The sequence below is a fragment of the Aptenodytes patagonicus genome, chromosome 5 (genome assembly GCF_965638725.1).
Source record: "Aptenodytes patagonicus chromosome 5, bAptPat1.pri.cur, whole genome shotgun sequence".
NCBI lineage: Eukaryota > Metazoa > Chordata > Aves > Sphenisciformes > Spheniscidae > Aptenodytes > Aptenodytes patagonicus.
In genome coordinates, this window is record NC_134953.1 from 59,822 (window position 1) to 204,000 (window position 144,179).

Here is a 144,179-nt window from a genome sequence, read left to right on the forward strand (position 1 = left end):
TGAGCACAACATACGTACCCAGAGGAAGGGATGCGCAATCGTATGTTTGGAGTTTCCTGAAAAATGAATGCTCAGCCATTTAATTAGGGAATTTCTCAAAACCATTTTCATATGCAATGTATGTTAACTGACGATAACGGTGGCAGCTACTGAGGAAGGAGCATCTGAATAAATTCTTTTGCCTTGCTGCTGTAATTCTGCATCTGTTTCAGGCAATAGGCAATTTCAAGAAATTGTTGATGTTTTCCAAATAAACAAAACAAAATAGAGTATCAAATAAAACACATACATTAAAATATGTATTGATTACTGACAAAGTACATTTCAGAACTGATCCGAGCGGTGGTGTGTCCAGCTGCGACAGTTGTGCTATAAAGAAGGATTGTACCAAATTGCTAACTGGCCAAGAGAAGCTGTGGCGGCCAGGACAGCCAACAGGGTCTTTTATGTTTGTTTTGAGACTCACCACAGTTCCCAGCACTGCAGAACACTTCTCCAAAGCAAGGATGTTTTGCCTGTCCTAAATTTAATCTAGTGGAAAAAATCTCTTAGATTATTGCTGTGTCCTTTACTGCCCCTCAGCTCTTACCACTAGGTCTTAGTGCCAATATCTTAATTTTTCATTTTATGCTGCTTGCTTTAACAATGTGTTCTTTGGCAGTCAGCCATGTCTATGGCACTCTACTATTAAAATGTCTGCTCTCTAGTGCAGCTGTCCATTTACTTTATGAACTGATCAGCTGGTAGAATGTAATTTAAGAGAATAGGAGTAAGTCATAGTTGAGGGCACAAAGTATCAGCTGATTTGCTGTATGCAGGTCTGTCCTTCAGAGATTTTTGAACCTAACTTGTCATACTACATGTTTATTTTTTAATTAGTGCATAATGTGAAAAGAATGACTTGACATGCTGAACATAGCGGGTGAATAAAACCAGTACTGCCCTTGTGGAAATACTCTTGGTACCAGGAGCACTCAGGAGTGACACAGTTGTCAAAGTGAACACAGCACATAATACTTTTCCTACTTCAATGTTATTACAGGTCTAGAGGGCAGGATAATTTGAATTTGTAATGGCATTAGCTTTAACATTTAAATAGAGCAAAACCGATCAGTTCTTAGGAGACGCTCGCATACTAGATTTTCTCTTGTAATCGCTGAGATCTTATCAGGCCGAACCAAACTGTAAGCTGCATTTTTAAGTGAGAGACATTTCATAAAATGTCCTACTTGCCTATAACAATGGTTGTTGAGAGAGATGGTGGAGAGGGTGGCTTACTGTACTAATGAAAACAAAAACATCTACTGATAGAAACCAAGGGCTGCATTGACATCATGTCTGGTAAACAAGGGAAGAATGGAACCAGAAATTAATGAATCATAATTGATGTGCTGGCAATTAGAACTAACTAGCAGGCAGGGCAATGGGGGGATGACTCTGCTCCTTATGTTTTTTGAAGTCATTAAAAAGTGTGGGACGTGGCTGTGGAGAAAGGCTGGGAGGATGAAGGAATTTTGCTGTCATCTTTGCGATCTTTAGTATCCCTGGGATTTGGAGAAATCCACCTGCTTTCCCCCACACCCTCCTCAAAACTGCATCATTACTGGGCCTGATCCAGGGATATACATTGATTAGATAAGCCAGAGATAAGGAATATTGAGATTGCGGTCTCATCTCCACCAGCAAACAAAAGCTGGGAAGACCTCTTTTTCCTTCTCTGCCTTATTTTTCTTCTCTCATCTTTTACTTTTTAAAAAATTGATGTTAGCAAGACATAACTTACTCTGTCTCAATATTTCCATAAGCTGATGGCCTGTAAAGCAGTTAAAAGCAATGACTGAAATGGCTCAGCGATGGTGTATATTTGCCAAGTCTCCGAGTAGCCAATGGGACCGAGTCCTTGAATTCATTCCTCTAAGAACAAGCTGGCAAGGTATATATATAAATATAGATGATATATATTTTTACATATATAAATGGATGTAAAAAATCAAGGCAGGAGAATGAATGATAAAAATAAGCATAAAAACAAAATATGGATCTAGTTTATATTCTTAAAGTTAAATGCAAACAAGAAAGCACCAGACCTGTAATAATGATAATTTGTTTTCCTCTGTAAGAAAAGAAACATCTTTGTAGACAGAAGATCTCCAGTATATTCCTTCCTTCTCATTCTTCCCCCTAGTTTATTTGTAAGCTGACCAATACAGAATTTACTATGCTAATCAAAAGATAGTCCCCTGCTGTTGACTGCATTTTGATATGGACATTTATTCTGACTTCTGTATATTCTTTTACAAAACTCACTGTTGCAGAGCAAATTTAAAAACCACTCTCACTAATCTGTTTTTCTTCTTTCTGTTTACTACACACATTGATGAACTTCTGGTGTTAACTTCATTCCCTCTTGGCAGTGACTGAAGACCATCTAATATAGAGCTTTAAACGTATTATTAGCTTTTGAATGAGCGAATTTCATAAGAAATTACATGCTTTACAAAGAGGTAATGGATAATAGGGTCTTTATTTCACAGGAGTAGTAAAGGGAATATAGTGAGATTCAATTTGCAGTCACCAACTGGCTCACATGTCAGTGAAGATGATGTATTATTTCTGACAGACATAGTCTGATGGCTATTAAAAGAGCAACGGAGTAAGTTTGATAGTCCTAGTCTAGTCCTCAGTGATCAAAGTTCCAGTGAAAACTGGTATTCTCAGTGGTTATCAATACTTCTGTCTTGCGACCGTGTGCTCTTTATTCCATAAAGTCGAATGTTATGTTAGTAGTTTTGGCAAAAAGTCCGTAGACTAATTAGACCTTGAGAGGCGGATCTTGAACCGCCTTTTCCTCTGAAGAGGATTTCTCAGCTTAGAGGAGAGATATATTGGCAGTGCAATACATCCCTTAAAGCTGTTTCTAAGTCATGTGTAAATATAGGAGTTTGGTTTTCACGTTTCTTAATATGGTACCTTTATCATCATAGCTTTCTAAATTTGTAAGAGGCCCAAATCATCCTCCGCTGAATTATTAATCATGGAAAAATCTGAAAAGATCCATCATTGTTTTTCTTCCAAATTAACTTTTATTGTTAGAGCTAATGTTTGCCATCAGCTGTGGACCCCTTTGTAAACTGGTCTCAACATACTTTTGTGCAACAACTTGGTGAAGAAAGCAGGCAGCTGAGTGATTTTTATGATGTCTAACAGTAGTAAGAGATTAGATGCATTTTTTTTAATGAAGACCTGTTGGGGCTGCAGGAAAAATGAGAATGTCTTCCAATATGCCCTTAACCAAAACCCTAATGTTTAAAATTTATTTATGAGATCAAATTAATTTAAGCAACAATTCTGTAGATTCACTGTGCTTAAGCCAAAAGCTTACGAGGATGACAAATGTTTCATATCCATCATGAACCTACAGAAAATAAGTGTATAGAATGCATTCATTTAAATTATATTTGAAATAGTACCCAAGCTGATATTGAATCTACAACGTGCACCTGGAGGAGCAGGATAGAACAATAAGTGTCACAGGACTGCAGATCATTGCTTAAGCTTTTTTAAAAAAGCCAGTAACCTTGGGTACCAATGTATTAAAATTGCCCGGTAAGCATTTCTGCATTTAAAATGACAACAGACTTCCATGACTCATGAAATGACACCTATTCATTCAGCGACTAACAAACTAAAAGAGATTCACATGTACCTATAAACACCGATATAGAAAACAGATCTAAGGCCCATTATGTTTCTATCTGATACATACACTTTAATTCATTCACTGAATATGCAAACTATATATTTAGCTAAGTACTTAGAATTGGCCTCAGGTGTAAAATTTTAGAGATCATAATTGTGTCTCCCTGGTGATACTCTTGTGTATCTATCTAGCTAGGGGATGCCCATGTATTAGCATCAGGAATTAAAAGCAGCATGAAGCGAGTGCAAAGTAGGGGCTTCCACCGCTCCAGGGGAAAATGGCAGGCCTATATTTTTTACTTCTCTCTTCAATATTTCATGAGAGCTGATCTTCTCTTACTAAGAGGGTTGCCTTCTCCTTCTGATTTGGGAAACCTTTTTCTGTCTCATTTTGTATTTTTCTGTTTCCCCTTCTTTCTAATCTCTTATTTCCCTCTGGTTTTGCCCATCTTTTGACCACTCCAGGTCATCTGCATCTAGAGAAATAATGCTTAATATTCTTATCTGCAGCTGCTTCTATGCTTTCCACGAGGAAAAGACTTTCAGGACACTGGGACTATAAGAGAAGCACAACTCCAGGGAAAACTAAGGCTCATTTCTCTTAGCTAGTCTGCAATACCGCTCGTGATTTAGATGCATCAGCAGCACATGCTACTATTTTCTTAGTATTGAAATACATCACTTTAAATGCACAGTATCACACTACCTCTGCCAGGATGAAGGGTACAGTTATTTATATAGCTGATTATACCTGTAAAGAATTCTGTCCTGAAGAAAATTAACATAAAACCTTTTTTCCATCTGATTTCTCTCTTGTGAAGTATTTTGGAATCAGTAAGAGGATTTAAGTTGCTGAATTTTCACATTAATGAGGATTGTCATCTTTGAAGATTTTCACAGGACTAATAAGGTATCTCTTTTATAATGAAAATGCCTCCAACCCCCTTTTCAGTCTGGATACCACAGTGTGTCTTGAGCTAATTATGATTAGAAATTCTGACTCCAAAAGGAGAACTGTTTTTCCTTAAGTGCTTTCTGATAAACACAAAGAAAATTACATTCCATGCAAAGGTGTGTAACATTGTATGTCACTTACACAGCAGTGGAATCTGGAGTCTTCGTAAGAATTAAATACTATAAACATACAACAACTCATGTCACTGCATGCATTGGAAAAGCCATAGTTCAGGTAGTACCATTCTCACTTTAGTAAGTGAATTATTCAGAAGAACATTCCCCTTTCACCAAGATCCTCCTTTACCCATAGATACCGTATTCAAATCCAGCAGCTGTCATTATATTAGTGATTGAATTCTCTAAAATATTTGTCCTCACTTTTTCTTGCAACTTAGAGAATCATGTTGCCAGACTATCATACTGTTCTTGAAAGAGGATTGCAGTGGATTATGAAAATGTAGCATAAAAAACCCCAACACACAACTAAAATATGTTTGCAATCAAATAAACAGTTTCAAATTATATTAAAGGATGGAAGAAAGCCAGACATTCCCTAAAAGCTTATCCACCTATCTGTGCATTCTTTGTAGGTTTACCATTTTCTAAGCGCTTATCTAATAATACTTTCATTATGTCCATCATTGCAGTTTGAGTTAGTTCTGCACTTTAGTTGCATTCTCAGTAAAGAGATAACCTTCAGCATGTTTGTGTTGTCCTCTTTTTCTGTACCTCTGAGACTCTCTGAACCTCTGTTCAGAACCTCTGTTTTTAACCACCAACATTTAGGTGAATATCCACAAATATGTCTTAATTTACTTGCAGTTATTACTGTTAAAGCTTTCTTACACTCAGTGTATTGAATTTTATGTTCTTTCTCTACAGCAATTTGGTATGGGATAGAGTTTCATACAGGGTATTGCACGGTTCAGTCCTAAACATATTGATCTGACAGTGAGGAATGGTGGATTCCAGCTTTGTCTCTGCCACTAGCTTGCCAGTTTGATCCTAGCACCTTTCTGTACCTCAGTTTACTTAAAATTAATTAGAAGTAGCCTTAACTCTATTAAAACACATTCTGAGGATACATTCATGTTTGCAGAGCACCAGGAGTTCCTTGACTTCAAAGGATCTAGAGCATAAAATACTTATCTTTATAGTGAGACTGAAAGAGCAGCAGTTTTACTCACTTATAATTTTGCATGTAACTTTTTGTCTGCCAGCATCTTCTATTTCACCACGTAGATTGAAGACACATTTTTTAGCCATTAAAATGCCAGTCATGCTGTTTAGAATTTGTCCTTCAGCCTCGTGACAACTATCTGAAGCATAGCCATTATTATTTATTGCATACATTTCTAAAATAGTTCAGTCTCTTTTGAACTTGCTGCTATCTACAGCTAGTAATTATTAACTCAGAGGAAAAAACCTTTAACATCTCCTGGTTTAAAAGTACAGCAGAACCTTGCTAAGTGCCTTACTAGATAGAGCAGCGATCGAATCTCTGGTGCCAGTATTTCAGGACACTGTCAGAATCTCTTGGGGTAATGTCTTCAGAAGCCCATGAATCAGGGGCAGGCACTAGCTTATAAGAATAAAATTTCTATTTTGTCTTTGTGAGAATTCAGCTTTCTTACTTGACAAGAAAGCAAGTACTTAAGACTCACTGCAACCGAATTATGTTTGACTTTGTAAACAGTTTCCAGCAAGATTCAGTGTTAAGGACCTCGGAGACACAGTGACAGCTTATCCTCCAGCCTATGTTGAGATGGGCTAACCAACCCCACTTGGAGGAGCAATCACTAGCGACCTGTACAAATTTTATCTCCAGCAGCCCAGGGTTGCTATTTAGGAATCATCTAATTACCCACTTACATTCTCTAGATGATTTACAATGCCTAGAACAACTTTTTTTATACACACACATATATACACACACATACATGTGTATCAGGGTATATGTAAAAGTTACATTTTATAGAAATGTTTTTATTTATACATACATGCATATATAAGCATAGCTTTCTTGAGTAACTAGAGCTAATAAAAGAAAAGGGGGTAGGGAGTAAGTATAAAACAGAAAAAAATCCTTATATGACACAAAACGTTTCCTCATATAATATTTCAGGATTTTTCCAAGTGCCTATGATTTTCAGCATACAGTGTTACTGTCCCTGATGTTCCTGTGGAGCTCTGAAACATTCGGTTAATTATTGAGCTATACTAGTTACACTGGTCACATACATAATTTTGGATAAGGTCAACTCTTTTCTCACTGCACATTACTGCCATGTGCACAAAAAGAGGAAAAGCAATTGCATTTTTCAATCTGCATCTTTGAGCTCTTTGTTTTTCATTGCCATTTAATACTGAAAATGTAATCTAATCACCGAAAAATGGAATTTCAGCTTTCATTTTTTATCTTCTGATGCTTTCACATGTTCAGACAAGAAAGATCAGGGTCAAATATATACATGGAGTAAAACTATTTTTAAAGTCCTGAACTGTATTTTGAAAGTGCTGTTTGCTACTGGAGCAGTCTGCTTGTATTTTTCTTTGTCTCTGAGTTAATTGAAACTAATTATTTGCATTAAAAAATGATTGAAGTAGTATTCATGGAAACAATATCACTTTATTTGAGTTAATTCCTTTCTGCAGTCTACCTCAGCTATGAATCAAGACTCAGAAAATGTACGGTGCCTCTTAAAAGGATCCCCTCTGGGATGAGATAAATGAGAGCGAATTAACATTTCATCTGAGCAAGCGGGAAGTATCCCCTGTGCTGGCATCTGGTAAACTGGAATCCTGCACAACATGCAGCTGTTTAGCCAAGGACTGTCCGGTGGTGCACAGCCAGCAGGGACATCTGTGTGGGCTGAGAGATGAACCAAGCTCGGGGAGGTGGAATACGGTCCGCATCCATGAGGAGAGAGTCTGAGCTGCTCTTTCACGTCTCCAGCAGCATTTGTAGCCTCACCATTTCAGGCTGCTGTGGCCAAAATCTCTGTGAAATTCAGCTACAGCGCAGGATCTCTTTGTTTTCTTTTCTGTGATCTCTGTTATCTATCCGCACTGCTAAGTAGATAATTAAATTGATCAGAGGACATATTTTAATCATTAATGCCTCCTTATAGTATGCATAAACATCTCATTTAATACTTTCAGTTATCATATACTTTTTAATATAATTCCCTAGTTAATGTGAATTTTCCCTAAGAAAGAAGGTGGGATTAACCTATAATTCTGTCTATCTTAGGTTTCTTATATAGTCTCGCACCATATTACAGAATATCTGTCATTGGTAAAAACAGAAAAGAAAGAAACAAAATCATTAGCTCAAAAAAGTAGTTTTGTACACTCCTTAAACCCTCTAAAGCAACATAACAAGTGTTACAATGAAACAGATGAGGAGGTAATACGGGACTTTTATTTTAAAAGAGTTTTGATGGAACATCATATAATCAAACCATTGTTAGGATTGGTAAAATTATTGGCAATCCTAGCAGAGGGGGTAACACTGAGTTTGCCTAGAATCAAACTGGTGTGTCTCAGCTGTCTTGTCAGTTCAAGGTACGGACTCATCAGTGGGGGCATAAATGAACAACTGCATTCTGTATATTGCATTTATTTGTGTGCTAACAGCATGTAGCAATCTTTGGTCACCACATCATCCAGGTGTCTTTTGTCATTTCTAATTATTTTTTGAACAAGACTCAAAAGGATCATATTTAGTTTTTCGCTTCCAACTGCTGAGGGATGCTAACAGTCTTCCCTGTGGATAAATGTTAATACAAATGCTGTACTTCAAGCAGTCGAATGAAAACAAACGCATAAATGCGATGCTCTTACTGTATTTATTCTTTTCCTATATGCTTTCTTTCCTTTTACATTTTATTTCTTAATATGTATAGCTCTATTGCTACATTATCCGCTGCATTGTGTGCTGCTTATAAGTAGATTATTACTTCTGCAAATCTCAGGAGTAAAAACTATAACGATATTGTAAAATGGAGGACACTAGCTATACAAACAAAAAAGGTTTCATTTCATCTTTGTTAAACATTTTAAGGATTGTAGTATTTGAAATGTTATTAAGTAACAAAATTAGCAAAAATACAAATTATCCACATCAATCAGTTTAGGATTAGCATTCATTTAAAACAGGATCCTTTGTAACAATGTTTACATAAAGATAAGCCACATGATGCTAAATATCTTTTAATGTTTTTACTGAATTCTACTGAGGTTTCATTGAATTCCAGTCAACTTTTCTCATTCTGTTATATCTGGAGGCCATTATTAGAAACATAAGTTTGTTATTTTTTCTGTTGTGTAACTGAATGATGACTAGATTAAAAAAAAATCCCAAACACATTAGAGAAATTTCCATAACAGTGTCACTAGTAGAAGGCTATTTTTTGAGTTCTGAGATTATCAGTGAACCTTTCAGTTATGAAATACAGCAAAAATGTTTATCTTGCCCGATTTAGAATAATTTTTAATTATACAAAAGGAAATAATTTCCATACCTGTAAATCAAGCTGAAATAAGAGTTTTTATTTATGTTCCAGAATCCTCAAAAATCCCACTGACTTAATGGAAATGTTAGGCATCTGTATTCCTTTGGGCATTCAGCCTGTGTGAATACAAATTAAGTTGCAATGAAAAATAAAGAAGAAACTGTATCAGATTTAAATGAAATATATTATACACTAATTTGTTTTAGCAGTTAGACACTGAGGAGCACATATTTAAAAAGAAATGAAAGCGCATTTGGATTTTAGAAATGTGCAGAATGATTTTAATCACTATCTAGAGATGTTTTTCTGTGTTTGTAAAGGTGATATGTATTGTAGGAATATGGTCGCTGAAGACATGCAGAAAAAAATTGGCAGTATTTTACAAAATAGCTTTAACCAGACTGCTTAAATAGTTTAACTAACTCGTCTGTTTAAATACTTTAGACCTAAGTAGGTCTAAATTATTTAGACTACTGTAGTGTTTTGAAGCATCACACGTGGTCAGCCCTTAGAAGAAAGGGCAATGGCAGCAGCAAGGTGTAAAGATTGTCCGAGGCAGGTTTTAATGGCAGATTTTACTGAACTGGTCCAGGCTACTTCTTCCACAGCACTGCCAGAGAAAAGAAAGGATAACGTCAAGCACGTGATCTTCATCTACGTAAGTTTAACTTACATTTGGTACACCTGCCTTGAGAGAGAGGGACAGAGAGGAAAGCTTTCTGCCCACTTGTTCATTTACATGAGAAATACTAAAAATGAGAGTAGTTTAGACCTGTGTAATTTCACTGTTTTTCACAGCATGAATAGACAGGTAATGCATTCTGAGCGTCTCTGAACATTGGCAGTGCTAGCCACGGAGTAACACGTTATGGACTTTTAAAAACAGACATCCTGGACCAATATTTAAATATTCTTTAAGCAATGTTCAGAAGAAGAGTTTTACTTAAACAAGACCAAAAAAACCTTTTCTGAAAGGAGAAGAGTAAGAAGGGTCAGTTCATCATTCACTTGCTAAAACCATAAGTATAGCATAATTGTCTTTGCACAGCCAAGGTAGAGCCAATTATTTAAATAGCAAAGCAGCCGCCAAATGGTAGTGAACAGTTCTTCATTTAAATATTATTCTCTTTAAATATTATCTAAATATTATTTAGAAAGTGGTAGATGCCACTAATGCCTGAAAAGATATCAAATGCTCAAGTACTTAATTTGGATTCTTTTTCAAGTAATTAAGAAAAATACAGGACTTAGTTTTAAATGTGACTAGGTTATCATGTATTTCAGCAGAATGAGTTTGAGCTCATCTCTGTGTTTTCCCATACGTACACAAAAGAAGATGCAGTGACAGTGAACCATTGTAAAGACCTCAGCTTGCACCAAGCAGAATTTCCTATTCATTATTTTATTCTTACATGATTATTTATTGCAGAATCACACAAAGTTTACTTACCCATGGACACCATGCATGGAAATAATAAATATACACACATATGAGCACAGTCATGTAAGTATTTTTGTATGTGACATTAGCCCATTGTTTTCCTTCTTTGTTATCTCAGCAAACGAGTTCATCAACTTATAATACTCATTCTAGTACATATTTTTAAGGTACTACAAAAATGAAGTTACGTGTATAATTTAAAAATTACTAGAAGTTGAAAATTAAATAGGTAATTCTGGAGACAGTGAATCTCTAGTACCAAATTAAAACTTGGAAAATATAAAGGATGTATTCCTTAATGAAAGAACTATTTGTAGAGACACGGATTAAGAAAACAGATGACAGTTCATTTTTTGATGCCTGTCAATGAATAGATTTTACAGAATGAGACATTTTGAAATGAAGAATTTCAACCCCTAACCATCCAACTGCATGCACTGTCATATATTTCATCAAAAGTTCAGCTATACCCCAAGAAGCATATACTCTCTAATTCTAACCTCTGTTTTCCTTTTTTTGAACGTTTGTGAGATAGTGAGAGTCCATGCTACAGTTTTTGCAGTAAAATGCCTGCAATGAATAAATTATTACTTATATGTGGAAAAAAATGGTGGCACCTAGCTGCTTAGCCCTTTTGAACTAGAAACAATGCAAACAGATAAAATACGGTTCATGTATCAGGTAATATAAAATCAGAGTAGAAAGTATTTGAATACAGTAACAGAACGTGGATGCACAAGGTAAAAATGAAATTATTGTGAACAGAATAGTTAGTAGCAGTCACAGCATATGAGCTACCTGGCAAGGATTTTTTTTATGAAGTGATGTGAAGAAGGAGATTGTCCTTGCTTTGAGGATGACTTTAACTCAAGCAGATTAACTCAGCTTCATTGTAATTCAGGGGATGGGAAACATCAAGTTCAGATTTTGTGAAGAGAGTGGAATTCTGTTACACGGACAAATTTGAACAATCCTTCTTTCATTTTCCACTAGAGTTAGGGAAACACATGTACTTCCAGTTTGCAAAAATACATGAAATGGAAACCAATCCAAAGTTAAAAGAAAGAACAGAGTTTCCCTTCAAGCCGGTGTATGATACAGATACCGACTGGAAATATTTTTATTTACAATAATCAACAAGGTTCATATTGTATGGCCGGTTGCTTACACCTATCTCATTATCATTAACGATCAGCAAGTCAGTTGAAACTAAGGAAGCCAGCAAGGTTACAGCTGGATACTCTCAAAATACCTGTTCAACTATTACTAGGAAAACTAGGCCTCCCTAATGCTCCCTGCAATGAAGCTGCTCATACGTCACCAAATTTGGGGGAAAGTGTGTCCTTGGCTCATGAAGGCCTGCAAACTGCTGGGGGCTGGGAGAATATTTGCGTGAATATCACTATCTGCTCTTCTAGCTCTTGCACTCTTCTCTGGGTGGTCGGTGTTACCCATTGCTGTCTCTCTGGTTTTTGGAGGCAGCACAATGCCAGGTCAGTGAGTGAAGTGGATAAAACAAGCTTCTAGTCCATCTCCCAGTGTAATATAAAGTCCATTTAAATCAATTTAGTATAAAATCAATGGAATGTAAAGTCCTCAAGCTGAAGACGTATCACATATTAAACTGAAAAGATACTGCACTTGATCATAGCTAGATCTTGGTCTGTAGTCTGTCAGTAGGATTAAGACTATCTTTCGAGTTAAGTAGTCAGAAGCTGGAGTTGTGTATGTAAAGCTTCCCTTTTTTGAAGTTATTTTTCGAAACCTATAAATTCTGCTTAAAGACTGGATCTTAATCTTGAGGCTATATAAGCATTGTAGAAATCTGTTAAATGTCTAAACAGTTAGCGGAGGCTCTCAAATCTGTCCTAAAATATCTCTAGGTTGTGTTCTTCTTTTATATATGTAGTTTTCTTTTAGAGTTTTGTTTCATAATCATTTTCAGATAATAAAAGTATGAGCTGGAGTTAAAAAAGGTGGTTATACCACCCACATCAGTACACATAGTTTGTGTGTCTCCTTTGTGTTGGTTACAAGCATTCCTAGTCCTCTAATCTAGCTGAAAAGTATGATGACAGGGAACGATTTGTTCCTTGATCTCGTTCACTGTGCATTTGGGTACCTGCCTAAGAGATCCATCATGGAAGCCCCACAGTTGCTTTGTGTGGGAGTTGAAGAAATACCTGCCAGTGCCTGCAGAAAGGCAGTGGGAAATTTAAGACTCTCCCAGTGAGTCTGCAATATAATTTCTTTTACTTTTGGGAAGGAAATGGAGAAGAAAGTTAGTTGGAGGAAATTTCAGTGGGAACAGTGAAGTCGTTCTGATGAACAAAGTAGGGAAAAATCAAATCTATGCTAATACAGTTGATGTTTACATTAATGCTCAGAAGCTGAGAATGACTGAAAGAAAGGATGACTGTGTGGTTAAAGCAATGACGCCTGACTCGGGAAATCTGAGTTCATTTCCTGGCTTTCCTATGTCTTTAGCTTTGCGCAAGAGATTTAATCTCTCGCTGCTTGCCTTTTTTTTTCCCTTCCTGTACCACAAGGGAGTAATTATGCTTCAGATTGTTCTAAGAATAAATGCATTAATGTAGCCGGTACATTTAAGTTCAGGCAAAAAGACATACAGAAGCTTCAGCTGTTGTTCCTTATTTTAAAAAAAAAAGCCTTTCTGCTATCTATGGGGCAAATGCACCGGAGTCTTCACGCCCTGCGTCTAGAAAGGTGAGGAGGCACTTGCAGTGCCTAGGCTGACATCTGTAAGCAGGTCTTACACCCCGGCAGTGCGCCCAACTTCTAGTCAAGAGGCTGTTGCAAATGATGCTTTCAATTACAGGGCGTTTTTTTTCCTACGTGAACATAGCTTGAAGCTACTGCATGGCTTTCTTCCCCTGGGAGGCCTGGTGAAGCAGGCAGGCAAAAATTTAGAATTATTGGTTGTCAAAACTTTTGAGAAAAATTGAACTTTGAAAATCTGAAGTTGAAGCACAGCAATACAGATGCTGAGATGATAAGACAACACATACATGAAGATCCCAAACCACAGGAGATACAGAAACACAGGCCGCAAACAATTGTGCGGGCAGCTAGGAAAAGCATTGGGGCATAAAGAGGATCCTGAACCATCTCACGTAACCACAGGCAAGTAACTTCCTGCACCTTGCAGAAGTTTTTGGTATTGTCAGTGCCTTCTGATTCCTGGCAGAGGCAGAAAATTTGAGGAAACTCGCAAGTCCTTCCACGAGCACCAGCACGGAGAAAGCCTGGTCTCCTGTGGATTTGCATCTCACTGTTGACCGTCAGAGTCCTTCCAGGCTTTTCACGTAGCTGGGACATTCGTGAGGCCTCTTTCCCCTGTGAGTACTCTCTCTGTCCCTGAGCCAGGACACTTGCAGGCCTATTTCCATCACACTTCTAACAACTACATTTTTACTTGCATCGGTTAACGGGCTCGCTAGTTGTTAAGGCAGACCGGAAAATGTGGCCGGCGGGCCTCATGGCTTTGACAGCCCAGCATGACACAGTGCCGAAGCAGCCCCGCAGCCAGCCAGGCCGGCAGGCACGGGTGAGGCGCCGCGCCGCCAGCGGAGCACGGCGCCGGCCTATGCCGCGTCACGTGCGAGAAGCGGGCGAAGGGGAGGCGGGGGCCGCGGCGGTTCCCGCAGGCAGCCCAGGGCCCGGCCAGCAGGACACTGCGCGCTTGCGGAGCGGGTAAATTGGCCGGGCAGCCGCCATGAGCGCAGCCTCCCCACCCCTCCGCCCCCCCACAACCCGCCGCCCCGCGAGAAGAGCCGTTGGAACGAGCGTGCGGGCGCACGGCGCCCAACGGGCAGGGCGGGGCCCAACAGTCGGGCGCGCGCCGGCCGCGCTTACGTCAGGGTGAGCCGAGGGGCGCGGAGGCGCGTGGGGAGGCGGTCGGCGCGGTTCCCGGGGCATGCGCGGCGGGGCTGCGCGCGCCGGCCCTCCCACCTCGGGCCGGGTGGGGCCGGGTGGGGTGGGGCGCGGCGGCTGGCGGCTGGTACCTGAGGGCGCAGAGCGCTCTGGCCCTGCCCGAGGAGGGGACGGCGTCGGCCTGCGCCCGGCCTGGCGGTGAGTGCGGCGGGGGGGAGGCGCGCTGCGCCGCCAGCCCGTGCCGCCCCCCCTTCCTCTCGCGGTGGGCTCCTGGAGGTCTTCTAGCCGGCGGCGAGGGGGGAGCGGCCGTTGCCCTCTCCCTGCGCCGCGCCGCGCCGCCGCCGCCCTCCCGCCGGGGCTGGGGTCGCCGCCTCGGCCGGGGGATGCTGCGGCGTCACCGGCCACGCAGGCCGCTGTAGGCTGGAGAAGTGCGGCGGAGGGCCGGGCGGGTGGGGCAGCCTCCTGCGTGTCCCTGCCGGGCGCAGCCTTCGCCTTTGGGGCGGCCCGAATGTCAGCTGAGGGTCCCGCGGTGCCGCTGGCTGCGAGCTGTGCCACAGGTGCGGCCTCCCCCAGCTGGCAGGGTGCTGGCAGCGGTGCTAGCTTGGCTGGTGGTGTCTGGGGCTTGCACTCGACTTAGCTGCGCTGCTCAGGGAGGTTAAAGGCAGTCTGGCACGGCAGGCCCGTCGCTGTGAGCCTCCGTCGGTTCCTGCTTTGCAGTGGTTTATGCGTCTTTTAAGTCTCTGTTTGTTGAGACGTACCTGCAGGTATATTAGGAAACAGCTGCTGAAGGCCCTGGTCATAAAGATCTCTTTGTAGCTCCAAAAAGGGGAAGAAGCAAAAGCATCCAGTATGTGGTTGTTCAAAGACAACAGTTTAAAAAAAAAAAAAAAGTGGATTGTCTACTTTAGCTATAATCTGTTCAGATTTTGCTTATAACAACAGGGGAATGTTATGTATGTTATGATGATTTTGCTTTAATGACACTAAGACTTTGCTTTCATCATCCAGAGCCTGCTGTAACATCGTGTCCTGTCAAATGTACTTTGACACACAATGAAGCGTAGGCAACTTCAGCCTTTAACTTTGAGTTGGAGGAAGTCGAGCTGTTTATCTTCAGTTAAAGAAAGCAAAAGTGAATGGGAACTTTATGCTGTAACAGAGCATTAGTGTCCAGGCCAGACAAGAAATTAAGGTAAGGATTGTAGATCTGGTACTCTATCTGGTATGTCATATAAAGATGTTTACCCGTTTTCAGGGGAATTGGTTGAACTTGTAGGATTGGTGCTTCGTATTTGTAGCAGGTTCGTTCCTGGTGTTTGTGGGCTTTGAGCCTTGATTTGATGCAGGGTAGGATTTTTCATTATGACGGTATTAAAAGCAAAATGAAGTTGGATCTAAGGTCTTGTTCTGTTATGTTCTTATAACTGAGAACCACTACAAGTGTTCTCTGAAACGTTAAAAATATCTCTTCTGGAGTAGTCAAAAATACAAAAGTCTTTATCGTATTAGCATGAGGCAGTAAATATTTACGTTTTCTGGTGATACTGAATGAAATTTGGCAGGTATTTTCTCCTGTATATAAAGATCACATAACTAAATTCTGTGGGCCCATTTTGAATTTAATGCCTCCAAGCTGAAGAGGTGAATGCCTAACAAGTGGAACATTAGTAATAACCAGCTACCTAAATGTTAACCAGGGATCTACATGAATATACAATTTGCAGTAGAAAAAATGTTTTTAAAGTCAAAGTTTAATCTCTGCTCACAGTTAGTACTTTTCGTTATAGAAATCTCAGTGTTTGGGCTCCAAAAACTGCTGAGTATTGTCTTATAATTGTAAAGCTATTTAAACAGTGGAAATGTTTCAGGCTTAGAAGATTTCTATATTTGGTATTTTTGACTACTATTACACCTTGTGTTTTTGAACTGAGGTGGTAATATATATGAATATAGAAAAAATGAATAATAATGATCTCAATTAGCATAATGATCTCATTTAATGTAGCGTTATACTAATGAGTAATCCTGTTTAATGGAACTGTGCATGTTAAAAGCTCGCTGGAGAAAAACCTATTACTTTTGGACCTGATAGTCCTTTAAGAGGGATTGGTTATTTGGAAGAAACCGGTTACAAAGAAGTGTTGGCACCTGCTCTCTAGATAAAAAACCATCATGCCATCAGTCTTCAGATGAACATTGCTTGCCTAAAATTGTTAGAAAGTGCGGATCTCTGAAAATGGAAGAGAGATGAAGGAATAAAAGGTAGCCAGTTGCAGCGGTGGTTGTCGTGTTCTTTTTCAGCCACTATTTGGAAGTGTAAACAGCAGCACTATCTTCTTAATTAGAAGGTTTCAGGCAGGGTTAAATTCCTTGCCAACAGGGATACTAAGAAGATCAAAATACTAATGGTGCTTTTGATAATTAGGTTTTAAATCCTGTATTGTTTCAATTGGAGCAATAAAACAGGCTTACGTAAATCTCTGGATAACTGAACCCATGTATGTTACAATAAAATCCCAACAGCATTAAAATAATTATTCCAAAGATGAAGTTTGGCTAGTCAGTGTAGGTCTTTGCATTTCTTTGTACCTCTGGGACGCATACTTCAGCTCACTCTTAAACTTCTATCAAATAGGTGAATTTTGGAAGACATTCTGAGACTGTTGTTTCCTCCTTGATCAAAAGTAGCTTGATTTGCAGAGATCTGGACTTTGCTTGCTAGCTATTCTCTATCTATTCTGAAGGGAGGATTCAGCTGGAGCAGTTCTGCTGATAATATCCTATAGTAAGTGAAGCAAGAAAAGATGCTTATTCCTGGTCACATGGGGAACTGGTGTCGTGAGTTCTCAGTAAAATGCCTTTCTCACCACAGATTGTTGGGATTTTCATGAGCACTTAGTCTGTGATGAGTTGAGGTAGTCTTCTGCAGAGTGCATTTTAATGGCTTTGATTGAAGCAGAAGTATGGTTAATGTTGGCAAGGTTCTCGCTGCCAGGAGTCTTGGCTTCTTAGCCAGAGGAAAATAGCTGATAATGTTTTTCTTTTATGTGGTGGTTGAACAAGTTATAGATCTGGAATAACCCTTAAATTGCAAACAATTTCTGAATTTATTCCCTGAAGCAAAAGAACTCCTATGCTTTTAGTCTAATTAGCCCAGATGGCTTGTGACACACACAGCACAAGTTAAATGGCACATCATGGGAGAACTGAGTATCCTGGGTTCTCTTGACTCAATAATAACGTGTACTTTGATCTGGGGATTCAAGAGTCTTTTCTAGATAGATATAGAGATTCTCACTACAATATGAATTTGTATGGTACTTCAACTCATGTTCTCTTTATGAATCATATTAAAGATAGGTTTTGCTTAAATGCATTTTTTCTGGTCTTACACGATGAAATTATTACATAGACTTGTTGATAAATATTTTTGATTTGGGGGAAGCTATGGCTTTTAACTAACCTTCATCTCAGTAAGGCAAACTTGCATAGGTGGAAACTTGGCAAGGCCAAAGCTACTACTGTTAGTAGCAGGAGACTTGAGGAAGGGAGCAGAATCTTTCATCCTGCATAGCCTTGTCCATCAGTAAACAGAGTTTTAAAAAAAAAAAAAAACAAAAAAAAAACAAAAAACAAAACCCCAAACCTAATCCCTCTCTGTGTAGATCATTCAGTCACGAAAGCTCTCTGAAATAGTAGTTTATAAAAATAACACTTTATTATGACTGAATTTGAGACCTTGATTGAACAAAACAAATGATATGTATCAGCTTCCTGATATTCAAGTAAAATGTGAGCATAGATAACTGTCTCTGTGTAATTCTGTAAGCTAATGTGGGAGAAACTGATCCTGTGGACAAACTGTTGCAAGTAACTGAAGTTACACGTCAGTTTCTCTGAGAATCCTTTTTCTTTTTTAATTGCAAATGTATGAGGATATAACAACTGTCTGTCTTCTACATTGTAGAAAACTGTCCTTGATAGGTACATTCAGATATAACTGTTTATGTTCGTGTATCAGAAAATCAGCAAGAAAATATAAAACATGCTTTAAAATACTTAGAGAAGGCTGCTGGTCTGTGGTTAAAAACATGTTGATATTTGTTATGCTGTGGCAAACTTGCAAAGTTGTTTAGTACTGGAAGATTTTTAGAGAGTTTGGTTTTGAGATTGGGAAGTGATTTATAGCCATCGAATCATAGACAGAAGCTGTAAGTGTCCAGTGCTAGTGAAATGAAATTCAATAGCGAGGAAGTGGCACTTTGAAGATGTGGTTCAAAAATAAGCAAGTTTCAGCTGAAAGCCATAATATGGCAGTATATGGCTGCAGTATTTTTGGTTAAGGGTGGCTGTTGAAGAGAAGTCAAACTTCACTTCAAAAAATACAAGTAATCCAGTATCTTCTTGAAAGCACATAGATATGGAAACAAACTGATCGATATAACTGGTATGTTTGGTAGCAAGGAGAGCAGAAATCAGTGGCCTGTTCTTGCAATGTAGGGAGTTTACAAGTAGTTTTCCTCAGGAATCTGTACAAGGCAATGAAATTATCTTTAAAAGAATTATTAGGAGGACTCTGGAACTCCTTGCTTAAGGCAGTCGTGGATGGAAAAAGTTTGGGGGCTCAAGGACAGGTTGGACAAGATAGCGGAGGAGAGATCTGTGGAGGGTTCCTAAACAAACTACATCAAATTCAAGAAATCCTATGAATTGAAGGTAGTTGAAGGTTGAGGAAGTTGCGTTCTACGCTTGCCCTGTTCATCCTCTTCTGCTACCGCAGGAGACAATGTGATTTTTCTTATTCATCACCTCTAAAATAAGATTGACTGCTGGAACTGTATGGCTGAGCTGGAGAATTGAATCTGGACAGTTGAATCGCCATGATCCAAACCCAGAGAAATGTTATGATTTACATAATATTTCAAGTTTATCCAGGGTTCACTTGCTCTCTTTCATGAGAGAAGTTTTAAAGATCTTTGTCAGTCCATTTTCTAGTCTTTTTTTTTTTTTTAATGCAGCAATGGCTGATTTAACAATATGATTGTTTTTAAAATCTGTAGCAATGGTTTGACGTGTTCTTGTCTCAAGGTCGTGATCCTCTGACAAAAGCTAAGCTATGTTAAAATAGCATTGACAATATGTAGAAAAGAAATTCCCAGAACTATTTTCTTCTGTCTTCCTACTGCTTCATCTTGTCTAGTCTTGCTCCATTATCACCTGTGAACCACTTCAGGCTTACTGAGGATATCTCAGTACCAGTGAGTCTATGAATTACATGCATTCTCCTTCAATTATCTCTGCTTGTCATTCAGCTTAACCTATAACTAGAATTCTTATTCAGACAGCAGTGGAAAGAATGAGCATGTGTAACTGGAGGGGGAAAAAAAAATCTTACATATTGGTGGTAAGCACAGCCTTGTCGCAGATTTAAACTAATGGGAATTGTTAATCTTAAGATACTCTCATAGATAAACTGTTCAGCAGTGGTTCAGATGGGTAGTATTGTTTCTGTCATTAGTCATTATATAATCAATACAAAAATATAGTGAACAATATCTGTTTGTACCACTGTAAGAGAGTCTTAGCTCAAGACAGCTCAGTGTTCTTATATGGAGAAGATGCTTCGGATGAATAAACAAACTAGAGGAGTAGGATGGACAAGGTGGCAGTCTAAAATGGGATATTTCCATTCATAATCAGTTGTATTCAAAGTTTCACTCGCCTTCCAGCCTGCCTGTTCTTATCAGCAAAAAAATCCTACTCCAGGTAGCATGCATTACTAAAGTAGCAGGAAACGGTGACTGGAAGCTGACTCTTTAGTTTGTTACTGAAGCAATGGTGAAGTAAGTCTCTCCTAGGAGAGTTAGAGATGGGAGTGGTGTGTTTCAATCGTTTGGTGACAGTGGATAGTTCTGAGGGAAAAGGGAGGCTCCTCTATTTTTAAGTGAAATATTTACCAGACAATAGCAGGTAATTCATACTTGTTTGCAGAATGACATTGCTTTTATGTCTGAACTCGGAGACAGATTAGTCTGTCTTGTAAGAATAAATTCAGAAAAATTGAAATTACCACATGAAATGCTGTTGCTGAAGGAATAATACCATCAGCAAAAGCAGTGGCCTGTTTTCTGCTGTCAGTTGCTTTGATGCTGACATAATCATGAAATTTTTGAAAGGAGAGATTGGGATCCACCATTTCACTTCTAGAAAGCTTGGATTCTAGGCTGCTATTAATGTTTGGGATTATTCAGTCAATCTTAACTACAGCATAAAATAATTTGCCTTTATGGTATAAACAGTTATGTCAGCTTTAAAACTTTTCTGAAAGGCAGCTATCTACATCAAATGGGAAAGATCAGAGTTTTTCGAATATGTATCTACATGTACATGTTGGTATGTACACGTGTTGGTTGACAGCCGGCTGAATATGAGCCGGCAGTGTGCCCAGGCGGCCAAGGCGGCCAATAGCATCTTGGCTTGTATCAGAAACAGTGTGGCCAGCAGGAGTAGGGAAGTGATCGTGCCCCTGTACTCGGCACTGGTGAGGCCGCACTTCAAATACTGTGTTCAGTTTTGGGCTCCTCACTACAAGAAAGATATTGAGGTGCTGGAGCGTGTCCAGAGAAGGGCAACGAGGCTGGTGAGGGGTCTGGAGAACAAGTCTGATGAGGAGCGGCTGAGGGAACTGGGGTTGTTTAGCCTGGAGAAAAGGAGGCTCAGGGAAGTGGTTGAGTTACCATCCCTGGAGGTATTTAAAAGACGTGTAGATGTGGTGCTTAGGGACATGGTTTAGTGGTGGACTTGGCAGCGTTAGGTTAACGGTTGGACTTGATGATCTTAAAGGTCTTTTCCAACCTAAGCGATTCTATGATTCTATATACATATACACGATTATGGATTATCTTCCAAGATAGAAATCTCGCCAACTACAAGCAAGTGTTAAGACAGCACAAAAGAGTAACCTAGATATAGATGTGCTGTATAGTTGCGGTACTTTTGTGTGTGAAATAACGCTTGAGTAATACGGTAGTTTAGTTCCTTTCTTCTCTGTAGCCGTATGACTTTGTCTTTAGGTTGCAGAGCATTAGATTTGTAAGGCAGACAGATAGTGTGTGTCTTTTCCTAGTTTGGTCTTCCCCTTTCTGTTTATTGTCTCTGGAAATTTGGTAACAATTTAAACTGAATAATGTCATCAAAGAATTGAAGCAAATAAAGACTCTTTGTATCTCTTCACCAACAAAGATTTTGAGAACAATACATCTTTTGCAGTTCAAGAGCTGTTAAGCTACCCTGCTAAAGAAGCTTGGTCTACATGACTCACTGTCAATCTGTTGAATTTGTTCTGTTCACAGAAGGCTGTTCATCGTGTAACATAACAAATGAAGTAATCCACATAATTTAATTCCTTCTAGCAGGAGTGTTTCTGCACTGGGGCTAGGTATATCAGTCATGATTATGTCAATTGTTTCTGCTTCTGATTTATTACAATGTATCCCGTCCGCCTCTTACAAATGCTTTGAAAGCTGTTCTTGGGGTCAGCACACTTAATGTAGTGTTTTTATCAGCTGCGCCTTATGTTCTCTGGATTTCCAGTGAAAGCCTCATTATGTTCTGGATCTTGTGTTTTGAAGAGTTGGTTATACAGGAAGTGCGTGGTGTTTATATGCGCGGGTACAGAGTTGACATCGCTAGCTCGGATTTAACAAGGTATGACTGCTACATTTGGATGAGTGATTGGAAGAGTGCACAAAAGCAAACTTAAGGAAAACCCGATGTCCGTCAGTGTCTGAGCCACCTTTAGTTCTTACTAAAAGTATTTTCCGGAATTTTGACAAAGTCAGAATAGACCTATGTTTTATCTCTGCTGTGGCAAGAAGAGTAGATCTTTTGAAGAAGGGAATTGATTACTTCCTCCAAGAGGATGCATCAGGTGGTTGGCAGCTTCAGAGAGGAGTTGTGCCTCTCCAGTGCTTTATTCCACTTGCTAGCTGACCTCTGTCCCTGAGAACAGCTAGGCTGTCAGCACTAATGCAGAAAAGAGTAAGTGTCATTGCATTTCACGTCTCATTTATGAATGAACTATATAAACTGTATTAGCATTTAAGAGGAATGTGAAAGTGCGCTATTTCTTCCTTTTTGCAGGCCCTGATATTCTCTTACTGGGAGTAATATACCCCTACTCCCAAGTATCTTCTTCCATCTTTTCTTTGTCCTGAAGCTGCGCCCTTGTAGCAGCTGGCTACGCATCTGGACTTTGACTGCCCTGTGCCTTAGTAGTCATGTTGTAAGAATGCCAAAAATCAGGGCAAATTTACCTATTTGAGAAACCTTAGCAAAGGTCTTACTTTTAGTTAAAATTTGCATGACAGTTTTTTCAGTAAAATCTTAAGGGTTTTGTGATCGCTCAAATCCCGTTTTGTTTCAACCTTTTGGTAAGGTTTGATGTGAAAATTTGGGGTTTAAAATGCATAGTCTATTTTACTAATATGCAAAGCACAAGCGGGCAAACTTATTACAAAGCATACGTTTCTGGGCAGATAGCACAGCCCTTTTTTTTTCTTCCTTGAGGTGCCTGATGTTCAATGTAAATAGCACTAACGGCAGAGTGAATTGAGAGTGTGGCCCTAAGGTATGTGAATGGATTTTTTGGTTGTGAAAGTATTCTGGTAGCTTTCTTCTACAAAATAGAGCTACATTTCCCTATTTCTTTTTCTCCAGTAAGTGCTTGTGTCCTCTAGCCTTACAAAGCATTAAGAAACCGTGTTCTGATGAATAACTATCATGCTTTTAAAGATTGCAAGGAATGTCATATATTTTTGCTGTATTGGCTAAAGATAGCGTGCAATGTTAGAAATACAGAAGCCCCGATCTCTTCAGGATGTCTTTCTTGTTCTCTCCTCCTTTTCGCTCTATTCATTATCATGCTCTGCTTATATTCCTTGACCCAGTGCACTCTGGTCAGTAAATAAAATTCAGCACAACAGCAGCTTGGATAACTGGGTTGCTTGCTGTTTGATAGATCAAACTTTACATCAGCATACCTAAGTGTGAGGGAGGAAGAATAGAAAAGAACTAAGCTTTCTGACATCTGGGAACAGAATCTCACAACTTCGAACACAGAATAACAAAATTATTTCAGAGAAACAGAACAATAAGCATTAAGTATCTTGGAATTTCTTACCGTACTTTATGACTATGGTACCTTCAAAAGGCAGACTGTCAGGGATGCAGTTTGGACATGGTAAAGGGAGAGACACTAAAATTCGTGGATGCCTTCATGAAGCATTGGGAATTGATTCAAGAACAGAGTGTTTCAGAGACGCTGAAGACAGGAGAAGGAAGGAAGGCTTGGAGGATTTTACTGCAGAGCTGTAGTCTTATTGGATCTTGGAGTTGAGAGAAGGCTTTTTTTGATTGAGCTGGAGCTAGTCTGTGCAGGGTAAATAACACAAAACAATATGGGACAGTTGTAAATACTCAGAAGTTCAGTCTCGGAGCCATCAGAATTTCTAGTTGTATTCTGATTCAATTTAATTCATACAACATGCACAATTTCCTCAGCATTCATCATCTTTAATTCCTCAGGGCATGTCCTGCTCAGAGCAGGTGTTTGCTAGCTAGATCTCCTGCCAGTTCTTTCATTCTGTTAAGCTCCTGTGGTCCTCTTAGACCTGAAAAGTGACTTGCAACCATGTTACTCATCCTGCAGTGTTCCTAAGTCCTTGCTGAAGAAGCCTTTTGCTGCATCTGTTGCAGGGCCATCCCTGATTTTCTCGCTTATGTCATTCAGTATCTCCCTACGCTGGTGGAAATAAGATATTTTCACATAGCTGCCCTAATGCATTTTAAATTACATTTTAAAGAGAAATTGTTCTTAAGTTATGCTTAAGTTTTCCTATGTATCAGTGGTGAAAAGATCTGCATTCTGTGTGTCCTGAATAGAAAAATAAATAAATAGAATAAAGAAACAGAAGCTGTGGTGTTAAAACCCAGAGGTCTACAGAGGTTGCTTTTATAAGTGATGCACAGTGGACAGAGTTGAAATACACATGCACTTAAATTCACAAAGGCCATGTGGTGTATCTAGATTCAGCAGATGACAATTAGAAGTAAACTACAATCTTTTTCAAATTGGCAAGTTTGTATCTTTTTTTTTTTTGGTGTGTGGAGGGCATCTTAGTTATCGTGAAAATCAGTGAGAAGTTAGGAGCCGCTATCTTGAAGCATGTCCGTAGCACCTTGAAGAGCTGGTCTTGTGTCTCAGATTTCAGCAGGGCTCTCCTGTTAGAAGCGTGGTGCAGAAAACAGGATATAATTATTACTTAAGGTAGTAGATTGTGCCTGCCTCGAGCCATCCGTTCATTTCCTGCCATTTGCTCTTCAGTGCCCAAGGGTATGCTTCATTTACTTTCTGCGCTGCTCGGGCAATAGTTAACAGTTCTTTTCTCTGCCCTAATGTAATGCTGTGGTCAAGTAAGCTTTTCACTAGAGGAGATAATTTAGGTTACCACAGGAGGAATGTTCTCACCTTCCAGTCCATGCTGTTTGTATACTAGAAACGTGCTTTTGTTTTCTAGGAGAAAGAATGAAGGTCCCTGGAAATTTTAGCACCGTAGAGTTGGCAAGATAAATATGCATGAATAGTGGTAACTGCTGCTTCAGATTACCTGTCCCTGAGGCAAACAAGTAGAATTAGATAGTATCTTAATTCTTAAGTCTTCTGCAGAAGGCAAGTAATAGGAGTATAAGGTCTGGCTTGGCAAATGTGGTCATTGAACTTCATTGGCTTCAGTAACATCCAGCACATGATGGCAGAAATATGAATAATTCATTTATTCACAGAGCTTCATAGCAGTTGTTCTGTCAGCCTGCCCATGCCAAATACCAAAAAAATTGACTGATTAATAATTGGTGTTTGCTGATATATGAACATGAATGGACATAATGTTTCTCAGTAGGTAAGGAACCTTGTGTACCGCTGTAGCTGCCAGCCTCTTACAGACATACAGGAAAGTACCATCTTTGTTATCCAGAAGCAGTGAACTTATGTTTATGTGCCACAAGGGAAAAAATCTTCACACTGGGAAGGAAGTTGCTGTAAGAAAAGCATCTTAAGTTAGCTACTCAGTATTTCTGTTTCTTATTTAGGTGGTCTTAAAATTGAAGAAGAATGAAACATACATCCGAAACTGTTGGCATAGCAATAGTTCTGCAGAATTGCTCTCATCTGTCACCAGTCTGTCGGATATGTTTCATCCAGCAGCTCTTTATTCCACACTGCTATAACAATAGGAAGGGAATTTGGTCCCACTCATAGTAATCTGTTTGGAACTTGAAAATGCTCTTAGCTCTCTGATGGCATGGATCATAGGGATCACTATTTTAAAGGTGCCCAAACATTGAAATGTATGAACCTTAAGCTGTCTTCTGTTGTAATAATCATTCCACAACATGTAGGGTGGAGTCTCAGATGCAAAACCAAACTTTGCCGAGAAGTTAATATATAGGCAACTGTCTTCCTGGTGTTACTGAAACAGATTGTGAATGATGTAAAAGCGAATGTTGTGTTTGCTAGTTGAAAGTAACATTGGAGGATCTTGTCGAGGCGTAAATAATCCTATACAGAAAGCACAAAGGAGAGTGAGACTGAATATCCTTTTGCTTATCACCAGGATCTTGAATATCTTTGAAGGTAAGGATGTAGCAGCTTTTCAGTTAATTCAGATTATACTTCAGAGAGGGTTTGTAAGTTTTAATTCCTTTTCCCTAGATCATTATGTAAGGCCAGGCTCTTTATAATTAGTTCAATTCCCAAGTAGGCTTGTGTGCACTAGATAATGTATTTCCTAAGGCAAAGCATATAAGGCTGGTTTGCCCAAATGTCTGTTTTGACAAAATCCATAGATTGCAGAAGTCTAAAATTACTTTGAATTTCTTTATAATACAGCAGAATATGACTTAAATTGTATTGAAACTGAGTTTCATGGGGTGCAGAAATCATACTGTAACTTGCAGGTACTATGCTTCTTGATAAGAAATTTTCATTTTTAGGGTAATGTAATTTCTAGTAATAAATATATGTCAAGATTGAGGATGTTTAAGAGAACTTCGTGAGAAAATGTTCTGGTTTCTGGGAAAAGTAACATCTGCCAAACATGATACTGTGGGTGTTTTTTTTTTTTTGACGGCATTGTATTTCAACCAAACAAATGCAACCTAAAATTGAAAAGGTAACACAGCAGTTACAGTTATGTAGCTAACAAAACACAGGCAAGTATTGCTTGTAGGCAGCCTTTTAATTTAATTATCTGAAGTATTTTAAGCAATCAGTACAGTTTTCTTAAAGATAATATCTTGTCTTTCCCTAATTAAGGATAAATGAGCAAGCACCCTTCCTAGAGAACTCAAAGGTCTGCTTTTCAAGTTTAATTTGCAGCACTTGGTGGAGGATTAAAGTAATCTCATTAAAAGGCCTCATTTAAATTTTGCAGTCACCTAAGAGATGGTAGACAGATGTGAAAAGGGAATTATCCATAAAGCATGAAAGTTAAATTAGAATCACAGAATAGTTAGGGTTGGAAGGGACCTCTAAAGGTCATCTAGTCCAACACCCCTGCCCTGGGCAGGGACATCTTCAACTGGATCAGGTTGCTCAGAGCCCCGTCCAATCTGACCTGGAATGTTTCCAGGGATGGGGCATCCACCACCTCTCTGGGCAACCTGGGCCAGTGCTTCACCACCCTCAGCGTAAAACATTTCTTCCTTCGATCTCGTCTAAATCTACCCCCCTTTACTTTAAAGCCATTCCCCCTTGTCCTGTCGCAACAGGCCCTGCTAAAAAGTTTGCCGCCATCTTTTTTGTAAGCCCCCTTTAAGTACTGATGTGCTGCAAGAAGGTCTCCCCAAAGCCTTCTCTTCTCTAGGCTGAACAAGCCCAACTCTCTCAGCCTTTCTTCATAGGAGAGGTGTTCCATCCCCCTGATCATTTTCGTGACCCTCCTCTGGACCCGCTCCAACAGGTCCGTGTCTTTCTTATGCTGGGGGTTCCAGAGCTGGACGCAGCACTCCAGGTGGGGTCTCACCAGAGCAGAGGAGAGGGGCAGAATCCCCTTCCTCGACCTGCTGGCCACGCTTCTTTTGATGCAGCCCAGGATACGATTGGCCTTCTGGGCTGCGGGCGCAGCAGCTTTCTAATTTAACTTTCTTAATTTGGAGGATTTCTCTACGAGACTTGAGCCTTTTTGTTAGAGTTGGGATACTTTTTGATGGATCTGCTTGCTGTCAATGAATGCATCATGATGTTAAAGGCCATTTTTTACACATGGAGTTATTTTAAAAAAAAATGTACTTTATTGCCTTTACTGTATACATTTGACATAAAGTATCTTCGAGGTCAGCATTTGATATGAAAGCATAATGTTTTTTTCATTTGCGAGGTATACAGGTACACTGTAGGCAAGTTTCTTTTTTATGGGTACAGATACATGAATGAGATGCTGTGAATGCTTTTCTTAGTAGGTGAGGTTGGTCGTAGTGTTTTTGAGATAAGTCTAACATTAGACGCCTAAATCCACATACAGGCACGTATTATGCATAATGAGTTAAATGTTTTGCTGTTGCTGGGGGGAAACACTTGTGTGCTTCTTTGTATGCCTAGGTGAGGGTTATGTCTCCGGTGTGCAAGAATTCACTTAGTATTTGAAAACTCTGGATTTGCGTGTTTCTAAATAGAAATGCGCTCTACCAGTTGTAGGATGTGGATTCTGATATTTTCACTAGGTTAGAAGCCCTTAAAAAGCCATGTCTCTGAGTATGTTTCTCTTTGTATCATCTTTTTAATGTAGATCTGCTTCCAGAAGTACAGCTCTGGGGCATCCTATTCACTTACAAAATCCTAAGGGTACTTCAGTTTGCATGAATTTAATGCCACTGTGATTTTAACTTAAGTGTTTCTTAGTGAGGTCTTGCAACTTGGGGAGTGACTCACTTTAAGGTAATGCTTGCTGTAGTTACACAAGATTATTTCCTGTACCTTGAATAAGTATAATGTTACTTGCTGTGTGTTGATTCTCATCGTAATTGCTGTGGTTTAAAAATCTTCATGGGTTTTTTCAGTCCTGCCAGCTGTGTGTAGGTCTGTGAAAAGAGAAACACAGATAATAGTTTCAGGGAATGACATAGAACGACTGAAATTCTGTGTCTTGACACCATTGTAAGACCAGCAGGTGGAACTGACGAAAACATAAAATCCAGGCTAGCAAAAGCAAAATATCCTTTTACAACTGTCTTGAAAAATCAGAAACCTAGTTCTTGCAAATACAGAATTTAACACTGGAGTAAACCTTGTCTTAAGATGCAACATTGAAACTTGGAGACTTCTCAAGGCCTTATTGTCTGAACTGCAAGTCTTTAATAATAGCATTTAGATGAGTTGCTCATACTGTATAGCCAGGAAAAACAACAGACTAAATGCTGTACAGAAGGGTGATACAGACATAGTTGTCCAAATAGTAGGATGGATATGTGGATGAGTGTGGAAGAAACAAAAAGCGCTATATCAAAGCGAGGAAATCGGAATTCTCAAGGCAAAAAGTTTTGAGGCAAAGATATGTCTGTAAAGCAGATACGGCTTTAAAAAATAAGTGTGATATAAAGTAGACCAAAATGACGTGACTGTAAGTTGAGATATAACAAATCTTTATTGACTTAGACTTAGTGGAGTCCCCTGTAGTGCAAATCAGGTGGGTGGGACTGAAATTCAAGATACAAGGGAATGCATGAATGCTATAATTATCTTTTTATCTCGTACTTTTGTAGCTAGGGTTATGTGTTCATGTATCACTGTGCAGAAGTAAAACTTTTGAATTCACTAACTAACACTGACCTTATGCAACTGTTGCCCTGTACCTCAAGTCTTGTACATGAATGAGATGATGACCAAAATAGACTATGGTTTCCATACAAAGAGGGAAAAAAATGACTAGGACTTTTAATCTTGAACTGGGAATATCAATAAGACCTAAAAAAAAATATGCTATGGTGAAGGTGGATGATGAGTGATTATTTTGTGTATCGTAACATAGACATTGGGGAAACTGAAAAAAATAATTTTAAAAAAATTTACTTTTAGTCAGACTTTACATTATAGTTTTTGCAGTTTTACATTGCTGACCGCAGGTTTGTGCTATGTTCAATTTGTGGGATTTTTTTGAAGTTTGACCTATGTAACTAAATAATTGTAATACAGTTGAAAAATTCACTTTGCTGCTCAAAATAGGTAAATGGAAAAAAAAAAAACCCCACAACCCTTTTTTAAGCTTATTTTATAGATTTCAAAAAAAGAAAAAAAGCAGTTTATCTAGAGAACAAAAGTTGGGGGAGGGAGGCATGACCTGAATAACATACTACTGCCAAATAACTGCTGGTGACTGGTATTTCTCTGGAGTTCACAAAATTTGTGAGTTACTTTGTATCGTCATGGTATAGTTAGGCACAGGAATGTAGTAAACATAGATGCAAATGTATATCAAATTATGTTGATTAATGTGTGGTTGATTCAGATCTAATATACCTTTTCTTTTCCTTAGATTCAAGCACCCTATAAGGACCAATGTACCAAATAGCTCATGGAAGAAAAAAATCAAATTGGGACATCTTTGGTTTCCAGGCTACCGAAATACGGAACGAAAACTTTAGGAAGTGTCTTGCAACCTATGCCAAATGGGACAGCTGTTAGTTTAGCAGGGAATAATGGTGGCAAGAACTTCAGCAAGCACAATGGCACTGTTCGCATGTCTTCCTTTTCTTTCAACTGGAAAAAATCAAATAAATATCAACTTCATGATCAAAATGGGAGAGACACCAACTCTAAACATAACTGTAACGAAAAATTAATTGATTCTGAGAAGTATTCTCAATCTCAAGGAGCAGTGGGTAATGATGTGCTCAGGGTGGGTTTGAACAGTACTGCTTTGGTTGCATCAAAAGCAGCAAAGCAAACGAATATGTTTGTATCATCTACTGAGGAAATAAACCCAAAGTCTTTTCCTGGACTCTCTAGTTCAGCAAAATTCACCAAAGGTACCCTGTCAGGAAGGACCTCATATTCTGGACTCAGTGCTCCAAAATCACATTTAAATGGATTTTATGGAAACAGGCCGGTGGTAGGTTTGCAGAGACCTAGAGCTAATTCCAGTGCCACAAGGACAAGTTCAGGAGAAAGCCTGGTACAATCTACAGACAGTAGCAAGGCTTTTTCCTGTGAAAAAATGGTAAGATCACAAAGTTTTTCACATTCCATTCAGAATTCTTTCCTTCCCACTGCATCTTTAACCAGGTCACATTCCTTTAATAAAGCTGTGGATCTTACAAGGCCTTATCGTAGTCAAAATCTAGCTGCCAGGACATCTCAGAGGTCGACTTTGCTGTCAAGAAATGCACGTCAGTTGGATGTACCCAATGGAAATGAACCTATGAAGTATGGATTTGCCAGGCCCTACTCCGGTATGTCGGCTCCTTGTTCAAAGAAGCCCCCGCTGTCAAGTGGATCTGGGTCAGCATCTTCTTTTGGATACAGATTAAGTCGGCCTTCTTTGCTGAAGCCTAGCAGGCAGCGATTTGCTGGAAATATCGTTGTGGATGGCAGCAAAAGTACAACTCCTGACACATGCATTGTGGAGGACTCTGAAATTTCAACAAATATTAATAGATCAGTTGAGAAAAACAGTATTATAGAGAGCAGTGCTCAAAGAACAGAATCTGATGAGGGCCTGCATGAAAGTATGGGAAAACATGGGTCAAAAGTCATGTGTATGAGCGATGATGGAGATGAAATATCTATATCTTCTTTGTCATCCTCTGAAAAAAATGATTTGAGTGAAGACTTCAGTGATGATTTCATAGATATAGAAGACCCAAACAGAACTCTACAAATACAGCAAAAGGAGAGCTGCCTTCAAGAGTTAGAGCATGGGAGCATAACGTCCATTGAGCCGTTCACTTCTCTCAAGGAAAGTGGAGGATCTTGCTGTAATGCTGATGACTGGCTTGATATAAATGTGTCCGGTAAATACGTTGTTATGTTCTGTTTGAAATTTTAGGTACTAAATCAAGATTCTGTAATTGTAATTAAGTTGTTTTATATAATTACCCATTGCTTGTGAATTGTTTCAGAATGGAACTTGGCTCTATGCTGGCCCATTTATTTTCTTACGGTGCTTTTTCTGTGTGATAGTTACCTTTCCCAGGCATGACTTTGAAGAGCTCTTTTTCTTTGGGATAAGAATGAATGATACCTCCTTTAACCACGCTTGTGGTAGGGTTGTGGGATTCCGCATATCCTTGCATTGCCATTCATTTCTCTGGACTGGTGATCTTTTAGGAAAATTTCTTTCCTTGTGCTCCCCCTGCTCCTCCCCCCAGCCTCTGTAGGCAGAGAACAGCTGTAACCACTCCTAAGTAGTGGGAATAAGTGTTGGGTGTCTAATTAAATCAGTTAAATTATAAATATGAATGTCATGGTTTTGTTTTTTTTTTTTGTTTTTCCAGAGGTGTGCTACATTAATTCTTTAAAAATTAGTGGAAGAGACAGAAGGTGTTTTTAAAAGCCACATTTTCAAGTCTCTGATGGGCTTCTCATAGTACACGCTTGTTTTGAGAGAAGTTACAGTTGAAAGATTTGATCCAAAGGATCTAATTTTGGACCCACCTTCTAATATGTTAAAAAGATACAGAATTCTAGAAAGTAGCTTTCACGATGAGTGAATTAGTGCAGTGTAAAAGGCTAGCAAAAATGTAGGTTGGAAGGATACTTAGTTGTAACTACCAAACCAGCTTAAGCATTTTTCCCCTCTAGAATGAGTGAACAATACTGTAGAATGCTTTCAAATATTTCTGTTACGGTACAGTTTCAGAAAAGTTAATGCACCAATAATACACATCTTAATGTTTATTTTTGGCATATTGGATTGTTTTTGGAATCTTGACTATTCCTGTTTTCTTTAAGCAGTGGATGACAACAGCGGCAGCACGAAGCATACTGCTGAGAATGTGATTTCTCCAGAGATAAATTACAGAGCTGGGTCCTCTTTTGAGCTTTCTCCATCTGACAGCTCTGATGGCACATATATGTGGGATGAAGAAGGGTTGGAACCTATTGGAAGTGTCCATCCATGTGGAAGTTACGAATCTTCAGAAATGAACAGCATAGTATGTATTTATATGCATAACTTGCATAATTATAGTGTTCTGAGTTTATTGCTTATTAAGTATATCTTAAAAACAGAATTAACGTATTTTTTACTTGATAATTGTTTCCTCTTTCCTCTGTAGTTGATAGGTTTTTGAAACTTCTTGTTTAGGAACTCCTGTTTCTGGACAGGTGACCTTGATTAGGCTGTTTACATACATTTCCCCCCCCCCCCCCCCCTTCTCAAGTTAGGACAGAACAGGTCCTTCCTTATGCAATCTCCTGGTAGTGCTCACAAAGAATAAAAGAATAAAAGAATTGATTCCTGCAAACGATAGGTTAAATATCTCCTACCAATCTCTAAACCTAGGAGTGAAAAAGCAAGAAAATAGCTATTGCCTATCTGACTTCTTCCGTCGTCTTGTTTCTATACTGTATACATATAGGACCCTTTTGAACCGAAGTTTATTTTGATTTTTCAGTTTGTTCAAGCATAGAATCTTTAAGGTAGATGCCTGACTGTAGCTCACTGTAGCAGGACTCTTTGTATGTCTCAAATGCGATACACAAGATGCGTAACAACCTTTTTCTTATTGCTAAACTTATAACTGATCCGCAAGAAACATCATTCAATGTAAAGAATGGATGGAGAGTTGTTGCGGTGCTGTGACCCTCCAGCTGAGGTCAGGGAGCCAACTTTGGGATTTCGGTGGGCTTGAGGAAAATATTGTCTGCCTGTCCTTCATCCCTTTTCATTTCATATTCATTTATCGAACAGTCTTTTGAATTAAGCAACTCAGATTTTATTAACATGATACTAACAGTCAGAACTTCTAACAGAAAGAATTTGGTATAATCAATGTGTCATGCTTCATGTGTTCAGGCATGTTAGGCACTGTGTCACCACTGTCAATTTATTATGCAGATAATGGTGAGGGTAAAAGCAGTTAATATCTTTGTGTCAAAGTCCAATTGATAAGAGTCAAATTTAAGAATTTTGAGTGCTTGAGCTAATGCCAGCCTGACTGCCCCTTGGAATTAATATTTCCAGGGAAATCTCCAAAGCAGATGGTTAGTTCTGGAGTTTCTGTGGCATCAGGCTGGGGTGAATAGAAGCAATATAGCTGAATAACAATTCAGGTAATTAGATGGTGAGTAATTGGTAGTGTTTAGTGCAAAATTCACCTTTTTTATTATTATTTATTTCCATCCTGCTGTTGTATTGTTAGTCTTCTAAGCTGTATCATCCTTAGTATCAACAAATATTAAATGCTTTTCCTAAACTTTTCTATAGATGGCAGTGCAGGTTTTACTGGGTAATCTTAGATTAGGAGTGTTTTGACCATTTTTGAAAAGGCAACTGTTGCAGAGGGGATTTTAGTTAGGCTTCTGGAATGGCAGCCAGAATAGGAAGACAATGAAAGGAGCTTGCTGGTTACTCAATCTTTTTGTTCCTTTTTTGGGAGAATAAAAGCAGATATCTTTGCTGGCCTCAGTAGAGCTTGGTTTTAAGGACGGGGGGGGGGGGGGGGCGGAAATTTGGCCTCTTAGGACAACCCTTCTGTTCTTCACTAACTGAGCCAACAGCTATGGAGAAAATGTGCAATCCAGTGTTAGAGGTTTAAACATTACACAAATCTAAATAACTTCTCATAAAACGATGCCATGGGGACTTACAGCGAAGTAGGACATGCTTTTTTTTTTTTTTGAGACCTTGTCAGGATGAAAATGTTTTTATTCTCTAATGTGTAACAGAAAATAATTTATTCCACTATCCCTACTTTTGTTTCACTTCTGGTTTTGGAGGCAACAAATCAATTGGTTAACATTCTAAGAATTGAACTCCCTTCAAGTTTTTAAGTGTTCATTTAATTGGTGTTCCTTATACTCCTTTCAACAATTGGTCTTTGCTGCTAAGCACCAAATCACTGATGCTACTTCTGCTCAATTCTGTGTGAGAAGACTGATGCTTAGCAGAGCAGTTGTGATGGCTCTTTAAATTAACAACATAGACAGTATTTGTCTATATGTATTCTCATTTAACATGTAGCTGTACTGTTTGCTCATGTCGTGTGTTTCAGCTACCTACTTTAACACCACCTAGCTGCTTTACTGTTTCATGGCAGAAAGCTGCTCAGCAATGTGAGGTATAACTTTTGCTGTGTTTTGTTTGTAGTTTGTTGGTGTTTTTTTTGGTTATTTGTTTTGGGTTGTTTTTTTTAATACAGGCTTTCATCAATTCTGTTGCTAGATTGCTTTAGGTCAGGGACCAAGTTAAGGGTTATAATTAAAATGTCTCTTCATTTTACTGCCACTGAGTGAGTAGTTATAAAAGAATCTTAGATTACAATTATTTAAAAACAAAAAAGCCTTGCAAACAAAATTGAGTTAGATTACAAAAGAAAGGGGGGGGGGGGGGGGAACCAAAACGAAAACCCAAACAACAAACCTTAATGTGGATCTACACACTGTTGTGTCTCTAGGTTTGAATTGGGATCATGATTGTAATATAACTGTCTTCATTAAACAAAAAACAAACTGGTCAATTTACAGACCCAAGCTGAAATCAAGATTTTTAAGAGTTCTTAGTTCTTAGATGAATTCTGTTTCGTTGGAGGGGGAGATTGTATTAGTATTTTGCTTGCTTGTGCCTATTCAGTTAGCAGCTGAGAGAGTTAGCATTGCCTCAGTAGAAGTCTGGTAGTTACACATCTGAAGGACTGAATGTCTGATTTCTACAATGATCTTTGAAATAGCTGCTTAGGACTGAAGTCATTTTACTTCAGAGTGCAGGAAACGTAAATGTGTGTTCTCCTATTTCTTGGAATGAGAACCTGGGCTACAGTCTAGTAGATCAACCTTGCTACACTTTTGCTTTCATTAATTTTTGTCTGGAAATACTGTTCAACATACATATAAACAATGTAGCCTAAAGCATGCATCCTAACTGGAGCCTCATTGCTCCTCTGCTTAACCAATAATGAAGCACTCTTGCTGTAGCAAGGTTTGAGCTGTTTTGTTTTCTCCTGTCCATTGTATTAAGTAGACACATGAGAAACATAAGTTTTAATACGTGTTTGTTCAGAGTGAAGCTTTGAATATTTTTGGAAAGTCGAAGTTCTTATTTACACCAATAACAGGATAGATAATACAGTTCTAATTGTGTGTTTTGTTCTGAGGTATGTGCTTTTTTTAAAGACACTACACTATTCTAGTGCATAATAGTTTGCGAGAAGTAAAAATTCAAACTGAAAATATTCCAGTAGCTTTGGCTTCTTTAATACTCTCTAGAGAACAAGTTGTTGTGGTGTGTTGTGTTGTTTTTTGTTTTTTTTTTTCTCTTTTAAAAGCGATTTCATTTGGGCAAGTAGGTTTAGACAGGAAACTTTTATGAGTGTTCTCTCTATTATCAGGTCATATCAAGACCTTATCTTAGAAAAAGACAAAAGAGATCGAGTCCTCTGACCCCTTTTTACTGTAGGACCTAGTAACAATATGAATGTTTGTGCTATGTTAATTTTTACTGAAATAAATAAAGCCAGTATTTTGTGTATATACAGAGTGAGCATTGATGTAATTATAAGGATATAGGATTATGGAATAATTGAAATCTGGCTTGAAGAGACAGCTGGGTTTTAGCTGCTTTGCTGAGAATTTAATTGCTCTTGGGATGAAATCTGGATCTCATTGGAATGAATCTATTTTGTCATTTATTGACACGTGGCCAGAATTTTAGCTGGAGTGTGAAATAGTTATATTTTTTTCTTCTTCCTAGGAAATTTTTGAAAGATTTTTTTTATTTTGTTATTTTTTTTCCCTTTGTGATTGAAACTTGGGAAAGGGCAATTTTGAATTAGTTTTTGAGACTGGGCAGAATGCTTTCTGGTTTGAGGGGCATAGGTACTCACAGTGAAATATGCTGAAGTATGTTCTACTTCTCAGAGAAAGAGAAAATAAGCTTGCTAAAATAGCATTGTTTAGTTCGATCACTAATTTCTTACAGTAATTTATTTACAAGTAATTTGGTGTTAATTACCTTAATTTTTTTTAATAATTCACTTCTCAAAATGACTTTATAGTAAGCTTTAAATTGCTAGTTTGATTTCTCAAATGGGTAATTTATTATGTGAATTCAGACTTGTAATGTGTGTATTCCTGATACATTTACTTCTGTAGAGTGAAGTGTTCTAGGTATTGTTTTCTACCCATCTTCCTTTCTTTAGTTGTACATTTTCTTCAGGAGGTTAATGCCAAAGCCATAGTTCTTGTTCTATGAGAAGCTGGACTTTTTAAGTTTTGGACTCTCTTGTTATGGTTGTAAGAAAAATACAAGCGCAAGTAAGCTTAAGATAACGTAAAAGTATGGAATAAACCAGCTATTCAGATATATAAGGATTGTTTTTTAAAGTAGTATTTGGGAAACTTTTATGAAGTGTGAATCCCTAAGAGGTTACCATTTGAGACAAGATACCTCTTGCCCAGTGTGGTTTTTTTTGATGGAACTATGTAATACTACGATAGAAGTGCTGAAATTATTTCAGAAACAGTACAATGCTAATTCCAAACAGGTAAATACTGAGTCTCCATACTGTGCTAGCAGCACTATATAACAGCCGCTGGAAGCATTTTCAGCACAAAATCTTTCTGAATTAAAAGCAATGTTTACAGACTTGAACACAATTTAAGTAATATACTGAAAATGAGTTGCATTCTCATGAAGTTTTTCATAAGAAGCAACGGTTGATTTATTGAGGCATACAGTACAGAGTATTCAGAAGGTCTTATGCTTCATTTTCATCCGTTTAACAGGGTGTAGTGAAACTAAGTATGTATCTTTTCTTGACACAGACTTTTTTTGCTATAACTTTCTAAAAAAAGCAGCCTTGAAATGAGCCCTTCAGGTGCAAGCTAGTTACAAGAAGCACACATAAAAAGCAGTTTCCATCTAATGAGCTAGTTGAAATTTGATTCTTTTTTTCTGCTTTTCATGTTGCAAGTGAAGTGTCTTTAAGATTTTAAGATGCTGAAGGTAAATGTAAAAGAAAAGTTAAAAAAAATAACTGCTTTGATGTCAAATCTGCATTTTCATATGAAAGAATATATACATACAATTCTATTATTGAAACAAAGACTCTTAAATTTATTTAGGTTTTCATAGTATCTTTACATAAGCCATTACTGAAACCCCTAGATTTCCAACATCTAAGGCTTTTTTCCTCCCCATTCTTGTATTTGCTTTTCTGTCTGCAAGTTGATACTAAAATCCTCCATTAGCGAAGATGTTCCAGTCAGGAAAGACTTGCACGCCATTCAGCTCTTTCTTTTTTTTTCCCCAATAAGAGACAGAATCAACCGAATATTTTTGTTCACCGATAGATTGAGTGTACTTGCTATTAGTTTAGAAAATAGTTCAATGATCTATGAGTAAAGATATTCCAACTGCTGATCTGCCACACTTTGCGACCTTGAGTGAGTCTTATGGAGCCTTACTTGTCTGTTTTTAGAATAATGGATGAATTAAAAATGAATAGTAAAACTTGGTATTATCATCAGTATGTGTTACTTTATTGATATATTTGTGGTTCAGCAAAGACCAATAAAGATCTTTCTCAAAGCAGAGGACAGCATTAAAAAAAAGACACTTGTATCTTTTTTGACAGCCTGTACTCAAATGAACAGTGTTGACTAATTGCATTTCCTCCTTTGTTAGGATACTTGTCTTCTGGCTAACAAAAGGTTAAGCTAATACAGAGAATTAATTGCATTGTGTGCTCCTATGATGCTTCCTTAAAGTAGTTTGTGTACTTCAATTGGGCACTTCCTGAAGAAGGGTCTGACTTTGTTCTGTGCCTGAAACCAAAGGATGGTTTCACCTCAGTCGGTGCCATTCTGACTTGAATTCATTGTGACATTAATAAATACACACTTCTAATTTTGTTTGTGGTTAGATTTTTTTTAAAAATTTATTTCTTTGCTAGAGAATTTGGTATAGTGACAACTAATTACATGACTAGATGCCCAGTACTTTAGTGAGGGAGTGAGGTTGAAAGGAAGGAGAAGGCATTATTCCTGTGGTATAACAATATTTAAGTATGATGGCTCTAGGCTTGGGGAATCTTGTCATACCTATATTAGAGTAATTTGGATTTTGAAGTAGTTGGTTCCACCTGAAAATGCTGCCTAACAAGCCTGTGAGACCCCAGACGTTTTAGTCTTTCTTGCTGCTGCCAAGTTTATCTGGCCACTGTTGTGAGGTAACTGGACCACAGAGGAGGAAACTGGGCAATCTATCCCTATAGGTATGTAAATAGATATTTGAATTCATTAGTATGTCAGAGTAATGAGACTGTCTGTGAGAATGTAATACCAGTGTAGGGGGAGGTAATTTTATCTACCTGTTACCTAGAAAGTATTCAAACAAACCAATGATAAAGGCATTTCAGAAATCATCTGATGGAGACGTGTAGATCTGTATGGGCAATAATTGAAATTCTCAGTGGCATATCTGTCTAACTGGGTGTGGACACACTGTAGAAAACAAAAAAGTATCTGTGAACCTCCTGGGAAGTGACTAAGAGCAAACCCAGAGGGTGCCAGATATTTGCAATTTGTATTGTACCTCCTTCTACATTTCCCTCTGTGCCCAGCATACTGGAAACCATTTTTTATGGACAGAGCTGTATAGCACATAGCATCACTAATGTGGAATGGCAGTATGGAGTTCCATATTTTCTTCTTCTGCTCAGAGACTTTTCAGACCGGCCTGGCTGAACGGGGAGCTCTTGCTGGGACTCAGGAAAAAAAGGAGAGTTTACCACTTGTGGAAGAAGGGGCAGGCAACTCAAGAAGAGTACAGGGATCTCGTTAGGTCATGCAGAGAGGAAATGAGAAAGGCAAAAGCCCAGCTAGAACGCAATCTGGCCGCTGTCGTTAGAGACAACAAAAAAAGTTTTTACAAATATATTAATGACAAGAAGAGAGCCAAGGAGAATCTCCATCCTTTATTGGATGCTGGGGGGAACATTGTCACCGAGGATGAGGAAAAGGCTGAGGTACTCAATGCCTTCTTTGCCTCAGTCTTTAACAGGCAGACCAGTTATCCTCAGGGTACTCAGCCCCCTGAGCTGCAAGACAGGGACGATGAGCAGGATAAACCCCCCGTAATCCAAGAGGAAGCAGTTAATGACCTGCTACACCACCTGGATGCTCACAAGTCTATGGGGCTGGATGGGATCCACCCGAGAGTGCTGAGGGAGCTGGTGGAGGAACTTGCCAAGCCACTCTCCATCATCTATCAGCAGTCCTGGTTAACGGGGGAGGTCCTGGATGACTGGAGGCTTGCCAATGTGACGCCCATCTACAAGAAGGGCCAGAAAGAGGATCCGGGGAACTACAGGCCTGTCAGCCTGACCTCGGTGCTGGGGAAGATTATGGAGCGGTTCATCTTGAGGGCGCTCACAAGGCATGAGCGGGACAACCAAGGGATCAGGCCCAGCCAGCATGGGTTCATGAGAGGCAGGTCCTGCTTGACCAACCTGGTCTCCTTCTATGACCAGGTGACCCGCCTAGTGGGTGAGGGAAAGGCTGTGGATGTGGTCTACCTGGGCTTCAGTAAAGCCTTTGACACCGTCTCCCACAGCATTCTCCTAGAGAAGCTGGCGGCTTACGGCTTAGACAGGTGTACTCTGCGCTGGGTCAAAAACTGGCTGGACGGCCGGGCCCAGAGAGTTGTGGTGAAAGGAGTTAAATCCAGTTGGCGGCCGGTCACAAGCGGTGTTCCCCAGGGCTCAGTACTGGGGCCGGTCTTGTTCAATATCTTTATCGATGATCTGGACGAGGGGATCGAGTGCACCCTCAGTAAGTTTGCAGATGACACCAAGTTGGGTGGGAGTGTTGATCTGCTCGAGGGTAGGAAGGCTCTGCAGAGGGACCTGGACAGGCTGGATCGTTGGGCCCAGGCCAACTGTATGAGATTCAACAAGGCCAAGTGCCGGGTCCTGCACTTGGGTCACAACAACCCCATGCAGCGCTACAGGCTTGGGGAAGAGTGGCTGGAAAGCTGCCCGGCAGAAAAGGACCTGGGGGTGCTGGTCGACAGCCAGCTGAATATGAGCCGGCAGTGTGCCCAGGTGGCCAAGAAGGCCAATGGCATCCTGGCCTGTATCAGAACTAGTGTGGCCAGCAGGAGTAGGGAAGTGATCGTGCCCCTGTACTCGGCCCTGGTGAGGCCGCACCTCGAATACTGTGTTCAGTTTTGGGCCCCTCACTACAAGAAGGATGTTGAGGTGTTAGAGCGTGTCCAGAGAAGGGTGACGAAGCTCGTGAAGGGTCTAGAGGACAAGTCTTATGAGGAGCGGCTGAGGGAACTGGGACTGTTTAGCCTGGAGAAGAGGAGGCTGAGGGGAGACCTCATCACTCTCTACAACTACCTGGAAGGAGGTTGTAGCAAGGTGGGTGTTGGTCTCTTCTCCCAAGTAACTAGCGATAGGATGAGAGGAAATGGCCTCAAGTTGCACCAGGGGAGGTTTAGATTGGACGTGAGGAAAAATGTCTTTACTGAAAGAGTGGTTAAACATTGGAAGAGGCTGCCCAGGGAAGTGGTTGAGTCCCCATCCCTGGAGGTATTTAAAAGACGTGTAGATGAGGCGCTTAGGGACATGGTTTAGTGGGCATGGTGGTGTTGGGTTGACGGTTGGACTCGATGATCTTAGAGGTCTCTTCCAACCTTAATGATTCTATGATTTGTTGCATTAATCACCAAAGAAATCCTGTCCTGCAGGACAGATTGAATAATTCATTGGTCCTTCACACTCCTTTACCTGAAAGCCTGACTTTTGGGTGTGTAAGCCAATATTTTTCTTGGCAAGAGACATCGGAGTAGCCCAGGAAGTCTTCTGTGAGATTTTTAGCTTTTACTGATGCATTCTAGAAAATGGCAAACACCATGTCTGAATTTTACTTGTGATTATAAAAGGATTTCTTGGAAATACATTCTCTTGGTAAGCTGCTATTTCTGCTTAGGATTGCCATGTGAAAGAGCTTTGACTTACTCTGTTTTCTAAAATTTATGAAGTGGTTCAAACTTCCTGCTCAGAAATACAGTGATTCTGGGAGTGGAATCTAATACAGGTGTCAGCCTTGAAAGGTGTTTTTCATTGGCATGCATCTGTCTGCCACTTATCTGAAGCTGGTGTTGCTGGTAACCTCTGTTGAAGCTGGTAAGGTCATGTCAAAGTTCCGTGCTCTCGTCCTGACATCTTAATGCCATGTTCCAGAATCTGACAAAAATGACGCTGGCTCACATGAATTGTACTGTTCTAACGTCATAGTTTTCATTAGCTCGATATAATTGCTTTAATTTTTCCACTTTTACAAGTATAGAAATCTCTGGCATTTGTTTTTCATATCCTCAGTTTCTAAAAACTTTCAGTTATGCTTAAAAATTTGTATTTGGAAAACCATTAGACTGCTTGTTTCTGATTTCAAAGCCTCAAAAGTCAGTGTCACCTTTTTGCATTTAGTCTCCATTATGAACAGATAATATTTGTGGACATATTAAATTAGTGGGAGAGCATCCTTGATTAAGCTTTTAGTAGAAAAATGTGTAACCGCTATATAGAACTCAGTCTGTATTATTACTTGTCTTAATACAGAACTAAGAGTACGAACTTGTTCAGTATGTTCTGTTAGCAGGGTTCCCGAACCATTCTTTCGGCAGAGTTTGCTGGCAGATGGTTTTCTGCTCATGGCAGAGAAAGGAAATGTCATGAAAGAGACTGATTTCAGAAGTACCGCCTTCAGAGTGAAAATAGCCATCATCTACCCTCCCACTACTGCTCTAGTCTTCAACTTCAGAGCTTGACTATTACAGCAATGGGAGGTAGTGAGAAACTGAATTACTTAATGAGATGGCATTTCTGTCTGTTTTGTGTGATGTACGTGTCCCTGCTGTCAAATATAATTAAGAGGTTATATGACTGTATTACAGTGCACAAACCTCTTGTGATGTTGGTTTGAGAGGCATGACGTTTTGTGAACAAGCTTTTATGGCAAATTACTTTTTTTCCTTTGGGATGGGAAAGCATATATGCCTTTGAGAGCTGCTCAATTCACAACTGACACAGTAAATCTCCTGCTGTTTCGGCTGGTAAAATCGAGTAAGGCAACTTCACTTACGCTCCTGTGTTTCATTTGTGGTAGCCGTTAATGACGGCTTTGAATTTGTATGGTGGAGAGAGGGAGAGAGCAGCAGCTGATGTGTTGTGTGAAATAGGAGAATAAATACTGGTAGAAGTTAGCACTTCTTTTATTTCATAAGCTTATAAGTGGCGTTTCCTGTATGAGTTGGTAACTGCATATCCAGTGTTACATTTTAATGTGAGTTTATAGCTATTCCTTATCAACGTTTTTTCTTTATTCTACCAAGTAGCATTACTTTTCAATAACAGAAGGACTTCAGAATTACTCTAGTGTACTTCATCTAACTGTTTTGCTGAATTTTTAAGGCTCACGCGTTGTTTTCCTTACTCCTAGGAAATCTTCAAACCGTAGTGAGTAGGTAAACATGTGCCCAAAGAGAACAGTAGTCTTAGAGTTGGAGTATTTTTCGGCGTTATCAGTATAAACAAGGAAAGCATTTTTTAAAAAAATATGTAAAACAAATTGAGACATACATCTAACCCATCTAACTGGGTTTCTGAATATTTTACAGATAACTTGATTAAAAACACTTAGATTGGCACACAGTTTCCTTTTACTTTTCCTTTTTACCTAAAATTGTGTCCTAACAAGTTATAGGGATGTTGGTGTTGAATCTTTTTCCAAATTATTTTGTGTTGCGAAGCATCAGAAATTTAGGGGAGCGGCAGCGTCTTATACGTGTTGAGGTCAATTGTTTTTGTAGTACACACAGCTTTAGTCCCTCTGGATGAAATGTGTACACCCAGTTTCAGCCTTACTGTCCCCATAGTTCTAAATATGGGATGCACTTTAACTTTTCTTTTCAAGAACACTTAACGTTGCATTCGGACCATATTGATACTAACTGCAATTTGATATCACCTTATAACTCTAATTGTCATCCTTCTTGAGACTGGAAATTTAATGAAGTGCCATTTTTCCACATATGAGGTGGTTCTGAGTAAACAGCACTTCAGTTTTTTTGGTGTTACTGGCTCACACTGTTGAAATGTATCAGGATAATGTAGTGAGAATATACTTTTGCAACAGTGCAAGTAAGTGACAGGACACTTCCTGCGTTCTTAGCAGTTCACTTAGAGATGGGTCAAAATAGAATTACTCGAAACTAGTTAGGAGATATTTGAGGATTGTTTTGTTTTTAATTAGAAACAAGTTTATTAAGCTGACTGTATAAGAATAGAACACATTAATGCTGTGTAACAAGTCGTATTCAGATTACCCCAAAAACCTAGCTAGGGTATAATTAAAATCTACTACACAGAGGAAACTTAACTGATCTCCTGGTAGCAGCCCTGCCCGTGGTGTTCCTCTGAATGTTGAGGTTATGGTTTGGTTCCTTTCTCAGCTGGGAGTCATTTGAAGCCTCCCTATTTTTCTTTAAGCTGAACCTCATGCTATTAATACAAGTGCAAGTCAGTGGTGTGAGAATCATTCACAATTATTTTTGCCAGTTAAGAGTATCTGTAGCAATTACATACTGCTTTATAGTGTAAAATGCCCCATTATTTGTAGGTAAACTGTAAAAGTAATGCTGGACAACTGATATCAGTAGACTTTTTCTGAAAACAGGCTGGAAGCAATGAGTAGAAAGAACTGCTTTTCCTCAGCCTCTGCTACTTCTATGTTACTATTTATGCTTACTGCCGATGGCTTTCTATTGTGCTCTATAGTGAAATGGAAACTTTCTACTTAAAAGCATCTGCCTATTTAAAAAAAAAAAGTTCTTAAATTTTGCTGGAATTTTGCAGAAAGATGGTCAAAATGCTTCCCCTTGGTTCAGTTTCATTACTGGAGGCTAGATGGCAGTCAAGGAATGCTTTTTGTGGCTGTGGGGTTTGACTTGTGGCTGCGTGTTTGGAAAGTGCTGTTGCTTATGAATTGGTGAAGTCTCAACAGAATCGTTAATATTTCTGGTTTTCTTCTTTATCTCTCTTCATCGTGCTATTGAATTTCAGATTTTTTACACAGTCTGACATCTGATTTTATAATAAAAAAAAAATTAAAAAAAGCAGCAAGCATAGCTGCTTCTTGAGATATAGTGGGTAATAACCTAGTAATTATTTCCTATCTACTTTCAGTAGAGCTAGGTAGAACATACAATGCCTCTATAAATAAAGATTTACTAGTCTTGAAAACATTTTTAAGACAGTTATATCTAATAGTTAAACATAAAATGCGTTGGTTTTTCAGAACAAAGTTCTTGTTGCATTTGTTGTCATGGCAACCTTCCATTAGAAAACATGAACAAAATGATGAAATACTTGTTTGGATGTTGGGCTTAATTATCTTTAATGTGACTTGCAATGTACAGCGTTTAAAATAACTCCCTTCTGATCCTATTTTTGGTATCTTGCAGAGTTCTAACCTTTCTCTTCCCTGTGTAGTTTCCTTTGTTCTTATGACTTTGTTTACAGTGGGTTTTTCTCTTCAGCCCTATAGTATGGTATGTGCCTTTCTCTGTCTTTATCTTCTGTCTCTGTTTTCTGCTGTCACTTAACAGTTCTGTTCGGTTCTTATTTAACGTTGCCTTTTTTGAGACTTGTATTGAATTCCTAATTCTTTATTTATTTCTTTTCTGGGGTGTTGTCAAATGCTGAAAATAGCATTGAAAAAGACCCTGGAAGTTTCCCTCTTCTCTACTGTCAGCCTTGAATCCTATTTGACTTTTGCAGTTACCCTTTAGCTGCCCTCCAGATGACTGATTTACCCGCTTTGTTTAGTGTTTGTTTTTAAAAGCTACTTCCTTTTTTCATTCTTCAAGTACCTGAAATGATACTTTGTTAGTTTCTGTACTACTCTCAAACTCTTCACTTCCCTTGAGTTTTTTGGACAGATTCTTCCATAGCTCTCTCCCTTTCTCATGCTTATCTTCTGCTTGCTGATTTTTTTTTTCCATGCTGATTTTTTCATCCTTGTTTTTCCTCCTCAATATATTTTTTAATTGAAAATCCAAAATCTTTAATTTTTAGCATCTTGCCAGAAGAGATGCAGCATATGCAACTGCATAGAAAATAAGTGTGAAAATGTCTGTGGAATTTCATGCATCTAAAGCTGCTAGTTTTTCTGAGCATAAAGCACATCTAGGTTTTATTTGCAAAAGAATGTTTGAAATACGAAACGGTGCCCTTCTTTTAGTGTAGCATAAGACTTGTAATACACTTTGACACTAGGGAGACATGAATCACTTTCAGATGTAAAATAGTTCAATTTATTCTCATTTCAAATATTAAACCACAGACAATCATGTAAACACAGTATATTTTTGTTGTTCTTCCAAAAATATGCTAGCTCACTGTAGTGATCCCTACTATCAGTCAGGTGAATGAACTCTTGTAGACAATAAAAGGCATTCTGTTTTGGAAGTACAACCACACGTTGATTGTAGTGTTCAAATGTCACACACCAGAAGTATCCAGCTTGGAGATCTTAACAACTGCAGAGACATGACTACTAATGAAAAAGTAGTAGTAAGTTTCATCTGGGATACTCTGATGTCTTAATACTTTTTTTCGTCTTAGCGGCAGATCATACAAAGAGAATTAATAGGAATAACTAATATAAAGGTTTAAAATAGTGTTCTTTATGTTAATATAAGGTTTCTTTGTTGGTATTTCTGCCATACTGGCAGGGTTATTGATGGATTTTTTTTTTTACATAAAAATATTTAGGTACACTGTTGTATGTAATGAAAATAATATCTAAGAAAAGCTGTTGTATTGCAACTAAAAAGTCTAGTGTATATTTTTATTTATGAGGAAAAGAGAACTTTTCACATTTTCCAGTGATGCTGTTTGTCAACGAGTTCAAATTGTGGAGGAATGACTGCAAAAGGCTTTAGTTTTCCTTCTCGGGTTTTTGGAGTACTTGCACTTCTGATGCATCACAGCTAAACCCTCCAGTTTAGACAAAACAAAAGCATACAAGGCAGGTTCAGTTTGAGAGTAGGCATTTTCAATGATCTAAGGAGACATACCCAGGTTTCTCTTCACAAAACTAGTTTGAAAGCTGTCCGTTATTTTGTGGTGGTTTTCTGTTGTCCAGAACTACTGTCCTGTGAATCAATTTCTATTTGATGTTTTTGTAATCTTCATGCTCTTTATAATACTTTTTCCCAGTAAATCCTGTAAGCTAGGTATCTTGTAGCTGGCCTCCTATTCAGCTCCATCTTTGCTGCTTCATATAATTATAGGGCTTCACTATGCAGTTGGGCTGCTGAGATGTGTATCAAGGCTGTATTCTGATGTTTTTCTTAACTTCAGAAATAGTAAAGTGGAAGAAGCTTTGCTTACTCTGTAATTCTGAAGACTGTTGGACTTGAGGAAATTTTTGGCAAAAAGTACAATGTCAGTTCAGCTATCTTATCAACATTTTTGTGAATAACATGATCTTAAAAAGAACTTTGCCTTTTTGTTGCTAAGTGATAGGATGGGGAATTTCGGAAACTGAGTTTGTTGCAATAAAAAATACAACTAGTGGTCCAATGCACTGCCATAGTCCTTTTCTAAAGGGTCCTCCTGTGCATTAAAAGGGTGTGTTGAATTATCCCTCTATATGGGGATTGTTCTGTTTTTTTGATGCTGCAAGTGTGAAGACTCCCACTGCTGGGTGAATCAACTGAATAACTGGCTTGAAACTATCAGGTGGTACTTAGAGCCTTAACCATTGGACTAGTAATTAAGCTTTCTATCCCAGTGTCAACCCTACATCCTCTGTTGTTTCAAGAGGCTGCTTTTTAATTTATTTTTCAGGAGAACTTACTTTATGATTACTCTCTTCTCCTGTGTGGTATTAGGTGAAATCAGTATTGCTAAATTTGTAGTAATATATTCATTGCCATAGCGTCAGACTCATGTTAAACACAGTATCGTGGCTTCACTGTCGTGCTAACATAGACACCAAATGTTTTATTTAAATAGTGTCTCTTTGGTAGTAGAAGATGAATGAAGGTGACATCTGACCAGGATGTTTGACTTCTTTTTTTTTTTTCTTTTTTTAATGGAATGTCACAAGGACACGTGTCTGCTTTAAATGATTTAGTGACTTTGACAACTGCTTTTCTAAGTTTACAGAGAAGTATGTTGTCATAGAGAGATGCTAGTTTTTCTAAGACCTGTGTTTTTTCATGTAAAATTGCATTTTTAACATGTTTTTCTTGTATTAATTGTCCAAAGGACCTATAAAAGTAATTCTGGTATTTTGGAGATTCTGACAGAATTCTATTCAGAGGGCTTTTTATTTATGCATATTTTTTTTTATTTTTAGGATGATTTAAATGTCATTCTTTAAGCCATTGCTTAAATTGCTCTGATATGTTAATTAGTTTTTCAGTAGCTTCTAAGTTTGTTATCCATGCCCAAATTTGGCCCAAACTGAGATCTCAATTTCAGAGAACTGTCAGAAAAATTTAAACATCAAGCTTTCTTCCAGTATGTGTCCATGAGATCTTTTTAACATAAAAATGGAGAAAAAAATTTATGTGGACAAATGACTTTGCTTCATCTTTCAACAGTTTCTAAGAAATTGTTTACTCTCTTACTGAAAACTGGAGATCAGCCTCAGGTAGACATAGAAAAATTGAGCCTAAAATTTGGCCATAAAGACTAACAATGTTCAAAATAAGTAAAGCACCTTTAAGTAATGGAAGTCATAAAATAACCTTGATTTCATACTGGTCATTACTGATACTTGCTGTAATACGTTTTCATCAAAAGGAATACAGCATGGTACTAAAAGAGTAACTAACTACAAGTCTGAAGTCTGATTCTAACCTACTGATGATTTGTTTGTACGAAGAGATTAAAGTATAACTAAATAAATGGAACGTCCTATAAGGTGCTGTCATTCAACAAAGTGACCTGTAATTACTGCTGTGTTCTTTAAGTAAATAACTTTGAAAATATGTACTGGAAATAGCCTAGCGTGTTTCATAATATCCAACCAGATTTAACAGTGAAGTTTTTACTAAATTAGATGATATTAATGTTAGATAAAGCTTCTATAAATGCATTGTCAGTAACCTGGGAAAGTAGTATGTGAATACTAACATCAAAACTAGGCATGCCAGAGAGGTATTTATATACCGATGCTGTAGATGACACATGATCTTTTGCTGCCAAATTTTGAGCTTGTAGACGTGCTTTCTATAGCTTTGTTTTTCTCCCCAAAGTGGTGATATCTATCCTTTAATATTTTTGTTGTTTGAAGTTTTTAAAGAGTTGTAATATTTTGTATTAAATGATCTACGTGCATTGCTCGTATGGTCTTTTTTGAGCAAGAAAGTAAAAGGTCGAAGAAATTGTGCATATAGGCTTAAAAAATCAGGATGTAGAGCAAATCAAAATGAAGAAATTTGTAGGTGTATTCAATTTAAGTAATCACTGTGGAATACTTAAATTGCATGTGAGCTTAACAGCCTACTTTCTAAATGTAAAACAAATGAATGAGGTCTGAGATCTTGAATTGTGGAAAAAGGTAAAATGTTCCTAATATTCAACAGCAGTTCATGACTACCTCAATGCAATTGCTTTTCAAGCAAGATAGCATACCTTGGCATGAAAAGAAGGGTACTGAATTGGTGTTTTGAGCTCAGGCTCTTCTCAATTCTGTGAATACTCTCCAAAATTATTTGTCTGAGGGTTGCTCATCTGGAATTGCTTTGTATTTCTGCACTAATGCCAATGCCTGACTTCTTCCTTTTTTTCTTTTTTTAATTCCAGTGTAATATACATTGTGTCATAAGCTTTCACTGGTCCGCATGTTTTTATGTTTAATAGGGAGGAAATGTAGATATCTATCCTTATTCTAATTTGGGCAAGCTGTAATTTGGTTGCATTATATACTTAGCTCAAGAAATGGGAAAGCTGAGAATCAGGCCTCTTGCCTAGGTCTAACTGTTAAGCTAAATCGAACTTAAGTTGGTGGACTGAAAAATACTGCTCTTCAGTGGAAGAGAGCGCTTATGGTGTATGTATCATGAGGAATTTTTAGAAACTGAACTTTTTAAACAGAATATTTTGCTACTCCAGTTGTTATGATGGACATGAATTTATATTGAACTCTAAACCCGTTCGACTTTGGCAAAAGTAGCTGCTCTACAGTACCCCAATCTTCAAAGCATTGGTCTTAATATTGTTACGCCTTTTGAGAAGGAGATTGTGAACTCTATGCATCCAACAAATCAGGCAAAAAAGCCAAGCTGTTGTAGGTGAGCTGTTGGTGTGTGCTTGATTAACCTTTGGTAAGACATAGCAGCTGAGGGCAATCCCTACAGAAAGAATTTGCAGAACATTGAAGTAAACTTTCCAAATGTGGTGTAATTGTTCGCCAGTCTTACCCTTGCCTCTCTATTTAGTCTTTTCCCATGTCCTTACGCAGTATGAGTGTTCCCTGCTGTTGGGGTTCTCAACTTACTCGGTCCTTATACCTGTAGTCATAGATCATCTGTTTCTCACCTAATGCTTTTTCTGTTCTATTGCAGTAAGAGAACAAAGCACTACTGCCTGTGTTCAGTTGAAAACCTTTCTGGAGGGAGAGCTTCTGGACAGCGTTGTAGTTTGACTTGGGATTTTGCAGTCCCAAACTTAATCTCTTTCTAGGTTGTACCATCTTGAAAATCTAGTGCTAAATCAGCCTTGTGGCCCCTTTTAATAATAAATATGCATTATTCTTTTCAACTATACAAATAAAATAGGATTCTTCTCTTACTGTAACTTTTACTAATTGCTGAAACACGTACTATTCCTGTAGGGTTGGAGCTGATGCACTTTTGAAGAATTTTTTTTATTTCCTGTTCTGTTTGAGCTCGTTGCCCAGAATCACTTCATGATGATGATTGCTGTTAAGCACACGTTATTAACAATGTTACTGCCATGTAGTTAACTTCAGTTCATTATACAGTAGTAAGAATAACAATGGAAGTCTGTAAATATAGGTTTTATATGTACTAATGTGTTGATGAAACCTGCACTTTATCTTATAGCTATTTCAAGATGACATTGCTGACATCTACTTTTATATGATATTTCCCAAGTAGATAGCATTGGGAAATACTCAAAGTGAATTCACATATGGCCCAGCTATTACAAAGACTTCATATTCACAGTTGTGTTTTCTAGTGTGGAGTTGCCTCAGTGTGGTGCAGGAATGTATAATTAGGGAAGCGTAATGAAATGTGCTGTTGACAGAAAAGTATGTTTGGCATCTCAAATGCTGACCTTCTCTGACATCATTAGGCTTCTGAAGTTCTGATACAAAGATAGTAAAGTGGCTTATCTAGGTCTATTAGCTAACAGTCTGACATACTACGTTTTTATATTGTGCTTTTTTAATGCTTTTGCACAGCAATGGCAAACGTTTTCAACTTCCTTATATGTTTGTGGCCACTCTCTGTAATTTGTCACGCTCATTAAGGTTCCTGCAGTAGAAGAAAATAATGTTTGTTCATACTAATTTGGAAGGTCAAAGCATGGCATAGAAACAACTTATCAACTAACAAACCAAAGCTGCCTCTCAAACACACATTTTGCAGAATTGTTTAAAAAATACACATTAGTTAAAAACCTTCTAGTTCCTGGAAAAATGTAAATTAATGGAAACAAAAAGAAGTAAATATATACAGGCAGTTTGTTCTCCGAAATGTTAAATCTGCATTACCTTTTAAATGGCTTCCATTTCTCTGTGAAGCTTTTCCACAGTTGGTTTTGTTATTATTCACAATGCCCTGATATGTAGGTTTTTCTGTTTTTTCCTGTAAATACTTCGAACGCTATATGTAAACAAAATAACTCGGGTAGGACTTAGAACCACCTGTTTTTGTTATACTTCAATCTCAAGTATTCCATCTTTCCTTTATATTGCTCATGTTTTACAAAGTGCATATTAACTATTTTCATCTCATACTCTCCCTCCTAAGTCAATAAATAACTTCCCCTGCAGAAGTATAGAATGTTTAATGTTCCGTGTCACACACACAAAAAAAATTAAAATATACTTGGCTCTTTCCACCATTTGTAATGAAATACAGTAGTCCTTTATGAACGCTATAGGAAGACTGAAGAACAGTTGGAGCAACAGTTTAGACAAATGCCTGTTAATGTTCTTCCTTTTCATCTATACATCTCTGACAAAGCGTCTGATAAATGGTAGCCAGCAAAGGGATAGCTTTCCAAGTGAATATTGTTTTGCAGTGTATTGATAGTCTGTATGCAAGTGTTCAGTTAAGTATTTAATGATCACTTTATTATCCAGTGAGAGAGAATTAGTAAAACACTTATTTTACTTAATATTTGGTAAATTTTTCAATATCGGTCCCATGAATCATCTTTAGGTGTAGCTGTTAAACCTAAGAAAAATCTGCATTTCTGGTCTTAGAAAAGAGGCAGATGTGACGTGCCTGAGTCTGATCTTGGGCCTTAAAGCTATGGCTTTTGTTTGTGGGACATGAGAAAATAGAACTCAAGAGTTAGAGCTGTATAACCGTTAACGGTTTCCTTAGACCTACTTTGTGTTATAATCGCTTGCTATTAATAAGTTTAGCTTTCTTTGGATAATGAAGTAAAACAGAGTCTGGGTTTTCTGATAAAGTACTGCGCTTTGTTGCCTGATGCGGCTTTTCAGGTGCGTGGTGCTAGCAGCATCTGACTGCTCAATAAGCTGAATGTTCTACAGCCTTGACCTCTTGAGTTTTTCCCTACCGTTGGTATTCTTAAAGAAAGAGGGGTCGGTTTCTGTCTTTTTAACACTGACTTGACTTGCCCCCACTACAGTCCTTTTTCTTTAATACATGTGACTGACTATATATAATATGTATAATTCCATTTAGTACTAACGCTTTATTTGCATTTTTCTTGTACTATTAGCACACCCATGCAACATGACAGTTTGTTAGTCCCTTTAGAAACAGCTTTATATGAACCGCAATCTTAAAGACAAAAGGCAGCAGAGCTTAGTGCTGATAATAGCATATTTTAAGTTTTGTTGGCCCAAAAAGTCAAGATAACGTAGGTTTCCCCCTTCTTCCTTTCAATGATATTATGATAGTATGATACAAGAGCTAAAATAAGGTGATTTAACATCTTCTCTTCACAAAGGTGTTTTTGTATTCTAAGTGAGCAAAATAATTTAGTTTTAAAATGCTTCCAACTGGGGAGAAGGCAGGATATTAATGAATAGAAAATTCTTTGGAGTATTCCATAGGCATCAGGCAGAAAAATGTTTTAATCCATCTTTGTTTCATTTAGCACTCTTATTGTATCGTATTACTAGAGGTGTGATGACTGTTGTTTGTATAGATGGTCTCAAGTAAGGTTGATCTTGGCCTCTAAAGAGAGGCGGCTGCTGATAACATTGGATATGTGAACAATACGAATGTAACAAAGCTCTGAAACTTTTTATGACAGTAGCATAAACGAAATATCTTGAAAGCAGCTGTATCTCACATTTTCTTTCTTGCAGGATATCTTGAATAATCTTGATTCATGTGATCTTGAAGATGATGATCTCATGCTTGATGTGGACCTGCCTGAGGACCCACCTCATGACAAAGGTTAGTAAATTAGCCAAGCAATCTTGCCGTGAAACTGCAGTACGGGCTTAAGAGACTGAGTTGCATTGTTCTGACTTTTGTTTTAATAAGCCAGTGCACTCTTCAAATTGTTTTTTCTTTAAGTAACAACTCTTTCTTTTCTGAAACGTAGGAAGTGTGATATTTGTGTTCCCCCAAATACAACTCTTACATTTGAAGAATAATTCTAAAGTTAGAAGTTTACTGCCTTTTATAAAAATGCAACCTTGTTGCGCACACTTTGTTTCTTTAAACTATTTTAGTAGAATAAATTTCAAACTTCTAAGTTAGTCCTTCAGCCTCATGCTTCAGCTATGTTTGAAAATGTTGTCACAGCTTTTTTTCAGCTTTGGTGAATGGCAGTGTAATTCTTCTTGAGATAATTATTTGTTTTCTTCTACAAAATAACAATATCTCCTAATATATTTTATACAATTCAGGGTAACAGAAGCCTTAAGATTTAAGATGTGTTTTTTCAAGATGTCTTTTATGCACTCTTGTGGTCAGTGAGGATACTGGCAAACTTTTCACAGGGAGGATAGTGATACCTAGATGCCATGAAAATAATACAAATCCAGACTAGAGTGAACTAGGTAAGGCAAACTATTGCCATACTTTCTCAAATCCTGGCCTGGAAAAGTTTGAGGCATTTGCTTTTGGTCTGATCTACTTATAAGAATTGTCACTGTCATGTGAATATGGGTATTAGCTTTACCTCCATGTTCAGTGGAGGCTAATATATCTTCAAATGAACAGAAACATTGAACGTGGAGGACTGTAATGCCCTACCCTGTACAAACAGCCACTGAAAGAAAAAAAGCTTTCCTTACTTTGTGTACTGTTCAGCTGCCTGCTGAAGTTTGGGGAAATTCAGGTTTTTTTGAGAGTACCTTCGAGTTCTTTGGGTGAAGACTCCTGCGCGTTTGTTAGATATGAAGACAAATTACCAGTAAATAAATGTATAATTCTTCCATCTACCACAATGGTGGCACATCATGTTTGAAGTGTGCGCATATGAAGTGCAGTACTTAATCTTTTAAATCTCAGAATAAGTTTTCCAAAGTACTTGCGTGAAAGGTGCTTACTGACAATAGTGCTAGTATTCAACTTTTAGCCCAGATAGGTGTAGAATTTTTATTTTTTACTTTTTTAATTTTCCAGAATGGATAACAATCCAAGCCTAGGGGATATTCTTTCAATAAGGGTAACTCTAATTCTGTTGGGAAAAACTAAGAAACAATTTTAAAGGGTAGATCAATTTCTCATAAGTTTCCTTGTTTGTAAAACATGCGGTGCATCTGCATCAGTAATTTCAAATTATTAATTTAAAGACTTAAAAATACATGCATTTTAAAGGTGAATGTTTGCCACAAAACCATAAAAAGTTCATGTTTGCCATTTAACCTAGACACAAATGAAATATAATTTTTAATTCACTGCTTGCTTAATTGCATCAATATAATAAACTTAAATCCACTCCCACTTCTACAGCTAAGTATCAATAATGTTTGTGTAGCTGGAATATGTTTTGTGACTGACAATCTGCTGTGTAAGCTGCTGATTCAGGAGGAGAAACTTACTGCTTGAGATCAGTATTAGCTAATTACTATTATTTTTGGCATTTTTTAAAAGTTGGGATTCCATATGAAATTAATGTGGCATTAATGTGGCATAAACTGGGTATCTCTGCTATAATTGCTTCTTACTTGAAATCACTGAATTTTTAGCAAAGAGGATCTGAAAAGAAGAATTCAAAAGCCACCTCCAGGCTTTCCTTTAAGTAAACATGAGCACTGGAAAAAGCAAAATTTATTCATTTTTAATATCCATGTGTCTCTATTCAGTGTCTCAACTTCATTTTCCAAAGCTGAAAATCATAATAAAAAAAATACTTATAAACTTATCGAGGGCTTATGTTGAATATACCCACTTGAATTTTAATGTGTTAAGAGCTGTAGAAGGATGCTTCTAAAAGAAAACAAATCTTCTGTTACTTCAGGTGAATAAGTTTATTTTCTTACCTAATTTTTTGGTTATTGAACTAGGTGATAAAAACTGAATTGTAGATACGAGTATTTGTTATAATGATATCTAACAGCACTTTTTGCCAACACTTTTTTCATAATTATGTGTGACTTCACTGACGTCAGCCTCTTAAGACTTTCCAGGTCTACAGAAGCTCTCCTTGTTTCACTTTGGAGTCTGGGATGCCGCTTGGACACTATTTATAGAAACAGTTCTAGCTCAACAAGTATGCAGTGAGTGAGGATGGCAATTTTAAATCACAGGGTAAAACTGGGCTCACTTCCCAACAACACGCAGGCTGGGAACTAAGCAGGAAGGAAGGCCTGTTTATGAGTGTCTTATGCGCAACTATGTCTGAGTAGGCAGCCAAATAAAACAATGTTCTCTTGTGTAGAGTTATTCTCCTAGCAAAGGACTAACAATGTGAGGAAAAACTCCTTGGGTAAGTGAAGGAGAATTCTGCCATTGCACTTAGCAGTTTATGACTTTTTTTTTTGTGTGTCTGCACGGATAGCAGTTGTTTTGGCTTTGTTTCTAGTGGTTTACAAGCTGTTGCCAAATACAGCTTTTGTTCCCTTAAGAAGTTTGGGGAATCTGCTTTGCTTTGCAGAAGTTAGTGTTTTAAAGAGATTATTTTGTTTGCTTGTTTTAAATCATGCCTGTTGTCTGGGTAAATAAAGATTAAATGTGTCTCAAGTTGAAAAATAAACAAGATGAATAGGATGATGTATGTATGTATTTTAAGTAACGAAACTGTTCTGTTTTGGAATGAAGTACTGGCCCTTTTCTAAAATGTCGTCTTTCTGTGTTTGTGTGTTTGAACTTTTTAAAGGCCTGAAGATCCTGTCAGTAAGAAAGACAGGAAAATGTTACTTTTAGAAACTTTTTTTTTTCTTACCCATAGCCCTACCTCCTCCAAATGACTTTCTACTTAAACCTGAAATACTGTTAAGACTGAATTCTGTAGTTTCTCCTACAGGTTACTCTTGTAACAAGTTTTATATGCTAGTAAAAATGTGACATCATTACAGAAGTCTGCTTGACAGTCCTAAAACGCATACTTTTTTGGATCAGTTTAAAAAAAAAAAAACCCACACAGATTTTACACTGCATCTGTTACCAGCGCATAGTAAATATACAAGGTCTTAGGAACACATTTTATGTGTTTTCTTATTTTATGCTCTCTGTAGAGGAATGTGAAAACATGAGCCGTTATGATAGACAAGAGAGAAATGCTAGGCAACATCAGGAAGGATTCTGGAAAAGAGTACCACAACAGCAATGGAATACGCAGGATCACTATCATCTTGGCCATACTGATCACTATATCCATGGTAAAAATGATTTGAACAGGTAAAGGACTTGTCTCTTTCCCCCCAAACAATTGAAATACTGTGAGAAATCTCTTTTGGCACTGAAGGGTCTCAAGTGATAATGAGTACAAGACATTTTTGGAATAGTTGCATGTCTATAAATAGCATGTCTAAGTGGGAGCATCACTGATTTATAACGATTTCTTTTCAAAACTTCTTGTTTCTGTCACGGTTTTTAAACACAAGTAACAAATCTTTGGATTATGTAATACTATAAATGCTATAGTAATATAATGCTATTGTATACTAATATAATATATTGCATTATATTAATATAATACTATTTTATAATTATATGATAAATATTACTAATTATTATTACTAATTTCATTATATAATTATGATAGTATGTATTATATATATTCTGTTATATATTATATTATTACAATGCTATTATAAAACCCAACTTTTAAAAAATGGAACAACATTACACAGTCTTATTACTTGCATTTTGTAAGCTTGGACAGCTTTTTACTTATTAACTTGTTTTTAAATTAAATGTAATCCTATAGTTCTTATAGGCTAGCTTAAATGATAGTTTATAGACATACTGATGAGCAAACTGGTTTTATGGTACTGTAGTTGTTAGTCTGCGAGAGATTTATGCAAGTGGGAAGGAAAGTCCAGCATTTGAGTGAAATAAGATTGACATTTTCTGATTGATTTATTTTCTGCTGTATTTATTTTCTGCTGTATGCCACAGTATGTGAATATAGCCCTTGTTACATAACTTTCTTTTTTACTAAATGCTCTCTAGCTCTAGTTTGTCATCAGTGGTTTTTTTGTGGCTTTTTTGTTTGTTTTGTTTTGTGTGTGTGTTTTTTTTTTTTTTTTTAGGGGATCAAACTACCTGGAATCTCCTATTGGTCACTTTGAAAGCTATGGAGCACCAAATTTTTACCAGGCTCCTAGACAGCTAGTGGGCTTACCGGAGAATACTGTGATGCTTGATGAAATGACACTTCGGCACATGGTCCAAGACTGCACAGCTGTAAAAACTCAGTTATTGAAACTGAAGAGATTACTGCACCAGGTGAGCTGTTTAAATGGAACAAAAGCAGTAAAGTATATTGGAGAGTGAGCCTAGATGGGCTAATGTTCTGTTTGGCCTTATTAGGCTATTGTCACTTCCTTTATACATCAAATTACAGTGTTCAAGAAAGTGTGCACTTTCTATTGCTATTTAAAATAGTACTTTTTCTGCTTTTTCAGCACTTTACTGACTGCAAAAAATATTAGATTCTCGTATTCTTCTCTGAGGAAATAATGTTAAATTTAAAAGATCAGTGGATGTGAAGACAAGCTTTTATTTAATAAGATCCTAAAAAGCTGAGAGTAAAAAAAAAAAAAAAAAAAAAAAAAGAAAATCGATCCCACTGATCAAACTTGCATTCAGCAAGTCAATGGTAACTGCTTTTTCTTAAGGCTTTGTTTTCCTCATTGTCTTAATCTTTTCTGTGTGTTTTGACAAGAAGCTTAGCAAATCCTCCTGGGTCATCTCTATTGGAAGTGCTCAAATTTAACCTTTCTAGTGTATATAATCACTGAATTGTTATAAGCTTTTGTCGTGGTTTAACCCCAGTCGGCAACCAAGCACCACCCAGTCGCTTGCTTCGCCCCCCTCCTGCTGCCGGTGGGATGGGGGAGAGAATTGGAAGAGCAAAAGTGAGAAAACTCGTGGGTTGAGATAAGAACAGTGTAATACTTGAAATAATAGAATAATAATAATAAAAAAATGTAATGGAAAGTAAAACAACGAGAGAGAGAAAGAAAAACCCGGGGGGGGGAGGGGGGAATGATGCAACCGCTCATCACCCGCCTACCGACCAGCTCCTAGGAAGAAAATTAACTCTATCCCAGCCAAAACCAGGACAGCTTTCAAGGAGCTTTTTCATTTTGCCTCACAACTTGGCAAATTGTGAGAGTTGGTAAACTGCTGGATGACTCAGCAGAAGTATGGCATTTCGGCTACAAGAATTCCTTTGCTACCTTAAAAAAAAAAAAACAAACCAAAAAACCAAAAAGAGTCTGTGAGACTTTCTTTGGAGGCACATACAGATTTGCATTGAAAAGTATCTGTATGATGTTCTCTTTAATACTAGATTTACTGCTGTTCTTTTCTAACAGGATAATGTAATGGAAATAAGTTTGTGCTCTAAAAGTAAGACACTAAAACAAAACACAGCAAAACAAAAAGCAAATCAACCATGAGGCTAATTCAAGGGTATGACTGTGCCTTTAAGAAATGTGACCATATGCTTCCGATGGTAACTGAGAATACTGGAGATGTTTTTCCACTGACAAAATCAGAAACGCAATTGTAACAAAAATAATGTAGTGTCAGAGAGGGAAGATGTGTTCTTAGAGCCTAATGTCTGAGTAGTGGACTGCATAAACTGTGCCTCCCAACAGTCTCAAGTACGCAATTAATACATGAGATACCAGGGAACTTTTTATCCAGAGCTTTTAATGCCTTTAACACAAGGACAATTAAACAACGAGACAGATAATCCGTGTGTGTGTAGTTCATTGTGTAAAGGTGTGCATGTTATAGGCAAATAGTGTGTGGCCCTGCAGAATATTGTATTTTCAATCTTGATCTAGTTTATAATAGCCAGACTTTTCTAAAAGGTTACAGAATACAAACCTTGCCTCAAGTAGCTCAGATTAAGTTTTTTTTTTAAAACTTAAACTCACAGAAGAAACAGTTACTCAATATGTACATTCTTCAAAATTTGCTGCTTCTCTTGCCAAAAGCTTGATCTTTTTTCCCCCTCCCTCCCTGTAATAGCGAGTTTTGTAGTAACAAGTGTTATTCTTCCCTTCAAACTTTGTCAAGGCCACTTCTCCATATTTTCCTGACCTAACCGCCCCCTGTTTTAACTCGCTGCTTCCAAAATTCATCACTGGACTTCTGAATGTTTATTATACTCTTCTGTGTATTCTCCAGCCTTTTAATCAAACAATATGAATAGTAATGTAAAGTAAATTAACAGCTACAAAAGGGAAGACTTTAGACCTCTACTACCTTCATTTACTAAACAATTAGAGTAAAACTTGTATGAAATATTTTTTCATTATTTTTAAGTGTTAAACCTTTCCTGAAAATAGAGCTTTATACTAACAGAAATGAGTAAAAAATATTGCAGTTCTTTTTTTTCTTATTGTAGTGAACAGAAATACAATTTTGAAAACTGTCGTGGTTTAATCTCAGTCAGCAACTAAGCACCACGCAGCTGCTCGCTCACTCCCCCCCCACCCTGTGGGATGGGGGAGAGAATTGGAAGAGCACAAGTTAGAAAAACTCGTGGGTTGAGATAAAAACAGTTTAATAATTGAAATAAAATGATAATAATAATATGATAATAATACACAAAACAAGTGATGCACAGTACAGTTGCTCACCACCCGCCGACCGATGCCCAGCCAATCCCTGAGCAGCGGCCCCCCCCGGCCAGCTTTCCCCAGTTTATGTACTGAGCATGACGTCACATGGTATGGAATGTCCCTTTGGTCAGTTTGGCTGTGCCCCCTCCCAGCTTCTTGTGCACCTCCAGCCTTCTCAGTCGGTAGAGCATGGGAAACTAAAAAGTCCTTGGCTTGTGTAAGCATTACCTAGCAACAACTAAAACATCGGTGTGTTATCAACTTTGTTCTCATCCTAAATCCAAAACACTGTACCAGCTACTAGAAAGGAAACCTATCCCTGCTGAAACCAGGACAAAAACAATTACATGAACTTTAGCCATCTGAACACTGAACTAGGACTTGATCTCGGTCCGGGCATATGACAGGCCTCTTTTTACAAAATGTGAAAAAGCAAGATACAAAGTCAGCTCCTTTCAAACACTGGCTTTAGTAAAGAAAGCAGAAGTTCTTATCTTTGCTTCACCTATATTATACATTTAAATGTGTAAGTGTTACCTTTTTCCAGTTACGACTTCTAGCAATCGCTCTCTACAACTATCTGAAAGGAGGTTGTAGCGAGGTGGGGATCGGTCTCTTCTCCCAAGTAACAAGCGATAGGATGAGAGGAAATGGCCTCAAGTTGTGCCAGGGGAGGTTTAGATTGGACGTGAGGAAAAATGTCTTTACTGAAAGAATGGTGAAACATTGGAACAGGCTGCCCACGGAAGTGGTTGAGTCCCCATCCCTGGAGGTATTTAAAAGACGTGTAGATGAGGCACTTAGGGACATGGTTTAGTGGGCATGGTGGTGTTGGGTCGATGGTTGGACTCGATGATCTTAGAGGTCTTTTCCAACCTCAATGATTCTATGATTAATTTGGATAGGTAGAAATAGAGCTGTAGGTCTATTAAGCTGTAGAGCTTAGGCATGAGGTCTCACAGGAACAGTTGTAGCAAGATAGTTAGATATAGTAATTAAATTCAATTTTATACAATTATCTAATCAACTGTAGTGTCACTTACATTCATTACATGCTATGCTCTACAGCATACCTAGCAGATTCCTAGGGAAACTTATTGTGCTATACTGGATTCATTGCTGTGACTGTAGCTCACATAACCACACATAAATTATCTTGAATATTACTGTCAACATAGCTGCAACAGCACGGGTTTGGTGTTGTGTTCCCAGTTCTGCTTGGAAAAATAAGTAGTTATTTGAGTAGTCTAGCCTTTTCTGAACTCCGTGTGACCAGGATAACAATTCCAGCAGTACACATGCTGTCTGCTTGCTCCTCATATACTGCCATCTTTCTGTATCTTCAGACAGTGAAATCAGGAATAGGAGTCTATCTCATGCAGAATTTCTTAAAATTTTCACTGTAATAAGTATAACCTTCTCTGATTTTGCAGTAATGTTATAAGCTTATATGGAGTGAAAAACATACGTTCTTCTTGCACTAAATGCAGTTGTAATTATTTACAGGGAGATGTTGAACTACTGGTGAATGTTCTCACTTAATGCTTAACTGGAGCACTAACTTTGTGTTGTAAGAAGAAAATGCTTTGCAAGTCTAACTAATAATAATTGACATCTAAATGTTACTGTCTCTTAAACATTGACTGAGGTACTTCATTTGCATGCTTAATAGTAAATAACAAGTTTTCTTCTGATCTTAAAAATGTCTTCCTTCTTCCTTCTCTTCCTCAATTAATTTCTTAAACTTGTTGCTCTAGGTTGAGGCTACAGAGCTAATGTAAATACATCCTTATTTAAATAAGAATTACACTATTTCTGATGCCCTGGAGCATTTGATCCTAGGCAAGGATTGACCATCCTCTGTAGCAGTTTCCTCTGGAGACTGGCAGCAATGATTCACAACCACTCTGTCTTATCTCAGATCAGCACTTACTGATATTTTAAGGAGGACTGAAACATGAAGCGGTTCACAGAACTGTGAGATCTGTGAAGCCTTTTTTTTTTTTTCTGGGGGAGGCAAGGGTTATAGAAAGTTTCTTTTCAACTTACCTTTCATGAATGGAAAAGAAATCCTATTTTTCAAGCACAAATCTTCATTGTAACTTATCAGATATGACTAGTCCATTTGTATGAAGAGGAATGAATGAAATATCCCTGGAAACATTCAAGGTCAGCTTGGACGGGGCTCTGAGCGACCTGATCTAGTTGAAGATGTCCCTGCCCAGGGCAGGGGGTTTGGACTAGATGACCTTTAGAGGTCACTTCCAACCCAAACTATTCTATAAAAAAAATGAAGTCTGTAGTGCAAAATTGTTAAACGCACGAATATATTTTTGCTAAGGCTTTAGATTAGTAAGTCACTTGGGTACTTTCAAAGTACATAGCCATCTTGTTCTTTTTGCATCTAGTGAGATCTGTCAGAGATATTTATCTTTGTTATAAGAAGCCTGAAGACAAGGAACAAACAGATTTAATTAATGAGATACAAAGGTTTCTTTGTGTCATGTATGAAGTTGTATAAATTGCACTTACAATTGTTACTTTTTTTAGACACAAAATAGTTCACCTCAGTGACTTAACTGTGCTTGAAAGAAATGGAACCAAAGAAATCAACAAACAATAGCAAATAAAATTCACAAATTTTAAGTTTAAACAGTTGGGTAGCTGTTGGACTGTCATTATAACAGCGTTTTCACAGTGGGCAGTGGAAACTGTATGACACTTGTTTCTAGCGATATTTGAATGAAACTACACTCAAAATGCCAAGTAGTCAGCAGCTGGATAGCACCGTCTACTTGATGGACACTTAATGAATTTTCTGTTTGCATCTTTATAAAAATGCTGTTAGCAAAGCAGACTATTCAAATGAGTAATCTGAACCGAAGAAAACTTTGAATTGGGAATCAAAGGCTTGACCTTGATAAAACTGTAATAAACCTTAGAAATGTTTAACATTTTTCAACTTCTTCATGAACTGTAGATGCTGGAATGTTGAAAGAATTCTCAAGATGAAATTATTAGTATACTATTAGTAGTATGTTCTTTTAAAATCCTGCGTGTTAAAAAGGCAGCTTATGCTGTTGGGGAACCACAAGGTAATTGCTGAAAATGCATTTGCTTCTAATGGGTTGATTTTTGTAATAGAGGAATTTAAAGTACGTTAGTATAATGAAAACAACTGTTGTCTTTAAGCTTTGAATCTTCCTCTGAGGCGATAATGGGAGATTTCTTCTGAGAAGAGAATACCTTTTATCTTGTCTCTTCTATTCTTCGAAAAGTTTTACAATTTTTCTTTATTTTACATGTGCTATTAACTACAGTCTGCAAGTAGTACCACCCAAAGAAATCAAGGGGAAAAGAGAAGATGGAAAGGATAGGCAGTGAGAACAGCTGCACTGTCTGTATGCTGTATAGAAGGTGCATGTTTATAATGTTGAAATATATTCCGGGGACTATTATGGTGTATTTAGTCACAGAGCTTGACTTTTCTTTTGGTTGTATTTTTTTTTCTTTTTAAAATAGAGGCACATAAAGTGCGAACATGTAACTGCTGAGAGGATAGGAGAAAATACAAGCAAATGTGGCATTTTTGAGCTGCTGAACTGTTTATCAGCAGAAATACTGCAGTGCTCAAAGCCCAACAATCTACAGTAGGTAAACTGCTGCTGTGTATAATCAGCACAGTAGGTTAGAAAGGTAGTGAGGGTTTTTTATTAGGCCATTCTTGACTAAATACTTGTATCTGATAGACTTCTTCATAAATAATAGTCTGTCACTAAATAAAAATTAATGTTTAGTATTCTGTTTACCAAAAGCAGTAAGTCAGTTCTTTGGGAATTTGTAAGGTGAAGCAAGCACGGGGATTTGTGTGTCATTGCTACTAAAGATTTCACGCTTGTAAAATATTGGCATGAGAGCATGTTAAGTACAGCCACTCAAAAATAGAGGTTTCAATTTGTGGCTCTTTGTATTTGGGTGAGTTGTGGTATACCTGTGACAGCCATGATGCAAGGTTATTCCCATAACCTTTAGCTCGTGTTCTTGAGATGGATTAAAAATGACAGATGCAGACTTGAGAATATAATCAAGTGCTTCAGTTAGACTGTAGCATTTGGGAGTGGGTATGTAAAAACGTTTGACGGGTAGAAAATTAATTGTCCAGAGAAATAAGGTGCATGACAGTGTTCAACACTTGGGGAAGGAAGGATTGTTACGTATTTTGCCTGTATGTACACGTAAAAATTGTATCCGTAACTCTCATTGAGTTTGTCCTAAAACAATAAAATCACCTGGTTTGTAGAAAACTAAGATGGTATTCATTTTCTCAGCAGATACCCTTTGCAAAGGAATATGAAGCTGAAATAATATTCAGCATGAAATCAGGCTACTTTGATAGTCTTGGTTGTAAAGCTTTAGACATTCCTCTGGATTTCTTGTATAGGCATTATAATTCTCTCTTTACGCTTGTCTTCAAAAAGTTAGCACAAAGTTTTTTTCAGAGCAACCTTTTAGTCTTTGAGTATTCTAAAAGTGTTTGAAGGGAATTTGTGTGTGGATTTTTTTTTTCCATCACAACCACCTGTTCCCTTTATGTAGCTATTAGTAAATATAGGATGATTTTCTAAGTCTTGCTGGGGTATTTTGTAATGGTTTCGGACTCCATGTTTGCTGTAATTTTATAAGCCACTTTAAAACATATCTTGAGGCATGTGAGTACCTTAGTTTAGTACATAGGGACCACCCAAAACTGGCCAAAAGCTGAAGTGTATGCTGTTCACTTAAGTCCAGCAAAAACTTTCCAGTAAGTGCGACTGAGTTGAAAATCACTGTAGACAGGTAGCGATTCAAATGGGTTGCCGATACTCGTAGCGACAAGAAAAGAACTGTGAAATGATCTGTCGCTGCCATGTTACTTGACTGTTTCTAAAATAAGCATATTCTTGATTAAACACTGCATGCAAATGTATATATGTATGAATTTATATCAGGTTAAAATAATCAATCTATAACTGAAGACTAGCCCTACATAACTAATTAAATGTGAATGTCTGCAACATTAATCCTCTGTCAGTTTACGTACTGCAGGTTATTTTCATGCCTAAACTACCAGTAATGTTTAAAAATCACTGTACCAGGATTGCCAGAATGTTTAAGGTTTGAGTTGTTTGTTGCAATGTTTTAAATTTAGGAAATAGTTAAAAATATTAACAACTATTTTTTCCTTCTCGTGTTGTTGTTTTTCAAAAGCAATCTTCTGCTAAGGAAACCAGATTAAAACTTTTTGTTGCTGCTTATGTTTATAAGTAGAACTTATTTTTCAGTGCATTTGATAAGCATTTGTTTTTGATATGGCTAACAAACTGAGCTCTTGTTTTTGTAAGCCATCCTTTACATTTGGCACAAATGGGGCTAGTATAACTGCTCTGAAGACGTGATTATACTATAATTAATAATGTATACTACTGTAGTAAAAATGTTAGGTAAAAACCAAGAGGTAGCAGCTTTTTATATTGCCTATTGCAATGTGGTGATACCTTTATAAAGTTTATTGTAATTTTACCTAAAGGTTAAAAGTATATGTTCTCTCCAAGTTTCTGAAATTTGATGATATCTTAGCATATAATTTCTAGGCTAGCAAAAATAGCATGTGTATATAACCAGTTGCATTTGTTTTGCTAATTCTATTGTCTTTTTGCTAATTCTAATCTGTTTTGTACATGGATAGCCTTATTCTGCTGATTTCCCCTTCCCCAATCTCATTTTAGCAATATGATGAGGAAGAAAGAAAAAGCAAAACAAGAAAAGTTTCCTAGATTAATCCTAGCATATGTTCTCAATGGGATGCTTAAGTTCGCACTGATAGTGTTAGAACTGATTTTTTTTTTTCAGTTGCCCAATGTTCATTATATGTATTAAGATAATTAAGACAGTGGTAAGGGAATTGATGCAAATGAACTTATTTCTTGCTTTGCTAGTGAATGTTAGTCAGGTATAGCATAGGGCTGGAGTACTTGATTTAAATCATCAGAGAATATGTGACATACTAACTTTCTTTGCAATTAGGTCTTAATCTGCTGTTGTATCGTCTTATTGCTCCACTTACATGCATTTTAATGCAAATAAAAGGTATACCAGAGATATCGGTGATAGAGCTTTTAAAAGCCATGCAAGATGCTTTTGCTTGAAATAGTTTGTTTTGTGTTTTTTCCATTCCCATGGTTACTCCTGCACAATTATAACTGTGACCATCTGATGTAGCTTTTCTTCTGAGTGCGTGCATTTGTTTGAATAGTTGTTTAAAATAACAACTATTGATGAAATCTGTTAATTGTAGAACATAAGATAAATATGAAATATAAAATATAATCTGTTAATCTGTAAATGATTCTATGACTCCAATTGCTGCTCATTTCCTCTAGCATTTTAGAAATGTTTTGGATTAAATAATGTTTGTTTTCTTTATGATATTATTGTGAAAATTATTTCAAAACACTATTAGAACTGGTTCATAACATAGATTGTAGACTGCTGCTTCATCAGCCTGTCACTTGCTGGCGATCTGCCCAGAAGGGACAAACAGCTACTTGTGAATTGGATACAACGTTATCCAATCTACATTAAAGAGTCAGAAGCCTTGAAATTTGACTGCTCTCACTATTAATAGTCTTTTTTAAAAAAAAAAGTCAAGAAGTTAAAAAAACCCAACAACAACAAAACAACATCAAAAACCTGCAAGATATAAAATTACATCTAAGTGATGGAAATTAAATTTAACTGTCTGTAGTATGGTAAAAGCAATTTGGAATTGTATGATAGTTCTTAGAATTTTTATCTTTTAAGTCTGGTGATGGTTGTGCATATTTTGGCTGCAAGTAATTGGTGACTATAGGAAAAAGTAAAAATTTAATTGCTAAAAGTTCATTAATTTTAATTTTTTGGTTTTTTGCATGTGGACAATCTCGTTGATGTTTTTCTGAAGTTTAGTTAAAAACTCATAAGAAATCTCTTATGGATTAAAAAGCAAAAAAGATACCTCACGGACAGAAAGAACATAAATAGGTCTATTGTGGTTTTTTTCCTGTAATTGATCTGTAGCATTTGAGCTGCAGTTTTACTCTTGTGGTTTTGGGGAGTTGCTGGCTCAGCCTCAGAGTGGTTTTAGACAGGTTTTGAGACATGCTGCTCTTAGATTCTACAAATGCAATCTTAGGCGGTGAGGTCATTGCGTAAAGAAACTCCCCTCTAAGAATCCTAAAAAAATAAAGGAGAATACTGTAAGGTAGAAGATTAATTTATTTTTTCTTTAAGAAGGTAGCAGATGGAGGAGATGGACAGAAAGGGGGGGGGGGGAATAAATCTTTCTACACCAAGGAGATGGGGTTATGATCCTCCATGACCATAAAATAACTACACTGTAATTGTACTGTAGTTTTGTTTCACACTAAGATTGGACACAACATCACGGTACAAACCTGAGACTGTATCACGAGAATACACCACAGTTGTTCAGTCTGTGACTTGACTCTAACCTGACTGAACCTTGTCAGGGTTGAGTGCTACGGGTTTAAAGTACTGCACGTAATGGCTGTGTGTGTTTTTGTCACGAGAATGTAAGTGCTTCGGGATATATCCAAGGAATCAGCTTTTGGCATCTTTGATGGTTATTTCTGTTTCTACTTGCTGTGCTTAATTTCAGAATTCATGACTGTCATGGGGGAAAGAATACTTTTGTGTGGTTCCAGTTTTTATAATTGATATTTAGTTCTGATGGCTGTGAATTAATTTTGTATTAGTCTGCGCAGTAGCAAATGTTGCTTTTTTTAGTTAAGAATTCCTACCTGTAATATTTTGGCTGTATATTTTGATATTGCTTAGACATATTATTTGAATGGATACTGAAGGAAATTAAGCTTTTAAAATTGCATAGCATCACCATTCCTTCCTGATATAACATATTTGAACACGATGGCCAGTTTTTACCAGATTTTTGTGCAAAATCAACTTACTTTGACGTAGCTGCAGCTCTTCCTTCAGCTTTGTGAAGAGAGGGAGGCTGTTCATGGCCCTTACTTGGGCACTGTACACGTGCTGCAGCAAAGGAGGCTTTCCTATCAGGGGAAAAAAAGGAAAATTCATAGTCAGAGAGGTCAGACATTGTAACGGGTTCCACAGAGAGGTGATGTGTCTCCATTCTTGAAAGCAAGTTTGCAAGGGAGTTGTTTCAGCAAGTAGTTTGAGCTTTTGTTCTTGTTTTTGTCCTCTGATAGAATGATGAAAATGTGTCGCTCCAGGACATCCCACTCTCAGTTCCATCGAGTCCAGAACCGCAAGAACCTGAGTCAACTTTTAAGGTAAATGACAATGATTTACTCTACAGAATAAGAGATACAAGCCTGTTTGTCTTTAAAAACCAGAGACTTCTGTGTCACTGTGAAGTAGTGCTTCTTGTTGCTTTCATCTACTTAAACGTTTGCTAGGTTTGCATTTATATACTTCATCTTTTCAGTTTTGTTAAAATGGAAGGGTTTGACCTTTTAAAATACAGTCTTACAAATGCTAGCACTGTTTAAATAATTAAAATAACTTTACCTTTTGGTATTTGTAGCAGTCATGTGGGAATTAACAGATGTAACTTCTTTCAAAAATTTGGTGCCTGCTTGATAATTGTTAGAATTTGAAAAGACAATTTTTGCTTTGAAGTGTACTCATGCAGTGTTATCCCTGGAGGTATTTAAAAGACGAGTAGATGAGGCACTTAGGGACATGGTTTAGTGGGTGGTGGTGTTGGGTCGACGGTTGGACTCGATGATCTTAGAGGTCTTTTCCAACCCCAATGATTCTATGATTCTATGCCATACTTATTCAATTACTTGCTCTTTCATTACATTTATTGTTGACTTCAGTTTAAAATTCTTTCGTCTAAAGTAAGTTTTCCCTGAGATAATGCAGGTATTGCAGACGTAACTTAAAAACAATGTGAACCCCACGAAGTCAAAGATGTGTTTATTGTTTTAGAATGGGTATTAAAGGAAGAAGCAATCACAATGGATATTCCAAAAAGGATCATCTTTTATAGTAACAGACTTGTAATGTTGTACTTTCTACAGTGCTAAGGTTTTATAGCATTGCTTGAGGCTCTTGTAAAACCAATACAGAAAGATCACTAATCCTGCACTTAGAGTAGGGGAACAATACTCGCTGAAGATACAATGAAATTAGAAATACTTCTTGAAAGGGAAGAACGCTTACAATCTTATTCCTGTTTGAAGGTCATCTGTCCAAATCCTGGTTTCAGGGTTTAAGAGGTTTGCCAAAGCTGTAGATCCATATGCATCATTCTTTAGCAATCCTGGTTTCTACATTGTTAACATTTAGGCCTTCTTTTTTCTTTAATTGCTGTCTGATGTATTTGTTGTTCTTGTCCTTCTACAATCGCCTCCCTCAAAATCTTAGTCTTAATTCCTAGAGGAAAAAGTATTGCTTTTTAACTTCGTAACAAAAAAAAAGATAGGTTTAACTGACATTTTGAATTGTCACTTCTTTACCTGTTACTGTCATATGTTTTGAAAAATTGCACAACAAATCAGTCTGGGTGTTGTCCTAAAGCAGTAACTAATAACATCTTCAGTGAAACTGAAATAGTAGATGTATGCTACTAAATGGAAGTATGCCCCTTAATTTGTGGCCTAGCTATAATGACACAGTTATAAAATACACTAAAATTACTTTGTGATGAAAGATTGTTTAAAAAAAATTCATTCTTGCATATTTACCAATTTTTTTTAGTCTCTGAACTTTGCATAATTATTTTAAATCTTCAGTTTTTAGTAGGATGTGTTCAAATCAGTTGTGCTGTTTGCATTCAGTAAACACAGTTATGCTTATGTTTCTAAATGATTTTTTTCTTGTTTCTATCATTTTATCTTAATGATAAGTTCACTTAACCTTTAAACTTTGGTATTTTTTGTTTTTGTGTAAAGAGGAGTATAGGTAGTATGTGATGGCTAGGGATGTTCATCTCCGTGATGCCAGTCGCTTGTACAACAGATGAATTACCACATCAAAAATGCAGGTGATTTACTTACATAGCCTGAAAATTTAGTGGGCTGGCTCAACTCTGTCTTTTAAAGAGACTTCTAGTCAAGTTTCTTCACTCTTTAGGTTGTATGCCTACAGCCCATCTCACCATGCGAATAAGAGGAGGAAAGCATGTGCTAATGTTACTGCTGGTCCTCCATGAACACCTGATATAGTATGTCCTGTAGAGGTGCTGATTTAGATTATGTAGCCTTTATAGAAAACCTTATATTGCCCACTGTTCTATTGCAGATGGATGATCTGCTGAATGAGATCAGGCAGCTTAAAGATGAACTGAAGAAAAAGGATGAAACAATCAACCAATTAGAGCATCAACTTGTAAGTATAATACTAAATGTTTAACGATATCTGAAGTATGCACTGCAGAGTGTAACTTCAATAGGTAATCCTTATGAAGGCTTTCAGAGGGCTAGATGTCTAATGTTTTTCCTACACTTTCATTATAACAAAGGTAGACTTGGGTTCTGTTTAGACCCACCTGACTCATGGGTCTGTAATGGTTCAGCTAGCAAACCGATTCTACATGTGCTAGTGTGTTTCCGACTGTACGCTTGGGATCTTTAATGCTGTAGGCTAGTCATGATTTCTGTGTGTGGCACTAAGCAAGGATGTTTATATGATTGTTAAATATATTTCACTTCCAAAACAAACACTTTGAACATAAAATTCTAGAAGCTGTTCAGAAATAACAATGAGCAGAGATAAGGCACTTTAAGCATAAAGTATTTTAAAAATTAACAAGTATCAGGCCTATCATTCTGCTTGAATTTTATTGTGTTTTTCTCCCTCTTCTTTTCCCTGCTGTCCATTAGTTTAATAAAGAATTCCACCATAGAATTTAAAGCCGAGCAAGGTAGTATTCAAAGTTGAATCTTTTTAAAACAAAACAAAACAAAGCATGTTGAATAGTAAGATTAAATTGGCCAAATAAATAAAAGCTATGGGTGCGCTTTTATCATAAATCAGGTTCAGGCGGACACAAGTCCTCAAGCAAAAGTAATGTATGCCTTTTTGCGTTTCGCTCTTGTTCAAAGTTAACTTTGGATTTCGCTGTAAACTCACCTGCTGTTACAATTCTTGTAAAATAACCCCATGTTTTCAAGCCATTTCAAGCCACAGTTAGATCTTAAAAGTGGGGTAGATGAGATGCCAAGAGGTGCATGCCGTATTTATTTATCATGGCTGGAGACAGTCTTGTGTGACTATAATCTCTAATGAGATGTTTAGCATGTGCTTTTATACATACATGCACTGAAACTGGCCTGTGGTCTTCATCCTCTTTCTGTCTAGCATGTGATCATTCCCTCTAAAACAAAAATGAAAGGTTAAGATACGGCTTTCTGCTCTGCTTAAACAACAGAATTCCAGATCACAGGATACCAAAACAAGTTGTCTTGTCTATTAGTATTTTGCATTGAGTTGATTTTTCAGTACGCTTAGTCTTGCCCTTACCATCAGCCTTCAAAGATTTCTTCAAGGAAATTTATCCTTCCTGGTAGGCTGTATACCTAATTACTGTAGTAACTGAAAACTTTGTTGCAGTTAAGGAATTCTGCTGTAAAGATGGGTAAAACTTGTATTCGTAATTATTGAAAGGTGACTTAAAGAATGTGGTGCTTCAGAAATTTAAGTGAATCAAAAACCCTTTCCAGAAGTCAACGTTTATTCTAAATTATTTATAAATATGCTTTGGGAAAAGAAGCAGTTGTGCAGCACTGTAAATACTAGTTTCTGCAGTTTAATCGTGTTGTGCTATACTGCCAAGTAATGCATGATGTTTGAACATTGGGCCTTGACTGTGCTTTTCAAGTGTCTTAGTTATTTTCTAACAAATTCTCCTTTCTGTTTCTCTTTTTGGGGGTGATTAAGGCCACTAGATGTAACTGCCAGAAAGACAGTCAAAAACCTACAGGGGCAACGTGCGTGTATGCTGATAAATTTACGCAAACCTCCTGGAGGAGGAGTTCTGTGAGTAAAACATGCCATTCCTTCTTGGGTATGACTTTCTGCATTTCATTCCCCAATTCTATAACATTTGCTGTCATACAAGTTGGCATTGTTTAAGAGAGTCTTTGCTGTGTGTGAGTGGTATCCTTCCTGCTGTGCATCCCTTGCATTCTTTTGCAACCCTTTTATTTAAACATTTATTACAAACGTTTCTTTTCAAATAAGTAATTAAACTTTAGAGGTCTCTTCTTAAATACTGCGGCAGGTGATTATTTTAAGTTACAGTCAGCCCAAGCTATATATCTAATCATACGTAGGATATTTTCCTATATCCTGACTCTAAAGTCATAGGTATCTGTATTTGGGTTTTTTCCTGGTTAAAGTTTCATTGTTGCTGCACTCACGTTTGTTGAGGAAAAGCAACAGTGTATTCTAAGTTTTAGTCCCTAAGTGTAAAAACAGAAGTTAATCTTTTTTTTATTAATCATTTATTTGAAGAACTTGACTCATTCAAAAAATTACTGGTTGAAAATCACTTTGACAAAGGACATCTTCATTCCCGTTTGTTGTTGCATGGATCATATTTGCTTCCATTATATAAAACTTACATTCTTCATGGAATGCTAATAGAATACTTAAGATGCGGGAGGGACAACACATTTGATACTATATAATAATAAGGAATTATCTTTGAATGATAAACAAGGCTTTTGTCGGTCATCAGCAAATAGTCTTTGGATCTTGAAGCTACTGCTCTAGCTAGAGAATCCGAAGAGATTCCTTTAAAAGATTAAAAATGGGTTAGATTTTTTGTTTCTTTGTTTTTTACCCTGCCTTGAGTTACTTGATGTAAGATTGTAGTAAAGATAAATCACACCTGCTATGCTTCTAAAATTACTCTTTCAAATATATAGTGCTAGGATAGAAATACCACCACACTGTATGTTCACCAGTTGCTAGCAAACAGCTCTATCCTCTTGAGACTGTGCTTTCCAACCGTCTTCTGTCTGATAAGAACCCGATGTAAAGAGATCATAACCTTAAGTAGCCTTTTAGTTTGCTCGGACACCTCTGTTCCAGAAAGTATGTGTAATGACATTGATGTTTATCCTATTTGTTTCTCTTTTCCTGTTACTTTGTAGCTTTTGAGCTCTTGTATTGTTTCTGTTTCCCAAGTTTTAATTTTCTACCCGAGATGTTCATTTGATGTTTTTCTGTGTTGATACTATTACTGGGTTAGTGGCTATTGTTGTTTTCATGTTCCTTTTTTTCCTATCTTTTTCCACATAAATTGAGAAACAGATTAATAACTATTGAAAGTTAGTTGCGAACTACAGAAGCTTTAGTTTGAGCACCTATGGTATTAATTGATAAGACAAAGATGCTGGAGAAGATGGGGAATGTGAATTGATGTCTCGGGTAAAAGTAGTCATTTAGCCCAATTGTCTGTTTTGGTTAGGTTGAAGTCTATTTCTTTTAAGTTATTCAGTAGTTTTGTTCAAAAAGACACTTTTTTTTGTCATGAGGAAATTCGAGTTCAGGGAAAATGTCATTAAAAAAAAGAAAAAGAATCTCTGCTGTATTGATGGCTGGGTGTGTGTGGATATATGTATACATACACATATGTATATGATACACATACATGTGTGTGTAGGCATATGCTCATTAGGTGCGCATTATAAACATCTCTATTTTTATCTTTACATGTAAAGTTTCTCATGAAAATTGTTAAAGAAATTAGGAAAATTCATGAAGTATTGGCAAATTTTCAAAATACACTGCTTTTCAGGAACTTTTATTTGTAAATGATAGCTGAAAAGTTTTGTGCAGAATGGTTTTTTGAATGTCTTTTCCTTTGCATATTTGTAAGTTATATGGAGGTTTTCTGTAAGCAAACAGAAATTGACATGAGCTCCTTAATATGGGATTTCTTAAAGGGGGATGATAGTCTTGCTGTTGTAGCCAAGTTCCAGTTCTAATGATCAGACCTCAACTTTCTGGTTTAATAGTCCTCTGCTAACATGCATTTGTATGCTTCCTTGCATGGCTTAATAGAAGTATAAATGTAGAAGAAGCCTTGGCATGAAATCATTGTTGATCTGGAACCCAATGACATAAAATGTCACTTGCGATAGAAAAGGGAGACAACTGGCTCTATTTTCTTGAGACAGGAGTACGATAAATGGAAATAGCAGGAGACCTCCGAGCAAAATGTGTTCTCACTTAAAAAAAAAAAAAGCCTTAAAATAATTGTTTTGCTTTATTAACATTCCTGATCAGTTTAATATAATGGTCTCGAACTGAGAGCGCAGGCTGGAAGAAATCAAATTTATTGGTCCCAAACATGATATGAATCATGAAATGTAGTTAATGTTTATGAAATAATGAAGTTTTTATATAGACTACATTTTTAAAAACCAAATTATAATTGAAATCTTAGCGATGAGAGTACAACTCCTTTGAGGCATATGAGTTTTTTGCTTCTTTAATAGTTATCAAAGTTGATGAATATTTAACTGTTTAATTTTTTCCTGTAAGTGTTGACCTGTCAGTCACTTTAAATGATGGTGAATATCAGGAAGTTACTTCATTAGATTATCATAACTTTCAAGATTATTCTGACAGTTTACAAATTCTAGCAGAACTGATATCATGTGTTGATTCCTGAAGCATAAATAACAGTCTAGGAACACACAGTAATTCACTGTTTTAAGAAATACTTTAAATGCTTCCAGAAATGTGCTTAACAAACATTCTTAATGTAGTGTTTCATAAAGAATAGATGCTAGAATAAACTAGGAAATAGTAAGAGTGGAAATCGGCTATTAAAAGATTTCAGTTAGGAATTTAAGACCATATGAATTGCAGTAATTTATTACAGTTCTACTGTCTATTTGAAATAGCTAGTATTTCTGATCACTTCATCCTTCTCCCAGTAAATAGGCAAGTGACTATCATTAAACATACTCTTTTTAGAAAGTCATGTTCTTACCTGTTCTTTATTACCAGGTATTTCTATAAAATGGCCCACCCTGATGTGATTATAAACTTGTCTGGGGTTACCCTCTTTCGGGACCACATAGTTTTTGAAAGTAGTTTTAGTTTTTTTCCTATTTAAAGGTAAATATGTACATAAATGGAAGCTATGTAACTTTAGGTTAATCCTTGGAACTTAGTACTCCATGTAATAAAACCTAGTGGCTGAAAATAAATGTTTTGAATATTGGGCATATTAAGAATTAACCTATTGCCTAGCTACTGTGTCTGCTACATGGTGTTTCTTGTAAGCAGTGTCCTGACAGTGTGCTCAGAATTACATTATGTAATTTCTGACTGTTTGTATAGACAATGATAACTTAGAGGCGAAACTTTTATTTTCGGTTAGCCATCCTTAGGATAAAGGCTTGTACAAGTATTCACTGACAAGGGTAGACCATGACATTTCTAGAAGGATTTCTCATTGATGTCTTAATTTATGCCTATCATTTAACTATCATGGGGGGGGGGGAGGGAGCCAAAACCAAAACCTGGAGGAAGGTATTGAACATAAAATTCCCTGAAGAAATTAATGTTGATGGACATAGCTTACAAAGAAGAAAAATGCAAGCATCCATTGCCACAATTGTCTTGCAGGCTTTGCAGCATTGTTTCTGTAATACTAAATACTGACTTTTTAAAGATTTTGAGGGTAAAGGGGTTAGATGTCAAGTTTATGTTGACAAATTATTTGGCTTCTCGAACTAGAAGGGTTGTTTGCAGATGCTGAGAAGTATAAGACAAGCAAGCAAACTACAAAGCCTGAATATGGATGAAGATGTTTGTAAAGGATTCTGGCCCCTGAGGTCCAGTTCCTTAGCATAACACAACTCCTCCTAGTTCATGGGTGCTCTTCCATGCCCTGCAACAGTAGATAGTGTACAGTAAAAGCTGATTTTTCTCATTGGTCTCAGAATAGCAGAGAGTGATGAGAATAAGTTTTGCTTCCTAAATGTGTGTACAAATTCATTCTTGTCTCTGGTAAAATGACAACAAAAAATTCAGTTTGCCTGGGAGCATGCATATTCTTGTTCTTTGCTACATCTTCTCTGCTTCTGCACTGAGTTATATTCTTTGCCTTCCATTTGAATATTGTTCCAGTTTGTCATTCCAAAGCCTTTCATGTCAATTGTTTTGATGAATCTTCATAATACTTCGGCTGTCTTTGTGTATTGTCTTTGAGTATCTCCTTGCACCTTAGCCTTAAAATTTCTATCTGCTTTTACTCTGCAGCTATGAATTTAAACTCCCAGGTTTTGAAGCCTAGTTGCTATATTAGTGTTTGTTTTCACATTCAGCCCAGGTTTCTCTTGTTGTCCAGTACTCTGTTCACTTGCTGATCCATTATAATGTACATTCTTGGTGAGAAAGTACCATGTCTGGACTAGATAGTTGTGTTGTGTATGTTTCTTGCTCTGTTACAGTAACAGTGCATAGCATGTAGGTGCATGCACAGAAGAGAGGTCCTTTAAATCTTTCACAGGCAATTCTTGTTGGTTTAGTGTAAACCAGCACATAAGACTCTCTTGGTTTTGCTTTTCTTTTTGACCTGAATACTTTCAAAAAGACTATTGTATGTCAGAACTGCTCATTCGTAATCTCTGGGTGCTAGGCTAGCAAGAGGAGACTGCTGCAAAAACATTTTGTTTGCATTGATACTTGGAAGTATGTCATTCTAGGTTTGTTCATGATGTGAAGCTCTGACTTTGTATGAGACAACTGGCAACGCTAGGTGAGATTGAGCAAAAATCATCTCCTCTTGGAAGTGCTCAAAGGCTCCAGCTGTATGGATGAAAATGGATCTTTCCTGTATTTGTGTTTCTGCAGCAGAAAAGACTTTTTAAAGCCGTAGCAGTTTTGGATATTGGTGTATCCCTGGGAAAACAGCTGGAATATTTGGCTGTTGGCCTAAAATTACGATGCAGCAATAGCTTAGAAATATTTCTCTTGTCCTTTTCTGGCAGAAGCAATTGATTTTGTTCATGTGATTGCTTATTCTAAGGTTGAGGTCTCTTCATAGCAATGGAGAACTCTGGCCTTAATACCCTCATAGTAGCCTTTTTAAAAAAAAAAAAAAAAACAAAAACAAAAAAACCAAAACAAAACCCAACAGGTTTTCCAGTGCAGTTAGGGTCAGAACTTCATAAAGCGTTTAGCAGCAATTGTACAATTCATAAGGATCTCTGAAGAACATTCATCATTGTTTGTTTTGTAGGCTGCTTTATTTCAGCTGCTCTTATTTTTCCACTCCTGAGTCTCCTGTTTTGCCTGGTGTTTAAAACTCTGAATCACTTCTTTTTTGGGATGCTTTTGCTATTTCACAATTCCAGTATCTGGGAAATGAGAGGAATGGGATTAAAGTTTAGTGGCTGGATGCACATAACAGCTGGGGGAGGAACTGTTCTGTTGTCTAACGTTAAAGTGCAGATGGAAGGACTTGCATCAGACTAGGCTTCAGAACGCAGAAGAATCCCATCAAATGTGTTTGGGTTTTGTTTTTATTTTAATGGAAGCTGAGGTAAGTCATGTTCTCATCTTTAAATTCTGGCATTGCTTGCTTATGAGTTTTATAGACTTTTTAATAATCAAGCATAAAACAAATTGTGATTCAGGTTTTTCTTCTTCCCTATATTTAGTGGGAAACTGCCACATTTTCTGTGTATTTTGAATATGTACCATAATCTGAGGAGACGTGTTTATTAGCGTGTGTTTCTTTTTTCCTGTTCTTTGGATTTCTTGGGAACCTCAGTGCACATTTGACTAGTAGACGGGGATGGACGTGAGCTGTTATTTAAAGGAGAAAGCTTTGTAAATTTGCTGGAGTTTTGTAAAATACTATTAAAAGAAAAGTCATCCTTTCATAAGCCAGGCTTATTTGCAGATACTTACCTCTTAATGTGTTATATCTATGGGATCGGTACAACCTTTATCATTTGTAAAATCAGTGTAATTCGTAATACTCATCTTCATAAATTCCCAGTGCTGTATTTCCCGGTCCTTACTTGGTTCAATTGATGTTAATTTTAATTAGCTTATTTGATGTACAACTAAACAATGCTTGTCACGCTTTTTTTATAAATAAGGTATCTGACACTTATTTGACATTTGCCTGTGCGGAGCAGTGTAAACTCTCAAGACTGCTGCCAGAGGAAGAGCTAGTTCTTTTGCTTCTCAGATTATAGAATGTTTTCCAGCGTTTGGGAGAAGGGGGCTGAACCGTGCCTGGAGAGCAGTTCAGTTTAGCAGGCAAAACACCGAAGGGAAGTTACTTGCACTTTCTTAATTTACTTCCCCAGTCAAAGTAATGATTAAATACCATGAAGAATTATTGAGAAGACTGTACTTAGTGCTGTGCTTTGAAGTGCTAATATGGATGCTTAAAAATTACTGGAATCTATCAAGACATCTAAATATTTCTTTGCTTTTACAATAGTATCGTAACTGTTATGTAGCTCAGCTGGCTTGTACTTGTCTTAATCTCTTTTTAGAGAGAGGAAGGGAAAAGATATAAAATTTTCACCTCCCTTCTTAATTTAATGCGTTAAAAATTTCAAAGAAATCTGGAAAAAGCCCGTTGCCAACTCAAACGAGTCTCTGCAAGATGAGACCTATGCCTGATGATACTGTGCTCTTTACTATCTGGAGATTCAGTTATGATTAGAAAATGGAAAGAATTTTTTTGTTGTTGTTGTTACACCACCCTGACCCAATTTAGGATGAAATGGGAACAAGCCTGAAAAACGAAGTCGTCTTTTGTACAGCTCTGTGAAAATCCAAAGCTTTTGTTAATGTCTTGTCAATCATTGATTGATTAATCTTGTTCCCAGGAATATTTCTGTATTTAATACCTACTCAGCTGATGCAAAGTATTATGTTATTTTGTTGCATTGCTTGACTGAAGCTAGTACTGTTGTTCTTTCATGCAGCAGTCTACAAATTGTGTTGATGTTAATGGCTACTGGTAGAGGACTGTAAGAACATAATGTAGGTAATCATTATCTCCATCTAATCAGATTAAAGAACTTTCATTTTTTCCTTGGATTTTGCTCCAATAATTGTTTTATCTCAGCTTCTGAAGAATAAAGAAGTCGTGTCAGATTTTTTTTTCTTTATTTCCTGTTCTAGTTTAAAAATGTTCTGGCTAGCAAATTCTAAGACTTGACTAAATGCATGTGTTACTAAGTTACATCTTAGCAGTACTGAAACTTGGAATAGTGGTGGGTAAAATCTAATCGGATTAGGATAACTGGAAGGTCAGGGAAGGGTTTAAAATTCTGCTAGGATAAATAAAAACAGAATATTTCTTTGTAGAAAGAATGTGACCCTTAACATTCTTTTTAAAGAAGCATGGAAATAAAATACTTCTGTATTGTTTGTCCAGGCCCGGCAGTATGATCTGCAGCAGATACGCCAGCAGGGAAACTAGAGAGGAGGGGCAAACAGTGTTCCTGTTTTCTTTGATATAGATGTTCTTTCAGATACCTTATGCCTGCTGTCTGAAAGACTAGCTACAACTGGTTGCTGTTGATATCTGCTGGTTACTGGTAGCCAGGAGGCAATGGCAGTCATTACTGTTAGCACTAATATTCCAGAACTCATAAAAGCAGTAGTTTTCAGCTGCTAAACGGTGAAGGGGTTGTAAAGACTTATACCTGTCCTGCTGAAACAGGAAATCGAGATTATGTGATTTAAGAGGGCAGTTCCAGCTTGGATAGATTCCTTTTAAAGGTAAGGGTATAGAGAAAATGATAGACTGCATAAAATTACTTTCTTGCTTTGAGAATGCGGCAACCATAATGTGTCACTTCTGTGGTAATCTGAAAGGTCTGACAGGCAAACCTTGGCATTGACATGCACAGTTCTCTGATCCTGTAATGGAAGGCTCAAGCTCCGAGAGCAAAGTGCAAGGAAAACAGTTATATGTCAACTCTCCTCTTTCACATTTAACAATACTACCAAAATATGAGTGACGTGGACTCTAAAGCACCAGGATTTGCTAGAAAATCTGTTTCTATGCATTAGAAATTTTTTGTTGTAAACCAAAGCTGACTGGTTTTCCAGTGGATTAGTATTAAGCAACTTACTGCTTGGTGAGGCATTTTTAAAATGTTTTTGAAAGCTGTAAGAATACAATTTTTGGCATGTATTTTTAACATGAAAAGCTTAACTCCTATACTTTTCCCTTATAAACATCATTAACAGAAATGTGTGCGTATATATGGAATAAAAATGGAGGTATTTTGTAAGATTTCTGACTAGTTTAGGGCATCATAATGTCATTTTTCCTCTGGGCTTTTGTACCATGTAGCGTTCGCTTTTACGAAGTAGAACAACTGGGAAATATAATGATACCTTTCTGGGGGAAAAAGAATGGTGTGGCTTTTTGGTGTCTTGTTTTTCCCTGTTCTCTTTTTTTATTATACTTCTCCCCCTTTCTCTTTCTGCACAGGGTGGGTATTCTGCTCCCTCCTTCTCTCCCTGGCAGGGCTCATTCCAGGGCATCCCTCGGACTGTTCCACCGCACCGTAGACAGAGTGAGTCTGTACCTCTCACTCATCTCCCTCACTGTGTTCCAGTAGAAGCTTCCCCTTTGCACGCACTGTTCATCTCGTAGTATCCTCCTTTCTCAGGCAGATTTACAGGCATACACACTAGTTTGTGGCTAACCAAAATGCTTCCTTCAGCCAGTGTATAAGCAGCTACAACTTATAGCTTTATAACAATTACGAAACGCTGATTTACTTCAGCAGCTCTTCAGGCAAACCTGAGTTAGGCCCTTGTTTCCAGTCTTATCTTAACATAAATCTTGCTTGCTGTATTTTCCCTTTCTTTTTCATGGCTGTAATATACTATCCTGTTTGTGTATGTGTTCTGTTTGCTTATAAGTCTGCAGGTTGTGCATATGTGGATGTATTTACATAAATACGTTGTGGATGTACATAAAAATGTTGGTGAGAGTGTCATTTTCATTGCCTCTCATGAGAAGTTTTCTTAACTTTTCAGAATGGTTTCCCTGAAACTAATTTTTTTCCCCCTCTTGGTATTTGTTGTAAAAAGGCTTCTAATACATTGAAGTGGCTGTTGCAAAACTTGCATGATTTATTAACATTCCTTATGTGCTAGCTACGATGTGGGCTGATAAAAGATGCATTTGTTCTCTTGGCTTGGATCTGCAAAACAAAAGACAATTGCTGACTTTAAAACTGTATGCTTACATAGACATAGAGAAATGGTAAGTCTTATTTTGTGCTTTGGTATTGCATTATAAACAGATAATCGTTCAAAGAAATATAACTAGTTCATAAAGCTAAAGTTATATTTTTAAAATGTACTGTAATTTGAGAATTACAGTGTGTTTGACTGCCTAGCAAAGCCCAAGAGTGTATTTGGACGAGAAATAAAAAAGTAAAATTATGGAAACAAAGTAAGATTTCCAGGGCCAATGGAGATCTGAAGCGTAAGCTGCACCGTGGAAAACTAAGCTTACATATATTTCAGATTGCAATAATCCTAATTTATTTCAATTACAAGGAAAAAAAAAACCCCTTGTAAAGTATTTTGTAAATTGTGTTTCAAATACTCTCTTGATGTTTCTGTGACAATGTTAATTTAAACAACTCATCAGGAATGCACAGCCTGTTTCATAGGCTTTTCTCTATGCAATGGAGGGGTGTGCTTCATTTTCCTGTGGTGTTTGTGTGTGTGTGTAATGAATGTAGAACCCCTAAAGCTGATCATCATGTCTTCTGTTTCTGGGTAGAGGGCCAGCAGTAGCACAGCCTGGCTATTTTAATGTCCTGTCAGCAGAGAGTCTGAGTTTAAAAAGATCGGTTTTAGACCTCAGGAGCATATAAATGTCACGTTTTTGGGGCTTACTGATCGGAGAGTCAGAATGGGAGGATGGTGTCTGAGCTGTCAGATGTGTGCTCTGGTGCCACATCATTCACATTGACTGCTTAACTGAAGAAGAAAACTTTGCTAATCTCTTACTAGTTCTCTGAGCCCCTACCTCATTCCTCCACTAACGGCAGCAGCTTCTTATTCAGGGATTCCACAGTGAACTTCCATGACTAAAGTAGGTTGGATTTTTTAGTATATGTCTTATACATTAAATTCTATGAATTACTAGTAAAGGAAATAAAGTCGATGAAAACTGGCCATCGACTAATTAACCTAAACGATAATTAACCTATTGCTTAGGAAAATAAACGCTTCCTATAACTGAGTGTTCCTAGCCTTTTTCTTTAAGTCTTAGGTTTGATAAAAAGATAAATGCTGAGAATAAAAATAGTCTAAATTAGGAGGTTTCTTGGACGTTTTTACTGACACTCTTGCAAAATCAATGATTTGATTTGCTGTGTGAAGAGTTCCATGAAGTAGAACGCTACTGGAATTACCACTAGTATCCTTCTTTCCCCACCTTACCTCTTCCCTTGGTTCAGTGGTTTTAGGTCTGCTAGTTTTTGAGCTAGTACGGAATGCCAAATGTGGGGTTTTGAGGCAGGTGGTGAGCTGGGTATCACCACTGAGAACAGGAAAACAGCCTTAAAGTCAGCGTTAGTGTTCTTTTGCAATAATATAGAGAAGGTGATGGGAACATGAAGTAGTCTCAGTTTTTGTTTGGCTGTTTTCTGTCTGGCGATCTTGGAATTGAAGCATTTCTTCTCTAACTTCTGGATCCTGAACTGAAAATATCATCTGCACTTGTGAATACTGCAGGTTTCTTCACTATGTTGTTGATAGCTGATGGATGCATAGATCACTTAGAAGCACTGTAGATTATGAGTATAAATCTGTAAACTGTTCATATTTAGTTGTTTATGTACTGTAATATAATTTTGCTGCTGCTCTACAGGACAGGTAATACATCCCTGCTATGTAATGTTATAATACTATCATATGCTTACAGTTCTTCTTTATTAGCACCAGTTACAGTGTTAGCATACCTACTGCTTAACTTGCCCTAGAACTTACCATATCACTGCACTTTGTTAACATGCTTTAGAATTGGATGTATGTTTTGCACTTTTAATAAGAATTAATTTTTAATACTGTAACATTTAACTTCATGTTGTTTCAACAGGCTTGGAACCAATTCAGCATTTTGTATTTCATAAGCACTTTCATAATAGTACATTGACTTTTGTCATTTTATGAACAAAATTGTATGCTTTTCTTTCTGTAACTCCCATATGTGTCTTGAACTCAACTCTTACGTAATGGTCCTTTATTTTTTCTCTTGGTTATAGGATATAATTTGATGACATAGCAAAAGTTTTAAATCATATTGAAGAAAGTTTGCATTTGTGTTCTGGAACTTTAATGATGCAGCTCTAGAAACACAGTATTTAGAATACACATTGTCAATGAACCAATTATGAACTCTTGTTGTAATACAAGAATATACCACTTTCTCTAGGCCTCTAGCCCCAAGTGCTTCTCCACACAGAAACACAGGTGAAAACTGTTCTGTTACTCAAGCATTGCAGTTGTTCACATCTGTTTACTGTGCACTTCATGGAAAAAATATTTGGACTTTTTTTATGTAACCATTACAAATAAAGGTAATGTAGGCAATTCTAGCAGGTGACGTAGCTTTTCATCAACAGCAAGAAAGCTGTTGCACGCACATTGGCTATAAGTCAGGTCCAGGCTTTGCTTTTTCATGCTTTTTTTTTTTTTTTTAACAAGGGTGCGTTGCTTAACACTATGAAATGTTTCCAAACCTGTATTGACCGATTCAGGTTCTTTGTAAGTCGCACGAAGTGTTGGTGCTAGCAGAACAAAGTTGCTTCGGAATATTATCTTGGAAGTTCTATGACTCAGGTTAAGAGAGTGACAAATTATTAAAAATGTCCTGGAACATTACTGTCCTTTATATGTATTTTTGCTCCGAGATGAATGTTCAGCTATATGAAGAAATGTCTTTTAAGAAAAACTTCCTTTTCCCAAGTTGGGTAGTTGCAGATTGGACTACAAGATAACTGTGTCTTGTACCTAACTAAGTATATGTTTGCAAACAAAACTTAATTTTACATGTGGTCATATTTGTCTGTTTGCATGTATATCTGTATTTATGGATGAAATACCTGCCTTGATGTAGTTATATATTAGTTTCAGCAATTTTTCTTTGAGAAAGACGGTATTTTTCTTTAAGTTGGGGTTTTTATACAGACTACGCAGAAAAAAAAAGGCAGCTATGCCATATTACCAATTATTTTACTACCCCCTGTGCTGTGGTGAATGGTGGTTTTTAAAAAAAAAAAAAAGGGGTGTGTGTGTGTTGTTTTGCATCATTGTTTGAAGTCATACTCCATACTGTGGAATCCTATTTTACAATGCTGAAATATAGGTATAATATAGCTAGCTAAAAGGGAGGGGGAAAAGAAATATCTAAAATGAAGGTATTGGCAAATGCTACAGATTTAAGATGTGAAATCTTGGTGTTTTCCAGAGGTAGAAAATGAGAGCTTTCCAGTGTAGCCTTTCAGTACGGCTGTGTCTTCAAATGAAGGCTGGTGAAATGACAGTTTATCCTGTGCCGAGGCAGGGAGATAAGGGATGTGAGAACTGATCAGAAAATGAAAAACTTATGTAGCAGGGTTTGTCCTCGTTCCCCCTATGCCCCCCACCCCCCCAAAAAAAAGAAACCATGGTAGTTTGGAATCTCTTCAAGCTCATGAGTGAGTTGCTAGGAAGATGGGTTGTTGAACAGTATGGGCAACATGGTCAAAATATGTAAGACAGTGTATCTTATGACATTGTTGTTCATTGTTAGGTATCTAACATGTATGTGCATGGATGCAAATGTTTTTTATGTATACAGTTGTAATCATACACACAAATTCTAGTTACAGCTCTAAACAGTATTTGAAGTGTTAGAGATTAACTGTGTTAAAAGATTTCAAGTTATAAGAGCAAAGGTATTCCGTGTAGGTCTTGCTATAAATATTATTTATACTGCATTACTTAAACACTGTTGCTACCTTTGTTTCTGGAAGGTGGATTAAAAACCAATGGGGGACATGGTAATTGCAATTTAAATGGTGAAAAGTTGCAGTTCTGTCATGGCAATTGCTCATTGTTTTGTCTTGGTCCTCTGACATCATTGTCCTTGTCTTTTTCTTGTCTCTGCTTTCCCATTATGCCATTGGCAAGGAGTTGAGAAGTTAGTCCATTACTTCTGTGATAAAGCGTGGTACAGTACAACTTCAGATTTCTTCCCATCTCCTCCTCACGCATTTTCACTGTTGGCTTTTTTGCCCTATGCATGATGCATGTCTATCGGAGATGTGCATGAAGTTCTCAGATTTCTCATTGCTTCACTTTCCTTGTTCCTCAAAATACTGCAGGGAGAAAAAGCCTTTCTTTCATTCTACAGAGGAATTAGTATAGGGGATCGAGATGGGGATTGAGGTTAGAGATACAGAATGACCAAAGCAAAACTGAAGGGAATTTTAAAGTAGTGATATTGCAATGAATATCACTGTCATGACCACGTTGATTTAACTTACCAGTATAATATACTTGTCTCAGTTTTCCAACACAAAGCTAATACAATCTCAGTGGTTCAGTAACTGTGTAGTAATGGTAATCCTCTTTGTGGTTTTGTCATTTTTCTCTGGATGATGTAACAGCCAGTTTTACTTGAGAGAAATAAGAGAAAAATCTCTTAAGTTAATGTGGTAGGGACTGTAATTTAGTAATTTTGATTGGTGCATCAATACATGCGAGTCATTGAAGTTCTTACCAGTACAGAAAACTGTTTCTTTGTTGTGTAAAAAGGAGCATGTGCACAAAGCTTTTTGTCTAATGTACCTTCAATTTGGGGAGAACTAATTTTCTTCAGTTACATTGTACTTGAAATGTTTTAGAGTCCAATTTTACATTTTAGGAGCATCCCAAAGGAATGCGGGTGTTTTGTCCACCGGAATATTTTCTTTATGGGACAAAAATAGAAGTCTGGTTAGCGTGACAGTCTACACCAAGTCATGGTCTGTTCCACCCCGAAATATTATCAAAAGTGCACTCAAAGCAATGCAGATGACAAACTTTTTTTAAGACTTCCATGAAAGAAAATACTGTGCCTAGAAGGTGGAATGCTTCTTTATCTTTCTATTACCCCTCCTTCTTGTGATGGAATTCACCAAGTGCTAGTCCTTCTACTGGCTGTCTTGACTAATAACGTGGTCATAATTTATTAAGACTTTCCTAATAAAAGGAAAACTTGTGTATAAGGCAAAGATGTAAGCTGTGGATAAAGATAAGCAGTGTTCAGTGTTAGATACTTTGTGAACTGTTACTTGCATATTTTGGAAGTGGTGTTTTTCTGCTTTCGGTGTCATCTTGAATGTTAATGCATGTAGCAATTTGAAGAGATTAAAATCTGTAATCATGATAATTGGACAGACTTTGGCTAAGTAAAAATACAAAATTAGAAAACAGTACAGTATTTAAAACAACTTGGCAAAGATGATACCGTATCTTCAGTGTCCTCAGAATTCTGAGCATGTAGCTGTTTTCTACCTTTGAATTGCTAACTTTCTGGATATTAAGCTGCTTAGACCTTTTCAGGTTATGAAGGATAGTGAGGAAAATATGTATTTGGCTATTTTTATATTTAAAAATGCAAAATTTTCCAAATGGAAAAGCTCCTAGGAAAATAATACCTAGTTTTTGTCAAAAGAACTCGAAATAGCATTGTCAAAAGCTTTCTTGTTTGCTGTATTTCAGATGGGTTTTGTGTTTAACTCAACTTTCCATACAAATTTGGTTTCTTCTGTAACTTAAAATTTTTCATTTTGCCGATTTAGTATAACTAGGTTTATTTGAGATAAAGTTAGGATTTGTAATGCTCAGATCATATATTTATCTGCATTTTTGAAGACTGGCATTTAGAAACCCTTTCTAGGTGAGGGGAAAAAGTTTTCTGACAATTATTTTTACATATTAGAATGTGACACAATACTGTTTGCTATAAACGTACTAATCTTTTGACTTCAGGTATGATTAGAAAATTTGAATTATTTGTTGGTGTATTTGTATGGCTATCAGGTATATATATTTTTGGTTTCTGCACTCATTTTTAGCAGTTTTATTTTTGCAGGTGAGGTCTCAAATCAATAAATCATTTTGGCTAACATCTGTCTGTCAGCTCCTAAGCTGGAAGAGTAATGACTTTTGTAACCCATTACATAAACGCTGAAAAATGACAAAAATATCTGGAGGATTCTTTTTTTTTTAAAAACTGTAACTCTTTTAATGTATTGAATTATTATAATTATGTTTAGTACTTCCTTCCTGTAGGATTGCTTGGTTAAGAAGAATACACAAAGTTAAGCTAGTTTTGGTCACATAAGGAATAATGTTTTGATACTCATTTGACACCATTTTGAAGGCTTTTTTATCTTTTTTTTTTTTTAATTCTCCTCCTCCCTCTTTCCAAAACAATCGTATTCAGACAACCCAACATATTTGCACTTACCTGTCTATCACATGCTCATGTCACTGGTCCAGCTTTTAGATATTGCCTTTGCTTACAGGTAGAACCGGTATATTCTAAAGGGAAAAACTGCTAGTAAATAAAAATTAGATTGAGAAACCTTGATATTTCTCTCATTACCGTTAATTTTTTTTTTGAGGGATTTTGAGGATTCAGTTTTCAGTAGTAATCCTGCCAGGGAAAAGATGAAAAGCTTAAAGAATCCCGAGACATGCTATCGTCCTAGAAATGTAACAGGACTTTGGCATGCACAGTTATCATTACATTCTTCCTGCTGATTCTAAGAAGAGCTAAAAAGACCAGACAAATAATTGGCTTTCTCATTTAGAAGTTGTGAATAGTTCAAGAGACTGACTGAAGTGACATTTTTAGTCAAATCTCTTAAAGACAAACATTGCTTCTTTTTTACTGATTATATTTCTCTAGTAAACAAATATTATAAGCCTGTTGACTATGTACATGCAATTTATCAATTGGTAAGAATTCAAGTAGTGTAGGGATAAGACTAGCTTGTAGTAGTTCAGTTCCTCTCCTTTATAAAGAAAATGAGAAAACCATCGAAACCTGAAACTTGCTAAAACTATAGTTTAGGTTTTAATAGGTTTGGGATTTTGCCATGAATTGCAGAATTTTTAATAATTCTTCCAAGATCTGTTATACAAGTTGCAGGTCTAGGATGTGTTTGTGAAGCTAGTGCATACGTTAATCTTTAAAGTCTTTTCATAGGGAAGAGCAAAGAGAAAATAGAAATGACCCGGAAGAGGTACCAGCAATTCTCTTGTCTGATACTTGTCTGATCAGACATGTATCTTCTGATAAAATGTAAAATCTTCATTAAGTTATCTTTATCCCTTGGTTATCAGTGTAGTAGTATACGATCTCTGGCTTTATGTGTACTCTGTTGTACTGCTTTGTTGAAGATGGTTTCTTTATCAGCCCATTTGAAATCCATTCAAGATAAAAGTTACCTAAGTCTAGTCAGTAGCCTAATTACAACATACCTGTATCAAATTTTCTGACCTTGTTTAAGGCAAGGAAAATGTATTGTAAATTCATGTGGTCCATTAAACTCCTTTCCTGCCTGTACAGTATAGAACATTGATTAAGGGTTTGGGATAGTTAACTTGAGTATGCAGTGAATAGAAATTAAAAGATGGATACAGTCTGATAGCCGTTGCATTTGTTTCTTAAGCACTTGCATCAGAATTGATCAGTACTCATGTGCCACTCTTACGCTGTCCTGCAGATTTAGGTGAAACCATCAACCATGCCTCTTTCATGTTTCTTTTTTAAGCTGATCAGTTTCTTTTTTTGTCTTTACGTTGTTGTGTATTTCAGTGCTAGTATATTTTTTCCACTTAATTTACAAGTCACATTTGTACATGTCCCATGAACCATCCTGTTTTGCCAAAGTCAAAGTTTTGATTTTAAAAAAACAGATACACAGCCCTTATCAAGCATCCAGTCAGCGCACATTGGATTCGGAACGTTATCTGGTGTTTTCTTTGCCTAATATATTGCTGTATTCTTTTCTCTTTAACAGCCTCAAGTACTACAGCCTTCCAGCAGCCTTCCCAGTTCCACAGACCTCGCCCAGGGAAAACTAATAAAAATGCCACATATCGAGGCCCACAGTGAATATCATAAACATGGTCTGCATGAAAATAGCAATCATCAGAATCAAAATGCTGCAAATGTCTCTCTCACAAATAGCCTGAGTGATGTAAACACTTTGAGCATACAGTTAAACATAAAAGATGAGAATGCATCATATTTGGAAAATTTGAAAAATAAGAATACTGAAGACCCTGGAGAGGTGGCTAGTAATAAAGAAGGTACATTACCACCTCGTTCCTGTTTCCAGACCTCTACGCGAGCTGATGCTAGAGAGGTGCATACTGAATTAGCTGTGAAAGGTCAGCCCTCATTCACAAACCAGGCTTCTTGGCCAAAGACTTTAAGAATCGCAAAGCCCCCAAATGCTTTAGTGCCTCCAACAATGGCCGTTCTTACACAATCTGCAAATCATTCCGCTGCTTCCAAGGAACCTGAGCTTCTACCATCAAGTAGTTCGACTCAGCTACAGCCAACATCTGGTCAGGATAACCTAAAGGGTAAACAGAGTCAGAAAGTGTCTAAACTTCGCCCACCAACTATGTCTTTTGTTAAATCTAAGCAAATGAGCAGTCAGAAATCCACGCCAGTATCTGCAGAGCCTCAAAACACCTGTTTGAAGACTAACATCCCAAAGCCACTGGTACAGAGAAAGGAAAATGTGCAAACACAGAATACCGGTTTGCATGCTGGGGATAGTTTACCCTCTAATCGGCATTCCCGCCTCCCTAAACCAAAGACACATTGAGAACATACCTACATCTCATTGAATGATGCCATACATTAAACTACTTCCTGTGTATTGACTGCCTTTGAGGCTGCTCTATCTACAGCCTGCAAATCCTGAGTGAATATTAAAAATATCATCTTTCTTTAGTGTTTGCATACTCCATCCTGGTACGGTCTGAGGCTCATGAGCTTGTGCGGCTTCTCTTGGGAGTGTTTTATTATATCGTAGGTCTGTATTAAAGATTGTATTGCCCAATGATCTTAATAATTAAGCAAATACTGAAGGCTGTGGTGACCACAAATTCCAGAATGCTGCACTATGTGTTTCAGGATGGCAGAAATAATTTCTTACCTCTGTTGATTTATTAGTCAATGAAATTACTATTCAGTTAACTACTTGGTTCTGAGTACTCGTTAGGTTAGAGTGGTGGAAAATTAGACTTACTAGCAGATGTTTTATTGGCCATAATTCTGACTCTGTATTCCAGAGGCCTATGCAAAAATCCTTGTATTTATCATTATCTCAAGACTGACATATTTAATGTTATTTAATCTGATGGGTTGGGTGGGTTGTGTTGTTTTGTTTTGCTGTAATCTGAAGTTGCTCTGTTCTTTATTTATCCCATTTTCACTGTTCACAGACAATAAGCAGATTTCACAGGGTGAAAAGAATCTTCTCTTTTAAACATCATCATTTGTTAAAAAATTGTGGTATGATTTTTATTGTGTTGAATAGACACGTTACCGGGTAGATTGTTGAAACGCAGTGCTAAGGATGCTTGTGCAAAACCTTCCAATACAGGCTCTTATGAATTGATAAGTACGGAGCCTCTGGGAATTAAGGGGTCCATAACACCCATGTCGAGGTTGCACAACATGCATTTTAATTAATATTTTTTAATTTTTATTGTGCTACTTGTATTTATTGGTTTCTGTTTAATATTTGAAAGACTCAAAAGTACCTGACTTGAAATTTTGCACAAACTTTGCCATATATGTAAGGATTTGAAAGTATTTTACAGAATAAAACTTGTATTAAAAAAGCAACTATTTAAAAAAAAAAAATTAACCCCACTTACTTGCTTTGAGCAATCCTATTATGTCCTAATCCAGAGCTGGTACTCTTAAGAGTTTTTCAGAGATGTGTATTTTGTTTTTGGGTTTTTTTGTAAATTTTTTTTTTTGTAATTTCTGAAGAAGTGCATGATAACTGGGAAGGAGCTTTTTGGGGAAATAAAGAAAAAAAAAAAATTCTGCTCTCTAGGAGAAGTATTTTTTCTGAAAGTGGTCTGAAATATATGCCCATCCTGGTGCAACTAGGGGACCGTGACCCACGTGCTGTAAGTTAAATATCCAGTGAAGCTTTCCAGAAACTTAATGTTACGTCCCATCTCCAATTCTTCCCTTCTTTCCCATCACCGTCTCTTGGATGTTACCAATTGGGTTTTTTTTTTTCTGTTCTTGAATTGGTTTTAAAATCAGCAGCAGAAGGCTGTTGCAATAACTTTGCTCAAAGTCTGTTCCTGAACAGCGTGTAATGGCAGTAAAATGAAACATAGTGTTCTAGGCTTTGGCTATAGGATGTGGACATATTACAGTATTTTCTTTGAGAGAATTAAAGTGAATAGGTATAGACATTTCATAAATAAGTTCAGTAATAAACTTCTGTAATATAAGCCATTTAACTAGGGGTCTCCTGATGGAGACCTTAGTTGGATGGGAGAAGGAAAAAATATAATCATCTCACCTGAATTTCTCAGTACATAATTAATATTGAAGAAAGTTTTTTTGATTTGTCACACTGTAAATTCTTTTAACTGACAATGAAGTGGAAAAATGAAAAGCTTGGGGGGGAAAATGGGTAGGGGGGAGGTTCCATTTCAGAACTGCTTATATCAATCTGAAATAAGAGACCTGCAGGAGGACTCCCTGTTAACTGGGGCAAAGACAATGTAAGCAAGAAGTAACAAGGGTAACATTAATTGTTACAGTTGATATAGGATCAAAATAAATAGAATTCAATATTGCTCTAACAATTATTCTCCAGGAGAAATTCTTTCTTTCCTTGAAAAGCATTGAATTAGATGGCCTTCAGTGTAAGCATTTACTTTTGATAAGAAAAAACCCCCTAACTTTTTATATTCCCCAAAACTAGCTCCTGGCAGCTAACTGTTTCTCAGGAGCTTAAAAACTGCTGAGGGAATGATCAGATTCCCGGTTCATTTTCCGGTCCATATAGATTTCTATGAAAGGTGGTTTTTTAAGTTTACTTTCCTTGAAGAGAAGCTGGTTTTATTTTTAGTTGTATATGATTTTGTGTAAAAAGATGATTTTCGCTTAATGCTATTGACAGAGATACTTCACCATGAGTTCTTTTTTGCTTCTTATTCGAGGCATCACCAGCCTGATTTAGTGATGTTAAAATTTTTATGTTTACATTTAAAACTATAGATATCTATCTGTCTGCACCTTTACTGAAAATTAAGGAACAAAACAAAGATATGATCAGGGTTTTCATAAAAAGGAAGATCTTAATTTTTTGGCCCAGAAGAACAAAAATACATTTATTCTGTGGGGTTTTTTTCTGAGTTAAAGCTGTGTAAGTAGATTGTGTTCTTTGTTACAGCATTTCCCCATTTTGTTCTGACAGATCAGTGAGACACTGAGCTGGAGACAGTAGGATTTGATCACGGATGAGACAGATGCTAGCCTGAATTGTATTAGCATTCAGCTGCTAACCTCGCATCCCTGTAAAGACAACTACGTATTTTGGCTCTTCAGACTTTACGAGGGAAGGCTCTGTTGCATGTATAGTAGGTCCAGAGTACGAGCAAAGCCTGTCAGTAGATGGGCAACTGGAAGAAAAGTAGTGAAGTCTGAAGCTTCACTTCAGTGAAGGATGGGGGCTGGGGGGAGACGGATAAGAGGGCACTGTGTAGAGCTTGTCAAATGGGATTAAGTATTTTCAGGTTACGTACCTACCTTATGGAAGGTGCAGATATATCATCAGTACTGGTGCAGATTATCCTAAATGTATAGATTAAAGGATTTGATATCTTCAGGGTTTTTTTAGGTTTCTAAAACTTTTACTGCCATTTTTTTCATTTTGATTTCTCATTCTTTTGTGCAATATTCACAAAAGTATTAAACTACTGTTCAGTATGTGTGTACAGAGGCAATTATGCATTTTAACAAGTGAATAAACACAAAAGAAAAAAACAGAATTGCACTTTAAATAAGCTTTATTGCTTGGAGTTGTGCCTAAAATAATCTAGATGCCTCCTGCTGTGTGTGGCTTTTGTTTGAAACTAATTTCCCTGCTAGTGTTGCTGTTTCCAAGGTATCTTCACATCACTTTCACAGAATCGATATGCACTCTAGCATGTTTAAACATATTCATATAGTGTACTGAGTTTTTGTTGTGCAATGACTTTAAACTGTGGAATTTTAACACTGATGATGCAGCCAGATTACTACCTTCCCTGAAGCTAGCGCTTCCTACTGCCAATCAAGGCCGATGGCAAAACTTCCCTACGACTAGCATAGCTCTGAAAGAATAATGTTCCCAGCATATGTTTTTGTTTGAGAAAAGTGCAATATTATCTCTTAGACTTTCTTGAAATAATCACAAAGGCCCTGAAAATCTGAAATGGCCCTGAATTTTTCATATAGTTCCAAAAAGAGTGGGTTCCTCAACTTAAATCTCATAGCGGTGAGACTAGACATAGCAAGTAGACTGCATCATAGGTCAGTAAAATTCATTTCATCCTTGATCTAAATGCTGATTTGTTGTAACGATGCTAGGAAACTGAATACCATTTGCGTGATTTACTTTGTTTGCATGTCACAACCATATGCACATTCTAAAGTGTCAAACTTGGATAGGTTGCATGTTGGGGGGGAAGTATTTCTGTTTTTGCACAGCACATAATCCTCTTAATATGGATATTTTTCTTGCCATACAAATGGAAATCTGTTCTTGAATTGGGCTTCCGTAGCTATTTCTTATCCCGTTATAGTGGCTTTTTCTGAGCAGAGTGGATTTAATACATGATCCTGGTGGTTGGTCTCAGTATAGTAATCTTACAACTATGCTATCAAGGAAATTCAGTCACTGTTGTGGTAAAGCTGCTCACTGCCTACTTAATTGTAAAAGCACCACAATAAAACCAGTATAATCCCAGTGTCAGTGAAATCTTAAATTCAATACTAGCTAAAACAGGAGGTACCCTTACTATCTGCTTTGTTGTTTTTGTTTTTTAACCCAGGCCAGAGTAAATACTGTATATTGGAATTTGCTTGTAAAGTTGATTTAAAAACCTGTATGTAAAAATCCTTTCCTCAATGTTGCTCTAGTGAATAAAAATAAAGTCATAATTCTAATAAGTATCTATTTCTCCTGACTGTTCACTTCATGTATGTTTTTTTTAAGCCATTGACTGTGCAGAATTACAGGACTGTAGACAGGAAATTTGGGGGGGGGGGAGATTATGCTTATGCTTAAGATACTTTCTCATGGAATTGTCTTTCTCCAAGAGACTTGCAGGCTTTTAGCATGAGACTTTTTTACTAAAGAAAAAAGAAAAGGGGGAAAAAAGACACATAGAAAAGCTAAACAATTTAGTGTATTGTTTCCACATGAACAAGGACTGATGTGGCTAGTTTTTAAAGGTATGTTATTTTACCCCTAATGCACAGTTGAGGAGAGAAGTATTTCATGGAGTTTTATGTAATTAACTACTTAAAATTATTATCCTAAGAGATTACTTTGAGAAAGTTATTTCCCCACAGGAATCCAAATCAATGCAATGTATACATACATGTAAACATTCATAAAAAGCTCCTAATTGTATATCAGTATTTTGCCCATGGTTTAAATGGGTTGTTATTCTTGAAAGAAAAGGAAATCTGCTCCACTAATTTCATCTGACCTGCTTCAGTAGATGGAAGTTCAAGTTTGAAATTTCTAGCAAAATTTGGGGACTGCTAAGGGAGAATCCTGTAGATTGAAGTAAGGGCATTTAAAAAATGCTGCAGGCAGACTTTAACCTAAGGTTTTATTTTGAGCTTCAGGATGATCTTTGAAGACTTTCACAGGTTCTGGGGGTGGGGGGAACTCCTGTGTAGGGTTTCCAATTTCAAACACATGTTTTAGGTACCTTCCTCAACTGAGGCCCAAAAAGGTAGTTACATATTGTGGATCCTCCTGTCTTGCAGTTCTGCTGGATAAGTGTGATCTTTGTTACTTGATGGACAAGGCTGTCTTACTGTCATGTCTAATCCTATTGATGTGATCATCGGATGTTAAACAGCTGATGCAACAAGTACGTACATAGCGTTCCTAAAAGCTGTAACTCGCAGCTTCCCTGTCTTCTCTGCCCTCCCATCCAGAGGCAAAGGCCTTGTGGCAGTGATGAGCAATGTTCTGCTGACTGGACTGACAGCAATGGTCTCCTCACACTGGAAGAGATCTGCTTTACTGTCATTGGGCAGAATATCACATGTGAGGAGAAAGTATTAGATGATGAGAAATTTCTGACATTTCCCTTTTGCAACCCAAAATCAACACCCTTGGCACCTTTCCTTGTACAGGAATGGTTTCTTTTTATGAGCACGACTGGATGCAGCTGAACTAGTTAGACCAGTTAATACTGAAGCATGCATAACATCAACCAGATTCATATGGTTGCTGCTTTCCCTAGGTTATGAATATTAGCTACTGTTTCAAATGAGAATTGGCTTGTAGCAGAGGACATTGAACATAAATGCCAGAGCTCTAAAAATGAGTTATTCAAGTATTTAATGCTAATCAGTCAGTCTGAAAGGTAAGAGGGGGATTTTCTGTTAGGAGTTCTAGTTGTTTTCTGTGAAACCGCAGGCAGTAAGAGTCCTCAGGTCTAGTAGCTCTGTGCTTGCTTAGTCCTCACTGAATATAGTGGGAGTCTTAGCATGAAGCTAAAGGCAGAAGTAATTGCCTTACATAACAGATCAGAAACTCTGTTTTAAGAGTGATTTTGAATTTGGTTACTCCAAAGCAGAGCAAAATCTGAAAACTTCGAAGCTGTTTAAATAAAATGCTTCCCTCCATCACAGCCTCTGAAAATTACTTCAATGGTTGAAAGCATTTCATGACAGAGGTTGGCTTTTACAGCCTGTTACAATGCAAGCCTCTGAAATAGCCCAAACTGGCAGGTATTTAAAAACAGTTGTGGATATGGGATGCTCCAACAGTTACTTTACTTGCTTTTTTCTTTTTTTCAGAAATTTCCATAGAAATGCAGCAATTTCGGAGAAACCTTTAGATTTCAGTGGAGCTTCCCATTCTGCAGAATGTGGTTCTCTTAATACCTCTCCAATCAAAACGATTTTTTAGATTTTATTCTGAAGAGACCTGATACATTGTTATTCTGGGTGCTACAGTTAGACACACACCCTTGAAAATCAGCCTGTGTAAATTTCCCTAATTTTCTTACGATCATCAGTATGGAATAGTGCATATACAGTGGCAAATCTAGGGATGGTCAATACCGCTAATTTAGCTATATCAGGAGCATATGCCTATAAAACCTATGAGCATTTGAAGACTTGGATCACTTAGTCTGATAGATTTCAGTGCTTGGTAATATAAGTCCAGCGATTCCTACAATTCTCTACTCCATTTTAATTGCTACTCTGACAAACTGTACTAATTATCCCATGCTATCTTTAATCTCTGTGCCTTAGTTTCCTCATATATAAAATGAGAATAATACCAGTGTTAGCGAAGTCAAGACTTACATGATTCTATGCTGACAGCATGATAAAAATTCCCTGAGGAAACAAATCCTCCCTTATTTCCTTGAACGTTATATTAATCTTCCTGCATTTGCTTGGTTAGGAGTCTTCAAAAGCCTGAGCTATATACAAACCTCAGTTTAAAAAAAAACAAAAACCAAAAAACCCTTAAAGTAATTCTTTGCAAGGCAAGTTTTGTAGACCTTATTGGAACTATTTTATCACTACCAGTTCCAGCGATTTCCATCTTAACAGGTTTCCACAGCAGCTGTTTGCAGGAATTCCTTACGTGTAAATGAGAGGGAATAGTTTCTCTATGTGAGTTGCATGCAGCACAGCGGACAAGTTCTCTGAAGCCCTGTAAGGAAGTTCTCGTGGGAATATGTATCCCAAACAGTACACTGACAGTATCATGGGGTAGTAGGAACCTGTGTCCCCATCTTCCTGGAGGATCCCAAAGGTATACATTACGTTTATACAAAAAGTTGTGAGTTTGTGGGATATTTTTTTTCTAATTCCACTTACCTTTGGTAAAGTGATTTGAGCAACCAGCTTCTAGGTTATTCAGACTAGTGCAGGCAACTCTGAGTTCAGTCCTCGTTTATAAACCCTCTCAAGTTCTGCTCTGTAATTTCTGTGGGCTGTCGCTGTGTATTTTTTTTTGTACTATGGTAGCAACCTAGAAGCCCCCAATCACAGGTGAGAGCCCTTTGTGTGAGATGTTGTGTCAAACAGTAGTAGTGAAGCAGTTACTGCTGCAAGATACACAGCAGAAGGTTGTCAAGCTGAGTTGATCCTGCCAGGATCTGAACTTACGTTTCTAGAAAGTCTATGATGTTCAAACCATATGCTTATAAGCTGTTGCAGATTTGGTATTACCATGCAGGGAAGCTTAATGACACGCAAGCTCTCTGCTAATAATACTCCTGTGCATTTTATGCTGGCATTCGATTTCTTACTTCAAAAGAGTTAGTTAAGGTTTATGTGTGTGCATTACATTAATGGCTGTTGAAAGCTCTGTGTGTGGCATTTCTGGGACATGCAGAGTACTGAAAAAATACTGTGTATTTGTAGTTTGTATTTATACATGCAAAATATGTATTTCCTTTAAAATCTGCTTCTAATGACACTTATTTTTGAGCTACTTTGAGGGTGTTAATTTTCTCAAGGGATTATCTTTGACAGTTATTATTCTGTTAGGTAATATTGTCTGATTTCATACAAATGTCTTTCTTTTAAAGGAGAAAAAGGGTCATGGAGGTTATTTTCACACTGCAGTATTATATCTGATTGATGTAATTGATACATTGATAGGACGAGAGGAAATGGCCTCAAGTTGCGCCAGGGGAGGTTTAGATTGGACGTGAGGAAAAATGTCTTTACTGAAAGAGTGGTTAAACATTGGAAGAGGCTGCCCAGGGAAGTGGTTGAGTCCCCATCCCTGGAGGTATTTAAAAGACGAGTAGATGAAGCGCTTAGGGACATGGTTTAGTGGGTGGTGGTGTTGGGTCAACGGTTGGACTCGATGATCTTAGAGGTCTTTTCCAACCTCAATGATTCTATGATTCTATCTCTTACACTGCTGACACAGAAGGCTGCATCACCTGTGTTTTCTATGTTTTCTAGAGTCTTATCCTGGAATGTGACTAGTGTAGGTACAAACTAAACTAAAAATTTGGGGAGGGCTGTTAGAAATATACTAACGGTTGCAGGATAAATGGTGTAGAAGGGCTTTTCAGCTGTTAGTGTAAGTAAGAGCATGGGCCCCTACATTTTGCTAACTGCTCTAAACTGAGTACCAGCTGCAGGCCTTAGCAAATGTGTTTCAGTCAGTGTCTGGAGGGTAAATAACAAGGTCTAATAGTACGCACTCTCTTGGAGCTCTACTGCCAGAAAAGGACAAGAATTAAGTGTTGTTATTTTAATTGCAAATGCATAGAAAGCAGGTGGATAAGAGCAAGCGAGATGACATGCTTTGTCTGGGAAAAATCCCATGGAAACATACTTCCATCTATGCCCTTTCCCTCTTCAGATCAGCTTAAAGGAGAACTCATATTTTCCTCTGTTTTGATAGCGAAAACTTCTGCTCTTGCCTCCACCCCGTTTTAGTGCAGAGAGAAGGCTGGACTTTTGCCCTTGTAAACAGCAGAGGGCAGTGCAATGCAAGCAGCTGAAAGACTGCACGCTTATAACCATGTAATTTCTGTCTATGTGATTTCTCTATATGTCAAAACACCTTCCTAGGCATTGGTGGGGCTATGTCTTTTTGACCAGCATACAGATTAGTCGTCTCCTCACCCTGTCCTGTTTGCTTTGATGGGCCAGCCCCAAACTAAGCAACACTGATTTATTAGTTTCTGTGAGCAGGAGCAACACTGCTCAGTTGAAAGAAGCAATCATCTATTTGGAGGTGGAGGAAGTACAACAGACATTGAAAACCTCAACTGAAGCAGCTGCGTAACTTGAACTGGAATAATTTAGTTGTTTTCCCTGCTCGGTCTCTGTGACAGGCTTGTCTTTTTTCAGCCAGCTGTATTTATCATTCAGCTCACAGACGGCTCAGGTTGGAAATCCGCAAGGGATATGGGAGATAAAGACTAAATGTGCAAATGTGTTTGCAACTCCAAGCCCTTGTAGAAGTTTTTAGCTGCTCTTTCAGTGTACAAACATAGCCTGCAGAGAAAATTCTTCCTGCCTGGGAAGAGGTGTTCTCTTCAATTTGCTGTGCTGGTGGTCACTTTTGGAAAATAACTCATGGAGAATGTATGTGTGTTTTCTTCCCTAATAGTGCATAAACTTTAGTATATATAGTGTAGATTAAATAATCAGAAATCACTATTGCTATTGGGTCCTCAGTTTTCAGTGGTCTTTAAATAAGCCTGATTTCTTGAGCATACTGTTGTTACATCTTAAAAAACGAACAAACAAAAAAAAAACCCAAACAAAACCAAAACCTCACTCCTAAGGTTCCTTGAATTTAGTATCCAGCAGGTAATGCTTCCTCATCAGACCTTCAGCAATGGAAGAGCAATGGAAGCTATCACTTGTCTTGCATGCTTATACTACCATATTTAATTTCCCAGCAGTCTCAGTTGTCTGTTGATTTGTTAGGATTTGCACTTTGATATGCGGAGGTTATAGCAGTGAGCAGCCCCGCTGCAGTAAGCCTTCCATGCTGCAGAGGAGTTACGAACATGTTTGAGAACTTATTTTAATTTGCTTACCACTGAGGATGCACTGAAATCCTGTGAGAATATTTAATGTGGAACAAATTTGGGGGCAAAACTTAATTACGTGGATTTTATTTTTATGAAACTTGAGGCCTGTTGTGATCATATGAATTTAAAGATAACATTTCTACAAGTAGTGCGAGGATGAATTAAGGTTAGAAGAATTTATGAATTACATGTTACTGCCCTGAATTAGGACTGATACAAGCAAAAAATTTTTCAGAGAATTTAGTGATGTATTAGACCTGGGGCTTTACATCGTGACTCGCTTGTTTGTTTGATTTGTAGCTCAGGGAAACCTTGGACTCAACCATTTTATTTTTTTTTTCCTAGCAGTTCTGTTCTAGTACACAAGGAGAAGATTCTTAATGACTCCTAAAATGCAACTTGTTTGAAAATTTCCCTTTGAACCCTCAAGTAAATTGAGTTCATGTTAGCCTGTCACCACATTCTCATACAACTTTTGCTTTTTAGTGGTTATTCAGAATTTTTTTCCTGGCTTCTTTTCCCTGAAAAAACGGTATTCTTATTTTGCCCCATAGCAAACAAATCACTCTTAAATGACAATGTATGTTAATTTTAACGGTATGCTTTATGCCTTAGGTGTAAGCTCTGTAGAAATACAACGTGGTACTCGGCAAACACGGTTTCTATTGCTAGATCAGTGATATCTTCTCAGGATAGTAGTGCTTTGCACCATTACTGAAGAATAATTCATTTTTTCAGACTGAATCCAGCAAAGGGAGTTTTTTGGTCTTTCCCCTCAAGGGAAGGGGGGTGGGAAAAACCCATCTGCACTGTGGAAAGGGCTGTGAATAAATGGCTGCTAGTGGTCCTGGGTATTCCTGGAAGAGCTGCTTCAGGCCCATGGTCTCAAGGCATGTGGTGCTTTGTGCAGAGGTTTTTAAGCTAAAACATACAGCTGAAGCACCTGGTGTTGAACCAGGCTAGGACAAACAGATTGTTGGAAAGGATTAGCAGTGTGTGTTACTGTACTGATTCATGTGGGGTTTGAAAGGTACAAAAGGTTTCTTGGCACTTTTAAATGGCTGTTACTTTCCCCCTCTAAATAATGGGAATGAAAAAAAAGTTGCTCAGTTCTGAAAAAGAAAATGGTTTTCATTTTCTTGTCCTGGTGCTTCAGATGCTTCACGGAAGCCAGTTCAGTTTACTTTTACTTTTAACAGCATCGATCGTTCAGGTGACATTTGTATTTATTTCACCACCGGCTAAGTAGGAACTTACAGACTCTTGAAGAGCTTACCAACATGAGTCCCCTGATCAAAAGATGCTACTTTTCCCAATTGGGTGCCAGCACTTTGAGCCAAGCAGACTGCTGAATGTCAGCTTGGTGGTAGGCTTGGAGTTTTTGCTGGTGTATCTCTGGGGATGGAGCTAGAGACAAAATTCTGACCTAGCATCAACCACCTGTGCTTTAGTGGATTTAATTCTGCAAACAAGTGATCTGGTGTATGCAATATAGCTGATGTTGGGTGTCCTAAACCAGAAGGTGGAAAGACTCCTGCCTAATGTGAGTGTTCAATGAACTTTCACTCTGTATTTGTGTGTAAATGTTTTCGCATCATGTTATTTCCTCATGCAGTGGCCTAATTTTTTCCTCCTTTCCACAAGATTCTGCCACAGAAAAACAAATGCATTTTATTTCTCAGCTACAGTGAACTTGCTCACTACTGATAGCTTATTACCAAGTTGTGGCTGTTAAACTTATGGATGCAATCACTTTCAGGTAGTTTCATGGGCTGTGATACTAAATGCTTTGCTAAAACCCAAAAAGGTGTTATTTTTGACAATGCTGGTGATATTATGGATGAACATCAAAGATGATTAATGCATCTTTTGTAAACACTATCTCTTACTAATCTCTTTGTGTTTCTGCTTCTGGCTGAATAAAAGTTGCCCACTGAGATTGCTGCTTCAGCTGGTGCTCCTTTGGGGTCTGCCAAGTGTGAGGCTCCTGAGCTAGTGCTCATTATTATTAATTAAGGAGCAGCTCTGTTCTTGGCAACCTGAGACACAGCTTCATGAATCAAATGCTAACTGTGCTGAGATGACCAATGAGGAGAGAGGTCTGTTGCTTTGTAAAACCAGAACCAATGGTTTATAATATAGTGACTTTTGGGTTATTTTATTTGTAAGTTAATCGCTATATGATCAGCCATAAAAGGTCATCCAGGAAGATCTGCTTTCTCTTGACAACTTTTGCCCTATGATTGTCCTTCACTTCCCATTTGAATGATTGGGAGACAGATGCATGGTTTTTAATTGGGTTTTTTTTTTATTTCTCCTCAGCTCTGGAAGGTGGTGACTGAACAGATCTCCAATTTATTTATTGATTTCTGTTCACAGCTCTGAATTATTCTTTTAGCAGCCTTTATTGCTGGTTCTTCACCTCTCCTATGCAGGAGGCTAACTTTTTTGTTTGTTTGTTTTTTAAGAATTAATAGAAAACTGTAAGTAAAACAGCAAATGAGAGTTTTGAGCTGGCACTCAGCTGAGTTCCCTTCTGTCTTTTCCAAAAGCCATACTCAGGAATTAGCACAGCTTGTATGAAGAAGCCAAGAGCTAGTCACTTCTGGAGCAGAGAACTGAAGGATCACATAGTAAATTCAGGCTGACTAAGTGTTTGCTGAAGTTTGTCTACCAGAAGGTCTTAATATCCTTCCTGATAAACTGTAGTGGCTTCTGTACATGCTGTTTATCGTGTTGCAATTTGAGACCCATAAAGCTGTTACCTGAAGCTCATTTTGAACATTTGCAGAGCAGTATTTTCTCAAAAGAACTGCAGTTGGACTGGATGCACTGTTCAGAGGGGCTGAGCAGTGTTGGCTTGCTTTTTCAATCCATATTATTCCCTGCCTTTTGTTTGGGGGTTGTTATTGCTGGCTGGTCTTGCAGAGTGCAGGGTGTGCAAGAGCATGCTGTAAAGATGAAAATGAAATTATTTGCATTGTTTCTTGTTTCCGAATGCATTCCTATGTTTGACGTGGACTGAGTTGGTCCCCCTCCTCCACTATTTAGCAGTTTTATAGGCTATGTGTTGAGTCAGGGAAGCTGGACCCACCAAGGCTACTAATTCTACCTCAGGGCTCTGGGCCTGATCGCCTATAGTAAAATGGCTGCTGGCCTGGAGATGGCATGGGTTCCTGTGTGCCACCCTCCCAAGTATAACCGGTTTCAGGGTGCTGAGCTGCCATCAGTGTGCCTGTTCTTGCCCAAGTCCACTTTAGACACCAGCCATGGGTGTATTTCAGGAGGGAAAAAGCGTGCTGTTGGAAGTCAGGCTCGTACATTAGTCATTTGAGAGTCTTTTGAGCATTGTACCCTACCTTTTGGGGGAGTTATAAGGAGAGAATCTGAGAAGTGGGGGAGAGAGAATCAATATGGAGATTGCCCATCCAGAAGGTTGCAAAGGTTTTCCTTGCCATCAACAGCGCTCTAGTTGTGTGGGTGACCAGCTGTGCCTACCTCTTGCTTGAATGGGAAGAGGAAAAGACAGATAGGAGATATTCTCCCCACTTCCACCAGTAATTGCTTTCCTGGGTTGAATGCAGCAGGAAGATGCTGCTGTGGTGGAAACCGGCTGTGTTAGCGAACAGAATTTTGTGAAAGCGAGCCAAGCTGGGTCACTGTTGGTGTGAGCTTGGTAATTAAATCTTGGAGGAGCAGCTAAGTTGTTCCCACCCCTCATGTGCATGTAGTAGTTAAAAGGCCTTGTAATTAATGGAGGCTGGGGAGGGAAATCAACTGGGACCTGTCAATTTGAGCTCTGTTTTGACAGTGAAGACTCACACAGCGAAGCAGCTAGTTTCCTTTTACAGCTTCTGTAGATCAGAGCTTTACATGACCCTATGAATAGTCAGTGAGGCTTTGCAGCTGTGTTAGACATACTCTTCCTTTCTAATCAGGGGGAAAAAAACCTGAACTCATTAAGTATGTTGAATGATCCTAGATCTTTAATTTTACCTGTAAGTATCTGAGATTACCACTCTAGTGATATAAGAACCTATGCATTTGTGGAAGGGAGGGAATCCTTGATTTAAATACATGTATATATTTCCTTGGCAATGAGAAAAGCCTACTAAAATAATAATTAAAATAAACCCAGTAACTTCCTTCCCTCATTATTAAGACTGAAATGCAGAGCACTCAGAATTAGGAAGGTGCCGCAGTTGGTTGCCTGTGTGGTCTGTTAAGTGATCACATAGTGATCACAGTGATCACTTTTTTTTTTCTCTGGTGTGGAGATGCTGCAAGGCTAGTCTCACTGAACAAAATTGAGCACTTTAATACTGAGACTTCAGGTCTTGCTTACTTCACACTTTTCAACCCCTGTGCAGAATACAAAATTACTGGCTGGCTCCTGGGCTTTATGTGGAGCTCATTGCCAGGGTCTCATCTTGGAACGTATTTGGGGAGCTTCAGAATCAAGTATAAGGAGGGTTGCAGAATCAGTGCTACAGTTATTTTTCTGTACAGTCTGGCCACTGCTAATAGCGGTATTAAGTTATCCTCCTTCTTCTACCAATTGTGTTGTTCTCTCAGAGCAGGTACACTTCATCTGAAGCAGAGCCAAAGTCCCCTTTTTTCACTGTTAGATTGTAGAGAGTGAGTAAATTGGAAGGAGTTCAGAGAATGGAAGCAAAGTTGAGCATGCCTTGAAGGACAGAGCCACAGCAGAGACGGCGGGCCAGGATCCTGCAAGCACTTCTGGGAAGCTACTTTATATCTGCGTGAGAACACACAGATTAATTAGATTTAAGGGGACAGGAGTCTGAAGTGTGTGCAAGTGCATGCATGTGCGCATTCTCAAATATATATATGTATACATATACACGTATATGTATACGTGACACTGAAAGGAGACAAGGGTAAACTTGTACAAAAATGTGGAAGGTTTGTCATCAGACAAAGAGAAAAGGTTTTTTGAAGTGACATAAGGATGTTGAAATTAAGAAAAACTAGCAGGAACATCAAGCAAGATATTGATTTGACTGTGAATTGGAATAATATACAAAGTGAAATTCTCTTAGGAATATCTGTTTCTACCTGTATCTTCAGCAACAGCTTAACTGCCAGGTGACCAGGTAGTTTTTGATTGACCTCTACTAGTTGTCCTTAGAAGTTTTATGCTGAATACTGATAATACGCTAACAAGCACGTATGCCTACTGTCTTTTAGTCCCCTGGCCGTGTCCTCTGGTCAGCACTGGTGCATGTGCATTGGGCAAAAACCGAAGATTGTGCAGAACGTTGTGTTGTCCCTTGTCTTGCAATGTCTGTATGAGGTATGAACTGGGAGGAGCAGATACTATGGTGCTCATCACTGGGGACAGAAAGTCCAGATCCTGCTCCTTGCTGACTTTTGCAGAAAAGCCTGTGCGATAGTAAATCTGGAGAGAGATCACATGTAGATTACAAGTGCCCTACACCTTCCATTTCTTTGTGAGTAGCCCACTGCAAAGGAAAATTTACTGTTATCTAATACATGGGGAAGTGATAGGGGGAATCATCCCTTACCTACAGCCTGTCAGCCCATGCTGAGCCAGGCTCACTTAATGAGATACATCAGCAAATCCTCAGACTGCCTCATAAACTGGCAGTGGCTAGACACTGTCTAGTCACTGTGTGTATTGTGCTGGCCTGTAATTGTGTGGGAGTGGGATGTGATTTCTGTTTATTACCGTTCAAACAGGGATTTGCTTTTAGTTGCACAGTTTGTATTTAACAAAACCATGTATAAATGGGTTCTGATCAGTGACATCTGCACCAGCAGTATTAGGCCAAAATGAGTGCTTTGTATATTTATTGAGGCAATGCTGCTTATGTCTTAGATCTCTAATTCTCCCCTTTTTGACTGGATTTCCTTTATCTGTACTCTAAGCAAAGCTCTAGTACTGTACTTCCTGTGACTTGTATAGCCATTATATTAACAGGTTTGAGTTTGTTTTCTCTACTTCAGGTAAATCTGTTCTTTCACAGGGACAGTAATTGCATTAACCAGAGATCCTCCTTCTTTTTATAAAGCACACAAATGTTTTCTTTTTTGTGATAAAATCATTAAAGTGAAAATGCTTTTTGAGGTTACTAATCATGATCTATGTATGTCCTTTACAGACACGCGTTCTCTGTTGCATGGCTGGGAAAATGTGTTCCATCAGGCCTCTTTCTGTTTGTGGTTTGGATAGTCTCTTCCTGTCTAGTCCTCTTCAACCAGAGTGGAGTAGTTTGAACTAGTTTTTCAGAGGAGGCCAGACTTGTTGCCAATAGTAGTTTGTGTTGATAACTGTCCCACTGACCTTCATTTAGACAGAAAACTCCCCATTTGATCCAGAAATTGAGATGTATTTTAAACTGTTGCTGCCCTGATTAAATTGCCTTTACAGGTCCATGGTGTCTGTCATACCTCAGAGTGATTATTTGCTTTCAAACACCTGTTACAATCCTGCTGACAAGGTTGGCAGAAAAACTATGTGAAGTCCTTATCCCAGAACTTCTCTTCCATCAGAGATGCCTGTCTCCTTCCACTCATGGTTGAACTAGACTTTAGAAATCACTGTAAAAAAACTCTAAGAATTTGTTTTGCTATAAAATGACCATGAAACTTGTCTCATTTTGCATATTTTGGTGGTTTTCTTCCCTTCTTGCAATAGAGGCAAACAAATTTCCTATGTCTGTAGGACCTGTAGCTTGCTGGTTCAAATTGCTGCTGTGCTGTTGGGAATCATTACTGGCCTTCTCAGCAGGTCCTTGAACAACTGAGAGAATAATTGACCATCTTTGCAGGAGTGGCCATGGTGGGGTCTCTGTTACAATCTTTCTGGGAACCTACTTCTATAACAATGAACCTGAATTTGTCCTTCAATGCAAATTTTTAAAGTTTGTTCCTAGCATCCAGAAGTCTACATCAATCAGGAGAATTGATCTACAAATTGATTAAGAAAATAATCAAGAAAGATAGTTAAGATAATTAAGATAATAATTAAGATAAGGAAGATATAGTTAAGAAAATAATCGCACAGCAAGCTCACTCCCCTGGACTTCAGGAGAGCAGACTTTGGCCTCTTCAGGGATCTGCTTGGTAGAGTGCCATGGGACAAAGACCTGGAGGGAAGAGGAGCCCAAGAAAGCTGGGTAATACTCAAGGGTCATCTCCTTCAAGCTCAGGAGCGATGCAGCCCAACAAAGAGGAAGTCAGGCAAAACCGCCAGGAGGCCTGCATGGATGAACAAGGAGCTCCTGGACAAACTCAAACACAAAAAGGAAGCCTACAGAGGGTGGAAGCAAGGACAGGTAGCCTGGGAGGAATACAGAGAAGTTGTCCGAGCAGCCAGGGATCAGGTTAGGAAAGCTAAAGCCCTGACAGAATTCAATCTGGCCAGGGACAGCAAGGGCAACAAGAAAAGATTCTACAGGTACGTCGGGGATAAAAGGAAGACGAGGGAAAATGTGGGCCGTCTCTGGAACGAAACGGGAGACCTGGTTACCCGGGACACGGAGAAGGCGGAGGTATTCAATGATTTTTTTGCCTCAGTCTTCACCAGCAAGTGCTCGAGCCTCACCGCCCAAGCCGCAGAAGGCAAAGGCGGGGACTGGGAGAATGAAGAGCCACCCACTGTGGGAGAAGATCAGGTTCGAGACCATCTGAGGCACCTGAAGGTGCACAAGCCCATGGGACCCGATGAGATCCATCCGCGGGTCCTGAAGGAACTGGCGGATGAAGTTGCTAAGCCACTATCCATCGTATTTGAGAAGTCGTGGCAGTCCGGTGAAGTTCCCGCTGACTGGAAAAGGGGAAACATAACCCCCATTTTTACAAAGGGCAAAAAGGAAGACCCGGGGAACTACAGGCCAGTCAGGTGAGGAATTGGTTAGATGGTCACATCCAGAGGTAGTGGTCAACGGCTCAATGTCCAGATGGAGACTGGTGACGAGTGGCATCCTGCAGGGGTCCGTATTGGGACCGGTACTGTTTAATATCTTCGTCAATGACATATGCAGTGGGATCGAGTGCACCCTCAGCAAGTTTGCAGATGACACCAAGCTGAGTGGTGCGGTCGACACGCCAGAGGGATGGGATGCCATCCAGAGGGACCTGGACAAGCTCGAGAAGCGGGCCCATGTGAACCTCATGAGGTTCAACAAGGCCAAGTGCAAGGTCCTGCACCTGGGTCGGGGCAACCCCCGGTCTCAATACAGGCTGGGGGATGAAGGGATTGAGAGCAGCCCTGCCGAGAAGGACCTGGGGGTACTGGTGGATGAAAAGCTGGACATGAGCCAGCAATGTGCACTCGCAGCCCAGAAGGCCAGTCGAATCCTGGGCTTCATCCAAAGAAGCGTGGCCAGCAGGTCGAGGAAGGGGATTCTGCCCCTCTCCTCTGCTCTGGTGAGACCCCACCTGGAGTGCTGCGTCCAGCTCTGGAGCCCCCAGCATAAGAAAGACACGGAGCTGTTGGAGCGGGTCCAGAAGAGGGCCACGAAAATGATCAGGGGGATGGAACACCTCTCCTATGAGGAAAGGCTGAGAGAGTTGGGCTTGTTCAGCCTAGAGAAGAGAAGGCTTCGGGGAGACCTTCTTGCAGCCCATCAGTACTTAAAGGGGGCTTATAAAAAAGATGGCGGCAAACTTTTTAGCAGGGCCTGTTGCGACAGGACAAGGGGGAATGGCTTTAAAATAAAGGGGGGTATATTTAGAGTAGATAGAAGGAAGAAATGTTTTACGCTGAGGGTGGTGAAACACTGGCACAGGTTGCCCAGAGAGGTGGTGGATGCCCCATCCCTGGAAACATTCCAGGTGAGGTTGGACGGGGCTCTGAGCAACCTGATCCAGTTGAAGATGTCCCTGCCCATGGCAGGGGGTTTGGACTAGATGACCGTTAGAGGTCCCTTCCAACCCAAACTATTCTATGATAATTGAGCTGTACCGACCAGAGACAAATGAGGCTCCAAGGCAGTGAGAGGAAGAATGTAGGCATTGCCCACAAGTGTATAGACACGGCTATATCTGAGACAATGACCTTTTTAAAATGGCATGTCACCTCTCTGGGATTTAAGAAGTGTTGTTTTGGAAAACATTCCTCCCTGCTCTTAACTGACCCTGTGAAGCAAGATCCCAGAATGGTCTTAGCCAAGATGTGTGTTGCAGGACTTCCAGCTGGTGATTTGCTGCCAGAGATGTTTGGAGGATCCACCTTGCTCTTGCAGCTGCTTAGGCAGTTTCACAGGCCAAGTGTAAAAATGCATGATGCAGTGGGCAAAAAGCTGGCAAAAATCCCAAATCAATCTGTCTCTGAAGAACAGAATAAACTGCTGCTTTGGAAGTTTCAGTACCTTTTCCCACATCTGGGAAGCTTAGCAGAGGAATAGGGCCCTCTGTAAGGAAGCATGAAGGGGAGCTGCCAGTCTCTTCCTCAAGGTCTTTTTTGAGCTGCTGGTTTTGTAACAGCCAAACTTTGCTCTTGTATTCCTCCTGTCCCCTTCCTGCTCTAACTGCTCCCCCATTCCTCAACCTCCCCTCCCTCCTGCCAGTTGCTGAATTGCAGAGAGGCACTGGAACATTTCACAAGTAGCTTTCAAAACCTTTTTAGGGGTTTTAACTGCTCACTTCCTGCTGTTTCTAATGGAGCCAAGCAGCTAAATCCTGAACTTGAAAACCTGAACAGGTCAAGGGAAGTTAAATTCCAGGTATGTGGTGTTCCAGGGTTGTCCCTGTGCACAGTAGGAGCAACTGTGACAGTGTGTTTAGTACACAAACTGCCTGTCTACTGAGCCTTTCCTTAAGCACCTCTGTGGTACTAATGTATTAGTGTGGCCATCATTCATCGTGGTACTGAAAACAACAAATTTGCAGGGCCAGCATTGGTGCAATCGCTGTGGGAAGAGATTGCATGACACAAGTTTATCCAGGTAGCTGTAGTCCTAGCAACTACTTGTTGGGCAATCTTTGATCTCCACTTTTGAAAACAACTGAATATGGATTTGCTTTCAGCTTGGTTTTCTAACTGAAAAGTGTTTTAGCCAAATACGAAGTGAACTGGAGAGACCTCAGCTACTGGATGAATGGGAGAGAGACTGTTTCTTGGTATAAGCTGGAAGAGAAGTTTTCTAGGGGAAGAATATTTACAGGCTAAATCTGTACCTTGTTAGAATGGAGTAACTTGATTGCAGCAGCACTTGAATAGATCCACTAGGATTTTATGTGAAAGGGTCAAGTAAGACAGATGACTTCACTGAAGAATTTGTATCTCTAAATATTTTAATTTGCTAAGTGTTTTTAAAAGAATTACCTTAAAATTCCGGGTTGAAATGCTTCCTATGAGATTTCTCTCCAATTTGTTAAAAAAAAGTAATGCCATCTCAGTTTCAGCCAGCTACTGCTTTTAGCTGACTGAGACTTATATTACATTGTGATGTATGCCTTGTTTTGCAATCCTAATTAGACTATTGAAAATGTTAATAGATGCCCATTTCAGAGGCTGCTTTTAACATCTTATATTGCAATATAACTAAGTTAAACCTCTGTGAGGTGTACTTATCAACATAAGGTAATCAAAGTAGCCTGCAAAGTGCTAGTAAATGTTTATAGGATTTTCCCTGTGCTTGATATTATGAATCTTTTCATGTTTGTGTGTGATTCATCAGTGGTCAGTTCCGTTTTGACAGTTCAAATCTTGCAACTGACACTGTATGACCTTCTCATCTCTGAAAGCTACTCACTGATTTTCTTTTGGATTTTGAATACTCGTGTAATTCCAGTGATGTCTGTGTTTGATTTCATTATTGTTCTCAGTCCTGGAGTGAAAACAAGTGCTAGAAGCTTATTCCATCTTACTTGATGGTATATTTTTATGTGTATAGAGTTTGTTATGTTCATGGACTTCACAGAACTTAATGGAAGTAAGATGTTATCTCGTCTCAAAGATGGAGACAATTAGAGGAGGAGGATGCTGAAGCTCTTTAGTTACTACCAGATATAAAGTTAGCAGTATTTCTGGACCACAACTCAGACCTTTTCAGATATATTACCAGTGGAGTACATTGTATATTTGTTGACATTCTGAAATCATGAGGAGGACTTTTATAAAGAATGATAAGACAGGAGATAGTAGCTTTTTTGGCATATCAATCATGCACATTTCTTAAAAGAAAAAAATGTGTTGTTTCTATTCTTCGGTTTCACATAGCTTGACTGTGGGTACAAGAAAGATAGAGATTTGATAATGTGTCAAAGTAATATGCCTGAACAAGGTTAAAGTGTTGAAACAGGAAATGTTTGGTTTTAGTATTCAACTAATCAGCCCTTCACAGCAAGCTACTGATGATATGCTCTTCCATTCACAAGAAGAAGTTGTTATTCAGTCTTCGTGGGATGGAGTTGAGGGACTTAGAGCTGAGCATTCAACCAAACAAGAGGGCAGGGCTTTACAACTCGGCCATTATCCCTGCATCACCCTGTGGAACTAGGTGTAACTTACTTTCCGTGTGAGCTGCATACATATGCTTTTCATTCACCTGCTATTTAGTCCTGGATGTGGTGCAAGATACTGACTATGGCATAAATTGGCTGTTCTCCAGTCCAGGAAGTACCTCTTACTGTGCTTTTAGCTGCTGCCACTATTGTCATGGCTGAACCGTGTGTCAGGGTTGACAGCACATACGGGCATTGAGACACACATCTCTGAAATGGCTTCACATGCATGTGTCTACTTTCCGTTTTCCAGAGGTTATTTTACTAGTCCTCAACCAGTACCCTCCATTTTCCCTGAGTTTTGTTTCTGACCAAATTATGCTCAGGGATCCAGGCTTGCTGATTAGTTTTAGATTGTGAAAAGCTGCCAAGTGAATAAAAGCCTTAACAGCATTTTTGACCATTCCCTTGAATTTAAATCTTAACTGTGGTGTGGCTGCCTTAGAGAATTAGGACTGTGATACACCAATCTTACCACCTTTAGATTACTGTCTTAAGTGATTAAGAACTGAGCCTGGGTCAGTAATGAATCTGCTTTGCTGTATGAGACCTGGGTCCATCTGCTGCTTTGACCTATTGCCTGTGCCAATCCTTTCATGGACAGTTGTTTGCAGCTTAAACCTGTCTCTGATCAGTGCAAATGCTGCCTTATGCATGATTTGTCTCACTCTCTAGCATTTATGCTGCTGTGATGAACAATGTCCTTAATTCCAAGATAATGAATTGATGTTAATGAGTGCTTATTGTCCACAGATGCCCATGCTCCTATGGCAGGTGGAGAGAACAATCACTTAACATCCCAGTGGCCACAGGAGGCGCAAGGGAGTTTTGCTTGTCTACAGCTTTTTGCTGGAAGCTTCCCAAAATATTCTCTTTCTTTGCCTTGAGTTGACTCTTCAGCATTTCTTTGTTGTCTTTCTTGAAACAGCTTTCAGCTTGCGTGTGCTGTTAAAACGTGGGCATCTAACACGCCTTCAGCAACGGCCCCTGTTTGCTTTGTGAATTTCTTTTGGCTGTGGAACTGCTCTGTGCCTGAGGTTGGCTTTCTGTCTTTTACCATAGTCTAATGATCATGGTGGGGAACTGCTGCTGCAAGGGAATTCTGGGTCTGCTGGAGTGTGTTTGAGAGCTTAACGCTACTTTCATAGCTTTGGAAATGGGACTGTGTGGGAGATACTGCCAAGAAAGATGAGAAAGATGAGAAACCTGCACCTAGAGCTACGTCTAAAGGATTGGAGGGAGTGCCCGAGCAAGACATGGGCTTGTGGGACTGAAGGTTTAGGTGCAATATGAGACGGCATGGCAGGGAGAGATCCTTAGCATGTTTGAAACAACATTTTACAGCCCAATAGGTTAGATAGGAAGGCAGTTGGGAGAACTTAAAAGTACAGTATATAAAAACAGAGAGCACTCTATTTCTGGGTAGTATGAAACATCGTTCGCAATCCTTGTCTCATGCTTTGCATGAAGGCTTAGTACACATATGTCTTACAGTCTGTGGTGCTAGGACTAATAGTGCTAACTGTATTTTAAACACTTGCCTCTCCTTGCTTTAGCAGTGACCACTTCCTGGACTAAGGGGTCATTTCCCTCTACAGAAACAACACTTTTTCCAACAACACTAAAGAATACTTTAGAGTTCTGGATGCCTGTTTAGAAAAGGTAAATCTCTCTCTGTTTTATTTTGAGATATTTCAGTTTGTGTGCTTTTCTGTCTTAACATCCTGGGTTGGGCTTGAAGAATGAACATTCATGATCCAGTCCCAATGACTTGCAAAGAAAGAACTCTTCCCTGGAGCAATTTACCAGGTTTAAAAAAAAAATGTAGAGCTGTGAATGTTTTGCTCTCCTTACTGAACTGTATTAGTGATTATCTGAGTAATTCTGCAGTTTTTGCCTCATCTACTGTGTCCCCGGATCTTCTCAAATCAGCTTAGAGGAGACTTCAGAGAGGCAATGTTAATAACTGCCTTGTAAGTGAAAGTGAGTAGTCAAAGGCTGCCTCAGTCTGTTCACTCTTCCTTCCCTTTTGGGGAAGGAGAATGGAGCTGAACAGCAGCAGTGATGGAAGTGAACACTTCTAAATGAAGAACAGTTATGAAGATCAGTGTTTAAAGGAAGATGGACAGTGGGACTTGACTACCTCTTACATACCACAATTTTATAGGTCATTCAGAGTGTATTGATTGCCAAGAAGTAGTCTCTGAGCTGAGTGGATTTTTTTTCCTTTCTCTTTTTCAGGTTCGTATTTATTATTGCAGTAACAAAGATTGTGAGAACAGCTTATACACATGCCACGCCATCAGAGTGAAGCCAGAAGGTGTCTTTATTACTCTGTTTTTCTATATGGTAATGTGGCAGGGAGACTGTTTCAAGCAGGGCATATCCACGTCTGTGTATTTTCTCACTTAATGTTTAGTGCAGTTATTAACTGTGAAGTCGCAATGGTTTTCCAGTGTAACGTAGGTAATGTATTATTGTAGTTCTTTAGCTAGTGATTAGAGCTGAGGTTGTCTGTTCAGCTGTCACGAGGACAGCACAGTTCAAGGGCTTGCCTACCTGTGCGATGGAAAAGAGACACATTAGAGGCATGACCGTGGTGGAACGGCAGTTACATCCTAAAGATGGAAGTGGCAACATGGGTTGTTTCATTTATGGTCTGTCTTGCTACAAACTCAATCCAGAAGCACAGTGTTTTTCCATAAGAAGCTAAGGCTCTGTTATCTGAAAGCTGGAGAGTCTTAAGAAAAGTTTTCAGATGAAAAGGCCATGAGATATACTCAGCAAACTGTGGGCAAAGCCTCACAGAGATCCTGCTGTGTTCCTGGATTCAGTATTCCTCAGAGGTAAACTGTAGCATCTGCCCACAGTTTCCATCAAGCTGGCTGGTGGCTGGAGCAGGAGAGGCTGAGAGAGCTGGGCTTTTTCCAACCTGGAGAAGATATTGCGATCTAATGGCAAGGAGAGTGTACAAAGGACAGAGCCAACGTCTTCCTGGAAGTGTTTAATGAAAGGCATCAGAGACAAATTGCAACAAGGGAAATTCTCATTAGATACTAGGAAAAAAAAATTTGATCATAACGGTGGTGAAATATCAGAATAGGTTACCCTAGGAGCAAGCTCAGCTAACTAACCTGACCTTAGAGGACTTTGCATTGAGTGGGAGGTTACACTAGAGGAGCTCTAGATTCCTTCTGAACTAATTTTTTCTATATTTTTTGCTTCTAGCTTTCCCATGATTGTGCTATACAACCAAACCACACATTGATAGTTCCTGTGCCTTTTGGAAAACCATTATGAAAGGCCCAGCTGATGAAAAACACTGGTATCTTTAATGAAGCCTGCTTATGCCTTCTGAACAATCCTGAGGAAACAGCTATTGCAGAGAGGGAGGCGTGCTGCTGAGTCTTGTATAAGCAGGCTCTAACTGTTCATTGTGTAAGTATTTTAGTGGTGTAGCAAAGTTTGCTGATATAAATCAAAGTGATCCTTGAAACCCAGCAAATAACAAGTCCCACCATACTTTTAGCCCCCACCAGCAAGAGGCAACCACCCCCAATAGAGTTAAACATATCCTTGTGGCAGCCCCCACAGCATTAAACACAACCCTGTGCTGCCTGTGCCTCAGTCTCATTTCACGCTCTAAGTTCAGAAGGAGGGTAGTTTTTCTGATATTTGCAGATATGCAGTAAAATATGTCAGAACCATCATGGAAACCATGCAAAAAGGAAATTGTGGCGTGGAAACAATCTCTCTCACATCTTTTCTGGATATGCTAAAACTAACTTTAAATGAGTTGGGCTGGGTATGACAAGCAATGCAGAATGGCGTGGGTTAGTTCACCATGCTTTTCCATAGCACCGCCTTGAGGGTTCCTATTTGCAAGTTAGTTTCATATGACTATTTCCTTTGCTCCTGCAGATAAGGTAACATGGAAGCTGTCCGTCTGAATAAAGTTCCTCAGTAGCAGATGATAGTTACGCTCATGGGGCTGGAAGGAGCTGTGCTGGATCTGTGTCAGAAAGCAGCAGGAGGAGTTAAGGTAATATTACCAAATCTAACAGAAAAATGTGAAAACAAAACGAGGGGAAAAGAAGTGAAAACCAGTAATTCCAAACCAGAACCTAAATCATAGAAAACAGAGGGCATATTAGTTGTGGACAAGTTCTGGTCTGCTGAGATTTCTTTTTGGACATGCTGGTATGGGTGGGGCAGTGGATCATAAGGCAGAAACCATAACTTTAATACCATTTCTATGTTGCTGATTCTGAATTTAAATCACACAGCACTTAACCGTTGTCAGTTATAGAGGACTGTTGACTTCCAGTCCATTAACAAAAAGATATAATGTACCAGACCAGAAATAAAATATCCTTTGGAACTTGTCAGATTGGGTTAAAAAGCTGAGGCTGGAGGCTCCTGAAGGCTCCCTGCAGTTGTGCAGCAGCAGCTGGGACTGGACCCAGTGTCCTCAGCTTCTAAATCAGCCATGCAGTAAGGGAGCTGGAGGAATGGCCCTGTCAGCTGTGTGCCTCGCAGGGACTGCACAGCACTGCCTACCTCTGATTGCACAAAGGGCTGACAACAGGGTCAAAGCAGCCAAAAGCAGTGTTCTCTGGACTGTCATTCTTGTTTGCAAGCAAACACAGACTAGCCATAACAGTCTTTTCCTAAATGTTGCCCCTCCAATGTTTTTCAGGATGTTTATTTACTTATTTGGGCCTACAGTGCGTAAGAAACAATATTGTCTTCTAGAGAGAAATGCATCACAGAAGGCCCTATTGGTTGGTAGATCAGAAACCTTTCTCTACCATTTGCTTTAAATTTGTGATTTTTTCACTGGCAGTATTAGGAAGTGTTATTTGGAAATAATTTGGTGCTTTGAAAGTGGAATGAGATAAGTCCTGTGTGGTTAGGAGTTGTTTTAAAGACTTTCTGGCCTCTGCTGCTCTAATGTAACTTTCCTTGTTTAGTAGTGCTTTTTCCATGTGACATATCTTTGAAACACGTAGGCAATACTAGTGGTATTGTGTATCGGTGTTGTGTTGGGATGCTGCAAACAGATTCTGTCTGTTAGATATCCTGAAAATACCCTTACTTGTGATTTGAACTAAAGTTGATACAAAGAGGAATGGATGAAAATCTTTCACTTTTGCATATTTATTTAGATTTTCATGGTGGGGGAACACACTGTAATAGCATTTGCTTCATGTTCTCCCTAAGCTTTTCTTGTCCAAATACATGGATGACAATCTGTATTTTAGACTTTATCAAACTATAATTTTTTATTTGTTGTGAGAGGTGGAATGAGAACCAAACATAATTTTAAACTTTACTTGATACATTTTAACCACACTTGCAGTTTATCATCAGGCAATGGCAAATAAATAAAAAGTTATCTTTGTATGGGGCAGCAGGGGTGGGTGTGTAGCGCAGAATTTTTCATCTGTTTTTCAGGCTTCTCAGCACTCAGTCACACTCAGTGTTTTGGAATGCTGCTCAGTATTGGTTGTGTGTGTCCCCCCCCCTCATTTTCATAATGACACTTATCATTGTTTGACAACAGCATTTGTCTTCAAGCATCCTGCTTTTGTCCCATCATTGTGCCAATAGGCTTGACCCATGTTTAAGTCCCCTCTGCTAATATTAATGACAGGTTTCAGTTCTGTGGATCTGCTCTGGATGCTGGAAGAAATGAGGGTGGGAAATGGCAAAATTGATGTTCCCAGCTATGTTTTGCTGAGATGCGCTGAAATTGCTTCTGTAGCACTCGGAACAGGACTCAGTAGAAGAGAAAAAGGGGAAAAGGCCTGTGCACACATGTAGGTATGAGGGTGGGTGAGAATCTGAGGACACCTGGAGTTAACAAACATTATATTTGCAGAGTGAGTGTGGTCAGGCTTTGCTTCTAGATGTATCTATCTTGGTACCTTTTTTGGCCTTTGCCTCAAGGAGCGACGGAAGACAGAATTCTTGTTACTTGAGAGGATTTATTTTTGTCTTAATTTAATCACTTAACATAAGAATAACAAGCAGTTAGAGACAGTATATGTGATACAGCCTATCTGTGAATTAATAAATAATTAGCAGAAGTATGTGGGCTGTGCCCTTAAAAATCTCATTTGAATTTCAGACCAGGATAGGAGCAAGTTCACAACTGTTCTTGCACCATAGCTGTCTTGTCTGCCTGCCAACAAAATTCATAAAATCATAGAATAGTTTGGGTTGGAAGGGACCTTTTAAAGGTCATCTAGTCCAACACCCCTGCAATGAGCAGGGACATCTTCAACTGGATCAGGTTGCTCAGAGCCCCGTCCAACCTGACCTGGAATGTTTCCAGGGATGGGGCATCCACCACCTCTCTGGGCAACCTGGGCCAGTGCTTCACCACCCTCAGCGTAAAACATTTCTTCCTTCTATCTACTCTAAATATACCCTCTTTTAGTTTAAAACCACTCCCCCTTGTCCCGTTGCAACAGGCCTTACTAAAATGTCTGTCCCCATCTTTCTTATAAGTCCCCTTTAAGTATTGAAAAGCTGCAATGAGCTGTCCCCAAAGCCTTCTCCTCTCCAGGCTGAACAACCCCAGCTCCCTCAGCCTTTCCTCATAGGAGAGGTGTTCCATCCCCCTGATCATTTTTGTGGCCCTCTTCTGGACCCGCTCCAACAGGTCCATGTCTGTCTTGTGCTGAGGACTGCAGAGCTGGATGCAGTACTCCAGGTGGGGTCTCACCAGAGCAGAGGAGAGGGGCAGAATCCCCTTCCTCGACCTGCTGGCCACGCTTCTTTGGATGCAGCCCAGGATTCGACTGGCCTTCTGGGCTGCGAGTGCACATTGCTGGCTCATGTCCAGCTTTTCATCCACCAGTACCCCCAGGTCCTTCTCGGCAGGGCTGCTCTCAATCCCTTCATCCCCCAGCCTGTATTGAGACCGAGGAGTACTTGGCCTTGTTGAACCTCAGGAGGTTCACACGGGCCCACTTCTCGAGCTTGTCCAGGTCCCTCTGGATGGCATCCTGTCCCTCAAGTGTGTTGACCACACCACTCAGCTTGGTGTCATCTGCAAACTTGCTGAGGGTGCACTCGATCCCACTGTCTATGTCATTGATGAAGATGTTAAACAGTACTGGTCCTAACACGGACCCCTGGGAAACACCACTTGTCACCAGTCTCCATCTGGACATTGAGCCATTGACCAATACACTCTGGATGAGACCATCTAACTGATTCCTCACCCACCGGACAGCCCACCCATCAAATCCATACCTCTCCAGTTTAGAGGGAAGGATGTTGTGGGGGACCGTGTCAAAGGCCTTACAGAGGTCCAGATAGATGACATCCATAGCTCTTCCCATGTCCACTGATGTAGTCAGTCCATCATAGAAGGCCACGAGGTTAGTCAGGCAGGACTTGCCCTTGGTGAAGCCGTGCTGGCTGTCTCGAATCACCTCCCTGTCCTCCATGTGCCTTAGCAGAGCTTCCAGGAGGATCTGTTCCATGATCTTGCCAGGCACAGAGGTGAGACTGACCGGCCTGTAGTTCCCCGGGTCTTCCTTTTTGCCCTTTGTAAAAATGGGGGTTATGTTTCCCCTTTTCCAGTCAGCGGGAACTTCACCGGACTGCCACGACTTCTCAAATACGATGGATAGTGGCTTAGCAACTTCATCCGCCAGTTCCTTCAGGACCCGCGGATGGATCTCATCGGGTCCCATGGGCTTGTGCACCTTCAGGTGCCTCAGATGGTCTCGAACCTGATCTTCTCCCACAGTGGGTGGCTCTTCATTCTCCCAGTCCCCGCCTTTGCCTTCTGCGGCTTGGGCAGTGAGGCTCGAGCACTTGCTGGTGAAGACTGAGGCAAAAAAATCATTGAGTTCCCATGTCTTATTTTAGCCTTTCCTCTGTTGTATCTCTGCAAATGTTCCTCTGCTGGGGAAAGAGAAACCTTGGACTTGGGTTTACATTAATGGTTTTGTTTTATATTTGCACTGGCCTTTCTATATGGAATTCTTTACTCCCTCTGCTCTAAAATGCCAGCTTTTGCCTTTCCTTGACATTGTCTCTTTTGAAAAGCATTTTGCAATGTTACATATAAAAATGTTACATAAAAATAAATGGTATTGTATTGTCTCAGTCTATTGTTTTTCTTGCAGCTCAGGCCAGGTTATATTCTCACTAGGAACAAGGCAATTACATGAGAATCTAGTGCTGACTGTACAGTGGTATTTTTTATTATAGGCAGAATAATAGGCTCAACCTTCTGCCAAATGCCCTTTCTTTACCACACCCTTCTTACCTTCTTCTGTTTGTATAAGATTAGTGAAGTATAGAGAATGCTTAATTAAGTTTAATTGCATGACAGCTTAAAAGTGGGAAGGTAATTACTCATTTAATTATTGTGCTGCTTCATGCTTAAAGTGTGTGTATAATTGCTCTTTTTATAAGGACACTCAACTTTGCAAGCTTGCATGAAATCGTAACAGCCTCACACCTTTTGCTCCTGTTTAAAGTGAAACTAAGCAAGTAACATCTGTAAAACACGAGAAGTGCATTCTGTTACCCCAGGCATTCTCCCTTCTCTGTTCAGTTTTGATGGTGTCATCCTCCCTCCATGACGTTTCTGTACTGGGAAGGACTGTAACATGAATCATGTTTAAACACATAACCCATTGTCTTTTGCGCGTTTTTCATTAACAGTTGTAGAACACATTGAGAATTTGGGATTGCAGACGTGCCGATGTAAATTATTATTTCCTACACTGCCATACTTAATTATTTCTACAGTGGCAACCCAATAAATCACGGAATTTGATTGCGTGAAACAGTCAAAGGTTAAGTGACTCCTAGTTACAAGTGCTGATAGAAGGAGACTTTTCCAGCGTGCATAAGGGCTCTCAAAGGTATCTAAACAACTGCCTTTCTTTGCAACAGCCCATTTCTCTTCTGCCCTTACTAGTACTAGAAGTAAGGCTGAGATACTGAGTTTTTGACAATCCAGTAACTCCTGGAGCGGCTAACCATGATGTCCAAAAGATGATTTCCCTGTAGAAGTCACCAGAGTGGAGAGAAGCAAAGCAGTGAAGGAGAAAGCCAGCTATTCAAACACAATCACTTTTGTAATTGCAAGGGGACTCAGTCTGAGGTAGTTGCAGGCTCTATAAGATTATTTTTTGTTTAAATAGCAAACAGTTAGATTACGTGAAATCCCAGTGCAAAAAGTCCCTCTGTAGTCATTAGGCAAGCAAAAGAATTTCCCTAACTCTCTCAAGGTTACTGTCAAATTAATTTCTGTATTGATGAGTTCTCTTACCTTTCCCAAGTGAGAGGGAATAGGGGTGTGGGTGTGTGTGTGGCAGGGGATCATTTTGGTGAGTTAGTGCTTTTCTTTGGTAACCCTGATGTGACACATCTGAATTAAGCCAATGCCAGTACTGTGTGATACGTCCCTGTCAGGGAACTAAAGAGCTCAAGCTGCGCAGGCCCAGAGGACTGCATATGTCTGGACTGGGGACCCTTTCCAGTCTGCAGCTATCCTGGTTACTGCCTGTGTGCCTCCAGACACTTTTCTTCCTTTTGAGGGTAAGGAGATCTAGAGCGATTCAGGCCTGTGTTCTTGGGGTAGCCCAGAGCCCCTGTGGGATCTCTCTCCTGTGCAGGGGAGACTATTCTTCATCACTGTGAGTGGCTTTCAGCCTTCCCTTCCTCCCAGTATCTCTATCCCTGTTACCTCTCCTCATGTCCTCCCAGCCTTGGATACTCCCAGAGCTTCTCCACCTTTTCAGCATTCCTCCTGCAGTTCAGGCTTTTATTTCCAAGTCAGTACTTGGAGATGATTTGCCCTTTCAGTAACCCTTTAGGAACCGCTGCCATTCAGACCATATACTTCCCATTGTGTATCCTATGGTTGTCATGGAAACTTCTGTCAGATAAGGTTTAGCGATAAGGCAGTAAGCACATCTGTGGCTAGTACACTGGAGTAAGACAATTTTAATTAAAATACATGACATTCTTTCTTGCTTAGCCTTTTTACTACTGTCAGTGGGGAAAAATACAGGCTGTTTCCACACAGGAAAACAAGAGAGCGCCAAACTTCATGTTTGGATATTTCGGCTGTTGTCAGATACTTGAAAGACCTGTGGTTACATATTGCCCAGTGATAAGTAATTCCTACCAGTGGGTCTGCCAGGGTGCGGGGAGAGGTAGGATTTAGAGGGTGGTGGCGTGAGAAAACAAGCTTCTTTGCATCATCTGGAAAAGAGAGTGGGAAATTGGTGTTAAAAATGGGATGGGGGAAAAGGAGGGTTCCAAACTCAGCAAAACTCCTGGTGTGTTGGTTCAGACAAGGAAATTACTGCTTTGCACAGGGCCATGCCAGCCTCTGATGAGTTCCAGAGCTCCTGGGAGAAGCATTCTTGATAAGGCAGCTCCATATAAGCACAGACTCCTGGTGCAACATGGATACAGCTGGTTCTCTGCTCCCTGCAAGTCAGCATCTCCCAGCTCACGATGGGGTTCTAGAGAGCTTTGTGGAGAGAGCTGCTTTGTGCAATGAAGCAAGTACCCTGTCTTCTATAAGACAGTAAAATTCTGAGCAAATGAGCCTGAGCATAAAGGTAGGGCCTAGCAGAGCATAATGTTTACAGCCTAGTACTGCTGTTTAATCCATGTTAGACTTTTACTAAGAGAAACTGCAAGGAGGAATAGACTGGAGCAGGACAGAGACACTCAGCTGTGGCAAAATTAATTTTTTACTTTATTTTTAATCACCTGGAAAAAAGCATAGCCACAGGGTGTGCAGATGTGTGGGAGCAAGAGAAGTTGTGCTTAGCTGATGTTGAGGTAATTATATATATCCGGCAGAATTGACCGAAATGAGTGAAATATGAATGTGTTGACATTAATGCTGAATTAACTTTATATGAAGACTGTTTTGGGAATAATGGAGTCTTCATTTGATGAGTGCCAGATGAGCTTGATTTTATTCTACTAGCTGCCACCTGAACTTCCTCTGCTGATCTGGTTGTTGATTTGGAAAAGCAGATAATGAAGTGCTGATTTCATTAACTGTGTGACCTGGGGATTCATAGTCTCTGGAAAGTTCTGTTGACCATCCAGAGGCTGTAGTTCTCCGAATTTGGATGTTTTATTGGTACTTAAGTGCTTTCTGCTGTATTTAAAAGGAGCTTCTCTCTCAGGGTTCAGCCATTTATCTAAAAAGTAGCTATAGGAAATAGACATTGCCTGATATGGGCTGATACAGCATTACTGCAAAAACAATTATAGGTAAAGAGCTGGAAATTTCCAGTAGCTGGAAATGTGCTTGAATGCTTTGCTAAATAAATACCTGAATCCTCAGTTTGACTTATTTGAACAAATGGATTTTATTTTTTTTACAGAGGAAAAATAATTAAAATCTTTCTTAATTGGTGTTTTGCAGATAATAATAATGTCACAGTGTCAATAAAGCTTATAAGGGTGTTATCCTCCTGAGAGGCTTTTTGATCAGAAGTTCTGTTGGCAATTGTGTTTTTTGATGAGATGTGCTAATCTTACGGGCTTTTTCTCCCCATTCAGTTTTTAGTGCGAAGAACAAATGCTCACCTCAGTCTAAGTAGTAACAGGGCAACAATGATTTTTATTTCTTTTTCCCAGGAAATTAAAATCTTCTCTTATACTTCATGTTGAAAGTACAAAAAAGTTGATAAATCTAATGCCAGTGATTTTCTTCCTTGGAAATGTCACACAGCCCTACTAAAAATCTCGAGTTGAAATACCTATAGAAATAGGTATTAATAGATGTTTTTATCATTTTTATACATCGTTTCTTCAAAAATGTAGAAATAGCATGTTGGAAAAGGAGAGGTCAAGGGAAAATGGTTCCATGTAATTTTGGTCTTGGAAAGCATGAAGCATAACTGAAACTTCTAGCACTCTTCTGGAGGTAGGTCCAGTTACCTATGGGTCTGAAAGAGCGTAAGATATAGGATGTATGAGATGACAGGCTTACTTTTCTGGAGAAAAGGGATTAATCTTGCATAATTAGCCAAGACTGTTACTTCTGAGAAGTGAATTAGCTTTATCATTTCTGTTCTTATTTTACTTTTTATTCTGAAAGACTTCAGGGGCACCTGATGCTCTGAAATTTTCTGTTGAACAACTCTCACGTATGGGAGAATCACACAAATATAAGAAGCTGAAAACAAATCAATTTATCCTACTTTATCCTTATTGGATACAGTAGCTTGGCAAAACTGAATGCAAAGAGGTATTAGCCTTCTCAGATGGTGCTAGCCTAAAGGATAAACATTGTTCCAGTGTGGTCATTGGTGCTTGCCATTTGATTAAGTGTAGGTTTATTAAAGTGACGTAGTGCTAACTTTGCCTTTATCTAGGAACAAAGTAGCTCTAGATATCCTGAAGTGGCTTGTGTGCTTCTAGGCTGGTCCACATGTTCTTTTGATCTCAACAGCTCTTTGGGCACTTTACTTTGTCTTTAATGACAGTTACACAAGTCTGCTGGGCAAATACTCGCCGTTTTTCCAGACACAGTCCCCACCACTAGGAGTGTGTCCATGACTGCCCTGGCCTCCCAGGGTTCTTGTTTGTCAGGGTAAAGCTGATATCCCTAACACTGGTGTGGGACCCCAGGAAGGAAAAACTGCAAAGGGGGGAGAGGTGTTAGGAAGGAGAGCTCTCTTTGTGGGGGACTAGTCAGGGAGAGGCTGGCAGAAACTGCTGTGCAGTGTAAGTAGAGGAGGTGATTTGTTGAAAGATGAGGGAAAGCAAGGTTTTCAAAGGGCAAGTACTTACAAAGATTAAATGTTACAGAGCTTGATCTGCAGCTGGTAAACAGGAAAATGCCAGGGTGATATTTCTGATGTGAATGTCTCTGCAGATTAACAGTAATTAAAGCTGGGCTTAGTCTGCTTGGGGCTTTCTTTTCCCTCAGTGTCTGCATGCTTACCCATTGGTGTTAAGAATCAAATATATTAATACAATTTTTAAATGCCTATTTTTTTTTTCCATATAAAAGATCTAGTAGCTTACGGACAAAGTCTGTACTGTGTAATCCCAATTGCTCCAGAGTGACTCTCTGTGTTTCTCTGTATGTTATGCTACTTCTTTTTAACTGCATCTCTCATAATCACATATATTTATGATATATCGTGTTTAAACTTCCCCACACAAACCACTCCAAAGTCTGTAACATCAGTTAGAGTGGTAACATGAGTCGCAGACAAGTTGGGTATCTGTTGACAGAATTCTCTTTTGCCATAGACCTGCTTTGGGGCAGATTTTTTTCTGTTCTGTTTTGTTTTGTTGTTTATTTTTTTCCCCTTCCCTTGCTTCCTCCTGTTTTCAGAATCATAGAACCACAGAATAGTTAGGGTTGGAAGGGACCTCTAAAGGTCATCTAGTCCAACACCCCTGCCATGGGCAGGGACATCTTCAACTGGATCAGGATGCTCAGAGCCCCGTTCAACCTGACCTGGAATGTTTCCAGGGATGGGGCATCCACCACCTCTCTGGGCAACCTGGGCCAGTGTTTCACCACCCTCAGCGTAAAACATTTCTTCCTTCTATCTACTCTAAATATACCCCCCTTTACTTTAAAGCCATTCCCCCTTGTCCTGTCGCAACAGGCCCTGCTAAAAAGTTTGCCGCCATCTTTTTTATAAGCCCCCTTTAAGTTTTGATGTGCTGCAAGAAGGTCTCCCTGAAGCCTTCTCTAGGCTGAACAAGCCCAACTCTCTCAGCCTTTCTTCATAGGAGAGGTGTTCCATCCCCCTGATCATTTTTGTGGCCCTCTTCTGGACCCGCTCCAACAGGTCCGTGTCTTTCTTATGCTGAGGGCTCCAGAGCTGGACGCAGCACTCCAGGTGGGGTCTCACCAGAGCAGAGGAGAGGGGCAGAATCCCCTCCCTCGACCTGCTGGCCACGCTTCTTTGGATGCAGCCCAGGATTCGACTGGCCTTCTGGGCTGCGAGTGCACATTGCTGGCTCATGTCCAGCTTTTCATCCACCAGTACCCCCAGGTCCTTCTCGGCAGGGCTGCTCTCAATCCCTTCATCCCCCAGCCTGTATTGAGACCGAGGAGTACTTGGCCTTGTTGAACCTCAGGAGGTTCACACGGGCCCACTTCTCGAGCTTGTCCAGGTCCCTCTGGATGGCATCCTGTCCCTCAAGTGTGTTGACCACACCACTCAGCTTGGTGTCATCTGCAAACTTGCTGAGGGTGCACTCGATCCCACTGTCTATGTCATTGATGAAGATGTTAAACAGTACTGGTCCTAACACGGACCCCTGGGAAACACCACTTGTCACCAGTCTCCATCTGGACATTGAGCCATTGACCAATACACTCTGGATGAGACCATCTAACCGATTCCTCACCCACCGGACAGCCCACCCATCAAATCCATACCTCTCCAGTTTAGAGGGAAGGATGTTGTGGGGGACCGTGTCAAAGGCCTTACAGAGGTCCAGATAGATGACATCCATAGCTCTTCCCATGTCCACTGATGTAGTCAGTCCATCATAGAAGGCCACGAGGTTAGTCAGGCAGGACTTGCCCTTGGTGAAGCCGTGCTGGCTGTCTCGAATCACCTCCCTGTCCTCCATGTGCCTTAGCAGAGCTTCCAGGAGGATCTGTTCCATGATCTTGCCAGGCACAGAGGTGAGACTGACCGGCCTGTAGTTCCCCGGGTCTTCCTTTTTGCCCTTTGTAAAAATGGGGGTTATGTTTCCCCTTTTCCAGTCAGCGGGAACTTCACCGGACTGCCACGACTTCTCAAATACGATGGATAGTGGCTTAGCAACTTCATCCGCCAGTTCCTTCAGGACCCGCGGATGGATCTCATCGGGTCTCATGGGCTTGTGCACCTTCAGGTGCCTCAGATGGTCTTGAACCTGATCTTCTCCCACAGTGGGTGGCTCTTCATTCTCCCAGTCCCCACCTTTGCCTTCTGCGGCTTGGGCGGTGAGGCTCGAGCACTTGCTGGTGAAGACTGAGGCAAAAAAATCGTTGAATACCTCCGCCTTCTCCGTGTCCCGGGTAACCAGGTCTCCCATTTCGTTCCAGAGACGGCCCACATTTTCCCTCGTCTTCCTTTTATCCCCAACGTACCTGTAGAATCTTTTCTTGTTGCCCTTGCTGTCCCTGGCCAGACTGAATTCTGTCAGGGCTTTAGCTTTCCTAACCTGATCCCTGGCTGCTCGGACAATGTCTCTGTATTCCTCCCAGGCTACCTGTCCTTGCTTCCACCCTCTGTAGGCTTCCTTTTTGTGTTTGAGTTTGTCCAGGAGCTCCTTGTTTATCCATGCAGGCCTCCTGGCGGTTTTGCCTGACTTCCTTTTTGTTGGGCTGCATCGCTCCTGAGCTTGAAAGAGGTGATCCTTGAATATTACCCAGCTTTCTTGGGCTCCTCTTCCCTCCAGGGCTTTGTCCCATGGCGCTCTACCAAGCAGATCCCCGAAGAGGCCAAAGTCTGCTCTCCTGAAGTCCAGGGGAGTGAGCTTGCTGTGCGCCCTCCTCAGTGCCCTAAGGATCCTGAACTCCACCATTTTGTGGTCACTGCAGCCCAGGCTGCCCTTGAGCTTCACATTCCCCACCAGCCCCTCCTTGCTGGTGAGAACAAGGTCCAGCATAGCGCCTCTCCTCGTTGGCTCCTCTACCATGTCTAGAAGGAAGTTATCATCGACGCATTCCAGGAACCTGCTGGATTGCTTATGCCCTGCCATGTTGTCCCTCCAACAGATGTCATCTTCCAAGAATATTTGCATTGAGAAAGAACACAGCTGTTTCTGGAAGATGCTCTTTTTATGCAGGATGGCTTGCATTTGGGAATATAGAATTCATGTAGTTGCATGCTTGCTTTATATGAGTGTAGATACGTGACCTGCATGCTCTCACTGAGTTGAATACAGGTCAGTTAATCTTCTTGACCTGGGCCCTGATGTGATTACAGATGAGTCTTTGCGTGCACTTCCCCCCGTCCCCCCAGAGTATGAGGAAATAAGACTCTGCTATCCTGGACACAGCTTTCTGGCTTATATACTACAAGCAATCACAAGGTGATTGCATCAGAAGACTAAATCTAGGGATGAGGATTGTAGCCTAAACCACTGTATTAGCATAGTATTGCACATATATATATGCTAGCACCATCTAGCAGTTTTCCGAGGTAATGTCTGTAACAATAAAACATAAAATGTAATTTTCGTATAACAAGAGGTTAAGCAATGAGTGAGAAGGAAGAAGAGGAGAAAAGAGAAATATTAAAAGGAAGAAAATTGTCCTGGTGGTAGCTGGCTTTACCCAGAAGAGTAAACCATTTTGGAATGGTTTCCTGAAGTGGCAGCTATTCAGCGATTCATGAGAGCAGGGAGAAAGTCAAAGTCTATAAAACACTATCTAGTGCATTCATTGTGCAAATGGCTTTAAGAAATGTTTTATGATGACACCCTCAGTCACTGGTGCTTTCTCTGCTAATGCATTAGCAACAGTGACTCTAGTGGTGCTCCTCATGTCAACCATTTCCCAATTTGCTCTTGTAGAAGCTTAGATTTAAGATTTTCATTTGCTTAATCAAAGTTCATATGTAGTTTAGAAAGAAAACCCCACTGAGTTATCTCTCATGCCAAGCCTTATGTGCAAATGTAATCTTATGAGACTGTTAGATCCCATTTATTTCCCATTCCTGCTAGTACAAGTGGCATTTGGACTCAGGCAGTTAGTCTGTCTGTTAAGCTCTACTGATAAACAAGGTCATACCAGCAAAGTATTCGTACTTTTCAAAGTGTCTCTTTGGCCACTTTGCTGTCTTCCATGTGATGACTGTGACACATCAAACAGAAGGAAGGCGGCGTTCTGAGCTGCAACAGTGCAAAGTGAAAGTTTCAGCGACCAGGTCCCTTCAGGAGGTGTGGTGGAGGCTTCCTGAAACCTTGTGTCTCTAGTAAAGCTGTTGTGAGAGATGCAGATTGATGACACACCTGGTCTAATGAATAACTACCTGCTTCTTCCCCCCTTCCCTCAGGTGATATCCTGGCCTACATGTGCAGCAGTGCTCGGTTCCAAGAGCTAAACTGGCAGAAAACTAACCTCATAGAAACCGTTTTTCCCTGTGAAGAACATCAATGTGCTCAGCAGATATGCCCTGTGTATCAGACCCATTAGACTATAATTATCTGGTGGTGGGGAGGAACATCAGTGGATTGACTTTAGGCAGTTTTGAATCAAAAAATAAGAAATGCACAAATCATTGCATGTGATATGAGATGTGAAATGAGACCCATGACAAATAAAAAGGCTGTGATTTTAATTTTTTTTACTGAGCATATAATACCTTTGGGATCCACCCTGTTCTCACTGCATGTAATACAGGCAAGTAAAGGGTAGAGAGGTATTAGGTTGCAAGACAAAGCTTTATAAAGTATAAGGTATGGCTGTCGTTGTTTTGGAGGCAAGAGATAAACACAATCAAAGAAATAAACAACCCCCCCCCAGTCACATAGTATCAGATTTTAAAAAAAAGCCCAAAACATTATTTTATCATAACTAATAAAACTAAATTCCTACTAGTTTAAAGAAACACAAAACAAAACAAAAATACCAACAACCAACCCCCCCAAACAAAAAAAAACCCCAACGCAAAATAGCAAACCACCAAAAAAAAAACCCCTAACCCCAAACAGGCAAGTTTTGGGATCTCTGTGAATCACAGCTTCCTCAACTTATTTCCAAACAGGCAATTCAAGACCTCAGTGGTTGTCCTTCTGATGAGTGTTTAAATCACTAAGCCCTTATCAGCACAGAGTAGAGTAACTTTTCTTTCAGCAGATTTATCCTGCCATTTAATTTGAATTCAGCAAAACCCATTAGCACGGTGTCACTTTCCCCAGAGTTAGTGGAGCCATTGTATATTCTCCGTCTCTCTTCTTGGGGTGGGAAAGGCTTTGGTCTGGGGCAGTCCTCCATAAAACTTAACCTAATTGTTTCACAGTAGACCGTAGCCTATCACTTAGTTGTGCTGCCGGGCAGGGGCCAGAGTGCCTAGCACTCTGCTTTTAATGATCTTTTCTGTAATGTTGCCCTCATTCTTACAGTCTTATCCAAGAAAGCACATGATATAGCTACTGTGCTCTGATTTTGGTTGTCTAGTGGCCATTTTACATGAGCGTTAATAGGATTTTTGGTTTTGAAGGAAACTATTAGTTTAGGTGTTTTTCTGTATTCTCCCAGTTAGTGTCTTGGATGAGGCTGCAAGCTCAGAAAAAATATGGCAATGTGTGTTTTGACAAAAGATGGGTGTTAGGTAGAGGGCATTAGGTTTTACTTATCTATGTATCTATGTTCCTTAGTAGTTTGGGGCATCTTGTCATTGTCATCTGTAGTGATTTCTGTTGTTTCTGTAAGTGACCACAGATGGGACATGTTCTTTTCTTGCAAAATGCTAGAAATGGTAGCAGCAGGCAAAGGAACTGCATCGGTCTGCTTTATCTTTTGGGTCAGGGTAGGAGCACCTGATGACGTCTCTGAACTTTTTCTCAGGCTGAACTGCGGTAACTTTTGGGACATGGAGTTTAGAACCTTGAGCCTATCCCAAAACAAGGGCTGCAATCCCATTCATCACTCCAGAAAGGGAGAGAACTTCTCACACTTGACCTGATTATGCTACTCTGTGTCGCTGTAGTCCCTACAGGTACCTAAGAGTTGCCTTTTCTAACACATTGTCATAAAGCAGTATCTTACCAACAGTGGGGAATGAAAGTCAAAACCTTCAGCTTCAAAAACATGGTCTCAAAGGGGGCTTATAAAAAAGATGGCGGCAGCCTTTTTAGCAGGGCCTGTTGCGACAGGACAAGGGGGAATGGCTTTAAACTAAAGGGGGGTAGATTTAGACGAGATAGAAGGAAGAAATGTTTTACGCTGAGGGTGGTGAAACACTGGCCCAGGTTGCCCAGAGGGGTGGTGGATGCCCCATCCCTGGAAACATTCCAGATCAGGTTGAACGGGGCTCTGGGCAACCAGATCCAGTTGAAGATGTCCCTGCCCATGGCAGGGGTGTTGGACTAGATGACCATTAGAGGTCCCTTCCAACCCAAACTATTCTATGATTCTATGATCATTGCTTATGCTTCCAGACTCTCATGTCTGACCAAAGTCCAAAGATCTCCTTACCTACTGCATCTTCCAAAATTGTTCAAACATGCTGTACGTTATCTTGCTGTTACATCTCATAGTGCAAATGAAAATGTGGCAAGCTTCCAATTCCCAAATTCAAATAGGGTGTGAGAGAGACTTTTTTTTTCCCCTGTGACATCTTACTCCACATAGGGAAATGAAAAACATGTATGTTAAATCTGAACAGGAATTGGAAACAGATTGTCATCTTAAGGTGTTCTTGCCTTTGAGGCTAGCTGGTTTTGTCACACCTGTGGTTAAATTCTGACATCAGGTATAATTGGTTGTTTGGACCTTACAAGATTACAAGAGGATTACAAGATTACATTCTTTCCATGAATTGTGAAATGACATCATAATGCCTTTCTAGATATTCTTGACTGGAAAGGGAGTAGACTCAAAGGTCTTCTGGTATCCAGGAGAACCAAAGTGGCTTGGCCAATAAACCTGCACCCAGGCATCGGATTAACCCAGGGTCTACAATCAGCTCTAAATATTCCTCTGCTATCTTAGTCTGAGGAAAACAAATGCAATTTACTTGGCACATTCTGATTCACTGTACACATTTGTGCTCTCCCTTATGCAAAAGATATATTAGGTTGAGGGAAATTATGAGTCTGCATTGTTTATATAGTCTTGAGTTCTGTTCCAAGTGACTTCCAAAAACCTAATGACTCTTCCTGATACATCAGTTACACATACTCTGCCCCTTGTGTGGAATTGCAGTGATTTGCTGTAATTCACAGGCCAAAGCTTGTTGTAAGCGAAAAGGGGTCCTGTGCTGTGGGGCACTGGATTGGGGCCCCCAGAAATCTGGAATCAGTTTCCACATCTCTGGTGGACTCTGCGTGACATGATAGAGATATATTTTATCACTTCACTTGGCCCTCATTGCTATAGTGAGGATAACTTTCTTCTGTCTTGACTACTTAATTTATCAAAAAAATTTGGAACATGAAAGAAGCATTGGAGTAAGTTGCCCCAACATTAAGCAATTTCATGCCTGTGAACAGCTACTAGTTATATAAAGCAACAATGTGCGCTTGCAGCCCGGAAGGCCAATCATATCCTGGGCTGCATCAAAAGAAGCGTGGCCAGCAGGTCGAGGAAGGGGATTCTGCCCCTCTCCTCTGCTCTGGTGAGACCCCACCTGGAGTGCTGCGTCCAGCTCTGGAGCTCTCAGCATAAGAAAGACACGGAGCTGTTGGAGCGGGTCCAGAAGAGGGCCACAAAAATGATCAGGGGGATGGAACACCTCTCCTATGAAGAAAGGCTGAGAGAGTTGGGCTTGTTCAGCCTAGAGAAGAGAAGGCTTCGGGGAGACCTTCTTGCAGCCCATCAGTACTTAAAGGGGGCTTATAAAAAAGATGGCGGCAAACTTTTTAGCAGGGCCTGTTGCGACAGGACAAGGGGGAATGGCTTTAAAATAAAGGGGGGTATATTTAGAGTAGATAGAAGGAAGAAATGTTTTACGCTGAGGGTGGTGAAACACTGGCACAGGTTGCCCAGAGAGGTGGTGGATGCCCCATCCCTGGAAACATTCCAGGTCAGGTTGGACGGGGCTCTGAGCAACCTGATCCAGTTGAAGATGTCCCTGCCCATGGCAGGGGTGTTGGACTAGATGACCGTTAGAGGTCCCTTCCAACCCAAACTTTTCTATGATTCTATATGAACTGAGCAGTTAAAGGTAACTGGATACGAATGACAGCCACTTTGCTCCCTTGCATACCACCTGGCTTGAGTAGCTGGCATACTTTAACCTCTCTGAGCGAACCATTCCTGCTAAGGGGTATCATGCTTGACTGGCACATCTTCTAGGTGTTTTCACATTATTGAGCACAAGTAGGTTTTGCTTTTAGCTGGGACCTTTAGACCTGATAAGAAACAACCTCTGAGTATTAATTAAACAGGTCATCTGAATAGAAAATGAGGACCAGTGGAGCATAGTGTAAGTTCTGGTGCTCCTTTTGCAACTCTGGTGATGTGGTTACCATAAATGGATCCATGTATGGATTTTTAGCCTTTCATTGTTACAGGTTATTACTCTCCAGATGGAAAAGTGAACAGTGAGGGTCTGGGAAAGTGTTTGGAACTGCCTTGCTGAGGAAGAATGTTATTTATTTCTCCTCATGGTGTGACTTCTTGTATCCACAGGAGAGCAGAGAAGTTTAAGACTAGCGTTTGGAGATTTTCATTACAAATTTTTCTTTTGTAATGCTCTTCTATTTCACCTCCTGTCCTCTTTGTTGAGATTTTGAGTGCAGGACAGTCCTGAATCTATCTTCAGTGCAAGTCAAGGAATTGCTTGATTTTGCAATTTTTGATTGCTTGAACCCAGAAAGCACTGGGTTTCATCTACAGAGGGAATTCCTTGGAAGCCTTTGAAAGAAAGACTCCTGAGATGGTCAAGGGGCGGGGGAAGCTCTAATGCTCTGCCTCAGCTCTCTTCATCCCTCTCTGGCAGGGGAGTGCGGGAAGGCCTGTCTAAACAGGTTGGTTGCAAAAAGAAATATTTCTTCAGCTAGCTGGATGGGTTGTTCTTATCTGGAACAGGTAGTTGCCATTAAGCTGTTGACAGATGAGTACTAGGCAGTAGTTGGAATTATCCATGGCTGCCAGTGCTCAGTCTGAGCTCTTACCTTATGTATCTACTTTTCAGTCTGTGCACTGGCATATGGTCGTTTGTCTCTGCACTGAAAATTACCTCTGTTGTTGGAGCCATAACACTGGCTGTTTGTAAGCTCCATGAGATGTTGGTAAACATCATGTAAATGAGGTAAATGCTCCCTGGAGGTTTTCCACGTGCCACTGAACTCTACAAACTTGCTGTTGTTCCTGCCCCTGTAGCCCAATTTTCTTGGTTTTACTGCTCAACTCCTGCAAAACACTCCTCTGGAGCCTCTACTGCCTTTCTAGATAAAGAAGGAAGTCTGAAACTAGACATAGCATGCTTTTGCTGGTGCTTAAACTGCAAAATTTTAGTGTTCATGTAGATAACCCATTTATCTCTAATTGCACAAACAATGTACTGCTTTCTCACCTTCTACTCCACAATTAAAAGGAAAACCAAAGAAGCAGAGCAAACTGAGGTTTAGAGTGAGTAGGAACAGTAAGTGGAGTGAAAATCAGTGAATGAGATATTTCATAAAATGGAGTCTCACTGTGCAAGCAATCACCTGCTTGTGATGATGTGAACTGCTTTGCCAGCCTTCCCAGCTCTTTTTGCTCTCCGTAGTTTCTGGTTTAGTTGCTGCCGGGTTTACCTTTGCTCTCTTCCAGCTTAACAGTCTGTAGGGTGAGTTTGTAACAATCAGCTCAGTGAAGAGGAGGAATAGGAGAGGCACTGACCTGTATCACTGGAGTAACTTTGACAGTCTGGAAACTGGCATCATTACACTCACATTAACCACGTAGACACACAATTATGTGCAATAGGAAGATAAGTGCATACATGAGAATAAAATTGTTCAGGCAATATCAGGAGAGAACAGAAGTGTCAGTTAGTGAAAAAGTGACTTCCTGTGAAAGCTCTTTTTTTTTCAGACAGGACATTAACAAGGTCAGCTTTGGAAGCTGGGAGGGACGGAGAGAAAGAGGGAAGAGGAGGTGGCAGGGAACAGTACACGTATTTTCCAATGGAGACAGAAAATGCACTCTTAAAATAAGCAAAGTCGCCTGTGGCCTGAAGATTCCTTGGAGGTTTATGAGTGACCCTGTAGTAGCTTAGTGTCAGGGAGTGACTAGAAGGAGCCACACAGCAAATGCCATGGCAGCTAACAGATGAGCGAGCTGATCTATTGCAAAGGGTAGTTTTTACTAATTCTCACTCTAAAATGAAATAAAAATAAAAGTAATGCATTTAGTGTCCAACACATCTGGGCCACAGCTTGGGGTAAAATGCTCTCTTATCACCTACTGAGCAGAAGTGAAAAGACTCATCAGTGTTGCATTTTGAAGACATTTAGATGAACAGTTGCTGTGAGACTGCACAGATGGTTTCACAGTATACTAGTGCTACAGCTGCAACTTCAGCCTGTGCCTTCAGACACTCAGGCTCCAGGGGAGTCCGAGGGCTGTCAATGTAGGATGAGCACCAATCAAGTCAGAGGGACTGATGACTAAAAGCTTAGGAAGTCAGGCTTATTGGACACATGGGCAACTGGAAGATCCATTAGAGTACTACCACGTGCCACAGGACTGTTAAAAACAGTGTCTTCCAGTAGGATTTGGACAGATTGATTTCTCTTTCTGGACTTCCGGAGGGCGGACTTTGGCCTGTTCAGGACGCTGGTTGAGGGAGTCCCGTGGGAGACAGTCCTGAAGGGCAAAGGGGTCCAGGAAGGCTGGACCTTCTTCAAGAAGGAAGTCTTAAAGGCGCAGGAGCAGGCTGTCCCTGTACGCTGTAAGAAGAATGGGCGGGGAAGACGACCGGCCTGGCTGAAGGGGGAGCTTTTGCTGGGACTCAGGAAAAAAAGGGGAGTTTACTGCTTGTGGAAGAAGGGGCAGGCAACTCAAGAAGAGTACAGGGATCTCGTTAGGTCATGCAGAGAGGAAATGAGAAAGGCAAAAGCCCAGCTAGAACGCAATCTGGCCGCTGTCGTTAGAGACAACAAAAAAAGTTTTTACAAATATATTAATGGCAAGAAGAGAGCCAAGGAAAATCTCCATCCTTTATTGGATGCTGGGGGGAACATTGTCACCGAGGATGAGGAAAAGGCTGAGGTACTCAATGCGTTCTTTGCCTCAGTCTTTAACAGGCAGACCAGTTATCCTCAGGGTACTCGGCCCCCCGAGCTGGAAGACAGGGACGGCGAGCAGGATGAACCCCCCGTAATCCAAGAGGAAGCAGTCAATGACCTGCTACGCCACCTGGACGCTCACAAATCTATGGGGCCGGATGGGATCCACCCGAGAGTGCTGAGGGAGCTGGTGGAGGAGCTCGCCAAGCCGCTCTCCATCATTTATCAGCAGTCCTGGTTAACGGGGGAGATCCCGGACGACTGGAGGCTTGCCAATGTGACGCCCATCTACAAGAAGGGCCAGAAAGAGGATCCGGGGAACTACAGGCCTGTCAGCCTGACCTCGGTGCTGGGGAAGATTATGGAGCGGTTCATCTTGAGGGCGCTCACAAGGCATGAGCGGGACAACCAGGGGATCAGGCCCAGCCAGCATGGGTTCATGAGAGGCAGGTCCTGCTTGACCAACCTGGTCTCCTTCTATGACCAGGTGACCCGCCTAGTGGGTGAGGGAAAGGCTGTGGATGTGGTCTACCTGGACTTCAGTAAGGCCTTTGACACCGTCTCCCACAGCATTCTCCTAGAGAAGCTGGCGGCTCACAGCTTAGACAGGTGTACTCTGCGCTGGGTCAAAAACTGGCTGGACGGCCGGGCCCAGAGAGTTGTGGTGAAAGGAGTTAAATCCAGTTGGCGGCCGGTCACAAGCGGTGTTCCCCAGGGCTCAGTACTGGGGCCGGTCTTGTTCAATATCTTTATCGATGATCTGGACGAGGGGATCGAGTGCACCCTCAGTAAGTTTGCAGATGACACCAAGTTGGGCGGGAGTGTTGATCTGCTCGAGGGTAGGAAGGCTCTGCAGAGGGACCTGGACAGGCTGGATCGTTGGGCCCAGGCCAACTGTATGAGATTCAACAAGGCCAAGTGCCGGGTCCTGCACTTGGGTCACAACAACCCCATGCAGCGCTACAGGCTTGGGGAAGAGTGGCTGGAAAGCTGCCCGGCAGAAAAGGACCTGGGGGTGCTGGTCGACAGCCGGCTGAACATGAGCCGGCAGTGTGCCCAGGTGGCCAAGAAGGCCAATGGCATCCTGGCCTGTATCAGAACTAGTGTGGCCAGCAGGAGTAGGGAAGTGATCATGCCCCTGTACTCAGCCCTGGTGAGGCCGCACCTCAAATACTGTGTTCAGTTTTGGGCCCCTCACTACAAGAAGGACATGGAGGTGCTGGAGCGTGTCCAGAGAAGGGCAACGAGGCTGGTGAGGGGTCTGGAGAACAAGTCTTATGAGGAGCGGCTGAGGGAACTGGGGTTGTTTAGCCTGGAGAAGAGGAGGCTGAGGGGAGACCTCATCGCTCTCTACAACTACCTGAAAGGAGGTTGTAGCAAGGTGGGTGTTGGTCTCTTCTCCCAAGTAACTAGCGATAGGATGAGAGGAAATGGCCTCAAGTTGCACCAGGGGAGGTTTAGATTGGACGTGAGGAAAAATGTCTTTACTGAAAGAGTGGTTAAACATTGGAAGAGGCTGCCCAGGGAAGTGGTTGAGTCCCCATCCCTGGAGGTATTTAAAAGACGTGTAGATGAGGCACTTAGGGACGTGGTTTAGTGGGCATGGTGGTGTTGGGTTGACGGTTGGACTCGATGATCTTAGAGGTCTCTTCCAACCTTAATGATTCTATGATTCATTACAAAACTGATCTTTGGTATTTAGAATTTTTTCTGGGTTCTCGTTCTTCATTGAGTAGATACATTTTAAAGGTATGAATATTTGATGAACTTTGCTCTCCAGCTTTGCAAAAGCAAAACCAAAAGGAGCTGAAGACATTTTGGCACTTCTAATTTAATGTTGCACAAAATGCACATGCTTGCTTCCTCTGGTTTCTAACAGATTTTATTAATGGAAGAGTTTAAGGAAGGCTATATCCTTACTGGAAAGCAGCTGCCATAAGTTTGGCTGGTTATTTAAATTGAAATTTGTGATTGAAGCTATAACTGCCTTCCAGTGATTTCCTGGCGATTTGAGGCTGGAAGGGAAGGCTGCAAGGGTCTGATCAGACTGTCTCACAACACGGACCAAAGAATATCTCCTAGTAATCTCTGCTCGAAACCATAATTTCTGTTTTGACTAGAGCATTTCTCTTAAAAGGACAGGTTTTTGAGTGTGCTGGTAATAATACAAGATGTGAATAGTGTTCCCTAGAGTGGAACGCTTTACACAGCTACCTTACTCTAGTTTCCTTGAATACTAATGTAGGAGTTCCTGTTGCCAAGGGGAGGAGAAAGGTATTCACAATAAGCGTAAGGCCTAATTTAGTTAATTTAGAGGTGAACACCTTTAAGCACATAGGTGGGGTTATTGGAGTTGATGGAATTATTTGTGTTTCTAAACCACGTGTTCTTAAAAGTCCAGCTGAGTGGGAGATAGGGTGGTTGATTTATAAACAGCTTCTTCACGTGGGGAGGATACAAGCAAAAGGGAATAAACTGAATTACCTTCTGGAGTGGAATAGTTACTTCACATTAATCCTTTTGTGGAGGCTCTCACACATAATTAACTGAACTTTAATTCAGTTTGTCTCGATTCATTTCCAAAGCCAGTTAAGCTAAGCTAGAGACATACTTTTACTAATGACCGTAGCTCAGACGTATGTTTGTTTAGCAAATGCCTGTGCTATGCTGTTGCCAAAGGCTACCATTACTGTCCTGGTACAGAGAAGATATGTGCCTTGGCAGCCATATCAGTTCAGCAGCCCAAACTGTAAGATGGGGTGATTTGACTAACCTGGTAAGGTATGCTGAAACCTCAGCCTAAACTCCAAGCCATTGAGATAAGACCGTTATCAGTGGCTCATTTGCTCTCCAGCATCTATTTTACAAAGACTCTTCTGCAACAGTTTATATGAATCTTTCAGTTGGTGCTATTAAACAGATGAGTGATGCATTTTAAACATTGGGGGAATTATTCAGAAGTGGAAAAAAGTGAGAGACACAACATTTAAAGGAAATAGGAAAACTTTACTGGGACTTCAGATGCTCTTTTTGGTATTTGGGGGAAAGACGAACAATCAATTTTTCAAACAGTTCCTTATATGGCTGCTATTGTACCCCGGAAAAAAACAAAAAAAACATATATCTTGTCTGGGACTGTCTAATTCTCAGAATTTTGATATGCAGGCAGGAATATTTTGAGTTATGTATTGAGTTAAAAATATAAGCAATAATTAAATGTAGACACAATCTGTTCTGTGCATTCTCTGTTGCATCTTGAAGTAGATACTTACCATTTTATATAATCTTTAACTGGGGTTGTATTGCTTGGGGGAGATAATAAAGTGCATCATCCTTAACCAGTTAAATAATTTAAAACTAACAGCAAAATAAATAAAATTAACTACTACTTAGTTCCACTTCCATGCCACTACAATAGTTGAGAAGAATAACCTCTCTAAACATTCTTTGAACAGCTGTTCATCACAGACTTGTAAGCAAGTACTAGCAAACTGAAGTTACTTAATCACGTCATAAAAATATAAAGATAATTTCTAGATGTTTGAGAAACATACATTTGCAGATAAATACATAATTTTGACTGTGCTCATTGAAGTATCAATCTCTGAAGAGTAAATTTCTCCAGCCTCTTGTTCCTGTGAAATTGTCCAGCATGATGGTCATTGTCAGATATTTTGCAAATACTGGTTGTTGATAGCATACAGTCTATTTGGGTGAGATATTTGCAAGTACTATTATTGTTGACTCAGTTTCTATGGTAATAGAGGGACAAATGTCTTCACCACTACTACAGGGAAGCCAACTGGATCCTTTAAATACTCTGCTATTCTATGTCTTTATCTATTAGTTAAGATTAGAGACTTGTCATGACAAATGAATGTGTAGCACACAAAAGTGGAGCTGGGTTTAAGCTATAGTAGAAAGAGAAAACATTATTGATTTACCTTTTTTTTTTTTTCTTTCTTTCTTCCTTGTTATCTCATTTGGAAGACTCTGTAATTGCTGTTTGTTTTTTCCCTTTAAGTGCTTGCAATATTTTCTCTTTCCTAGTTTTGTAGCTCTTTAGTTGGGGTCTCAGGAGCAAACTGAACCTGTATTGGTGCACATCAACCATTGACCCTGTGACGAGGAGAAGCACTGACAAGGCTCTAAAGGAGATCACTCTGCAGAAATGGGTTCAAAAGGAGGAAGAATTAGCATATTTTTTGTGAAGGGAAGTTATTCCTCACTAGTTTGTAATTTTTTTTTTGAGTAGCCAAAAAGTAAGTGGATAAGGGCAATCCCAATGATGCAGATTACCTTCATATTGAAAAGGTGCTTGACAGTTAACCTTCACTAAAGTGGCTTCAAGGAATGAAGATGCCCACTGAGCTGCCGTAAGTTGCATATACTTGTCCTTGCATGGATAAATAATCGGTTAAAAAGTGGAAAGAACGTAGAAATGGATGATCAGTTTTCAAAGTGGAGAAATATTGGTGTCATTAGAGAGAAGTTTGTATTTGAGTCAGTGCTGATCAACATATAATCTTGAAAATGATCATGGTCAAAATAATCTTGAAAATGGAGGGAATAGACATGTGACAGTTTATTGACAGTCCTAAGAATGTCAAGATATTAATGACAAAGGCCAACTGCAAAGAATTGCAGAGAAATCTTATGAGCTGAAGTCATTGAGTGAAAAGAAATGGCAGATGAAACTGTGCCTATTCCCAGTTCTCTCTCCTCAACATTGAAATAGGCTTCTGGGTATAACTGGAAAAGATACACAGGAAGGTGTTAAGGAGGTCCTGAAACTTATGCACAATCAATGATACAGAGAAAGATTCTTCAGGTTAGAAAAGAGGTGGCTGAGAGAGAATATAATGGAGAGGCAGAAACAGGGAACGGTTTGTTCACTTTTTTCCTCCTCCAATACAAGAATTAAGAGATATCAAATGAAGTCAGCAGGTCGTCATTTCAGCACTGATAAAAAGCAGTAGTTGATCACACAACATGCAGAATGTTCTGAATACTGAAAGTTTACATGAATTCAGAAAAGCAATGGGACAAATCCACTGAGGACTTGTAAATATCAAGACAATGCTTCTGGCTCCAGAAATCTCTGAACTGCAACTTGCTGGAGACTGAAAGGGTATTTTTGGGAAATAACACTACATTTGTCCTGCCCATGTAGTTGTTCTTCTGTGATGTACTCCACTATCAGACAGGCTGCGTTTGGCTACTGGACATGGTAGGTCTTTGATCTGATCTATGGTTATAACTGGATGTAGATAAAAAAAAAAAAAAAGGAAAAGAAGCAAAATGCTCTGACTTCTACTTTGTCCCTTACCCTTGCAAAAAGTCCCTATATACTGAAGAATAAGAGAAAAGCAAAATCTCTGGCTGATTTAAGGAGAACAGATTGTACAGTTTCTTATGCCAATTCCTTTTTGGAGTGTTGCCAAATGGAGAACTGTGTGAACAATGGAAAAGGCTGACTCCAATGATTTTCCTCCTTTAAAAAATACACTTCTGAAAGCTCGTAAGCATTCCTGCTTTGCTGGCTATACTGGCAAATGCTATCTTTAATGGAGCATGGATTAGTGTTTCATAAATTTAAGTTTAAAATCAAAACCTGAAAAGGTAATTTCTCCTATCTAACCCACAAGGGAATGGTGTTTTGTTCAGCATGCTGGAGCAGTCCTTTTGTGAAAGCATAGCTAATCTGAAATACAATAAGGTGTATTATTTCCCATTCCCTCTGCTAACCATTTTGTTAGGTTGTCCATCCTTTCACATTAGCATGCTAAGGAAAAAAAAAAAGTTTAACTGCACAAGGGAGATCATTTACACACAATTGCTTTGCCCAAGAAAATAAATTATTTCTATTCTTACTGATGTTCACTTCTTCAAGCCCATTTCTCCTTTGTATAAAAAGCCTTGTGTATGTGTTGGATTTGAACTTACCAGTGACTTCAGAGATAACAGTCTTCTTGACAATTGACCTTGTATATGAGCAAAGTGTATTTGATCCTTACTGCCATCTGATCCTGTTGAGACCAAGGAGCAATTTCTTATTGCATATCACTATTAAGCAGGGCACTTTTTGCTAACATGGCAGAATGGTTGCTCTTCATCCTCAGCAAAGAAGGTCATCTGAGGTAAAATGGGAAAATACTCATCAGAGAGAGGCATTGGCTGAACAGAAGATTTGCAGTGGTAGGAGAAGCCTGGTTTTCCATTAAATTTCAGTAGTACATATCAAGTTTTCTCTGCTGAGCTCATAGTTCTGTGCTGTTGGCATTTCTATAGGAGACAAATGTATTCTCTGTCTCCTCAGTTTATATTTTGTGATTTGGCTGGAGGAACATTTGTTTTCTCCACAACTTCTAAGTTTGCAGAGCAAGAGAAAAAAAAAAAACAAGAAAACCTGGGAATGATTATTATTTATTACTATTATTATTACCATTGCTTTCCAGACTGTGCAAATATTTGTCCTACCACAGGGACAGCCTGTCCCTGTCTCCTCTGAACTGCTCAGTGGGATCTGTGAATTTCCCTAGAATTAACCCCATGTTTAAGGAGGTTTCTTGTTTCTGTGAACAAGCAGGAATGCTTTCCAAGCTACCCAGCAATGGACAGTTTTATATAAAGTGCTGTGGAGAGGCTTATTTCAGAAGATTTAACTCTTTTTTTCCCTCAATTTTCTCTGTTTTTCTAGCTTCCTTTTGTGTTTTCCTTTACCTGTCTCTGACTCATAGAATATATGGAGAGGTAGCTTTTAAACTGTACATACTTATAAGGCCCTGCTTTTTCACAGGAATTTTAGCTATGTTTTACCGAAGAATGAATAAAATGAAAGAAGAGGGAATGAGAGAGAGGATTGTCAAGTTTTATTGCTAAAGTTGACTATACCTTAAGTTTGGGAAATTTGTTGCAGTCTAAGTAGGCTGAAATGGATACTTTTATTTCTGTTTTTTGTTTTTTGTTTTTTTTCATCGTGTGCACATTGTTGATTCCAATGACTGCAAGGGTAATTATTTCTTTGTTTGCCAGGAACATTAAAATTGCTATGGTTTCTAAAGAAAATGTGCTCAGACTTCTTGAAAGTAAGTACACAATAGGCTATTACAGCTGCCTTTTCTACTGGAATTATTTTAAGTAATAGTGATACACAGTAATTAACCCTTTGTGCTTGAGGATGCACATCATCATCTCAATCAATGGGCACTTAAAGAATAAAGGGGCAGAGAATGAGCAGTTTCAGGATTCATTTCTGAAAAGTGTCTAGTTGAACTGCTGGGATCTTCAATAATAGTCATCTTTCAATAGTGTATTGGATTTCTCAGACCATTATCTCATGTATTATGTCAATAAAATACTTGGTTTTACTCACTTTGAAAAATGTGTGGGTGAAGTTATAACTTGGAAGACGAGATACCACATCTGCTGCTGGAGACAACTCTGTTATAAGGGGCAGGTGCTGTGTAGACTTTCCTGAGTTACAGCCTTGCCTGAAACCTGGCCAAATCACAGGCCTCCACGTAACTGTGCTAACATCGCCCCCTCTTAATTTGCCACACAGATGATTTCCCATTTCTGTTCCCCTGAGCAAAGGTAGCCACTTGTGCAAATACCTTTCAATTATTATTTTTAGCTGAAAAAAGTGAGACCAAGATATTTCAATCTGAAGCTGAAAATGGTTTTGAAAATTTCCAAGTGAATGTATTACTTGGAATATATATATATATATGTATATATACACACACACAGCTTGCTTCAGCAGTCCTGAATTGGAAAGCATGCAAAACTGATGCTGAAGTGCTCATCTTCAGGGCTTCAAGACAGACAGAGAATTCTGTGCTCTACACAGAAATGCACCCGACATTGTTTAGGTTTTAAGCCCAAGTTAACCGAAGTCAATGGAGAGACTTCCATTATTGATTTCATGGAGATGTATGCAATATTTTCGCTGCTTCTGGTACTGGTAAATAGGCAATTACCTGAAAGGCAACACAGACTTCTAGAAAATTCACCCACCTTTAGTGCAGAGGTACGGGATCTTAATTTAAAAATAAAAAGGTATTTAGAAACATGCTTTCCATTACATTTTAATCAAACTCCCAAACCCAGGTACTTTTCTGTGGGTTTTTTTTTTTTTTTAATCATTTTATGATGCAAGAACCTGTAAGCAGACCTCCCTGTAATTGCATCTGATCTGTTAGGAGCACAATGGATTTCTTCTTATGTGGTTAAGTCTGCTGGATGCAAATGTGGAGAGAACCTCTCATTTTTGTTATTTATTGTAAATCACTACTGCTGTTGGTAGTTGCACATCCTTATTTACACTTCAATTTTCTAGAGCACATTTTTTACAGAGAAAGAATGAGTAAAGAAATATAAAGCCTGGTGGCTTGGCTGAAGTTTCTTAATGCATTGTGTACACACGTGTTTAATATATTGACAAGGCATATTTTCACATCTGGCAACTGTAGATTTTAGGACTATGTTTGCAGTGACAGAATTTTTATTTTGATAAAATGAGAGCAGTAAGCTTAATAAATAGGGGGAAACAATGGACATGAAATGCAGTTGCTTTTGACAAGCATTTATCTTTTTCAGC

At 39.1% G+C, this 144,179-nt stretch overlaps 1 protein-coding gene and 1 long non-coding RNA gene across 7 annotated transcripts; one reads left to right on the forward strand and one right to left on the reverse strand.

Moving 5' to 3' along the window:
* Window positions 1-7,285: 7,285 nt before the first annotated feature.
* Window positions 7,286-14,708, reverse strand: LOC143160543 (uncharacterized). Its single transcript, XR_012995401.1, has 3 exons — window positions 14,640-14,708; window positions 9,183-9,289; window positions 7,286-7,728 (listed from the first exon to the last, which is right to left on the reverse strand). It is a non-coding gene; the product is annotated as an uncharacterized LOC143160543 (long non-coding RNA).
* CCSER2 (coiled-coil serine rich protein 2) lies at window positions 14,457-94,556 on the forward strand. 6 transcript variants are annotated; one of them, XM_076338283.1, is made up of 13 exons: window positions 14,640-14,706; window positions 15,517-15,700; window positions 30,096-31,572; window positions 32,513-32,715; window positions 53,348-53,438; window positions 56,672-56,834; window positions 57,692-57,887; window positions 68,509-68,592; window positions 70,571-70,657; window positions 72,209-72,307; window positions 80,772-80,856; window positions 85,481-85,520; window positions 89,368-89,520. In XM_076338283.1, the coding sequence occupies exons 3-13, from the start codon at window positions 30,135-30,137 to the stop codon at window positions 89,429-89,431; spliced, it is 2,550 nt and encodes an 849-aa protein (XP_076194398.1). In that variant the 5' UTR covers window positions 14,640-14,706; window positions 15,517-15,700; window positions 30,096-30,134; the 3' UTR covers window positions 89,432-89,520. The 6 variants fall into 6 exon arrangements, with proteins under 6 accessions (XP_076194395.1, XP_076194398.1, XP_076194399.1 ...); XM_076338284.1 differs by lacking the exon at window positions 85,481-85,520 and having other exon boundaries at window positions 89,368-89,557; XM_076338280.1 differs by lacking the exons at window positions 14,640-14,706; window positions 80,772-80,856; window positions 85,481-85,520 and adding an exon at window positions 14,457-14,496 and having other exon boundaries at window positions 89,368-94,556.
* The last annotated feature ends 49,623 nt before the right edge of the window (window positions 94,557-144,179 follow it).

Bases quoted from the DNA above. Each gene is read 5' to 3' on its own strand.
- CCSER2 (XM_076338280.1), top strand. From the start codon at position 30,135: ATGGAAGAAAAAAATCAAATTGGGACATCTTTGGTTTCCAGGCTACCG. The intron at 31,573-32,512 runs GTAAATACGTTG...GTTTTCTTTAAG, and splicing joins GCTTGATATAAATGTGTCCG to CAGTGGATGACAACAGCGGC. The intron at 57,888-68,508 runs GTGAGCTGTTTA...GTCCTCTGATAG, and splicing joins TGAAGAGATTACTGCACCAG to AATGATGAAAATGTGTCGCT.